Source organism: Puma concolor, chromosome B3, assembly GCF_028749965.1.
Source record: "Puma concolor isolate L17-30 chromosome B3, mPumCon1.1.hap2, whole genome shotgun sequence".
In the NCBI taxonomy this organism is placed as follows: Eukaryota; Metazoa; Chordata; class Mammalia; order Carnivora; family Felidae; genus Puma; species Puma concolor.
The window spans coordinates 10,174,390-10,314,997 of NC_141672.1; the positions used below are offsets into that span (position 1 = coordinate 10,174,390).

The 140,608-nt window shown below is 54.5% G+C and overlaps 1 protein-coding gene and 1 long non-coding RNA gene across 7 annotated transcripts in view; both read left to right on the forward strand.

The window, feature by feature from the left end:
• Positions 1-1,272, forward strand: part of LOC147579730 (uncharacterized) — a 4,738-nt gene extending 3,466 nt beyond the window's left edge. The window contains exon 4 of the long non-coding RNA XR_015252049.1: positions 1-1,272. This exon is cut by the window's left edge and continues 772 nt beyond it. This is a non-coding gene — a long non-coding RNA (uncharacterized LOC147579730).
• Positions 1,273-12,789: 11,517 nt separating this feature from the next.
• On the forward strand, positions 12,790-113,564 carry SYNE3 (spectrin repeat containing nuclear envelope family member 3). Of its 6 annotated transcripts, XM_086708874.1 has the most exons (19): positions 13,184-13,759; positions 47,459-47,616; positions 55,684-55,856; positions 56,889-57,198; positions 65,923-66,084; positions 67,771-68,118; positions 72,010-72,146; positions 73,295-73,469; positions 81,162-81,344; positions 82,277-82,420; positions 83,296-83,430; positions 86,483-86,644; positions 86,768-86,940; positions 87,372-87,501; positions 88,726-88,884; positions 92,103-92,252; positions 93,263-93,301; positions 103,564-103,781; positions 113,028-113,564. In XM_086708874.1, exons 1-18 carry the CDS (start codon positions 13,447-13,449, stop codon positions 103,762-103,764), a joined length of 3,252 nt encoding a protein of 1,083 aa, XP_086565000.1. In that variant the 5' UTR covers positions 13,184-13,446; the 3' UTR covers positions 103,765-103,781; positions 113,028-113,564. The 6 variants fall into 6 exon arrangements, with proteins under 6 accessions (XP_086565003.1, XP_086565000.1, XP_086564999.1 ...); XM_086708877.1 differs by lacking the exons at positions 13,184-13,759; positions 113,028-113,564 and adding an exon at positions 12,790-12,905 and having other exon boundaries at positions 103,564-103,927; XM_086708873.1 differs by lacking the exon at positions 113,028-113,564 and having other exon boundaries at positions 13,185-13,759; positions 103,564-103,927.
• Positions 113,565-140,608: the final 27,044 nt, after the last annotated feature.

The window sequence follows — 140,608 nt, forward strand, 5'->3', positions numbered from 1 at the left end:
ACTGTGTTTCGCACAATCTCTGCTTTCTACCCAGCCCTCCAAAAGCAAATTCAACATTGAACCTATGGTTACAAACCTTAACAAAGTTGAGCTAGTTTCTTCCCATATATCAGCCCTAAATGAAGAGTCCAGATTGTTGAACCTAAGACAGTACGTTTTCTGAACGCTCAGCAGATCAGCGTTTCCAACTTCAGATCTTAAAGTCCCTGCTTTATTCTTGCAAAGAGGGTGTGTTTCTATGCATAGGACAGGTGATACAGACATGTTGGTCCAAGCCGGCCAGAGCATTCTGTAAGTGTCATTTTAAGAGAAAAGTGGCTGTTTGAGCCCCCAGACATGCCTCAGCTAAAGTAAAATAGCATCTGAGACCCCGAGTTCCACAGTCATGAGCTGGAACCTGAACCCTTTCGCTGTGGGGCACGGAGCGAGTATCCAGTAAGTTTAGAGCATCAGTGTGACCATGGAATTAACTGGTTTCCCCAGCCACCCTAAAAATAATGGAAAGTACGAGAAACCAAGACAATGCCCAGCCCTCTGAGAGAATTTTTGCTAATCCCTAATGCCAGACAGAAACGCCTTTGGGGGTTCCTAACCTCTATTTGACAAGACAGCTGGTTTTATAAATACTTCTCTGGCCATGGGAGTGGCCTCAGTTTTTCTAATCTCTGTTTCCCACATCTCGTGGGCTCAGCCTCGAGTCAGGAAGGAAGGCCTCGTTAGGACCCACCTCTATGGGTCCTGCTCTCCTCTGGGTGAAATGAAGAGAAACGGTGCGCTGTAAATTGGGTTAAGTTTAGTCCGGAACGGACGGGGAGACGCCTTCCCTGAAGAAGCATGCGTGGAAAGCTTGGATGCCACAGCAGAACCTGCTTCCCTCCTGGGATTTGGAATGTAGCGGTGTGACGTCACCGAGACGGGTTCCTTCTCGGCACTTTCCACCCCTTCCCACCTTCCCCTTCCCGGGTTTGTGAAAATTACGTTTGCGGTGTCTGCGAAGGTTTACGCCGATTTCAAGATGTCTCTGTATGAGGGCTGCAGAGTTTTAAGGCCTCGATCTGTACTCCGTTCCTCTGCTTCAGAACATTCGCCGCCCCCACCCCCTGCCCCCAAATAATACCGTCTTGCATGTGTCACGTACCGTTTTGTTCTTTCTGTGTACGTGAACTCATTTGATCTGTTCGTTAACCCTAGGATAATGGTGCTCGGACGTTGTGGTCCCCAAATTACGTTCTCCAGTATTTGTTGATCACATCTTTTTGGCAAACTCCAGCACTTTGGGTTCCTCTATGTGTTTGTTGCCTTGAAAGCACTTTTTTTTTTATTTTACTGCTGAATCATAGCCTCACAAGCAAGTCCCACAGAAAATCAAATATTCCTGAATTATCTTTGCTGCATGTGTATATATTGGATACAGATGTGATTTTTTAGACGCCCTGAAACTAAAATGGCAACAGTTTCACTCCAAAAATCCAATGAAAGAAAATATCAACGTGGCTGTTCAGTTCAGAAGCTCTGTGCTCCTTTGTCCTCATGCTGCTGTTACACAGTGAGGACCGAACTTGGGAGTAGCCCTTTAAAATGACACATATTTAAAAAAAAAAAAAGGGACACATATGCTGGACTTTGTTGAGAACCTCATTTTATTCAGAGGCAAAGAACCCAAATCATAACCTTCTATAAGGTAATAATAAGAATGAACTGATGGGGCGCCTGGGTGGCTCAGTCAGTTAAGCATCTGACTTTTGATTTTGGCTCAGGTCATGATCTCATGGTTTGTGGGCTCGAGCCCCATGCCGATAGCGCGGAGCCTGCTTGGGATTCCCTCTCCCTGCCCCTCCCCTGCTCTCTCGCTCTCTCTCAAAATAAACATTAAAGAAAAAAAAGAAGTAATCCGGAACCGTGTTAAGACGAGATTAAAAGTGATAAAACAGGGGCACTTGGGTGGCTCCGCTGAGCGTCCAACTCATGATTTCATCTCAGATCATGATCCCAGGGTCATGGGATCAAGGCCCTCGTCAGGCTGCGTGCTGAGCGTGGGGCCTGTTTAAGATTCCCTCTCTCTCTCCCCCCTCCACCCCATCCCCTGGTCACTCTTTCTCTAAAATATATTTTTGAAAAGTGATAAAAAAAATCTTGATTAATCTTGAGATAAAAGAATCTCAACCGTTTAATGAAATTTTTCATCTTTTGCATTATGTGTTTTTTTTTTTTTTGTTTGTTTGTTTTTTTTTTTGCCAGCAGATATTTTCCATAAGCTCAAACTGCTAACTATATTCCAACAGCTTCTGAGAAGCTGCCTGGACCCCAGACTGTGGAGAGCAAGGAGCCAGTGCTGTTGTGTGTCAGACCTGTTAACGAGGGTTTATCTGTTAGCAGAAGGTTATGTCTCCCTCTGATGATCCCTGAGGTTGAGGCCAGATGAACATAGAGAAAATTTTCATTGTTTTCTCTTGAATGACTGCTAAGACGTTTTGCCAAGACCACAAATACTCTTTCCGATGAGTCAGAATTGCACTTTGTACTTCAGCCTTTGAGTCTGAACCCATGCCCTCGAAATTAAATCTTGCCATCACAGCGATCCAGTTCCGGCCTTCTGCAACCATCCAGCCAGCCAAGGAAGGGAAATTCACCCAGGGTTTGACAGAGGAAGGGGGTGGGGTGGGAATGGGAGGAGACATTCATTAACTGTTCCATTTCTTTTACAGGGAAAAAGTGGAGGATTTTAAGTAATCCCCCCCCTTTTTTTTTTTGCTTTTATGGCCGGAAGGATCCCTTTTGTTAATTCTAAACTATACATTCTGAAAGCGTAGCCTACCGAGATATAATTAATTGACATCAAATTTCTTTGCGTGGGAGCTTCAGAGTTTCAGGAAAAGACTGTATGAGAAACCAGTTATACTCTGTAAGAGAAAAAAAGGAGAAGGGCTTTGCAAAAATTGAGTGACCAAGAGTTGTGTATGAAAAGCCTTGGGCAGAAGGTGACATATTTCAGGCCCGCTACCCTCTGCAGCTACACACGCAGCTGACCTGGCATTCTCACTTCTGCGGGGGGGGGGGGGGGGGGGGGGCCTGTGTCTGCGCAGCCCTGTCTGTGTGAGCCGGGTGGGGGTTGGGGGCGAGAGACCCCCACTGGTTCATCTCCTTTCCTCCCATGCAGCTGCAGCCCGGTGACAGTTCACACATCCCGCTGGCTGGCTGGCTGGGGACGGGGCCAATATGATACCCTTTTACTTGAAGGGATTTTTGCTCGTGTTCAAAAGTAACACGCGTCTTTCAAAATCATTCTTTCTGTCTTTTGAGAAACTTGGAGCTCTTCCCTAGTGCCTGCCTTTCCCGGCAAGGCAGGTAGGGGGCACTAGTCCTTCTAGGAAGCCAGGGCAGTAAGAGCCAATACCTGCCGTCCCTGTCCCTGCACAGAGTGGGAAGTCTTCTGCCGGCCAGATTTTTGGAAGAGCCCCTCCGTCCTCCCAAGGCCTACTCTTGTTTGAGGGAAGGCCTAGCTTGCTTACTTTTCTCCCATTACAGCCACAACGCATGAGAAGCAGTAAACTTGCAAGGCTAATGCTAAATGCAGGACGAAGCAAGGACTACAAGGCCAACAGGAGATTGCAAAAATTAAGAAGCCAAAGCCGACCGTCTTTGGGATTTGTTTTAAAGCAGCATTCAGGGAGCATTTGATGTGAGTGGGGCCAACAGCCCTCACATGGCACTATGCCTTGAGCGTTAGAGCCTGGTATAAAAATACCAAGTCACCAAGAAAAGACTTACGATCCATGTGCTTTGGTGAAGAAGTCAAGGAAACATAGCATATATTAGGCTGCCAGCACAAATTATACACACTGGCTTTATTAAAGGGGCGATGGTAAAAAACAAACCAGAAGAATACTTCCTTCCTTCATTATGCCAGATAAACAGAATATTATCCTCCTCCTGTTATGTACCTCCTTTTAGTCCATGGTAAGCCCCTTAGAAATACTCCGTTGAATTAGATGGTGAGGGATTGAATGCTATGGGCGTACAGTTGGGTCTTTCTAAACCACGAACCAACTGTTGGGCTTAAGAGAGCTCAGCTAACAGCAGGCCTGCAGACGGCCGTCCATACAACGGTTTAAAGCGTGCAATCCAGGAGGCAAACTTGGAGGCGTCAAAGAACATAACCACTGCGTGTCCTATGGCCCAGCCCCGTTTTCTCACTGTTGGGGGCCAAACCCTTCAGGGGTTTTGTACGGATTATGGTGGTGGTGGTGGTTGTTGCTGTTTTCCTGCTCCGCTCCCCTCCCCCGCCAGCCGACCATCAGCTTCTGGTCTGACAAAATTCATTATTTTGCCCCCCAGTCCTTAGCACTCAGTACACGCTCCATGCATAATTCTGAAGCGAAGAACCCGCACCACGGTGAGCGATACAGGACAGTATCTCAGAAATCCCAAATTGCATGAAACTCACACTGCTGACCACCGATGCCATAGGATGTGAAGACACATCCCCCCAGGGATGCTAAGCAGGATTCAGTGGTCAGCAAGACACTCCCGCTCCCCAGGGCCTCACAGCCAGATGGCGGGGACAGATGCAAGAATATCCCGGTGCTGGTGCCGGTGGACCCCCCCCCTCCCCCCGCCAGGGCAGTGAGTCAGCACCTCTGGGACCAGAGAAAGCTTGGTAGAGGGGTCGGCACTTGAGCTGAGTGTTGAAAGAAGGGTGAAGAGCCGCTGTTTGAAAAAGGAAGGACGGTCCAGGAGAGGAAGCATCCCCGGCAAAGGCACGGAGGTCTGGGCTCGCTCTGGGGAGAGGAGGACCCGTGGACCTAGCTGAGGGGCTCGGATCTCCTCCCCAGAGTGAGAGAAGGTCGCGGAAAGAGTGTAAGCTGCGGAGTTCTGGAGAGTTCCCCCTGGCGGGCACGTTGAACATGAAAAGGAGGTGGCAGGGTGGCAGAGGGGGGCCAGGAAGGCACCGGGGTGAGCAGAGGGCACCAGTGTGAGGGTTTCCCTGAGGATTTGGTGACTGGCTGGGAAGAAAAGCCAGGGCCTTGGGCTTATCCCCGGGTTTCTGGCACAGCAGCTGCTGTCTCCTTACTGAGGCTTGGGATACAGGGGAGAAGGGGGGGATCGGAGGGCGAGTTGTGAATTGCTTTCAGACATTCAGAGGGGACTCGAAATCATTAAGTTGTACCTAAAATATGGGGGCACAGAGGGCGCCTGGGCAGCCCGGCCGGTTAAGCGTCCGACTCTTGGTTTCGGCTCAGGTCACCATCTCCTGTCTCGTGAGACCGAGCCCCGCATCGGGTTCTGCATTGACAGTGCTGAGCCTCCTTGGGGGTTCTCTCTCTTCTCTCTTTCTCTCTGTCCGTCCCGTGCTCGCTTGCTCTCTGTCTCAAATAAGTAAAAACTTAAAGATTAAGTTAAAATGAAATAAAAGACAACGTGGGAGCACAACACTCAGACTATTGCCTCTACAGGTCTGGGCCTGATGGCTGGAGATTTGGGCGGGGAGAACAAGAAAAGGAGCTGCAGAAGAAATTGGGGAAGGTGTGCAGTCAGGAAAGAGCAGGCCATGGGACTGAAAAGGAGGCAGGTGGCAGAGAGGGCACAAAGGACCCAAGTGTCGCCTGGATCTGGTGACCGAGGTGAGCATGGTTGGGGGCTGGAGCGGCTGGGGTGTTCCCTGGACCTCTCAGGGTCTCTGGAACACGGAGCCAGGCCAGGGGGTGTGGAAAGTGACTTCTGGCTGTCATCCCCGCGCGGACGTGCGAACTCAAGAGTCTGTAAACCGAGCAGACAGGCCCCGGCGCTTTTGCCCAGAGTCGGCAGTGGCACGGGCAAACATTTGAGTGTGGATGGTGAACGGCCTTGACTCCCGAGGCGCCGTGCCAGCAAGGGCCTTTCTGGAACACCCGAGGACACCAAAAACGCCGTGTGCGCGGGGCCGCCTCTGCCGAGTGTGGCCTTTTCATCAGCCGGGAGGGCGCACGGAGTGGCACTCGCCGTTCCTCTCTGCATGCCAGCTCCACAACATCAAAGAAGAAACTGAGGAGGAGAGTTCTTTCAAATCTTAGGCCAGGTGCACCTCCTGCAGCAGCGGGAACTTGCGAGCAGACCGTCTAGAAAGCGCTCCTTCTGCGGGTCTGCGGTCAGCCGTTTGCTGCAGGATCCTTTTTTGTTTTTGTTTTTGTTTCCTTTGCGGCAAGAGCCTAATGCTTTGTGCATGAGGCCCTGCTGGGGAACATCTTGGGCCATCGAGAACTGTCCCCAAGAGCAGCAGGGTTTCCCACAGAGCCCGGACCTGCCGCTCAGGCACAGGGCCCCCCAGGGTGGGCCGCTCCCCTGCTGATGGAGGGGGTGACGCGGAAGCCCCGCCCGGGAGCCTGGGTTCCGCTGCCCCGACACCAGTGCCAAGGCCACGCCCCCGCGTGCCTGCCAGGCGGGGCCCAGAGGCCTCCCGGCTTCCTGGGCATGCTGCCTATTGCACAGGACCTCTATGTTATCGCCTGCCCAGCACAGCCGAGCCCACTGAAAAGCAAGCCGAGAACACTTCGGCAGGTCACAAAAACGTGTCTCCAGGGAGCAAAAGAATGAAAGATTTCTCTTGCCCCCGTAGCGGAGAAGTCTTCCTGACTCACAGCCTCTTCCTGAGCTGGCTTCTGTCCTCAAGTTTTGTTTGCAAACATCGTAATTGCAGGATCTAATTTCCCACAATAGCACACATTTGCACCGAAAACGAGTCTTTGGCACATTCTTGTCATCCTGACGCTCATGGACAGCTCCTGCAGGGAAGACAGGGCGAAACTGGCCCCGCTTTCTAGATGTGGAGACAGTGGGGGGGGGGGGCGGTACATGGCCCAGCAGGGTTAGCCAGCGGGGGTGGGGAGGGGACGCAGAGCCCAGAGGGACCCCACGTCGTCGGGAGATTCTCACCCAGCGAGCCCTTCATGCTGCCCGCCCACCCCAGGGCTGGCAGCAAGGGTGCCCTCAAGGCTGCATTTCGTTTTCAAAACGAAAGCAGACAAATAAGCCAGGTTGCCCGCATCCTGTCGCTTAAACCAAAATGATGAAGTCGTAAGGGCGAGTGGTCGTGGACGCTGTGACGGAAGACAAATCATACCCCTCGTACATTTAGCAGCCACGGAGAGAGCCAAGTGTGGACGTGGCTTTTGTGGTATACAGCGATTCAGAAAATACGAAAGCACGTTATCTGAAATGCACTCAGCCAGCCTGGGTGTTTTATGGTATAAAGCTGGGAGTTTGATGCGTTTCTTGCTGCACACACAGGTAATCAACATAACCAGAGCATTCAGTCCTGCTGTTTATGTGCGCACACACGGAGCAGACTTCTAGGCTGGTCCTTGCCTCTCACAGGAGACACACACACACACACACACACACACACACACACACACACACACACACACACAGAAGAGGCTTCCAGGCTGGTGCTTGCCTGTCACAGCACACACATGACATGCAGGGTTCTCACCTGTTACTAAAGCTGGTGCCGTTCTTTCCAAAGCACTTTAAGTTTTCATCTATAACCTTGACCCCTAAGGAATTCATCACACCAGGGAAGCCAGAGTTTAACATTTCAGGTTCAACGTAACTCTGTGTAAAAATATAACCTAACAAATGGGTGGGAATTGAATCACGACCAGGAAATGGTCCTCCGCCGTTCCTACCAGACAGACAGAATCCACAGCGATTAAGCGTGGCCCGAGGCCAGAACGCCTGGCTCTGTACCCTAGATGGGTCATATGATAGCTGTGTGATGACGGGCAAGTTATTACCCTCTCTATTCCATCATTTGTAAAATCGGTTAATAGTAGCCACCCTAGAGGGTCGTGATTGGGGCACCTGGGTGGCTCAGTCGGTTGAACATCTGACTTTGGCTCAAGTCATGATCTCACGATTCATGAGTTCGAGCCTTGGGCTCTATGCTGACAGCTCTAGGGTCATGATGAGGAGCAAGTGAGTTAATATGAGTAAAGGCTTAGTACCGTGCTTGGCACGTAGTAAGCCCTTAATCAGTGTTAGGTATCATCATTACCCAGAACGCCTTCCCCCAGACACTTGGGCCTTCACTCCTCCCATTTCTGGATTCCTCTAAGGTTCAATTCTGTACTGCGCAGCCTAGCATTTGATAACGTGCGGTGCTGTCTTGTTATTTCAGTGTCATTTCAATGTCTGAATCTCACTGTCGCTCCCTCGATAGATGGCAAGTTCCCGATGGTAGGAACCACGTAGTTTGCTTCTGCTGGATTTCCACAACTCACAGCCCAGTCCTGGGCAACCGCCGCACACATAAACATCCCGGGAGCGTGCGCATCACTGTAAGCAAGTGGGAACCCACCTGGTGGTGCGGCATTACAGACGGGTACTACAACCAACAGCTGAAACACCCAGTGGGAAGACTTCTATTGACCCCCCAAACCCGTACTGAATGTTGACAGCTGCTCTACTCACAATAGCCCCAAACCGGAGACGACCCAGTTGCCCTTCAGCAAGTGAGTGGCTAGACAAACAGTGGTCCGTCCGTGCCATGCAATGGAGGGGTGCGAACTCTTGGCACAGAAACACTCCGGAAGAATCGCCAGTGAATTCTGCTGAGTGAAAGTAGCCAATCGCCAAAGGTTACACACCGTATGATTCCATTAACGTGCTATTCTTGAAATGGCAAAATTATAGAAATGCGAATGGATTAATGGTTGCCAGGGGTGAGAGAGGGGATAAGAGTGGGGGAAACACCTGCATTCTGATGGTGTCAGCCTCAACATCCTGGTTGTGATTCTGTGCTACGTAGGTAATGTCTTTTTTGCAAGACATTACCATTGGGGGAAACTGGGGAAAAGGTACAGGGATCATTCAGCCTAGTTTATTACAACTGCGTAATCTACAATTATCTCCAAATCAAAGGTTTAATAAAAAAAAAAAAAACCACTTATGGGGTGCCTGGGTGGCTCAGTCGGTTGAGCGCCCGACTTCAGCTCAGGTCATGACCTCGCGGTTCGTGAGTTCAAGCCCCGCGTCAGGCTCTGTGCTAACAGCTCAGAGCCTGGAGCCTCCTTCGGATTCTGTGTCTCCCTCTCTCTGCCCCTTTCCCACTCATGCTCTGTCTCTCTCTGTCTCTCAGAAAATGAATAAATGTTAAAAAAATTTTTTTTTTAAAAACCCGCTTATGGTGTTCCCAGAAGAAGCAGAAAGACTAGATAGGGTTGCCCATGGATGGGAAAAATATATAGCAAGCCTCTTCTAGAAAGATTTTATTTTTTAGGAGTGAAGTTTGTCGATTGTACTTGACATTTTGTCTCTGTTAGTACTTAATCCTTGGAATATATTAACAGTCATAATACGATTAAAATTCACACAGTTTTTTATTATTTTTTTAAATTTATCTAGGGGCGCCTGGGTGGCGCAGTCGGTTAAGCGTCCGACTTCAGCCAGGTCACGATCTCGCGGTCTGTGAGTTCGAGCCCCGCGTCGGGCTCTGGGCTGATGGCTCAGAGCCTGGAGCCTGTTTCCGATTCTGTGTCTCCCTCTCTCTCTGCCCCTCGCCCGTTCATGCTCTGTCTCTCTCTGTCCCAAAAATAAATAAACGTTGGAAAAAAAGAAAAAAAATTTTAAAAAATAAATTTATCTATTTTGAGAGAGAGAGAGAATGTGTGAGCACGAGAGGGGCAGAGAGAGAGGGAGAGAGAGAGAGAATCCTAAGCAGGCTCTGCACCATCAGTAAGGAGCCTGACTCTGGGCTCGAACTCACGAACCACGAGATCATGACCTGAGCTGAAATGGAGTCCGATGCTTAAGCGACTGAGCCAACCAGGTGGCTCAGGTTTTAAACTGAGAGGAGTAACTGGGAGGTGATCCTGCTCCAACTCCCTCGTTTCCACATTCAGAAACTCAGAAGTGGCCCAACGTTACACAACTAACTAGCAGCATTAACCAGGACTGGGACCCAGTCATCCCAGGATCCAGTCCTGTGTTTCCAACACACTCTGTGTCTTTATTTTATAAAAGCAGCACAGTTCGTGTGTGTAGACTGGTGTCCTGAATTACTCCAGTTCCCATGCTTGGTGCCTGATAGGACTCGTGGCCCTCCAGCAGGGGTGTCCCTGCCCCCAGTTACAGGGTGGCTGCTGCTGGTGGGGTCACCAACGTACTCTGAGAACGATCCAGGCTGGTGCCCCCCCCCACCCCGCTACAAGCACATGATAGGACCAGAGTGGGAAGGGACGGAAGAGCACTCAGAGAGCTGGCTAGAAAGAAAACAGAGGATGAAGCCGCTGAGAGCAGAGCCAGGATGAGAACAGCTCTCCTGCCCAGCTCGGGGCTTCTCTGAGGAGGCACCCCAGAAACGGCCACCCCCGGGCGAGCTTTTCATCGCCCTGCGGCCAATGGGACCGACTTAAGTCATCATGAGGGGAAAGCCAGGCTAGAGACAGAGAAGTGGCAACAGAGGTTTCCGGAGCACCAATTACCACGTGGGACCCTGGGCAGGGCCCCTCCTTCCTGCCCCCTTGCCTCAGTTTACTCACTCATACAACAAGAGGTTTGGATGAGCCCGGAGAGCCCCTCCAGCTTTTGTTCTAAGCTTCTCATGGAGACCGAACACACAGACAACTAAAAATCACGCCTGCAGAGCAAGACTTGTACGGATCGCGGTGGAGGCAAGCTAAGGAACCGCCAAGGCATAACAGACCTGGATCAGTTCCCCCGGCTCAGTGAGTCGGCCCCTGCTTCCCCACGGGTGGTGGTGGCGATGTTGGCTGCAGGGAAGAGAGGTGGGGGGAAGGAGCAGAAATTTCACTTTTTGGGAGACATTTTGTACGTTACACAAACAGCCCCCGCCCGCCAAGTGAGTCAGAATTTCCGAATGGCATAATTTTAGGGCCTTCTTGTGGTTCCCTCTCTGGGCCACTTCTGAAAGGGAGGCCTCAGGGCGGGGTTTCCTGTGCTCAATTCCAGAGATGACAGAGGGGCTCTCCCCCACCGTCCTTTGCCAGAATTTTCTTTCCAGATCAGTTTTCGTTTCCACGAATTTCTCTAGCAGCCGGTGATGCTGAACACGGCGGGTGAAGGCTTCATAGCCCTCCGAGTTGCCCACTCCCCCTTTCTCCTGCACCGATTCCTCAAGGCTTTCCCCTTCGGCATGGACTACTTTGGAGTGGCCGAGGACTGCCGCAGAATTCGCGAAAAACAAGGCCCTGTTTTTCATGGCAGGCTTAAGAAAAGCAACGGGAGAGCGTTCTCACAAATCCCCAAGCCCGGTAAAGCTGAAGATAATAACTGATGACAATAAACGTACTAATACGGGCCCAGCATTTTGCAGCTTCTATATATTTTTTTTTTATCACATCTATTTTCACCTATGGAATATTATTGCTATCTCCACTTAAGAGATGAGAAAACTAAGGCTCTACGAGGTTGCATGGCTTGCTAGGGTTCATTCAGGAAAGTAGCGGAGCCGGGTCCCGAATGCGGGTCCGGAAGGTTTGAAGCCGGTGCTCTGCGCTCTCTCAGCACCTCACGGCCCCGTTCAGGAGACAGCCCCCTGGACACGGAATCCTTGCACGGGGACTTCCTCCTCCCGGGGGGGGGGGTCCTACTCCGTGCCTCCCTCTCCATATCCCCAGGGACTAGCACATAGTAGGTGCTCAGGAAATGTTTGATGGGAGACTGAATCGCTGTTTACCAGAACCTGTGGCGATCACGCCATACCCGGAACAGCTCACGTGAGCCGTGTGCTCACGCCGTCAGGGGCAGAACCATTCAAGATGGATTCCTGTTATTAGGCCCATTTCACAGAAAAGGAAACCAAGAATGAGTAAGGAGCAGAAAGCTGCCAACTCGGGCAGTTTGGTGCCAGGGCTTGAACTCCCTACCCCAACTGTGCCCCGCCATGGCTCACCGCAGGAAGCCGACCGCTGGCGGCCAGCTGCTCTGTCTTTCCAACAGCGCCAGTGGGGCCATCTTCGCGCTCGGGCAAAGCCCCTGACCTCTGTGCGTCTCAGTCTCCACCCTCAGACAGAACCAATTAAGCTTTTCCTAATTACCCAGAAGACCTGTGCAGAGGTGTAATGGGGAGACACACGTGAAAGCTGTGGGGGAAAAGCAAAGAGCGCTATCCGGGCACAGGCATCACGATCGTAATTGCCCTCTGGGCCTTTCACGTGGCTGTCGTGACCCCCAAGGCCGGTGTCAGCGTTTCCGATGGAGTCAAGATGATAATGAGGAACATAATAAGATACCTAGAACAGGTCAAGGGGAAGCAGGGGAGAGGCCCTTTGCTGGCAAGTCCTATGACCCTGTGAATAATCACAGCTTAATGAAGGGAGTCCTGAGCCCTGCCGTAGAAGGTGTGGCTGACACTGGCATTCTAACTCCAGCTTGGTCTACCCCAGTGTTAATTCTGGCCTTTGGCATTCTTCACACACACACACACGCACACACACACACACACACACACACACACACACACACACACACCATGACTATCTGGTCCTGTTTTACAATTTAATCTTTCTCTTAGGACACGGATTTTATACTGATTTATTCAACAAATACGGATAGAGGAAAACACCCTCCGGGAAGCACTAGATTTGGGGCAGCTCCCTAACTCCTCAAGCCCAGCCTCCATTTCCTCATCTGCAAAATGGGCATAGCCACACTTAAGTTGCAAAGCCTGGAGTCCCCGTGGTACATAGTTCCACCAGTTGTGTCCTTAGCGGCTCTCATCCCCACCCAAAGGAGACAGAACCAATCAGGCAGAGATGTAATTAGTCTGACAAGGATCAGGGCTGGGGTGGAGAACAGTTCAAAGAGCCCTAATGCGCTGGGAGCCAAAGGCACAGAGGCAGATAAGATTCAGACAGTCTGCCGTGAGGTTTAAGAGTTTGGTGGAGTTGCGGATCAAACGCGGGACGGTAAGCCTGTTGGGCGGCGGTGGGGACAGAAGGGAGACACTTACCAGGGCCTTGCGGTTTGTGAGATATCCAGATATGCTTTTAATTCACATTCCTTGGGGCTCACCCCCCTCCCCCCTCCCCCGCAGTCGCTTCCTCTGGACATCCTCGGGGCTCCCATCTGAGCCCGGGGCCCAGAGAGATTCCCCCCCGCGGTGGCTCCGGGCACTGTGGGGTAGGAGTGGCCGGATGGGGCGCCCCCACTGTCAGGCCAGCTGATAGGTGTCACTTCCTCCTTGGATTTCGCGCCTCCGGGAGGAGTGCCCCTGCCTTTGGCCGCACCTCGGCTCTGAGGGGGGCCAGACCTGCCAGCCCCCCTCGCCTTCTCCCCAAATCTGGACGCCAGAGGATCTCCCTCCCCAGATCCAACTTTCCCCCGGGGGACAGGCAGCTCCGTGCCCTCCCGAGGATGAGACCCAGGCGGAGGCAGGCGGGGGTCCGGGGATCCGGACGGCTCCTGGGCCGGAGGGGGTAGCCCGGGGCGCGGAGCCCGGGGGTGACGATGGGGAGCCCCCGCGGCGGCGCTCCTTCCCGCGGAGGGGGGCGGTCTGCGATTGGGCGCCGCGGGGCTGGGGCCGTGCGCCGGGGGCCTCCGCCTGGAGCGCGGGGCCGGGCGCGTCCTGCTCGGCCCCGCCGGGTGGCACGGCCCCGGGGCGGCTCCCGCGGCGGGTCCCGGAGGGGACTGGGCGGGGCCGGGGGCGAGTGTCCGGCCCCGCCCCGGCCCCGCCCCGCTCCGGAGCCGCCCGGGACGCAGGGAGGAGGGCGGCTGGGCCGGAGCTGCCCGCGGCGCCGCGCTCCTGCACGCTCCGGACCCGGTAAGTGGCGCGGGGCGCGGAGGCCGAGCCGGGGCCGGGAGGGTCGGGGCCGCGGCCCCCGGCCCAGCCCCGACGGGCCTCCCAGGGATCGGGGTCGCCGAAAGTCGAGGGGACCTGGGGAGGCGCGCCCGGCGCGGGGGCGGGGGCCCTGGCGTGACAGCTGCGGGCGGGCGGGTATTTTTAGTTTAAACCTAACCGATCCCTGCCGCCTGCAAAGTCCCCGAGCCTTTCCGCTCCCCAAGCCTGGAGGCGCGGCCCCCAAGAAAAAGCCCCTGAGCCCTGGGCAGCGTGTCCCCGGCGGGCCGGGCGCCGCCTCCAGTCTTCACTCAGCCGCCGCTTGGGGCCAGCGGACCTGTCACCGCGGGCCCGCGCCGCCGGCTGTCCCGGGCCTGGGCAGCAATCGCGGGCATCAATACCCCCTCCTGGCGACCACGCGCTCGCTTCCTAGTGCCTGGGACAGCCCGGAGCGGGCGCGCTGGAGGAGGGGGGGCGGCGGCGAGTAGCCCCGGACAGCTTCGGGTTCTTTCAGACACCTCCCGGCTGTGCCGCTTTGGGCAAGCCGCTCGGCCTCTCTGAGCCTCATCCCACATCTCTCAAGGAGGGCATAGTGAAGCCAAAGATCTCTTGCAGGGCTGAGCGAGCCCCCAATGGATGCTGACCACCTTTAGGGTTTTCAGATCTTGACTCTAGACAGGGGGCCCGGTGGATGTAACCAGGCAGGCAGCCGGTGAGGGGGGAGCCTGACATGCAAGGGAAGCATGCCCCATCCCAGGCGAGTGAGGGCAGGAGGAGACAGTGAGGGACAAGAGACTGCCCTCCCAGAAAAGGGAGTATGTCACAAAATCACTGCCATTCTGAGCTTGGCGGGACGGCCTCCTTCCTCCACCAAGAAGAGAGGAAACAGCCCCAGGGGTGGACAGCGATTTCCCGGGGGCTGCACGACCGAGAACAGAATCAGGCTCTCTGGAAGGGTCAGGCCCTGCCTCCTGCACAGCCAGCAGCCCCCAGGGGTCAGGGGCTGGGAGGCTGGAGGCACGAGCCGGTGCCGCCGGGCTGTTTTGCTCTGTTTCCCGGAACCGGTCCCCAGCGGGGCTCTCTGACACGTGTGGGTCTGCACATTCCTCAAGCAGGACTTCTCTCTGCCGCAGCTGTGTCCCGCCTGCTGGCCCCAGGCCGCCGTTTTCAGCCAGAGAGGCCCCTCTGAGGGCAGCTGGAGGGGGGAGTGGGCTGGGAACTCCTCCTGTCTTGCTGGGGGTCCTGAGGGGAGGGGTGATGATCCTGGCTCTGGTTTCTGCCTCAGGGTGCAGGCTGGCCCCCTGCAGACACCCTTCAGGGTGAGTTTGTCTCCATGGGAACAGTCCTGTAGCATAGCTGCTTTGCATGTTCTGTTGCGGCCGCAGACCTGTCTGTGCCTGGGTGGCCCCCCTCCATCTCCTGATGCAAAAACCTGGGGCAGGGACAGCTGTGACTGCCGTTCTAGGGAGGTAAGACCGGACAGGTCCAGCACAACCCCCTAAAAGCCTTGGGGCCCCCGAGAGCCAAGAGGGCTGAGGGCCTTCCCGTGTTGCCTAGCTGTTGAGAATGGGGGTGGCCATGTTAGATTACCTGGGTCCAGTCCTGCCTTGGCCTTGGCCGTGAAAACGTCCCTTCCCCTCTCAGAGTTTTGGTTTTCTTCCCCACAAGAGGGGAATAACCGTAGCACCCACATCGTGGGTGCCGTGAGCATTCGATGAGACGGTCCACAAATAGTGTTTTGTAAGGTGCCAGGCACCGCACAGCATTGTCACTGTGTAGGGTGACGGGACCTGGTTGGGACACCTGAGTCCCTCCCCCCTGCCCACCTCAGCTCTGCCCTTGCCTCTCTGCCTTGATTTCCCGTGTCTGTCAAATGGTGGGTGGCCCTGGATGATCTCCCTCAGAGCCTTTCCGTCAGGAAAGTTGGTCTTTGAGCCAGGCAGAGACATTTGAGGGGGTCTGCCAGGGGATCCCCTGTGTCTGTGGGCTCCTAGGAAGCATGTTCTGTCTCACCTCCTAAGACCCCGACGAAGGCCAAGGCTGGTGCCATTGCTGGCCCATTTACGGATGAGGAGACAGGTTTCAGAGGGCAGGGGTGGCTGAGTCAGGATTCGAACTCGGGGCCGTTGACTTGCTGCTCTTCATTATACCACACAGTGCGTCTCAGGCAATAGAAAGAAATGACGCTAATCACCAGGCCAACAGTATGGGCGAGGCAGGATCCCGCTCATCATTAAGACATTGGCATTTGCCGGGAAGAATGGATTCTGAACTTTCTTCCCCCGTTAACGTCTGAAAGTAGCCCAGTAGGGCCACCACGAGAGGAACCTGGGAGGGGGAGATGGAAGTTCTGGAATTGTCTACTGACCCTCTCCACCCCCAGGGAATCACGACTTCAGGATTTGGGGATGATGTTCCTGGGGCCGAGCTGCCAGGAAGCACATGGGGGACAGTCCCCGCAGCCAAAGCCTCAATTTTGTCTTCTCTAAAGTAGAGATAAGAGGCCCCCTGTGGGGTTGCTGTGGGGATAAATGAGACAATTGGGGACAAGCCTCAGCAGAATGCCCCGGGGGGTGGGGACACATCATAGGAGGAGTTATCGTGGTTTTATTATTCCTAATCCACCTAATGCGATCGTGACAATGTACTGTGGCCTGCACCTCTTGCCTGGATTTCTAGGCTGCAGACTCTGTGCAGGGAATCCCAGCATCTCCGAAATGCTTTGAAAGGCAAGGCACAAAGCTTGCTAATTAGGAAAGCTCAAAACACAAACACGAACGAGGAGTCGTTTCGCGATGTATACATGAGAAGTCAAGCAATCGTGGGGCAGAGATGATCATGGGGTGGGGGTGGGGGTGTGTGGGCAAGAGGGGATTGGTAGGGTCATGGGGTCCGTGATAGAAGAATTTACCTTGGAACTGCTGGGGACGCCATGTATGTTTTATGTGCGCCTCTCTATATGGAGTCTTTTCTTAAATTTAAGCAGATTTTATGAAAAGCAGGGGAATGGTAACCCCCAAATCAGGGTGGGGAAGAGGGCACAGGGTCAAAGAGGAGCCAGGTCCAGTCTCGGTGGGATCCATTATGTTTTTCTGTCGAGTGGTGCAGTCGTGGGTGCTATTAAAGTATTTTTATGCTTCATCATTTACAAATATACATTTGTTTATACACATACCTGCCTATATATTCCATTGCGTATATCAAATCTTACATGCAGATACAATTAAAAGGTAATGTGAGGGGCGCCTGGGTGACTCAGATGGTTAAGCATCTGACTTCGGCTCAGGTCACGATCTCACCGTTCGTGAGTTCGTGCCCCACATCAGGCTCTGTGCTGACAGCTCAGGGCCTGGAGCCTGCTTTGGATTCCGGGTCTCTCTCTGCCCCTCCCTCTCTCTCTCTCTCAAAAATAAATAAACATTAACAAAAAATTTTTTTAAAGGTAATATGAAACATTTCACAAAGGTCTCATGGGAAATCAGACTCTTCCCACAGATTCCAGTGGTAGTCTGGCTGGCTTTGATAAAACACGACAAACACAAACCCTACCGTGTGACAGACCCATGGCATCTTATGCGGACAAATCATCTCCCTCTTTGAAGACATACGACTGGGAGATGGTGTAAACGCTCTGCAATCTCAGATTATCTATGAGAGTTTTTAAGGTCTTGGCGTGATGATTTATGCTTGTGAATCAGAAAATCCTGAAATATTTGAGCTGGGAGGAACCTCGGGTCCCCTGGACACAACCTGTTGGCTTTTGTGGCTGGTGGAAATGCCCCGGCCCAGGTCAACATCAGGCCCAAAGGTAGGGAAGACAGCTTGCTCTGCGCTGCCGCACCTGAATGCCTCTCACCGCGACACCACTGTGGCAGGGGCCCCCTGGAGACAGGGCAACGGGTGGCCCTGAGATTAAACTAAGATTTCCGTTTATTTATTTTTTTACTCGTTTATTTATTATGTTATTTAAGTTTACATTTATCTGAGATTAAAGTGATCATTCTAATTGTTGAAAGTGAGAAGAGAGTTGCCGCGTGCAATGACCACACAACTTCCGGAACTTACACAAACGCAAACGTCACCAAAGGACCTGCATAAGCAGTGCCCACGCTCTCTCTTCCCGTGAAACCGGCCTTGGGGAGCCACTCCTATTTTTCCTGTTCTTTGTGGGGCATGCTGGATATATTTAGAAGTTATCGGGACAACTTAACCGCTACGGGTATGGTTATCGCCATTTTGCATCTGGGGAAACAGGGTCAGAGAGGTTGAAGGCCTTGCCCCAAATCCATGGCAGGTGAGTAAGTGACAGGGCAGGAGCTTCACCCAGAGGATGCGCTGAAAAGACGGGAAGCTTTTTTCGCGCGTGCTGTGCTGTGAACGCAGCCTTCCCTCCTCCGGAGCTGCAGTCCCTGTCGTCCCGGCCCAGCTGGCAGGTGGGGGGGACATGCCCTTTTCCAGGGTCGTTGGGTGGTTTCTGCCCAGCTGTCAGATCACAGGAGGCTCTCGGGCCGGACGGCTCTAACCGCCACACCTTCTTCCTTATGATGGAGTGGGGCAGCGGTGCGCTGAGATTTGGGGAACCCATCCCACTTGGGGCCCTGGTGCTTTGAATGCTCGCTTCGATTCCTGGCCACCTGCCTTCTGCCCAAATCCAAGGTGTTCTTTGGGTCTTCCCTCTACAGAGATAGCTGTCCTGGCCAAAGGGTCTCAGAGCGCCTGATGCCCCAGGACTGATGCATTTGGTGGTGGTTCTGATGCGCGTCGGGCACGGAGACAGCGGTTGTGTCCAGCTTGTGTGCCCCCCTGGGGAGTGGAGACCTGGGGCCGGGTCCCCCTGCTCTGTGTCCTGTGACCCCATTTTTTTCCTAAACGGTATTTTTTTTTAATGCTTATTTTTTGAGAGAGGGAGAGAGAGCGCGAGGGCGGAGGAGGGGCAGAAAGAGAGGAGACACAGAATCCGAAGCAGGCTCCAGGCTCCGAGCTGTCAGCCCAGAGCCCGACGCGGGGCTCGAACTCACCAACCGCGAGATCGTGACCTGAGCCGAAGTCGGACGCTAACCGACAGCCACCCAGGCGCCCCTTTGTGACCCCATTTTTCACGTGCCTGATGGGGCTGGTGCTACCTCCCCGTAGGGCAGGGCTTAGGACCCGCGGAGACGGAACTGCACAAGTCGGGCATCTTTCAGATGCTGGGAAACAAGCCCTCAGTGTATGTGCCTGCGGAGAATGTGTGTGCAGTGTTCTCGAACTGACAGCTGCAGCGGAGAATAAGAGAATGCCAGAGCCAGCCGGAGCCTTGGATTCCTCTCATCTGAGCCTCTATATTTACCCCCTGGGGAAACTGAGTCTCCGCAATTAGAAGTGACTGGCCCAGGGGCACCTGGGTGGCTCAGTCGGTGAAGCGTCCGACTTCGGCTCAGGTCACGATCTCACGGTCCTTGAGTTGGAGCCCCGCGTCGGGCTCTGTGTTGATATCTCAGAGCCCGGAGCCTGCTTCAGATTCTGTGTCTCCCTCTCTCTCTGCCCCTCCCCCATTCATGCTCTGTCTCTCTCTCTCTCTCAAAAATCAGTAAAAACATTTAAAAAAAATTTTAAAAAAGAAAGAAAGAAATGACCGGCCCAGGTATCTCTGTGGTGCCTCGGGGCCAATCTCGATCTGAGATGGTGTCTTCTGGTCCTTGGCCAGCATTCTTCCCTCGCAGCCACCTTCCCTAAAAGTCTGTTTGGTCTGTATTCATGCCTGACACAATGCGGGCTGGTCACGTGATGAAAATGGGGAGGCTTGTCTTTGGGGTCGGGCCCTCCCACTCATCACCAACGCCTGGATAGAGTAGGTGGGTCCCTGTGGCCACTGGCGGGGCTCTAATTAAGCCAAGAGTTTTATTTGAGGTCTGAAAAGGGCTGAGCCCCTCCCGAGTGACATTCGCTGAAATAATACAGCAGGCTGACTCACTGGGGTAGCCTCTTTCCTTGTTGTTTCAAAGAGCTGGCTCTTCTGTGATGATGGGAGGTGCTGGTAGTTCCCCAGGCACCTCGACCTTCAACCTGGGCCAGTCTCAGGCTTCCTGCCCTTCAGAAGGGGAGGCCGGAATGAGGTGAGCTCTAAGGTGCCTTGAAGTCCGGGTGTTCCCTCAGCCAAGAACCACAAAGTAGGTGTTTGGGGCCTCAGTCTCTCCCGATGGCCATGTGCCACCCTTGGGAGAGGCCAGCTCACTTAAGGGGGTGAGTCCCTGCCTGTCCCCTCCAGTGGGTCCCGCCTGCCCTGAGGAGGAAGTCCCAGGCCCCAGCCTCCCCGGCTGGCATTTCATGCTTTCTACCACCTGGTCCCACGAGGCCGCAAACTCATCCTGGTCTTTCCCACCTCCAGACCTGCGCTCCCGCTGTCACCTCTGCCAGACGGTGCACCTGCCCCCCGGCTCCTCCCCGCCAACCCCTGCTACATATCTCCAACTAGAAGCCTTCCTCCGGCAACCCAGTGGGGTCGCTGGTTTGTTTTCCAGTATACTTTCCACTCATTTCCGTTTTCGTGTCTGATTCCCCACTAGGTTGTGACCTCCTGGAGGGCAGGAATACAGGATTTTTCCTTCTGTCATGATTACTGTCTCACGAACAGGCTTTACACTTTAAAATCGGATCTCGCGAACGGCAGGGGGGCTGTGTCGCCCCAGCGAGCACCCCTGAATGAAGTGGACGGGACAGATCCTGGTGATCACAGGACACGGAGGGGAAAAGTGGGCTCCAGAGTCATGAACCAAGGCTGGGGAGAGAAGGGGGGGATGCTTGTCACCTCCCTTTGGGGTCCTCTTTGGAGGTTGCCCTTCTGGAGAGCTGTCCCTTTTCCGGGGCTCCCCGGGGCCGGTGCTGGAAGTTGAGGACCTCCCTTCGCCTGTCTGGGACTCAGGTCTGACGTCCATTTCTTCTCCGAGGACTCTGGGCGCCTCCCCCCTCAGGCCTGCCTTCTTGCCCTTCCTCTGCCTACGGACTGCACCCCCGCCCCCCTCAGGGCTTTCTGACGCTGCAAATGCTCATCACTGAGATCCCGGGTGCCCGTCACAGGCCACTGGAGCACCTGTCCTGGCGCCCTGCCCTATCGCCCTGTTTCACTGTCTGACACTTGCCACCAACTGAAATGATCTTACGTGTCTGCCGTCTGCTCTTGGGTTTATCATCCGTCCCCTCCGCTGGCACGGACACTCCCTGAGCGCGGGGATTTTTTCCATCCCCAGAGCCTGGCCGTAGTAGCTGCTGAGTCCATATCTATGGAATGAAAGAAGGGATGAATGAAAGTGTAAACTGATGAGGAGGACTGGCTGCCACCTGGGACGCCTCGCGTGCTTTAGCCTGATGGCTGGCGCCCCTCGGTACTCGGTACTTAGTACTTGGTACTCGGTACTCGGTACTCGGTACTCGGTACTCGGTAGGGAACGCTAGTGTTGCTTGAATGCCCTCTGAATTTTCCCCCTCAATCCTCAAGACAGCTCAGGAGGCAGGCTCTGCTAGTCCCATTTTACAGAAAGGTTCCACAACCCGCCCTCAGCAGGGGATTGGAATTTAGCTCCGATGATCTGATCCCACAGCTCATGCAAGGAAACCACCAGTGTCCCCTGGCCTCTCCATGTTCCGTGCTGGGAGCGCACTGGGCAGGACGTGGTGAGTCAGACCCAGACCTCGGGCCTCCTCCCCCAGCATCTAGTTCTTTCTCTGCAACCCCCAGTGGCTCTCGCACGGACAGGCCGTTCCTCACAGGAAATCCTTTCTGTGTGGCCAATATCACACGGGGCACAGCTTTCCCAGAGCGGGGGCCCACCCCGGAGCGCCCTACCCTCACCGCCCTGACCACACCCTTTTCTCGAATGGTTCCAGGGAAGTCTGCGGGCTCTGTCACTCGCTGCGGAGAGCGTGGTGACCACAAGCCGCGGTTGTAAGCTGGATGAGAGCCAGTCGGGGCGGCCAGGTTAAATTCCTTCATTCAGGATTGGGCAGCAGTGGAGCCTGGCTTATGTAATTTGCCTGTTTATCTGTTTGCTGATTTCAAATTCAACTTTGCTCAGGGATAATCTTAGAACATGAGTTTTTACAAAAATTCCATCTCGTGGTGTTGTCTTGTCCCCACTTCCTTCTGGGTAGAAGCACCTGGATGCCTGGGGGTGGGGGCATATGCTCCCAGCAGTCTTTACTTATGGATATGCTCCTTTGGGGAGGGGGGTGGTGGCCCCATAAGTCCCTGCCCTTGTCCCCTGTAGGTAGTAGCGGGGGGTTGGTCACACAGCTCCTAGCTGGAGCCACTTTAGTTTGGGAGCCAGAGAGGCACGCGTTTGTGGCTGGGAGGTAGCCCTTCCGCTCTGGAAGCCGCCTGGCTTGGGCAACCACATTCCTTTAACATGCTGACATTGACTGAGCTGGACAGGGGAGGAGGGCTCCAGGGCCACGTCCGTGCCCTGTGGATAGGAGGAGTGTGGTGGGTGAGGTGGGTGCTTGAAACAGGATGTCCCATCCTGGGGGGGGGGGGGGGGGCAATGGCTCAGAGAGAGGGGAGCCCAGGGGCACCAGGAAGGACCCTTTTATTTTGTTGGAGGGCACGGTCTTTGGGGACCTCAACTCCCTTCTCTGTGAGGTTGGGAAACATGTGCTATGCTCTTGACCATGCTGGCTGTGTCTGAGCATGTGTTGCAAACCGAAAACCCCCACCTGGAGCTAAGAGGCCATTAACATGGCCAGTTTAGCCCACGGACCAAGGCGTCACTGTCTTCCTGTGCAGAAGACAGAGCTTTGGCAGAGTTCCTCCCCGCTCCTGGGCCTGAGGGGTGGGGCTGGCAGCCTTGACTGGTGGAATCAGACAGACCTGGGCTGGGACCCGGGTTCTGCCACCTGCAGTGTAATCTCGGCAAGTCACATCACCTGCATGGCCAGCTCACCTGTTCGGTGGGACTGGTCACACCTTCCCCGCAGAGTTGCCGCGAGGGACGGATACGATCACAGGCGGACGAGGAATTCTTAGCTCCGAGTGGGTGCTGGGTCCCAGCATCTCCGGCTTTTCTATTTCCAGCTTCTCTGAGCACTCCCTATTTCCCCGAGGTGCTCCCTGGCTGGGGAGGTGACTTTGGCGGCAGTGCGGGTCACATCGAAGGGAGCGGGGGCACTTCCGCCTGCCTCTGCCCCGGCCCACACAGTAGTTGGATCCGCACAGCCTCTGGTGAGTCAGCCCCCTGGCACAGGTGTTCTTGGCTGAGGCGGTGCTCTGGCCGGGCCCGGGGTGCGATGGGCTGAAGTCAACTCAGCCAAGCCTGTCCCACTTTGGAAGACCCTTATTGAGGCGGACAGCAGGCAGACCAAATGCCTTGATCACCCGTTTCCCTCCCGGCCCCCCTTAATGGCCAGTGGGACCTTTTACTTTTATAGAATTGACTATGGGAAAAAGTCAGCGTCACCCCACTAGGCTCTCCTGTCTTATCCCAGCCCTGAGCCTCGGGGTCCTCAATACAGTGCAGGGGTGCAGACTAGGTCTGAGTTTGGACTGGGGGCTGCTGGTCACCAGCAGCTGCTGGTCACCTGTCATCAGGGACAGGATGAATGTGGTGGCATGTGCTTGGAGCACGGAATGCCAGTAATTCCCTACTCCATCCTCCGTGCCGTCGTCCCTTTGACTTTTCCTTTTATCCTTCTGACTATGCAATGTTTTCCTAATCATCGGGGCTCCACTTTAGGCCAATGTAGGAGTTTCTGGACCCAGGGCTGCTTATCTGAGCTTCTTAAAAGCTCCCTGGGTGATCCTGCTGCACGGGGCTCGTTGGGAACCACTGGATTTTGTCAGGAGAACGTCTCCGTGTGGGGCCGGACTGGCTGTAATGCTTGCACATCCCTAACCGGGAGCGGGCCCCAGGCACAAGCTGGCATCGGCCTCAGATGAGAGAAGCACTGTATTGATCCCTTATGTTGTCCTATACATGGCAGTCGATTCTCATCCTGGTGGTCTATTTGAAGTAAAGATAAAAAATTCTCCTTCTGAAAGAAATTTAAGTTTAAATGGGTGGAATTAAAAAAAAAAGAACAAACTAAGGAGGAAAAGTAAGCCAGGCATCCCCAGATGTGCCCAGAATCACGGATGTGATGCGCAGACGGTCGGCCCATTCTGGATATCAGGGATTGCAGACTTGTAGCTGAAAGGAATAGAATGGAATCTTCTAGATTTCCAGACCTCTCAGGAATGCTGTGCTGATAGGCTGGGGGGGGGGGGGGGCGGGGTGAGGTATTTGTCTTGAGCTGATAAATGGAAGTGGCAAACCGTTTCTGTAAAGGGACAGATAGTAAATATCTTTGTCTCATGGGCCGCACAGGCTCTCATAATTCCTCAGTTCTTCTGTTGTATCTAAAACAGCCACGGACTCTCGTAACGAGTGGGCGTGGCTGTGCCCCAATAAAACTGCATACGGGACACTGGAATTTGAATTTCGTGTCACTTTTGCCTATCACAGAATATTACTCTCTCAATTTGTTTTTCAACCCACTTGAAAATGTAAATATCGTTCTTAGCAGGAGAGCGGTGCTGAAACAGGTCATAGTTTACAGGGCCCTGTTCTAGAAGCCTTTAGAAGCCTCTAGAAGCCGGGGAGGGAGGGGGGGCGGCTTGCAGATTTGAGGAAGTCTCTCTAACCATTTCAGTTCTGAAAGCTCTAGTTCTGAAACAGGTCCCGATCTTTTACACCTGCTGCTTAAAATAAAATGGTTCATTACTTACGACCTGCGTTCAGCAAACCTCAAGTCTAGTGGCAAAGAGGGGAGGAACCCGGAGGGAGAAAATTTGTCCCGTGCTGGCTGTGGAGCCCTGGGCTGGTGGCTGACCTTCTCCGAGCCTCACTTCTTCCATCTGGGGAGGCAGTAATAGTGGGACCTACCACATCAGCGAAGTGATCAATGCGAGGGTTAACGCATACCTAGCGCCTAGCACCCTCTCCACGGAGGTCAGCTATATTCTCTCACTCCGCGAGGGTTCCGGGGTACAGGTGGATGCGAGTGCTTTTCCCTTCAACCAGCAGACCCTGCACAGTAGACCTTACTTAGCACTTTATGGAGAAAGAGGCCCGGAGACCTTACGGAGCTTGTCCAAGGTCACGCTGGCAATAAATAGCAGAGCTAGAAGACTGTGTAACTTGTAGGACCTAGCCTTTCTATGCAATGCCCTTGCAGGGGACCAGAGGAGGCATTGAATCTAATTCAGCTCCATACTTGTGGAGGGGTTAATGCAATCAGCATCTTTACCTTTGCAGCCAGGCTCTTAAAGCTCCTCTGTGCTGTGCCTCAAATTCTCTGGGGGATGAGCATCATTTGAGGGACCCCACAGACTTCCAGCAGCCCGTGGGGGACTCCAGGCTGAGGGTTTTCTGTCAGTATCCTAGGGGGAACTTTGTTGCTCTGCAGGGAGCTCTGGTTTAGAAATCCCAGCCTGGAAATGGGCATCTGGGGAAGTCTTTAAGTTTTTCAGACTCCCCTTGGGTGAGAGCGTCTTGTGGGGTCTGAGTCTCGGCAGGGCTAGTGGGGAAGGCTCTAGAAAGTTCTAGAAGACTGGATTCAGGGTAGCCGCATTTGAGGAAAGGAATCATCAGGCTCTTAGGAAATAACTACTGGCTGTGAGTTCCTAAAAAGTGTTATGCCTTGGTTTTCGCTTCTGTAAAATGGACGTGGAAATGTCATAATTAGTTGCCTGTTGCTTGAGCACGTGCTTGTTGGACACCCGCCACGGGCCTTGCTCTGAATGCACAAAGGACGCCTGGGGGCGGGGGGAAGCCTGACCTTGGATCCCGGAGGCCAAGCTTATCTGAAGATAAAGCTCTCATCGCTTCTCGGCCTTTTGGCTAAGATCAAGTGAAGATAAAGCTCAGACAAGGGGAACAGTGAAGGGATCGGGGACTCTGTGATTCTGGCAGAGCTGCGGCCAGGCTCCGAGCTGGGGAAGGTGTGCTGAGCCAGGGTTTTCTGCGCCCCTTGCACTTGTCTGAAGACTTAATCAGAGAAGGGAGGACACATGGACGTTGGAAACTAGCCGGCCGGCTGCCCCATCTGTAACCTGGAGCACCTTCCGGTCCCTCTCAGTTACCTGAGGACAGGCTGCCTCAGGGCAGGCTGCTGGAAACCCAGCCCCCACCTGTGAGCGGCTGAGAGGTGGGGGTGGGGACAGGGGTGTCAGGAGTTGGGGGGAGGGGTCTTGGGCGAGAAAGGAAGATGGGGGCAGGTGTGACCAGCTGTCCCCGGTTTGCCCTGGATTGAGGGGTTTCCTGGGACACAGGACTTTCAGGGCGAAGACGGGGAAAGTCCTGGGCAAACCAGGACGATCGGTCACCCTTGGTCAGCGAGTCATGGCACCTTGACTGTGGCATTGGGCAGTCTGGGTCATGGCTGGGCAGTTTAAGAGGGATCCGCTCTGCCCCAAGCCTCAGTGTCTGCTCAGAGCCCCTGTGCGTGAAGAACCACACTGACTGCTGTCCCTCAGGTCTGTGGGTGCATGATGGTAGAAACCAACCCACCCCCGAGGGGACCCACCCCTGCGGGTCCCAGAGCACAGAGCACTTAGTAAATGCTGTAGGGAGAATGGATGGGGGCTGAAGGTCTCCATCACGCTGGGGCAAAGGACTCAGATGCTAATTCATGCTTTGCCACTTTGCACATGCTGTGCCCTGTCCCTTGTCCACCTCCTCTGTGTCCCATCCCTTGATCCTTCACCATAAACAGTGTCTCCCACCTCCTCTGTGTCTCTCTGAGCTGCACCTTTCTCAACTCCCTAACTGGGCGTCTTTCTTTATGCATCTTTCATCCATACACTGTGGCTCCTTGGGGAAGGTCCCTAGTGTAGTATTTCCTCTGTCGCCTTTGGGGCCTGGAGGTTTCTTGAAGGAACGACTGGCACTGAACCCATGGAGCAGAGCGTCATTCGTGCCTTGCTGAGGGCCTACCGTGAACCGGGCACTGTCCCAGGAAGTGGGATGGGAGCCGTGGACATGACTGGCAGAGTCTTTGCTCTGATGGGACTTACATTCTAGAAGAATCTGGAATCATCCAGATTCAACAAGCAAGCAGTAACTAGGCAGCCCGTATCAGAAGGTTGCATATGCTCTGAAGAAAAGGAAAAGAACGAGGCAAGTCTCTGAGCCCCCGCCAACTGTCAACAGGCGGGGGGTGGAGGCTGCAGCTTGGTGGCGGGGGTGGGGGGAGGTGGGGGATGGTTCCGGCCTAGCGCATCGTGGCACCTTCCTATGGAGGCAGAAAGAACGTACCTTCTCCTGGGTGGTCGCAGCCTTACTGATCACTGTGGTCAACTCAGGGTTGGTGGCGTGTGGGCCATCGGTCCCTTCAAGAAAATCTGTCAAAGCCAGCATTGTGTGAGTGAGGGAGAAAACACATTTTGGAAAGTCAGATGATGTTTTGTGCCTGGTGTGGGGGCTGAGTGTGCGTCTGCCTGTCTCCTCAGCGTGGGAGTGCAAAGTTCCAGGCTCACATGCTGGGTGGTGACCTTGCCGGGACAGCAACAAGAGGGGACATGAGCTCTGCCAAGGGACCGGTGGCAAGCACCCGGGAGCCCAGGCTTTTCCAGTGGGAAGGGGATCAAACTCGCTCCAGCCCAAAGCAGGGAACGGGTCAAGGGGGTTAAGCTTGATCCCTTTCCATGAGTTGCACTTGACGATGGAGTACTATCCCCTGGGACTGATGGGGAGCTCAACCCCAGACACCGGCCCTTCCAGGAGGGAGGAAGCCGCCTCCTCTGCAGGGCCAAAGCACCCCGAGATTGGGGAACACACTGCTCCCTAGGGCCCCAGGGGATGGCTTTTGTCTGCAGCTCCTAGTGCCAAGGTCTGGGAAGTTCAGGTGGCCCCTGAGTCTACAAGGATGTCACACGTGTTGGTAACATCCTCATGCTGAGACCCTGGAGGACAGAGCAACGGAAGTCAGTCTATAAGCCAGGTGCCCTTGGCTTCCCACAGACCCATCCTAAACGTGGCGTCTTGAAGCCCTGGCAGGAACAGGCATGTGCTAATTATAATCTGTGCGGACTGTTAACACTCGACCTTGGGCACCGGGGAGGTGAAGGTTCCTGGGGGGGAATGTCCCCGGGGTGCTCCGAGGCTCACAGTTACAAGGCAGGGGTTGGCAATCCAGGGCGTGCAGTCTTCTGGATGGCCCAGTGGATATCACCTTGCAGCTCCAGAGGAATGGGGACAGTTTTAAGCGTCTTGGGCTCCGCTAAGAGGAGAGGAGAAGGCAGCAGGTTACTTGCTGTGCGACCTTGGGCAGGTTATATAGCCGCTCTGACTCTTGATTTCTTTAGAAAAAGGCAAGCACTCCTACTTAACAGTGGGTGGGAGACCCCAATGAGCTGATGTGTATAAACACCTAACGGTGCCTGGCACCTGGTAGGTATTTAGCCATGTGAGTTCCCAGACTTCTGCTCGCTGAGAAATCCCGGAGTGCTTCCTGGAGGCAGTGATGGGTCAATGTAGCCAGGCAAAGAAGAGCATGAAGGGGAGAAGCCCCAGGAGAAGGAGAGGCTCCAGCTGCAGGGAGAGGAGGTGGGAAGGAAGGGTAGGAGGCGAGGCTGCGGAGATGAACAGAAAGGGACTTCAGCTGGCCTGTTAAGCATCTCGGATTTTCTCGGTTGGGGGCCGTGGAACACTGGACGGTTTAAGTCAGAAAGGCCTTGACCCTGAGCCCTTAAATAGCCTCTTCTGTCAGGAAGAGAGGACTCTGGTCCCTCTGCCTCTTGCAGGCTTCTGGGGAAAGGGACGAAGTATCCTGAAGCCTGAGGCTTAGGAACAGGGCAGGGATTTGGCTCCGCGGGGCCATGGCTCTCGCCAGGGTTCAGTGAGCACAGCCCCCAGGGCGCCCCGCCTCCAAGAACCACCCCCCACCCAATCTGGAACGAACCCTGTTTTCCTTGGGCTGTTGGTCCCACAGCTGGAGTGCCTTTTCTTAATTGAAAAGCGATGTTCAAGTTGTTCTGTGTCGTTTTCTAAGCCAAACCTGAAAACCATGGGAGGGCGTTTTTCTTCCCCGGAAAGTAAAGTGTGCTGGGCTTCCTAGGCTGCCTTGTTCTTGGTGATGAGCGGGGCCCCTGTGGGTCCCTGTGGGTCTGAGAGGCGAGCCCTACTGGGCCCCAGGCTCAGCGCCAAGCCTTTGCATGCCCCTCGGTGCCATTGTTAGTTAGTCTGGCTTTACAGACAAGGAAAGCTAGGAACAGAGAGGGTAACAAACTTGCCCAGGGTCACACAGCTAGTACATGGAGCAGCCAGATTCAGTCCCAGACTGACCGTACTTCAAAGTCTCTACCTTTTCTGTGCAGCGTAATGTGACTGCTGGGCTTAATACTTATTTGAACTTATTTTGAAAGTCGAATAGGACAGAGAAACCTCTTAATTTGTTATTAGACTGTATGTCACTTTAAAGCCCTTTAATTAAAAAAGCAGTTTGTGGGGCACCTGAGTGGCTCAGTCGTTTGAGCGTCCGACTTCAGCTCAGGTCATGATCTTGCAGGTCGTGAGTTCGAGCCCCGCGTCAGGCTCTGTGCTGACAGCTCGGAGCCTGCTTTGGATTCTGTGTCTCCCTCTCTCTCTGCCCCTCCCCCGATTGCACTCTGTCTCTCAAAAATGAATCAACGTTAAAGAAAAAAAAAATAAAAAAAGAAAAACAAAGGATACATATATTCATTCAGGGAATCTTAATTAAAATATGGCTTTTGAAGGGGCGCCTGGGTGGCTCAGTCGGTTGAGCGTCCGACTTCGGCTCAAGTCGTGATCTCGAAGCTTGTGAGTTCGAGCCCCACGTCGGGCTCTGTGCTGACAGCTCGGAGCCTGGAGCCTGCTTCGGAGTCTGTGTCTCCCTCTCTCTGCCCCTTCCCCGCTCACGTTCTGTCTCTCTCTCTCTCTCTCTCTCTCTCTCTCAAAAATGAGTAAATGTTAAAAAAAATAAATGAAAAAAAATTGTAACTATCCCCTTAAGGAAATTGCAGTTTTAAGTGTCCCTCTGATCCCCCCGCTCTAAGAGATCTCCTTGTCTTTTTCCATATTCCTTTCAATCTTTGTCTGTTTTTGACACAGCTTTTGCTGACGTTGCCAGCAGGGCTTGGCACATTGCAGCCTACTGGCCGCATGCCACTTGTTTTTATAAACAAAGCTGTTGGAATACAGCCACGCTCATGGCTCGCTTACTATTACCCACGACTGTTTGCACACCACAGCCGTGGATCTGAGTGGCAGCGACAGAGACCACATGGCTTGTGAAACCCGAAATCCTCCCTGATCCTTTCCAGAGAAACGTTGCCGGCCCCTGGTCCAGAATGCACGGGGTGTCGCGGCATGCTCGGTTTTCTTGTCAGCTGCAGCATTATGCCACGGTGTGACCTGTCCCAGTGTTCCTTGTAAATGGCCCAGAGTCCGTGAGATGGGTATCACAGAATTTTCCCGATCCTTTCCTTTTTGCCGGCCTGTTATATGTCACATCTTTTGTTTGATTTCGTCTTGTTTTCCCTCGTGTCCGCATTTGCTAATTTATCATTTCTTTGAAACATGGATAGAACACCCACTGCTTACCGGTACCGTTCTGAGCTCTTTACCAGTACAACTCACTTTATTGTCAGATCGGCGATAGGAGGTCTTCTTCTTACCCCCATTTTACAGATGAGAAAGTGAAGGCAGGGGAGTTAAATGCACTTGGCTTAGATCTGAATCTGCTAAGGAGGCTAGCTCCGGAGGCTTACCAGCTGTTAGGAAGCTTCCAGAAGAAGCAGGCCTTTGTGACTGTGATGAGGTACGGCGGCGGGGGGGAGGGAGGGGAGGAGGGGGTCCAGTGACTCACCAGGATGAACCCTGCCTTGCCCAGCCCAGCCGCCCCCCCTCACCCAGCTTTGACTATTCTCTGATCATCCTTGTCACAAGCCCGGCAACCAGGGCCACGTGAGCACAAATTCCGTTTCTTTGTGGAAAATGGCTCAGAAAAGAGGGCTGGCCGCCGATGCTGAAGATGCAGTGAGGGGCCAAGAAAACGATGTCTCCTGGTCAGAAAAATACCGCGTGGGTGTAACAGATCAAGGGCTCTGCTTTGTGGCCACAGGGATCCAGGGTCTTGCTCAATTGTTAAATAAGCGAGAAATGTGCAACTTCTCTAATCAAACTGCAGAGAACAACAACAAAAATGCAACGTTCCGGTCCGGCAAAATGGCAACGGTTCAGGATGGTTTGTGACATCCACCCTGTGGAATATTCTGGGTCGCTTACAATGAGAAACGTTCATGGTTAACACCATGAGTGGCGTGGGGAGGGCTTGGCTTTAGCCTTCCCCGAGCCAGGGGGGTCCCGAGAGATCCGCGGACCTCGTCGGGACCACAAGCGGGCCCCAAACGAGACCTAAGGTTCCGGGTCCGTGGGGCCCTCGTGGCCCCTCCAGAGCTCCTCGAACATTGTCCTGGGGGGTGGATTAAAATCCTTGGTTCACAGAGACATGCCGAAAAGGTGCTTCCCGTAGGACACGTGAGCTGGTGGGTGGCAGAAGGGCTCAGGCAGAGAAACGCCTTGACCTAGAGATCCGGGTGGGAGAACACTGGACACCGTGCCCATCTCCCAGAAGAGTAAAGGGACGCTGAGCTGCCAGGCCACCCAAGGGTGCAGGACCTGGTGGTTCCCTTCCTCTCTGATCTTCACGCCGACCGACGACCGCAGCGTCTGGCACAGAGCAGGCGTTGAGACGAGCTTTGCCAGTAAAGGCACCGAGCCTCTCCCGGGCTGTGGAGCAGAGGAAGTCAGGCCTGCTGTGGTTCTCGCTTAGGAGACAGATGGGCCCGATCCGAGTCTCTGCCTGCTCACTCGGGGTCCTTGGAGGGCGTGCCCTGAGCCAGACACCCAAGAGACCCACTGGGGAGGCGTCACCAGGCCCATCAGCGCCAACTTCAAGCCACGCGTGCCTCTTGGGCTTGCCCCGCGTCCCAGCCGCGCTCACCGTGGAGGGCTGGCCCCGCCTGGGCGCCTTGTCAGCCTGAGCCTCTGGGGTTCACCCCCGAGCTTGTCTGCCTCTGCGGCCGGTCGGGTGTGTGATGGGAAATCCTGTTCTGACTCAGAGAGGAACCCTCCCCCCCCACTTCTTTTGCCTACCTGACTCACTTCCTCATTTTGCAGACCATTTTGTACCATGGCATGGGTGATGGAACCAGACAGGCCTGGGCTTGTTCCCAGCTCTGTGCCTCAGCAGCTGTCCGACCTGGGCGGCGCAGGTGGCCCCTCTGGGCCTCAGTTTCCCCATCTGTAAAGGGGCGCAGTCACCCCTGCCTTGGTGTTGGTGGGTGATGGATGGAGAGCATCTGGCCAGTGCCTGGGAGACAGCAGGTGGCCTCCCACATGGGCACTTTCGCTGACATGTGCCCCAACCCAGAGCAACCTCCTTTGGCACCGAAAGGTCAAGATCCGTGGTGAACCTGACACCCGTGCCCCCCACCCCGCTCCCAGGGCCACTGTAGGTCACAGCTGAGCTTGGGGTGGGGACAGGGTAGAGCAGGCAGGACACCTGTTACATACCACGGTGCGTGGCTGCGTGCTTTGCTGGCCGAGGGCCCACGAGGGCAGGCTTCAAGCACAAACACTGGGAGGCGGGAGGCTGTTCTCCGACGCTCATCAGATGTCTGCACGTTCAACCAGTTGTCGAGGAAAGATCTTTCGACTTGAACTCTCGCCCTTGTGTTTGAAGAGCAGGCTTCGGAGGAGAAGGATGCCCTGGGTTAAGTGACACATTACGAGGCGCTTCCCCGCATGTGGATTGACTTGCCGGGTGGCAAGGAGCCCGCTCAGTCCAACATTGTTTTCAGGTGGTCGGTCAGATGCTGTCTGGCTGCTTGCGGGTCCGTCCCTGACCAGAGGATGCCACTCCCTCGCTCGCGGACCCTCGCTGGCTCCCTATTGCCTGCAGACGAAAGTCAGTGCACCCCTTGAATCCCGTGCCGTTCGGGCCCCGTGCAGCCTGCTCTCTGACAGCTGCATCTTTCTGCCCCTCTCTAACAGTTCCCAAGCCCGCGCTGCAGCCTGAACTTGGTCTTGCACTTTCCCACCTCCCGGCTTCGGTGCACACCGGGCGCATCTATTTGTCATGCTCTCTGCCACTTTGCGTCTTATCCAGACCCTGCTTATCCTCCACATCTCAGCCAGGGTGTCCCCTGTGAACCCCTTCCTGGATCTCCTGATCGATGTCATTGCTCTGTTCTCTAGGCTCCACGAGCTTCTGGGGTGCCTCTCCACCTGTGCACCCATAACAGCCTCATTTAGAGTTCATGGTCATGCAGACCGTGAACTTAATAACCTGCAGGGTATGTGGGGCTCCGTGCATGTCAGAGGGTCTTAGATTTGACTCCTTGTCTCCCAACTGTTAGCTCTGGGACCCTGGGCAGGCCACGTGGCTTCTCCAACTCGGTGTCCCGATCTAGAAGATGGAACTGAAGATTGAGACCGAGTCTTAAGTATAAAAAACATTTTTATGGTTAACTCAGCAGAAGCCATCGAATCGAGTAGCTTCTCACAGGGAGGGTTTGTCCCTCTCGGGAATTCCCGATACCAGATGGCATGTCCTTGACTTGCAGACCCTGTCGGGATGCTTCCGAGGGCCTCACTTCTCTTAGTTTCCTCTGAGATTGCTCAGCTTTGTAGCCCCAGGATAGGTTACCTGGAATAGGTAGTGAGCCACCCATCACCAGCGGTATACAAGAGTCTTGGAGGCCTCTGGATGGGTATATTTTTAAGGAAATTCGGGCAAAGATGGATGCTTAAGCTAGGTCTTTTTGAATAACCCTCTTAGTTTTCGGATTCTTACTGTTTCTTAAAAAACAAAAAACAGCTCTGTTGAGATATAATTCACCACATACAGTTCACCCATTTCAAGTATACAATTTGGGGCGCCTCGGTGGCTCAGTTGGTTGAGGCTCTGACTTCGGCCCAGGTCATGATCTCGCAGTTCACGAGCCTGAGGCCCGTGTCGAGCTCTGTGCTTGGCAGCTCGGAGCCCGGAGCCTGCTTCGGATTCTGTGTCTCCCTCTCTCTCTGCCCCTCCCCAGCTTGTGCTCTGTCTCTGTCTCCCTCTCTCAAAAATAAACTTTAAAAAATTTTTTAAAATTTAAAGTATACAATTTGATCCCTTTTAGTACATTCACAGCGTTGTGCAGACATTACCGTGACCATCTTTAGAACATTTTTATTACCCCAAGAAGAAGCCCTGCCCAGCCCTCGTCCTCCCCCGGCCCCAGCCCTCGGCAACACCAGTCTGCTTCCGTGTCTATAGCGTTGCCTGTTCTGCACATTTTAAGTACGTGGAATCATGCCGTATGTGGTCCTTTGTGATTGGCGTTTTTCATTTAGCGTCATGTTTTGGGGGGTCATTTATGTTATAGGATCATCAGGGCTCCCTCCCTTTTTCTTGCTGCAGAATATTCCATGGTATGGATATAACACATTTTATTTATCCACTCATAGGTTGATGGACATGTTGTTGTTTCCACGTTTTCCGCATCTTTTTCCATACTTTGTTATTGTCTGTCTTTTTGATTCTAAGCACCCTAATGAGGGTGTGGTGATAATCTTGTGGCTTTAACTCGCATTTCCCTGGTGGCTAATGATGTTGTGTGTCTCTTGATGTGCTTTTTGGCTATCTGTACGTACATCTTCTTTGAAGAAATGTCATTCAGTTCCTTTGCCGCTTTTATGATTGGGCTTTTGTCTTTCTAGATAGAAGTCCCTTGTCAGATAAATCATTTGCAGATTTTTCTTTCATTCTGTGGGTTTTCTCTTCGCTGTCTTGATGGCGACCTTCAAAACACAAAAGTTCATCATTTTGATAAAGTCCAGTTTATCTAATTTTCCTTTGCTGTTTGTGCTTTTGTTGTCACATCTAAGAAGTCAGTGCCTCATCCAAGGCCGGGAAGATTTATGATTTATGCTTATGTTTTCCTCTAAGAGTGTTATGGTCTAGGGGCGCCTGGGTGGCTCGGTCGGTTGAGCGTCTGACTTCAGCTCAGGTCATGATCTCGTGGTTTGTGAGTTCGAGCCCCGTGTAGGGCTCTGTGCTGACAGCTCAGAGCCTGGAGCTGCTTTGGATTCTGTGTCTTCCCCCTCTTTCTCTCCCTCTCCCCTGCTTGGGTGTGCTCTCTCTCTCTCTCTCAGAAATAATAAAATCAATAAACTTTAAAAAAATACACACAAAAAAAGATTTTTATAGTCTGGCTTTTACACTTTGGTCTTTGATCTATTTTGAGTTACTTTGTGTATATGGTGTGAGGTAGGGGTCCAAGTTCTATCTTTTGCCTGTGGCTATCAAGTTGTCCCAACACCATTTGTTGAAAAGACTTCTCATTGAATTGCCTTGGCACCCTTGTTGAAAATTAACTGTCTGTAAATATGGTAGCTAATTGTTTCTTTATCTGTGGGTCAATTTGAAGACATGCACATTACCTCGGATGTATTTATACCAAGTTAAATCCTGGCCATAGCTCTGCCACTGAGCAAGATCTTGGGTGGGTCTCTTTCTTTCTCTAAGCCTCAGTCTCCCCATCTATAACATGGCACAGCTAGATAAGATTCCTAAGAGGTGGTCCGATTATTACGTGCTGAGACTCAGGGAGGACTCTGCAGAATCTTTCATTGGCTCCTTGGGGCATCCCATCATCCTGTGAGCCCAGCCCTGCAGCCTGAGGTCGTTGAGTTGTCCAGGCATCCAGGTCCCTTCTGAACCCAGACTGTCTGGGAGCTGCAGGAGCACGGCATAGGGACCCCAGGGAACCCCCGTTTCAGAGCTCAAGAGAGCCCCTCGCACAGTGCATGCTTCTGACTGTTGGTTAGAGGTGCTGGCTTTTGTCCTCAGGGAACCGTCTGTTCAAGGAGTCGGATGGCAGGGCCCTTGGAATTGGATCGGGTTCCTCTTGGCTGCGTGTCCCCCTGTCACTCAGCTCCTCACTCCTCTGGCCGTCAGCCCACAGCCTGGGAGCTGAGCCACCCACAGCCTTAAAGGAGGAGGGGCTTGGGAAGTGCTCCTCGGAGCCTGGGAGCTTCGGACGGGAGTTCTAAGTACAGATGAAAGTCAATCAGGTGGTTGGCCTTTGGGGACTGCAGATTACAACCACTAGGAGCTATCACGGCCCGCCTAAAAGAAGAGTTAAGTTTGGAAAACTGGCCATGGGAGGGTGTGCGGGAGCCAGAAACACCCTCACACATCGCCGGTGGGAATGGACAGAGGTGCGGCCGCTTTGCACAACAGTCTGGCGGTTTCTGAAAAAAATGTCAACGCACACCTGCCATCGGAGCGAGCCACTCCGCTCCTAGGTATCTCTGCGAGAGACATGAAAGCCGAGGTCTACACACAAAGTGTTCAGAGCAACGTTATTCATAATCGTCGAACACCGCATCAGTGGGTGGACTGAGGGAACCACCTGTGGTCTGCACAGACCGTGGGATATTACTCAGCACAGAAAGGGACGAGCCATCCATATGGGCCACAGCATGGATGCATCTCAGAGTAGTTGTACCTGAAAAAAAAAAAAAAAAAAATGTTGCGCCCAGTGAAAGAAGCCAGGCCAGAAATAAAGAAAGAAAGCATTTAGGGTGTCATGCAATTTATGTGAAATCCTCCAGAAAACGAAAAGCAGTCTCCAGGGAGGGTGCGCACATCAGCGGCTGCCGGGGACGGGGTGTGGGCAGAAGGGAGGGATCAGAAGTGGGATCAGGAAACTTCAGGGGGTGATGGATGCGTTCTTTATCTTGACCAGGGTGATGGTTTTATGGGTTTATATGGCAAAACCTACAAATTGTACAGTTTAACCACGTGTTTATGTATCAATCATACTCCTAGTAAAGCTGTTAGAGATAAAGGCGGACCCATCTTCCAGTTGATTCATCAATAAGATGAACCCGACCCTGCCCTCCTTCAGAGAACTCCTGTCTGTGCCAACAAATATGAACAATAAAATACGAACAGCACTGCCGAGCTGCGGGGTCCCATCCTGGGTCCATGGCTTACTAGCCACGCCATGCCTTCCAAAGCCCCATTTTCTTTCTGTGCCATGGAACCGATAATTGCAACGACCTCCAAGGTCGGGAGGAGAACACGGGGAGATCCACACAAAGTGCTTAGTGAACAGGCAGCAAATGGCAGCGTGCACACGTCCCGTGGGCGCCCAAGAAGGGAGCGTCCTTGTGTGGAGAAAGAGGAAGCTGGGAAGGTCTCCACCTCTCAGTGGCTGTAAGTGGATCTTGGAAAGGGGAACAGGGAAGAGTCTGAGGGAGGAAGGTATGGAGGGGTGGGGTAGGGAAGGACTTAACCAGGCAGAGCTACGCTGGGGGTGGGGCAGCATTCCGACTCTAAGCTTCTGGAAACATCTGTGCGGTAAGATAAGACTGGGGTTGGGTGGGAGCTTCATCCTGGAGGGTCCCAAGGAGCACTGGCTTCATCCTCCAGTCACGGGGTTTCTCAAATTGGGGTCTGAGGAAGATCTTTCTGGAGAATGATGAGGTTTGGCGGTGTTGGTGGGGGGGGGGGGTTCAGAGTCAACAGCCAAGAAAGAATTCTTGAAGATGTCTTTTGTGCAAAAAGGTGATTTTAGGAAAGCAAGGGGGACAGGACCCGTGGGCAGAGAGAACGGCACTGGGGTTGTGCCGGGTAACTGGTTATATGCGGTGGAGTTGGGACCGATAAAGTCAAGAGAAAATTTCTTTCTTTCTTTTTTTTTTTTTAATTTTTTTTATAAATTTATTTTTGAGAGAGACAGAGACAGAGGGGCAGAGAGAGAGAGGGAGACACAGAAGCAGAAGCAGGCTCCAGGCTCTGAGCTATCAGTACAGAGCCCGACGCAGGGCTCGGAAGCGGGGCTCGAACTCATGAACCGGGGCTCGAACTCATGAACCGTGAGATCATGACCTGAGCCGAAGTCGGTCGCTCAACAGGACTGAGCCACCCAGGCGCTCCAAGAGAAAGTTTCTTAAAGGGATTTCCACACACTAAAGAAGATTTACGGATTACTGGAGGCCTAGCTAATGTCAAGCTAAGGTTGTTTTTCCCTCTAGCCAAGCGTTATCATTAAGACAGTAGGGGGTTCCCAGAGATTAGGCTATTGATGAGATATTTGTGCACTGACGGAGACTCTGATCAATTTAACCAGTTGTCTTCCATCCTTTCCTTTGTTCTTGGGCGGCTGGGAGTCCCCGAGGAATATCACACATGACCCACCCGGGGTGGGGGGGTCGTTTGCGCGGGGGGGGGGGGGGGGGGGGTGACCTTGCCTTACTCTCCCTCATCAGAGACCAAAAGCTCTCTGAGACGTTCTACAATTTTTGTCTAATAAAACCAAAGGCAAAGTTAAAAAAAGAAACAAAAACCTGCCTATGTTGGTGCGATGCTTTCGAATTGAAAGACATTTTCATCTAGGTGGAAAGCTCTCATTTCTAAAGTCAGCGTTGCTAAGGGTGGGTTCTGAGAGTACGTTCCGGTGCAGCCGTGGTTTTCTTTAAAGACGTTTGCTCACGCGTATTCCATTAGGGACCGTGTTCCATTAGGGTCACTGTAACCCAACCTGCTCCCGTGGGCTGGGGTGTCGATGGACCGGAAAGTCCAGGGAGGGCGCCCTGGTTCCGTGGGAGGTGAGGAAGGTGGGGCCAGAAGGCCAGGCCGGTCTGGTGAGTTCAGGAGGGACTTGGGAGTCACCCCTCTCTGGGGATGATTCCTGCCCCAGAGCAAATGTGAGCTGCTGGGGGCCTGGCATGAGGCTCTGCTTCGCAGGGCCGGTGAGAGGCCTGGAGAGGGAGGGACGCCTGTCGCTGCTGTCTGTGCTGTCTCGGGCGCTGCCGTGGATCGCTTGGGAAGGGCGGTCTGGGCAGGTGCAGGCACAGAGGGCTGACATCCCATCCTGGCTTCCACCCCATTGGGTCATTGTCTCAGGGAGGTGCGGTGGGGGCTGGGGCAGCACCTGGGGCTGGCCTTGTCCGGGGCCAGATGGAGCGCTGTCCTCCTGGCCCAGGGCCTTGGGAATGTCATCTACGAGACACGTGGGAGTGTGGGTGGTGCTTTTATTGCCTGGGCAGTGAGGTTGAGTCACGACCTGCAGTGTGAAAAACCAACACCGACCTAAGGCCCTCTTTTGAATCAGAGACCAGTAGGACTGAGTTGACTGGCCTGCACACCCTTTGGCCTGTGGTCTGAGGTCCTGTGTCCCAGCCAGTTTTGACCAGTGCTGACGCCCTGCCCCCAGCGCTCTCTGACCTGCATCTGACGGCCAGTCCCTGCCTCTCTGACCTCTGACCACCCTGCCCACACCGCCAGGCACACCTGTGCCCTTGGAACTATGTCCCCACACCTTGAAGCCACCTGCCTTGCCCCAGGGATGCCTTCTGCCCGCAACCCTTCCCCCGTTCTCTTAGGTGCCCTGTGCATTCTCTCCCCTCGTGGATATTTATATTTGACCTTTGGCCCTGCTTGCCAAGGTGAGCGTTCCCTGGGTAGAAATCCTGGCGTTCTCCACGCCGTGCCTTTTTGATGGAGAGCTTGGCTTCGGTCAATTTGGAGTGATTGGAAATGCCGTTTTACAGTCAGAGTGTCTGGGGGCAGGAGCAGGGCCAGAGATCAGCTGGTTTTCCCTGCCAGATACCATGATGGAGAGAGATATCCGTGATGGAGAGAGAGCTGTTTGAAAATCCCTCTCTGAGCCCTTGTTGTGAAGCCAGGGCTGGCCCGTCCCCTTGGTGGCTGGAACTGTGAAGCGGACCCTATAGCCCCGTTACTACGCGGGGTTTCCTGTGTAAGCGTTTACAAGGTAGTGGGCAGAGGGTGGGCTGGGGTGCCCTGCCGGCTGTGTGGCTTTGGTGCGGTCCCTTAGCCTCTCTGAGCCTGTGCTTACCCTCTGTGACCGGATAAAGCCCAGTGATCGATCCCAACTCTGGACTCAGCCACCTTCGAGGGTCGTTAAAAGATCAGCCAAGATGGCGTGAGGGTTCTTTCCCTGCTCTTTGCACGTTGCTGTCAGCATCATGTTCTGCAAACGCCACGCAGGACAGAATCCCCCAGGAGCCTCGGGACGCGCCAGGCGATGCTGTGAACAATGGCCTGGCCACATCGTTGCCTGCTGTACGTCAACAAAAGAGCGTGTTCCCAGAATCCACTTGGAATAAGCTTTGGGATTAAAACCAGCTGCCCGCTGGTTCCTGAAATTCCATCTGCGTGTGTGAGAGCAGTGGGAACGAGCGAGGGTGGAAAGGGCGGCAGGGCAGGAATGAGTCACGGGGAAGCTGAGGGGGTCACCAGAGGGGAACGCGCCCCGTTCCCTGGGCGCTGGGTCAGCGTGTGGTGGGGGCCCCTGGCCAGGCTGGCGGAGCAGGTGCACCGGGCTGTCCCTGCGTATAGGGCCCGCCGGGTGGGGGGGGGGGGGCGGGAGTTTACCTGGGTCCGCGTCCTGAAGCCTCTGGGTTCCGGAACAAATGCCGGTGGCCAGGCACTGTACGACTGAGGCTGTGGGGGGGCCTCAGGTTATTGTCTCTGACTCCAGATTCCTGAGCAGAGGCCCAGGTCTACCCCTGCAGTGGCCTTCCCGGAACCTGGATGTTCCTCAAAGATGATCCAAAGAGGGCAGGCTGTCTCAGGCTCCCCGCACAGCACGGGCCGCTCCCAGTGAGGTTTGGGGGCGCACGGGCAGGGGTGGGGAAGCCGGGTAGGGCCGTGGTGTTTAAGAGCAAAGGTACCTGAGCGGCTCGGTTGGTTAAGCATCCCACTCTTGCTATCGGCTCAGGTCATGACCTCGCGGTCGTGAGATCGAGCCCTGCGTCGGGCTCTGTGCTCAGCATGGATTGTGCTTGAGAGGCTCTGTCTCTCCCTCTCCCTCTCTTTGCAAAATAAATAAATGAACATTAAAAAAAAAAAACAAAGAGCACAGACTTTGGACTTGGGCCATCCTGAGTTCGAGTTCTGCCCCTGCTTCTTAGAATCCCTCTGACTTTGGGCTGTGTTCTTAGTATCATTGATTGGCAGTTTTCTCTGCAATAACGTAGGGGCAATAACAAGTCTCTGGGTGGGTCTTTGGAGAAGAAATGAGTTAACAGCTATAAGCCCTTTATCCTAGAGTCCGGTACACACCCGATGCCAGATATATGCTGGCTGTTACAATTTATATCGTTAATCCTTTTGACAGGCTGTTTTCCTTTCTGAATCTATTTCCGTCTTTTTTTTTTAAGCTTATTTATTTATTTTGAGAGAGAGAGAGAGAGAGAGCAAGAGCATGCACATGTGCAGGGAAGGGACAGAGAGAGAGAGAGCAAGAGCGTGCACACATGCAGGGAAGGGACACAGAGAGAAAGAGAGGGAGAGAGAGAATCCCAAGCAGGCTCCGGGCTATCAGCGCAGAGTCCGACGGCGGGGCTCGAACTCACAAACCAGGAGATCGTGACCTGAGCCGAAACCAAGAGTCGGATGCTTAACCACCTGAGCCACCCAGGCGCCCCGTTTCCACCTTTGTAAATTGATACTAGCCACATGACAGCCGCTCTGTGAACCTGACTTTGCCCCCTCTCTGCTCGGGAGGGGGCCGGTGTCATGTTCTGGGGTGTTCCCTAATGGGATGTGGTCGGGTCCTAAGCAGGATTCTTACAGCATCTGCATCACCACATGGCAAGCTGGATTATTGTGTTTGCACATTCCCAGAGTCTGTGTTGGAGGGACCGAGGCAGGGGACTGTCCCAGCCTGGTCCTTACGGTGTCTGCCCCTTACCGGGGGCACCGCAAAGCCAAAGAGGGGTCTCCACTGTGCAGCCTCAGCTTTGTAGGTCCCAGGAAAGGGAAGGGAAGGGGGGAGTGGGGTCTGTGCCGACGGACCCCCTTCAGGAGATGGGGCTTGGAGCCCCAGTAGGCAGTCACTGGCAGGCAATTTTGTCACTGCCAGGACTCAGCACCTGCTGCTCGGGGCTCCCAGCCCGGGTCTGATGACGTCACCTTCGTCCCTCCAGTTGAGTGGTGGGGGTGGCCGGCCTCTGGCTTCCCTTTTGTCTCCTGGGAGCTTCTTGGCCCCTCCCCCCCCACCTCCCCCCCCCCCCCCCCCCCCCCCTGCCGGCAGGTCCCTGGGGTTTGCGGCTGGACCGAGTGGATTCAGCTCGCCTACTTGGATCCTGTCCAACACAGACAGGGTCACTGGCTGCCCCAGGGCGTTGTGTCGGATGCCCCATCGCGCAGGGGATGGGACCCGGTTTTGGAGGCCGTGTGGTTGGTGAGACAAGCACGGGCTATGGAATCTGACAGAACGAGGTTCACACATCAGTGCTGAAGCCATGGGCCCATGTCCCGGGCTGCTTGCTCCATGGCAGTGCTGTCCTCTGTGAGTGGACGGGGTGGTGGCAGCCCGCCCTCCGAGCACCTGTCTGCCTGGGTAAGCGCCCGAGGGGTCTCCGCAGCATTCCAAGAAGAAGGGGCTGGTGGAGAGGAGGAGGCTGGGCTGAGATCCACCCCCCCCCAATCAGCCGCAGTGCACAGCACAGGCACGAGCGGAAGCTCCCCGCTCTATCTGCTGCCTTCCGTGTTCCCAACCCCTCAGGTCCAGGTGCCACGGGGACCGGAGCCCAAGTGCCCAGCACGGAGTGGGCCATTTATCATGGCAGCCGGGTTAATGCCCTTGCCTTTCCTGGATGGTCTTTTTTTTTTTTTTTTTTTTAAGGCTATATCACATCTCCAGCACCCTTTGCCCACTGCACGTTTATTTCTTTTTAACTTTTGTTTTGAACGTTTATTCATTTTTGAGAGACAGACAGAGCATGAGCAGGGGACGGACAGAGAGAGAGAGGGAGACCCAGAATCGAAAGCACGTTCAAGGCCCTGAGCTGTCAGCACAGAGCCTGACGCAGGGCTTGAACCCACGAACCGCGAGATCATGACCTGAGCCGAAGTCGGACGCTTAACCCACTGAGCCACCCAGGTGCCCCTTTAAACTTTTTTTTGAGTTTATTTATTTTGAGAGAGAGAGCGAGTGGGGGAGGGTCAGAGAGAGAGAGAGAGAGCGCGCGCACGAGAGGGAGAGGGAATCCCAAGCAGGCTGTCAGCTCAAAGCCCGACGTGGGGCTCGATCCCACAAACCCTGACATCATGACTTGAGCTGAAGTCGGAGGCTTAGCCGGCTGAGCCACCCACTGCCCCTCGCTGCGCCCTGATTGAGGACTTTTCCGCCCCCTCCCTTTGTCCTCAGCCTCCCAGCGAGGCTCTGGTTAAGCTCTCCGCTTTTGATCTTGGTCAAGCCTGCGAATCCTGCCGGGCTCCTGTCACCGTGTTCTTCTCACCGACCTGTGGCTGTGGACCCAGCTCCCTCTCAGCACCTGATCTGTCTTGATCCGGGCTCTTCCTCTGCCCTGGCCCCGCTTGTCTGTTGTCAAGGCAAAAATGTCACCTCTCTTCTGGCTGTCATTTGTGATAACCACACAGGATGCTGGAAACCAAGGCAGTTTATTTACTTTCTCTCTGTTTCTCTCTCTGCCGGCAGACCAGCACCAGCCTGAACTGCAAAGGCTATGTCCTTTTGCCTGGCTCTCTCGCTGATTCCTTAGGGACAGCCCAGAGACACACGGGGATGCCCAGTCTCTGGCCACCTGTAGCCACACCGCAGGGCTGCTTCTTGGACTTGGAAATGGGAACAGCATTTTTTTTTTTTTTAACCCTGAGCACATTTTCTTCCTTTCCTTCTCCCTCCCTCCCTCCTCTCTCCCTCCCTTCCTTCTCCCTTCCTTCCATCCTTCCCTCCTTCCTTCCTTCGTCTCTTTTTCTCTTTTCTTTCTTTCTTCCTTCTTTCCTCTCCCTTTTTCTCTTTATTTCCTTCCTTCCCTCCTTCCTTCCTTCGTCTCTTTTTCTCTTTTCTTTCTTTCTTTCTTCCTTCTTTCCTCTCCCTTTTTCTCTTTATTCCCTTCCTTCCTTCCTTCCTTCCTTCCTTCCTTCCTTCCTTCTTTCCCTCCTTCCTCTCTCTCTTTCTTTCTCCAAAATGTTTGGAAAATACGTAGTCCCATTTTTTTTTTTTTAATTTTTAAGTTTATTTTTTCGAGAGAAAGAGAGCAGGAGAGAGGCAGAGAGAGACGGGGAGAGAAAATCCCAAGCAGGCTCCACACTGTCAGCACAGAGCCTGACACAGGGCTCGAACTCACAAACTGTGAGACCATGACCTGAGCCGAAATCAAGAGTCAGACACATAACTGACGGAGCCACCCAGGCGCCCCTATGTAGTCCCATTTTTTAATACTATGTCCGTTCAACCCGTCCAAGGACAGACAAACAAACCTGCCAAGGCTGAGAACTCTCCTCCGGAGAGGCATGCCTGCGTGCCCCCTCCCTCGTCCTTCCCTCATGGTCCTTGGCCTCCCGCAGCTGTCCCTGTCTGCGCTGACCCCCAGCCTCCACCCCTGCCCCCCACTGTATTTCCCCTCCCTACCCTCCCTGGCCAGGGTCACCTGTCTGAAGCCTAGAATAGTTGTGTCACCACCACCCGAACATTTGCTGGCTCCCTGTTGTCCCCAGGGCCCTGGACCTGGCTCCGAAGGCTGTGATCTGGCCCTTGCACACCGCCCCGCCCCCACCAGCCGCCTCCAGTCACCTCCTCCCAGTTCCCACGTTCCAGCCTCACCATCCCCCAGGAGCCTCCCACAGCCCGCGGCAACAAACACCTCCACTCGGCCCTGCTGGCTCCAGGCCGGGTGACAAGCCCTCTTTTGTGGCCCTGTGGTCGGCGTCTCTCAAAGCTCATGTGGGTCTGTCCCCGTTCCCCCCACCGCACCTCCCCCCCCCCCCCCCCCAGAGTCACACCTCTGCCCCTGGCTTCCACAAGACAGGTTCCCAGGAAGCTTTCAGTGAGGGATGCCCTCCTGGTCCCTACATCAGTTGTGGGCGGGCTTTTCTTGAGCTGCCCATCTGATTCTTGAAACTCAACCTCGTGTAACAAAACAGGCTCCCCTTCCTATGTGAGAAGGCGTAGAGCAGGCTTCCTCCCCAAGGTCCGGCTCTCAGAGGCCATTTAGGGGCCAAGAACTCGGACGGGAAACCGTAGTCTCATCGCCTCGCACCCTCTACCTGACGGCGGTTCCCTCCATTAGGTACGAGGCAAAGCCAAAGCGAAGCCCTGTCTCGCCTTAGCGGTGCTGGTAACCCCGTCACACCTATTTTCACGCTGCAGTGAGGTCGTACGTATCTTGAGATGTCGTGTCTGCCCGTCGCTACTTTGAAATTCTGGTGGTCATTAGACCCAGCGTTAGCGCTGGTGATTTAACGTGTTAATAAAGAAGCCTGTGCCTGTGTGTGCACGTGTGTGTACTTCATCGATTCAGTTCAGTCTGTTTGAAAAAAAAATTTTAAACGTTTTATTTGTGTTAGAGAGAGAAGGGGAGAGAGAGAGGGAGCACGAGTGGGGGAGGGGCAGAGAGCGAGGGCGGGGAGAGAGAATCCCAAACAGGCTCCACGCTGTGAGTGCAAAGCCCGACTGGAGGCTCGAACTCACCAACCCTGAGATCCTGACCGGAGCGGAGAAGGGCTCTCCATGCCTTTTGGCGATTAGGGCGGCGTTTCCCCCGCCACCGTTGTGCCATGTGAGACTCTGGGAGACTCGTCCCTGCCCCTCCCGTTCCTCGCTCGGTCAAGTTACGTAAAAGCTGAGCTCTTGGAAGCCAATCAAGTCCCACACTAGACAAGTGATTAAAGTCACAATGAACCAATTTAAACGCCCGCACAGTCTCCTGTGCTTTACAAACGAAGCATTCAAAGACTGGGAGTGGCTTCAGGGAACATATTAAATGGTTAGCAAAACTCCAAACAGCTCTGAAAGGAGAACAGGCTGGGAGACTGAGCTCTGAGCCGCAGGCCCAGGTCTCGCTCGCTGCCGACAGCGTCCCCCGGCGGTGACAGCTGTCCCCTGCAATCTGGTGGCAAAGCCCACCCAGGGCGGTGGGGGCGGTGTTCAAATCCTCTGTCCGAGCTTGTTGAACCACCGACTGCCGATCCAGAAGAGAGGGCCAACGCAGTTCAGCCGAGGTCAAGAGACGGTGTAAGTTGAAAGTGATGCTCGCCCTTTCTAGAAAGTTCGCAAGACGCCTAAGGAAAAATAAGGACACAAAAACTCCCAACTGCGTGTTCCCACCATCCGCACGCAAATCGTCCGTAATCAAGTGGCCTCCGAGAACACTGTGCCCGGAAAAGAGAGGCCTGAGGTCACGTGGGATGTGACTCGGGCCACTTCAGCCCACACCCCCTGTCACGTGGACACATCGTGGCAAGACCGCCCAACCTTCCCCTGTGAGGGTAGTCTTTTGTGGTTTTGTTTGCTTTTACTGGTTGTGGAGAGTCGTGTCTGCTAAAGATACAATTTTGCCTAATTTGGGGGTGTCATATCGTAAGGATGCTCCCTTATTAAGTTCATTTTAGGCATACTTTTCAGTGGCTGCGTGATATCCTGAAACGCGCTTCGTGCTTTCCTTAACCAACCCCCCATTGTTGGGCATCTGGGCTGTTTCTAGCTTTGTCCTGTTTGCCATTTTTAACTAATGCTGTGATCATCAGCATTACACTTTATACCGATGCTGGGCCATTTCACCACGGTGCGAGGCGTTGCGGGAGCTGGAAGATAAGCCACGTACAATCCCTTCCCGTAAGATGCAGATATAAATAACTTTAATCCAAAGTAGGTGATAGTTGCTGTAAGCAGACAACTGGAACCGGAATGTAGGAAAAGTCTTGCCTGGGCTGCACGGGATTCTAGGAAAGTTACCCGCGAAAATCTGAGCCTCCGCGTCTGCAGCTACGAGGTCAGGAGAAGGGAGCTGTGTAGCCAAGGGCGGGTTCAGCTGCAGGATCCAGGCCAGCAGGCAGGCGTCGCTTAAGGGGGCAAAGCGGGTGGGGATCGTCTCACATGCAAAGTCAGTGGATCGTCAGTGACGTCTGCCGTGGACCCAAGTTGGTGGCAAAGTAGCGAGCAGGCACCTGGCTGTCATGGGCACCCCCAGCCCTGAGATCGTGATATTCAGGCGTGGTTTCGGGGCTGGCATCAGCCTGGCCCAAAACTGTGTTTCTTCAGTTGAGGCTTCTTCTTTATTTTTTTTTTAAACGTTTATTTATTTTTGAGACAGACAGAGAGACAGAGCATGAACGGGGGAGGGTCAGAGAGAGAGGGAGACACAGAATATGAAACAGGCTCCAGGCTCTGAGCGGTCAGCACAGAGCCCGACACGGGGCTCGAACCCACGAACCGCGAGATCATGACCTGAGCCAAAGTCGGACGCTTAACCGACTGAGCCACCCAGGCGCCCCCGGTTGAGGCTTCTTGATCCATGCACCTCAAGATTCGCTATCCGTAGTGCCCATCTCAGACCGTATATGTGTTTTGGGATCCCCTTGCGGAGGGGCTTCAACCCACAGAGACAGAGGAGAATTGCCCCTGAGTCTACAGCAGGGGAGCTGAGAGGCCAGCCCAGCGCCCTGCACCTGCTCTCCCTGCTCCCACAGGAGAGACCTGTCCTTCCTCCCAGGTCCTTTGGCCCCTTGACGACCACAGTCACCCCCAGCTGTGGGGCCAGGCGGACGTGCCTGCCGGGAGGGGCACTGGTGCTGTCCCCAGCGTTGGCTCCCCCCCACCCCCATCCGGCGTCACCCTGCTTTCTCGTCCGCTGGCCTGATCTCACGTGTTCCTGCCTTCAGCCTCTGCAGGTGCCATGACTCAACCGCCCCAGGAGGGCTTCGACAGGAGCGTGGAGGAGGCCCGGCAGTGGATGAAGGCTGTGCAGGAGCGGCTGCAGGTCAACGACAACACCCAGGGGCCCCGGGCGGCCCTGGAGGCCAGGCTGCGGGAGACCGAGGTACAGAGACCGCGGCTTCCGTAGCCCTGGGGCCTCGGCCGTGTCCCTCCCTCGGGCCTCGTGTCTCCTGACTCTTAAATGGCAGGGGCGGACCAGGCTAGTGTCTCTCTCAAACTCTGACGTGTTTGAATCTCCTGGGGATTTGGGTTTGAGGGCCGATTCTGACACAGGGGGTCAGGGTGGACCCCAACTCTGGCATGTCTAACACGATCCCTGGTCCTGGGACCACATTTTCATAGGGAGGGGCTAGAGGGGCTTTCTGGTTGTCCCGTCCTGGCAGAGGCACCTTGCGGCCGGGGTGGGGGGGGGGGTGTGGGGTTGGGGGGTCCCCAGCCCAGTCCTTCCTGCCGCTTCCTGGCTTCCCTGGGCCGGGTCTGGGTGGGCCCAGATTGGCCTTCAGGAGGGTGGAGAAGGGTTCTGCCCCGTGAGAAGTGACCCGTCAGCTTCTCCAGGGCCAGGGTCTGGCCTTGCTCCCCACCTGGCACGAGGCAGGGCTCAGGGCGTGTGGTGCTATGCCTACCGGAAGTGCTGGTGTCCCGTGCCTGGCCCGGCATTATGGTGCCCCCATCCGAGGGCATCTGCTTCAGGCCAGGGGGCCAGGGGGCAGAACCTGGGTTATAGGCTCCATGCTGATGTGAAAGTGCTGTGTGACCTCGGCCAAGTCCCTATCCCTCTCTGGGCCTCCGTTGCCCACATGTAGGCAAAGCCATGACTTACGCATCTCTGGGGTCACACCCATTGGGATAGACAGCTAACAATGGTCACTTTTAAGGGGGGGGGGGACCACCTTCTCGTACACAAACTGATCTCCTGACCAGGCTAGAAGCGGTGCTGGCCCCACACCCAGTGTCCTGCGTGCTTTCTTGGGTGTGCTGTCTCACTGATTTTGTGCATCTTATTGAAAACACCTAATCCTCTTTTTGGAAACAGTCAAAATGAAGAAAATTTGTATCATCTTTTCAGGGCCGATGGTTTAAGGCTCACAACCACGTTACGAAGGGAGAGCCATGGTCTGCATTTTATGCATGGGGAAACTGAGTCTCAGAGAGGTGACTTGTCTACGTTGAAAAGGTCTCCGGGTGGGACATTCCAGCCTGGAATTTGAGTCTTCTGATTCCTTGTCAGATGGGCTTTCTGCTTCCCTGCCAGGACACGTGCCTCTCAGATGATCGGAGACGGGCGTTCACAGTAAAACCGTGCCCGGCAGGGCAGAGAGTGGGGAACCACTTTTAAGTCATACGGCCAGAGGCTTCCCAATTGGACAGTGGAGTGAGCAGAGAACCCGGGACTCTCTGAGGCAGCCTGGGGCATCAGGCCTCTGGGGACAAGTGACTTTATTGCTGAAGCTGAAAGACAGACGAGGTAGCCAGGCTGGGGGCCGCAGGGGTGAGGGTGGAGAGGAGGGGGCTCTAGGCGGAGGGAGCAGCAGAGGAGAGAGACCCAGCAGGTGGGCATGGCCCGAGGCACGTGCTCAGAGCCCCAGCAAGCCTGGGTTGGGGTAGCACCAGCCATCAGGCAGGAGCCGGGGACAGGGCCAGAGGGGAGGTCAGGGGTCAGAGGGTGACGGCCTGGAACACTGAGCCTGGGAGCTTGGATGTCGTTGCTGCGACAGGGGAATGGTAGGTTGGAAACTTGGAAGGAAGGTCGGGGATCCAAGGAGAGGAGTTGGCCGCCCGGAGCCCCTTCTCTTGTCGGACTTGGCCTCGGTCATCATCCGCATTGTTACTGTCACCAGGAGGCATTTATCAAATGATTGGTCCTCAGAGGTCAGACGGAGGGGACCCGACATTCTTTCGGCACCTGTTTGTCACGTGCCCAGGGCCGCACCATCAGCTTTCGTGTTGAATTTCACAAAAGCCCTGTGAATGTGGTTTTATGGTCCCTAGTTTTCAATAATAGAATGTGACTCCTAGACGCGGTGATGGGCCCAAACTCTAGGAACCGATCTTGTCAGGACCTGAGCCCAGGGCCGAGCCCAGAGCATCACTGGCCATCCCCGTGGGGGGTCCTGGGGCAGTGGAGACGGCGAGGTTCACTTTACTCTGGGGCTCACACCATAAAGGGGAATGGGGGATTATACACATAATCCAGGCCGCACAGGATCGCGTGATGTTCTTGATGTTTATTCTCCTCCTCTAGAACCTTCCGTGGCTCCCCATTGCCCACAAAACTAAAACCAAGCTTCACCTGGCACCAAAGTCTGCCACTGTCTACACCACCCCATCTTCCAGCCTCAGCTGTCCCGGCCATCCCATCTACCAAGCACAGATCCTGTCCTGGTGGGAGACAGCCTAGATTTCCTGTCTGTAGGCCTCTGTCCTGTGCTGTTGCCTCTCCTTGGGATGCCCTTTCGTTTGCTTGTGTGTCTGTGCTTGTGAAATGCAACCCTCCCTCTGCCCCCAAGGTCTGGCCCCAGCTCCTGATAGTCTGTGTCCCGGAACACCACGGCCCTGCGTGTGTGCTTGCTGTTTCAAGGCCAAGGGTTGCTAATCCCTTTGAACCTTGCACCCTTCTACCGGCAGGCCATTCCCCTCCGGTGGTGGGTCGGGCTGCAGCCAAGGCAAGAGCGGTCCTTGGGAACAGCCCTCGGCCAGGCCAGGGTGGAAACCGGAGGGGAGCACGCCCACCGGCCGAGCCCCCAGGGACTTGACTCAGAGCCTAGGCGGAGGGGGTCACGTCCAGGGGCTCCGCCTCTGGCTCTCCCATGGGGCTCAGGCATGCTATTTTCTGGGCCTTGACATTTCAAAACCAATTTTGCAATAAGAAAGAAAACATTTCGCTCCTGCCATCTGGTGAAGGGAGCGTCTGGTGACTTTTCCACCTCCGCAGTCCGCGGGGCCTCACTCTGGGGTCAGGGTCTCCTGCCCACCCCCCCCAGCTCAGTGATGTGCGTCCAGGGTGACCCTTCTCCAGAGTGGCCGGGATGTGAGTTCCCATCCAGCTCTGACGCCGCATAGCTGCGTGGCCAGAAGCGAGTCCCGTGCCCTCCTGCGACCTCACTTCCTAGAGTGTGAGCAGAGCCCTCTCCCCCTTGCGTACAGAGGGGCTCTTGGCGGCTCCGGGACCCTCGTGGTGGTGAAAGACTTCTGTGAAGGGAGACCGGGAAGAGGGTTGCTCCCGGGGTTCGAGTCCCCGCCGTGGCTGTGGCGCGCCTTGGGAGCGTTTCTGGAGCACCTTGGGTTTCAGCTCATTGGGGGTGGGGTGGGGTGGGGGTGGGGGCGATGGTCGCCGCCTTGCAGGAGGGACGGAACATGGGGGCGAATGACTTACTGGTGTGCTTGGCAGAGCGCGGGCGCCCTGGCAGAGCCGGCCCGATGGGTGGGGTTATTTTTTGCGGTTTTGATGCAGGGACACGCGCACGCCGACCCTCCCTGCCTGCGCCCGGGCCTCCCGGAGCTGGCCCCCAGGTCCCAGCATCTTGCCCTCTGGTTTCCAGACTTGCGGCCCTGCACTCGGGGCCCGGCCTCAGCCAGGCTGCTTCCTGACCGGCCTCCAGGCCCCTCTGTGGCCAGAGACGGGCTGCCTTTCCTAGGACCTGGCCTCCGGACACAGCCGTCGCTCAAGCCCCATCTCGAAGGCTTGCGCGTCATTAAGGCTCGGTGCCGACGCCACCTACTGCCCACCAAGCCTTGGATTTCCCCACGTCCCTCACTGGAGCTCCAGTAGCTACTCCGTGGTGTCGGTGGCTCTGTTAGTCATTTGTGCTCTTCTCTGCAGACCCCAGCACGGCCTGCAAGCGCTAGGTTCCTCCTGGACCTCAGTGCCCGACACAGTACCCAGCATAGTACCCAGCATAGTACCCAGAATAGTATCTAGCATAGTACCCAGCTCAGCTCAGTACCCCATCCAGTACCAAGCATAGTACCCAGCACAGTGCCCAACCCGGTACCCAGCACAGTACTGCACATAGTACCCAGTGCAGTGCTCAGCTCAGTACCCTACCCAGTACCAAGCACAGTACCCAGCACAGTGCCCAACTCAGTACCCAGCACAGCACCGCACACAGTACCCAGTGCAGTGCTCAGCTCAGTACCCCGCCCACTACCAAGCATAGTACCCAGCACAGTGTCCAACTCAGTACCCAGCACTGTACTGCACATAGTACCCAGCATAGTACCCAGAATAGTATCTAGCATAGTACCCAGCTCAGCTCAGTACCCCATCCAGTACCAAGCATAGTACCCAGCACAGTGCCCAACCCGGTACCCAGCACAGTACTGCACATAGTACCCAGTGCAGTGCTCAGCTCAGTACCCCACACACTACCAAGCATAGTACCCAGCAATGCCCAACTTAGTACCCAGCACAGTACTGCACATAGTACCCAGTGCAGTGCTCAGCTCAGTACCCCACCCAGTACCAAGCATAGTACCCATCACAGTGCCCAACTAGGTACCCAGCACAGTACTGCACATAGTACCCAGCATAGTACCCAGAATAGTATCTAGCATAGTACCCAGCTCAGCTCAGTACCCCATCCAGTACTAAGCATACTACCCACCACAGTGCCCAACCTGGTACCCAGCACAGTACTGCACATAGTACCCAGTGCAGTGCTCAGCTCAGTACCCCACCCAGTACCAAGCATAGTACCCAGCAGTGCCCAACTAGGTACCCAGCACAGTACCCAGCATAGTACCCAGAATAGTATCTAGCATAGTACCCAGCTCAGCTCAGTACCCCACCCACTACCAAGCATAGTACCCAGCAGTGCCCAACTCAGTACCCAGCACAGCACTGCAATAGTACCCAGCATAGTGCCCAACTCAGTACCCAGCACAGTACTGCACACAGTACCCAGTGCAGTGCTCAGCTCAGTACCCCACCCAGTACCAAGCACAGTACCCAGCGCAGTGCCTACCTGGTCTTGGCTGCACTGATGGAAAGCCCTGACTAACCCCCTCCGTCCGGCTTTCCTGATCTATCTTTTCTCCTCTCCCCAAAGTTTTCCCTCCATCCACCCCCCACCTGACTGTTGCCCTCATTGGCGCCTTCCAATCAGAATAGTTTTGTACCCCGTCCCAGCTGGCTCGTCTCTCCTGCCAAGCACTCCTGGATCCTGCTGGTGATCAGCTCTAAAGGAACCTCACGCCAGCCGGAGAGCGTAGTCATGACTGCGGCGAAGAAAGGTGGAAACTACTTCTGGAAAGCTGGATTTGCCAGCGTAGCCACGGCCTCTGGCCTCCTGGCCCCCCGGCCTCCAGCAAACATCCCATTGGTTGATAATTCGGTTTGGGGGCAGATGTTTCTGCTTTGGGCCAGGTAGGGCTTGGTGTTCTGCCTGCCTTTGGGGCTGGCTGGCTTTTCTGTCTCTGGCAGGAAAGCAGCGGACTCACTGCCCTGCGAAGGGCAGGGAGTTGGGCGTCTGCCGTGTCTCCCCAGTCCGGCCTGCCCGTCTCCGAGCAGGAGTCAGGAGAGCAAGAGTCCAGAGGCCTAGAGGAGGTCACACAATCAGGAAACGAGGCTTTGGGAAAGGGGCCGTTGTCCTCATGGGGACTTTCCAGGCCCAGCTGGCTCCCTCTGGGTGTGGCGGAGAGAACGAATTCAGCTTCTTCCCCAAAGCCGTTGGCTCCCTAGATTCTGGATTCTGGCTGAGCCTCCTCTGGACAGCAGGCGGAAAGGAGGCCTCTCTGGCTGCTGCAGAGAACAGCCCTGCAAAGCTCAAGGTTTCTGTGGGTTCCCAGCGCCCTTGTCCGTTAACTGCGGTTTCCGCGGCGTGCGTCTTCCTAGCTTGGAGGGTGGGTCTGCAGTCTGTTCCTCAGCGCTGGGTGTCAGAAATATCAGGTCCTTAAACTGAATGTCGCGGGATGGCAAGAAATTCCTCCCCAGCCGCCCTGTGGGGCTCCCGCTCCTGAGTGGTGTGAAATGTTCCATGCGGCGGGTGGGTAATCTCGCTCAGCCCAGAACACCCCGCAGTGGCCCTCGGCCCTTTGGTCCACACTAATTGCCATAGTACCTTTGTCTTCTGCATCGCTGCCTGCTGCTGAGCGGCACGTGGGGTCTCGGTCGGATTGTCGTCGCAGCCGTGACCCTGCGGGGTCCTGCTACATCCCTCCGCTCGGCCGGGCTCAAACAACAAACAAAACGGCTTTCCCCTTCTTGGGGTATCTCCCCGCTCTCCACTCTCATCTGCCCCCCACCCCCAGACACACACTCATAGACCGCAGAGAGCCTGTGTGGAAGGAGCTTGTTTAATGTCACTCTGATAACACAGGTAGGAGGGGACGTCCCTCTCTACCATCATCGTCGCCGTCGCTAACCAGTCTCACGTGAAGCAACAGAAAGGATTGACCCCCTTGCTCACTCGCACATCTACATCTTTTACACCCCACCCTTTACGGAGTATACTGACACATCGATGTTTTAACTAGCTGTATTTTCAAAACTTAATGTTAGAACCCTATGGGGTAGACAAAGCAGGCATTGTCATCACAATCTCAGGGTAAGAGAGGGAGGCCCAGAGTGACCAAGCAACCTGCCTGGGGTCACACAGCTATCATTGAAGCAGCATTTCGCTCCCCCCTCCCCCACCCCTGCGCCATCCACAGAGAGGGGTCAGAGACGGCCGGCCCACTGGGACTTCATTCAGGGAAGGCTGGCTGCCAGCCTCCCAGGGAGACAGGCTGGGGAATAGAGCTTGAACTTCAGGCAAATGTGCTGTCAGTAAAGAGGGCTCAAAGGTATGAAAAGACGGTACTGAGAGCGAACACTATTAGTGTTGGGCCAGGCGGTGTGCTCAGGGCTCTCTCGTTTTCGCGGAACGTTCCTGGAACCCTGGGTGGTGTAACTGCCCTCTTCCCCCATTTCATAGGCCTCGTGAATCAAAGTACTGTGACAAAGGTCAGGGAATGGCTCTGGAATTGGAACCCAATTGTACTTCTCCTACAGAGACCACGCTTGAGTTGCCAAAGAACTAAATAACGGCAGGTAATAAGGACAAGAGCCGATGTTAATCAGAAATATGCTACTTGCTAGACGTTGTAAATTCGTGTTGGTCCTCCCAGAGCCCGAAGCCAAGATGAGACTAAACGCACGAGATGTTTGATAGGGAAACTTCCACGAGAGAACAGGTTGGGAGCCCAGAAAGGCTGGGAGGGGTGAGGTCAGCCCGACGCAGGTCTGACCCCCAATCCAGGAGATCAGGGAGTGTCTGGGACCGCGGTGTGGCTCTGTGGGAGTCTGGCAAGGCCGTGGGGCCTCCTGGACCAGTCACCCATCAGAGGAGCCCGATGCCACAGGGGAACAGGCCTGCCTTCCTCTTCCCGCTTGGTCACTGGTGGGAGCAGCTGAGGGAGCAAGGCCTCGGTGCGAACCGCAAATTCAGAGAGCATTCCGGAGCCTTGGCTGGGGCCCTGGGTCGAGCCCACTCCCTGCAGGAGACCTGAGAGGCAGATTCTCACAGCCCCACACACCGCGACGTGCACCTTGCGTTTTCTCATTTATTTTTTAAAAAATGTTTACATTTATTTACTTATTATTGAGAGAGGAAGAGAGAGCACAAGCAGGGGAGGGGCAGAGAGAGAGAGAGAGGGAGAGACAGAATCTGAAGCAGGCTCCAGGCTCTGAGCTGTCAGCACAGAGCCCGACACGGGGCTTGAACTCACAAACCCAGCGAGATCACGACCTGAGCCAAAGTCGGCCGCTTCACCGACTGAGCCACCCAGGCGCCCCTACGTTGCATTTTCTCACTTAATACTGAAAAAAAATCTGGGAGCTCGGTACTATGAATAACCCCATTTTACAAACGAGAAAACCGAGGCCAGGGAGATGGCGAGACGTGTGTGAGTTCACACAGCCGGAAGCGGCCCAGTGGGAAAGGGAAGGGACTGTCGCCGGCAGACGGCTCCACGGTTCTGTGCTCCCCTCGTCAGTGCCTTGCTTCCGACCTCAGGGCCTTTAGCTGGCCACCCACGGTCACAGGAGAAAGCTGCAAGGGCCACCGTTCGAACCCCAGCCCCTCTGGCCTCAAAGTCCCGGCTCTTTCCATCATGCCACCGTTAACGCCAAGGCTCTGCCTGCTCGTGGCTTTGTCTAACCCCTGGAAACCGGCCTTTGTGTCCACGACAGAAAATATGCCAGCTGGAGCCGGAGGGGCGCGTGAAGGTGGACGTCGTGCTGCGGGCGGCGGAGGGCCTCCTGGCGTGTTGCCGTGACGGCCAGAAGCCCGAGATCCTGGCCCAGCTGAAGGACATCAAAGCCCAGTGGGAGGAGACGGTCACCTACATGACCCACTGTCACAGGTAAGGCAGCTCCCCGCCGGGCCTTCGCAGCCTCTGTTGACCCTCCTCGTTCAGCACCGCGCTGTCCTGGGGCCTCTACCCCGGGGACATTTCTCCGGTCCTGGAATTGCTGGGAACAGGATGTTCTCTTGGGATGTGCGCCAGCCCTGCCTGCCTCTTTCTAATTATAATCGAGCTTAATGATGATAATGGCAGTGGGAGTCCATCAGGTTTTGCCAACACTAAATTCTAGTAGACTCGCCATGTGTTCAACCCCCAGCAGAATGGCGGAGTGGCCCTGTTGCCTGGCTGGCGACGTAGCCTAGACCCTGTGCTGCCCCTGAGAGCCAGGGAGGGATGGGGGGTTAGGCAGACCTGAGATTGGTGCCTGCTTGCTGTGTGGCCTTGGGAAAGTTACTTGAGCTCTCTGAGCCCCAGGCTCCTCATCTGGACAACGGGTATAATCAAGTGTTCGATGAAGGCTGTCAGGAAGACAGAAGAGGAGAAGCAAATGTCAAGAGCGAGGCACAGTAGGGCCCTCAGGGACCAGGAGCTGCCAGGGCCCCCTCCATCGCTCTGAAGCCAGAAGGTTGAGTGGCTGGGGCGACTTGGCACTGTGCTTTCCGCTTTTCAAACCCTCTCACTTGGAATTGCAAAGTCGTTTGATGTGGGCTGGAGAGATGGGGCCGTCTCCGTGTTACGGGCGGGGAAACCGAGGCAGGCGAGGAGGCAGGGTTATGCAGCAGGCTCATGGCGCCTCTGGAACCCACATGTAGGCCCCCCAGCCTTCTGCCCCACCGAACAGCCACAAGCCCCCCAGACACTATTGCACTGTGTCGATTATTAGACACACTCCCACCACACTGAGGTAGGGCCCCGAACCTGGAGTGTCGTCAAGCTGCCCAGGTGACCCTGAGGCCCAGAGAGAGTGTCATTTCATTGCGCTCCTGCCCACAGCCCCCCCCCCCCCCCCCAGTACTGGGGAGGGGGCGGCTGCCCGGCCCTGGGGCCAGGTGGGCGGGTCGTTCACGCCCCCCTGCTCTCCGTCCACAGCCGCATCGAGTGGGTGTGGCTGCACTGGAGCGAGTACCTGCTGGCTCGAGATGAGTTCTACCGCTGGTTCCAGAAGATGATGGTGGTCCTGGAGCTGCCCGTGGAGCTGCAGCTGGGCCTGAAGGAGAAGCAGTGGCAGCTGAGCCACGCCCAGGTCCTGCTGCACAACGTGGGCAACCAGGCCGTGCTCCTCGACCGGCTGCTGGAGGAGGCGGCCTCCCTGTTCAACAGGATCGGGGACCCCAGTGTGGACGAAGATGCCCAGAAGAGGATGAAGGCCGAGTACGCCGCGGTGAAGGCCAAAGCCCAGGTGCGTGAGGCGTGGGGGGCTCTGTCTTCACCTGCGCGTCCGTTGTCTGCCTCTGTCTCCCCGTGCAGCCAGTATCCACCACTGTCTACCCATGTAGCCATCTTCCCCTCTGTCTCCCTGTGCATCCATTAGCCACCTCTGTCTCCCCGTGCAGCCGTTAGCCACCACTGTCTACCCATGTAGCCATATTCCCCTCTGTCTCCCTGTGCATCCATTAGCCACCTCTGTCTCCCCGTGCAGCCGTTAGCCACCACTGTCTACCCATGTAGCCATATTCCCCTCTGTCTCCCTGTGCATCCATTAGCCACCTCTGTCTCCCCGTGCAGCCATTAGCCACCACTGTCTACCCATGTAGCCATATTCCCCTCTGTCTCCCTGTGCATCCATTAGCCACCTCTGTCTCCCCATGCAGCCATTAGCCACCACTGTCTACCCATGTAGCCATATTCCCCTCTGTCTCCCTGTGCATCCATTAGCCACCTCTGTCTCCCCGTGCAGCCGTTAGCCACCACTGTCTACCCATGTAGCCATATTCCCCTCTGTCTCCCTGTGCATCCATTAGGCACCTCTGTCTCCCCGTGCAGCCATTAGCCACCACTGTCTACCCATGTAGCCATATTCCCCTCTGTCTCCCTGTGCATCCATTAGCCACCTCTGTCTCCCCGTGCAGCCATTAGCCACCGCTGTCTACCTGTACAGGCACCCATTTGCTCCCCATACATCTATCCCTCCATCCACTCACCACCTGCTGAGCAACCGCCCAACACCCACTCACCCTCCCAGCCACCACCTCCGTCTACCCACCGTCCTGCCCCCCCCACCATCTACCCCCACTGAACTACCCTATCTGCCATTCACCATCCAGCCACACCCATCCACTTACCTGCCCAACCGTCTCTCTGTGCCCACGCTCCCATCTGCCTCCTCGCGCCTCCGGCTCCCTCCCACCAGCCTCACCAACCTCTCGTTCATCTGCACGGCCACGTAACCACCCACCCGGCCATCTACACGTTCATCCACCTACTCGTCAACCCGTTCACCCATGTGTCTGTCTGCTGTCCACTGCCCATCCCCTGTCTCCCCGTCACCTGCTCGCTATCCACCCGTCACCCACCCCCGAACTATCACACACCTTTCATCCACTCCACCACCGACCCCTCCTTCTTCACCCACCTGTCAGCCTGTTATCTGTCGTCCGCACACCCGCAGCCGCTCAGCGCTTAGTACACGTGTCGGTGCTTAACACGCGTGCACTGACCGCCTGACTGACGGACGGTGATGCTCACCTTTGCCCGGCTTCTCTTCTCCTGTCCCCGCCCTTCCTCCGCGGATCTCTTTTGCCCTTCCCCCTGTCCTTCTGCCCGTTCTTTGTCCCCATCCCCACACCCCATTACATCCTTGATTTGTAACCGGTCCTCTGAGTTATCAAGTTCAATTATTAGTATCTCGCAAAGGAATTCTAATCGGTTTTTTATGACACTCACCGTTCTGTTTCGCATCGTGTAAAATTTGCCCACCTTCCGGGTGTGGGTTATATCTGTAATCATTCCGAGTGTACGTATTTCACAGTCTCCATCAGATTGTTCGAGTAGCTGAAGTTTCGGAGCCTGACGCTGCAATTTATCGGGTCTCCTGTCGTGGTGGAGCCTTAGGGCCTTTGCGGTTCTGGGCTGTGAGCCCGTGCTAAGCAGGACTTTATCTGCAGACCCCCGTGGCTGGGGCCTGACGCTCCGAGTGGCTGGCGTTTCCCTCAGCCAGGCTCCCCCGGGAATTCACCTTCATGGTTCCTATGCTTACATCAGTGTGTTCTTGACTGGGGGATTCCTGCGTCTGAACTTGAACCCCAAGCCAAAATTATGCGAGAGGCCCCTGGCTCCACACTCTGAAAGGCGATTAGTCTTTCCTTTGTTTTGTTTAGGGTTTTGCCCCAGGGCCCGCGCTGAAGCCCGAACTTCTTTCCTGGATTGTGCGTAGGGGGAGATTTTTCTGGTTCATCCTTTGACGGTGGGGGACGCAGCCCCTTGAGGGTTCTGCCTTTTTGCTTCTGGGCCCAAAGCCTTACTTCCTCCTCCAACCGGAGCCTTAAACCCAGGAAAACCTCAAGCACACAAGGGAGTTTAGCAACCTGTAACATCTTTGCGTGTCGTCCACGTGACGTCACTTACCTCGGTGTGTGCATGTAAACAACGCTTGTCAAATTTTATGCAGCCGTTTTGGCCGTCTATCGTGGAAGGGTGCCCAGGCTTTCTAGTCTGCCGTGTTGCTGGCTCCTTCGTGATTACAGTTTAAGGGCAACAGACCTGTAATGGACAGAGATCTGAGAATGCACTAGCAAGAACAGGACTCTGGTCCTTGAATGCTTGGGAAGGGGCCTGGGTTCAAGCCAGGCTCTGCCAGCTTTCCAGCTGTGTGGCCTCAGGGCAGCTCGCCCTACCTGCTGGCAGTTCACAAGGGAGTTCTTTGAAAACTGGCACCTGGTTTCCCCACATAAAGGACACCTCGGCCCCCAATAGCAGTGAGAACCAATAGCAACAACAATGGAGCTTTGAGCAGGTGCTCAAAGCTGTTTATTGAATGAATGAGAGCCCCGCCCTTCAGCTTGGAGGCTCACAAGTCCCGAGCCCCCCCTCCCACCCAGGGAAGCGGCGGAAGGTTCTGCGGCAGCTGTGCAGGGGCCAGAATGGACAGGCAAGGCGGGTGTGGACTTTGGCTCTCACATACGCAGCCAGCTGGCCCTCACCAAGTCCCGAGTGGCAAGGGCAGGCTTAACAGCGATTCTTTCTCCAGGTCGGCCCCTGGGGCCGGGCAGAGAAGGTGTCTGCCCCCGTGGCCTCATTGTGACTTCACAGGAAACAGGTGCACCTGTCAATCAGCAGAGAGCCTTCCGCGAAATGTGCGGAGGCCGGGAAATGGAAAGTAGTTTGGCGTGTGTGTGTGTGTGTGTGTGTGTGTGTGTGTGTATACATGTGTACACGTGTGTGTGGAGGGGGCGTGCCAGGGGCACCGGGTGAGCACCAGTCCTGGCCCACGTGTGCAAACGATCACCTCAGAGATTCTCACAGTCGCTGCTAGGGGACCCTCCCCTCGCTGCGTCCAAAAAATCATAGACATCACAATTCTTGTTGACGACTGCTGTCTTTTCCAAGTCTCTTCATGTCTTTGACCTCATTGGGTCCCCCCAGCCTTCTCGTGTGGTGGAGAGCGAAGGTTTCGAACTGGGCCCGTTTTGCGGACCTACAAAAAAAACCCATGTAAGTGGCAGACGCCATTGTCCCGCGAGAGAGACCCAGAAGTTCTAGGCGACTCGCAAGGTGGGGTCTTCCCTCAGTGGTGCCTCAGGTCCTGTCCCCTGTGCCCATCAGGGAGGAGCCCGGACCGCCCGAGCTGCTGTGGGTCTGGCTGAGAAAGTGGAAGGCAGCAGTGAGTGGGCAGTGTGGAGACCCTGGAGGCGGGAGCACATTGCTTCCAGAGGTTTCTAGGAGGCAGCGACCAGCTCGCAGGGCAGGAGAGCGGGGGATCCAGAGTGTAAGGACGGCGTGGGGCAAGAAGCTGTTTCTCTGGTGGAAACCCTCGGAATTCCTGTTCAATTCAGAAATCAGCACTGGCGTGTATGGGGTGACCCGATCCTACATGGAGAGACGTCAATTTAGTTTGTTTTTTTCCAGCTGTTGGCTGAAGCTCACAGACACTTGATTGTCTCTTCCTGGCCACCAGAGTTTGGGGAATTCTGTTCCTACTCACAGGGGGAGGGGCCCTGTCAGCTTGGGGACAGGCTGCTGCTTGTCTCCCCCATGGAAGGCTGTGGCAGACCAGAAGTGCCAGCTGGGGAGGCCAGGGCAGGCCCCTGTGGGCCCTCTGAAGTTGTTGTGTGAGTGCATTTTGCTGGGGAGAAGAGCCACAGCTTCCTTCAGATTCTAGAAGGGACCTTGACCTTCAGAAGACTGAGGAGCTACTGAGAAAATCTAACTTTGGCGTTGCCCTTAACGAGATTTAACTGCCAACCCCACAGTCCTCATTAGTAAAATGGGGTAGAGCCCCAGACCCCAAGCCCCGGGTCACAGCCCCTCCTGCCAGCCCTAGACAACAAGAGAATGCTCGAACTCCATCCTAAGCAGGGTAGGGAACTCTGCATGTCCGCTGGGGCCCCCGAAGATTCTCCGTGGCCCAGATGCCTCCTAGTCACCTGCCTCGGACATTTGATGAAGGCCTCACCTTGCGCGAAAGGCTCTCTCAAGGCAGATAAGATGGCCATCCCGAAGCAGGCAGCTGAAATCCCCCAGCCCAGGGACAGGACTGGGGCCATGTAAGAATCCCCAGGCATCCAGGCCTGTCTCAGGGTGGCTCTCTGTGGTGTTGCCTTAGTCCGCTCAGGCTGCCGTAACCAAACACCGTAGACTGGGGGGCTTAAACAACAGAAATTTATTTCTCACAGTTTTGTAGGCTGGGAAGTCTACAAGGTAGTGGCAGAGTCGATTCCTGGTGAGGGGCCTTTTCTTCCTTTGTAGATGGCTGCCGCCTTCTTCTTCTTCTTCTTCTTCTTCTTCTTCTTCTTCTTCTTCTTTGATGTTTATTTTTAAGAGAGAGAGAGAGCACAAATGAGGGAGGGGCAGAGAGAGGCAGACGCAGAATCCGAAGCAGGCTCCAGGCTCTGAGCTGTCAGCACAGAGCCTGACGCGGGGCTCGAACTCACGGACTGTGAGACCACGACCTGAGCTGAAGTCGGACCCCTAACCGACTGAGCCCCCCAGGCACCCCTAGATGGCTGCCTTCTTGCTCTCATGGCGGAAAGATGGGGACAGGGGACAGTAGGCTCTCTTCTGTCTCTTCCTATAAGGGCACTGACCCCATCGTGGGGACCCCACCCTCATGACCTCTCGTGATCCCGGTCACCTCTCAAAGGCCCCACCTCCAAATACCATCACATTAGGGGTTAGGACTTGACCCTATGGATTTAGGGGACACAGCTCAGTCTGTTGCAGACCTTGTGTGTATTAATACCTTGACTTTCACCAACGAGAGAGCCCGTTTCAACATTTCTCAAGCTAGTCAACGGGCCATTGTGCTCACCTCTGAGAATCCACTTTTGACTTCCGATATGTTAACTAGCAAAGCCTCTGGTGTGGAGGGGCACGGGAGCCCAGGAGCACCATGGGGGCCACCTCCGGACCCGTGGCCCCTGTGACCACCCGCGGCAGGGAGATCCGAGGACTAGATCAGCGGGCCAAGCCCGGGAGTGGGGGGGACAATAGGGCTGTGTCAGCCCCAGACACTGAGAGTCAAGAATAGAGCAGGCTGGCCGCCAGTGGGGTCCTGTTGGTGTACTATGAGTGTTTTTAATCCACCAGGTACGTTTTCTGAAGGGCCAGGCACACAGCAGCCGCCTCCTCTCCCTCCCTGCCTCCCCTGGGCGCCTCTCAAAGGAGGTGGGAGCGTCTGGCATCTGGGCCATGAATCAAACCGGCCGGCGCAGGCTTGCGGAGACATCAGTCCTCGCCGCCCTTGTTAATTGGTGGGGTTTGGACGTTCCCGACAACCCTGCCCGCCGCAGATGGTTTCGTTGTTTGGTCTGATGAGGGCAGGTGGAGGACCCCCCTCCCCGCCCCCAGCCATCCGTCACCCCTGTCATTCTGCGACGTGGCCGGCCGGCAGCAGCTGAATTGTGCGCTGTGATCGCTACGCCTGGCACGGGGCTCGTCTGGACGCCTGCCCTGCCGGGCCACGCTGCTCTCCGAGGGCCTGCTCACGATCACGGAGGCTTTTATTTACTCTGGGCTTCCCGAGTGCTGGCACCTCATCGCTCACACACGGGGCCGCCGGCCAGCGCGTTCCGGGGGAGCCTTTGCTGCGCGACGACATCTATCACCGGCAGCGTCGACCAGGGGCCCGGCGCTTATTCTCTGCTTGTTATTCCTGACCCACTTCGTTTCATAAATGAGGCTTTGCCGGGGACGGCGGAGGCTCTGGGAGGGTTTGGACGGACGCAGACAGCCCCGCAGGAAGGGGGGGGCCGGCGCGGGAGTCGCGAAGGAGGTGGCGGTGGCCTCTGTCTCTTGGTTCGCTCTTGGAATTCGGACCCCGCGGGGCACTGCTGTCGCTGCTCTCCGGGCCACGCTCCCCTGAGTGGGAGGTTCCCAGCTCTGCGCTGAAGGACTCGGTCCCGTGCCTCGGTTTCCCCATCTCCAAAGCGGGGATGTCGTCTCCTCCCTGCCATGGCTGTTGCAAATTTAAATGAATTAATCCGTGTTTTCAGGTTTGGTGAGGACTTTCTCAAAGGGCAGGGGAGGCATGTACGAAGAGCGGGGAAGTTTTCTGAACCCGCGTGTCTGTCCGCGCTTCCCTTTGGAGCACTTTTGACCAGGTTTTGTAGTAGAGGGCCAGCGAACTCCTGGACACAGCCTGCTCCCCGGCTGAGAGCGGAGGCCAGCTACTGATGGCCCGTGGGCCAAATCGAGCCCATCTCCTGATTTTGCCTGGCCTGGGAGCCAGAAATAGTTTCTGCCCGCTTAAATGGCAGGAAATAAAACGCAGAATCTTCCAGGACATGGAAAAATGCTATGAAATTCACATTTCAGTGCCCATATTTCAGTTTCACTGGAACACAGGCCTGTTCTACGTGGTTGTCTGTGGCAGCCTGTGGCACAACGGAAGGAACGCATCACCGGCTGCAACAGAAGCCACATGGTGGCTAAAGTCGAAAACGTCTACTCTCCACCGCCAGCCAACCCCTGGATTAGAGCAGTGGTTTCGGAGTTGGGCACCTGCCATTTAACTCTTGTCCAGAAGGCCCTTCAAGAACTACGGGACCTCCCAGCCTCGGCTTGGACATCCGTGTAGTGGGAGGGCTTGGCATCGTGGTGACGATTAAGTGTAAGATAGCTTGTCACACTCCCGGCACGTTGGCAGGTGCTTGGTAAATGGAGGTCCTCCCTTTCCCTCTTCTTGACCCTCCTTGAAAACTTCCCTCCAGCGACCACACTCAGTGTTGAATCTTCCTGCCATTTGGGAAGCACTCATTCACAGAGCCTGGGGGGGAAGTCAGCAAGGGGCCGCCTGGTGCGTAGGGAGCTCTTGACTCTCCCAACGGATGGGGAGGCATGGACAATGCCAGAAGGGAACCACAGGACAAAGGGAAGGCTGCTAAGTCAGCCTGGGGCAGCGGGCCAAGTCAGAGAGGCTGTGGGGCCCGGAGGTCAGCGTGGCCGGGCAGAACTGCTCCCTTGCCCACTCGAGCTGCCCAGTGCGGTTCCGGGGTCACGTGAGTTCTGACTCATTTGACTCTACTGCGCCATGGTGAGGTGGGGTTGTTATTAACCACACGTACAGAGAGATGCGGGCACGTAGCAGGCCAGGGTTCAAGTCACGGGCAAACCCTCCAAACCCAGGGTGTTGACTGCAAGGCCACAGCCACATCGCGGGGTCCTGCCCTTGACCAGAATGCTGCAGCACTTGGATCCGGGCCTGCGGGCAGCGGGGAGCCATGGAGGGCTTGAGAGAAATGGTGTTGCGACCAGGGGTGTGTTTGAGAAACGGTTCCTGGGCACACAGGTCTGATAGAATGGGCATTTATTTCTCAGATGACAGCCCCGCTCGGGACGCCATCTTGCCCCTGTGTGGCGAGCACTGGAGTAGGGTTGTCTGAAAACCAAGGTGACTCCAGCCCATGCCGCCAGCAACGCCGCACCCGTGAGGAAGGGGGGACGGCCTCCTGTGTATTTGCATGCTCTGCACACACCGCCGGTGTGGGGCACGGATGCCGTTGGCCCGGTCTGGCCTCTGGGTTTGAATTTGGTCCTTCCCTACCCAGGTGAGCTTGGGCAAGTGCTTTCTGAGGCGCCGTTCTGTGCCTCCGTTTCCCCATGTGTCAAACGGGGATAATAATGGTGCCACCTGATTGGGTGGTCAGGAGAGCGCAGTGAGATGACAATGTACGGAAAGTTCCTTGGGTGCTCCCGGCACCTTGGTGAGTGCTCCAATGATAGCATTGTGTAGCAGGAGTTGTTAAATGTTCCTGTCATGTTTATTTATCATTGAGAGGGATGGAATGTGAGCGGGGGAGGGGCAGAGAGAGAGACAGACAGACAGACAGAATCTGAAGCAGGCTCTAGGCTCTGAGCTGTCAGCACGGAGCCCGATGTAGGGCTCGAACTCACGAACCATGATATATGACCTGAGCCAAAGTTGGATGCTTAACCGACCGAGCCCCCAGGTGCCCCTGTTCCTGTCATTTTTTTAATGTTTATTTATTTATTTTGAGAAAGAGAGAGTATGCAAGCAAGGGGTGGGGCAGAGAGAGAGAGAGAGAGAATCCTATGCTCTCAGTGCAGAGCCTGATGCGGGGCTCGATCTCACAAACCGTGAGGTCATGACATGAACCAATATCAAGAGTTGGATGCTTAACCAACTGAGCCACCCAGATGCCCCTAAATACCCCTGTCTTGAGTCCCATTCCCCGGACACGGCAGGAAAGAAAGCCAGCTGTAGAGTTGGCGGGCCCAGTGTGGACATGCTCTGACCAAGAGTCTCTTGGGTTACCGCTAATAAGGTGGAGAAGAGCCACTGGGATGTCTTTATCTTTGGCTAAAGGGCAGACGGTCGGCTGTATCTCACACCCCCTAAACACACACATACACACACACACGCGCACACACACACGTAGGCCTTGAAGGCCAAGGGCAGCCTGGGCTGGGGACCTGCATAGGTGGTGACCGTCTTCCCCTCCCACAGGACAGAGTGGGCCTGCTGGAGCAGGTGACCCGGGAGCACGAGCATTTCCAGGCAGGCGTGGACGAGTTCCAGCTGTGGCTGAAGGCGGTGGTGGAGAAGGTGAGCAGCTGCCTGGGACGGAACTGCAAACTGACCACCGAGGGCCGTCTCTGCGCGCTGCAGGTAAACTTGACCGCGTCTCTACCAGAGGGGAAATGCTCAGCTACTGGGCTTCTGTGTTGTTTATTTACTGGGATGTGCTGGGGGCCCCAGGGGATACAAGAGCCACGGCACGCAGAGCGCACACGAGGAGACGTGTGGAATCTAGCGCAGTAGGTGTGGGGCCTCGGCTGCTTTACAGAAATCTCCGAGCCAGCGGGGCACTTGGAAACCCAAGGTCACAGCAGCGTGGTCTAGACCAGTGGGTCTCAAATGGGGGACGCTTGGCAACGTCTGGAGACATTTTTTGGTCGTTACCACGGAGGGTGGAAATGCTATTGGCATGTAGTGAGTAGAGGCCAGATCGGATGCTATTATGCACCTTGTGACGGGCAGGGCAGCCCCCCCAACAGACCTGTCCGACCGCAGGTGTCGGTCGTGCCGCGGGTAAGGAGCCCTGGTGTAGGCATCAGGCCTGCAGTGGAGACAGGCTTGGTCCACTCCGGCCTTCCTGAACGGCTGTGACCTTGAATGAGCTTCTGACTTCCTCCATAAAGGGACTGTTAGAGTATGTGCAGTAATTCAGGGACTACTTTATAAATTTTGCCACAGATCTACAGCACCTGTACCATTTATTTAATATTTGTATGTAAGTTGACTCTTGTTTAAAAACCAGTGAATAACGACATCCCACCCCCCAAAATCTTAGGTGAGTAGTGTGAGAATGTTCGTCGGAACTTTATTTGTAATAGTCCCAAACTGAAAACACCTCAGATTTTAATCAGCAGAGTGTTGGATTCACATATTGTGGCACGGGAGAGAGATATCGATGACATAGATATAGATTAGCTATAAATCACATGTCCATGTCTGTATCTATATATAAAGGAATACTACTCACAACAAAGAAGAACGAAGTGCTAAGACCTATGACAGCATGGAAGAATCCAAAACACATGACGTGGAAAGAAGCCAGTTTCAAAAGATAATATATCCAATGCTTTCAGATACATGGAGTTCTAGAATCTTTTGGGATGTTAGAAATGCTCTATATTTTGGTGACAATGTGCACTACGTGGGTGTGCATATTTCTCAAAACTCTTTGAATAGTAGTGCTTAAGGTCTATGTATCTTACTCCATGCAATTGCGCTGCGACAAAAAAGGAAAATATTTGGAAGGCACTTGCAAATAAAATAGACTTGCAGGTGCCTATATAAATTTTTTAAATGGAAGACTAATGAATATTTGTATGAAAGGAAAAGTTCTGTCATTGTCGTGAATGGAAAATCGCTGCTCACTCGGCATTCGTAGATAACCCTACAAATAAATATAACGAAACCCAACCGGGTCGTTAGGTTCTATTTGGCTCCATACTTCCTCCAGCTGAAGGCTCCCAGCCCGAGGCTGCCTCTGTCTTTGTTAAAAGGGAAGATCACCAAACGCCACAGAGGGTTAAAGGCAGAAACACCCAACCCAGATTTTCTCCTCGACTTAGTGGCCGTAGAAGTCGCGGGAAGGGAATTACATCCTCCTGTGGCAAGTCAGTGCGATTAAGGTGGACAGTCCACCCCTTGGAAAGGCGCGTCTGGCTCTCATCTAGGAGTTCGTGTTTAGCATGACATTCCAGGGGCTCTGGAAAATGCAGCACGTGATGTCTTTTTCCCCTTGTATGTTTCCCCATCCGTCCACCTCCCACCCACCCCCTTCAGGACATCGCTGGCGACTTTCCCCGGGGTAAGGAATCTTTGAGGAGGCTGGAGGAGCAGGCTGTGGGCGTCATCCAGAACACCTCTCCTCTGGGCGCGGAGAAGATCACCGAGGAGCTGGAGGAGATGCAGAAAGTTCTGGACAAGCTGCGAGCCCTCTGGGAGGAGGAGGAGGAGCGGCTGCAGGGCCTGCTCAAGTCCATGGGAGCCTGTGAGCAGCAGAGGCGGCAGCTAGAGGCCGAGCTGGGAGAGTTCAGGAAGGACCTTCAGAGGCTGGCCGAGGAGGGTCTGGAGCCCGTGGCGAAGGCGGGGACCGAGGACGAGCTGGTGGCCCGCTGGAGACTCTACTCGGTACGTGGGGTTTGGCTAAGACAGGGACTGTCCAGGTGACATGTGTACCTTGGAGCTCCTCTTCACGGGGAGAGAGTCATGCTAAGCTTTAACCACGTTTACTCTGGGCCTTCTAGATCTTTGGTGATCTAAGTTCCCTGGGTGTAGTACACAAGTTGGGTGTTTGTACCCATCTTCCAGATGAGGAAACCGAGGTCTGGAGAGGTTTCCCTCTCAACATCCCCAGGACCACGCGAGGAGTCTGTGGGTAAATAAGACCAGAGGTGCCTTGCCTTTTGGTCTGCCATTCCCTTGCCCCGTGGTGGGATGCGGGGTGGCCTGCTTGAGCCTAGAGCAGGGAGAGTTAGGTCAGAGGGAAGGTTCTTTGCGTAGAGACGATGGGGTTCTAGGGAGACCAAGCCAACGGTGCCCGTCCTGGGAGGGCGGGGCGGGTTCCAACCCAGACACAACGTCTGACCAGAGCATGGTCGACTTCCTCCCACGCATGTGCACACCCGGGAGGTCTGACTTACGGACAGAGAGGTTTTTTTTCCAACAAGCGTCAACATCCTCCCTCAAGCCTATCTTCACTTACTAGCTCAGCGGGTTAGCCCCACGTCAGTGCCATCAGGGAAAATGTTTTCAAAGAAAAGCTACCCGGATCCCATCTCCGCTCTGCATTGTTGTTCTGTTTTTCTCTCTTCCTTCCGATGCTTGCCCAAATGCAAACATATTTTTTGTGTGGGTAGAAAGAAAGCAGTTACCCTTTAGGGCTCATTGAGCCTCGTAGTAGACGAGGTTCCACTGCGGTGATCAACTTAGCGCAAAGAGAACTACTTCCTGTTTCGGACTGTCCGCCTCGGCTCAGGAGGAGCTGGCGTGTGCAGCGGCCAAGGGCAGGGGGACGTTGGGGTCAGACTGCCTGGGTCCAGATCCTGCTCTCTCTTCTTGCTAACTGGGCGGCCTTGGGAGAAGTACTTTAACCTCAGTTACACACGGACAGGGACGAACCGGTGAAAACTCAAAAAGTGCTTAGCACAGCACCTGCCAAAGTCGATGCTTGGAAAGTACCGGCTTTTACCACAAGATAAGGGATAAGGGTCACAAGGTGCAAACTCGGGAGCCAAGGCCCGGAAGGCCCTGCCACTGTTCCACCGCGACAGCTACTTGTCTGTGCCCAGCTGGGTTTCAGGAAGCCTTTCCTGAGGCAGAGCCGACCCCATCCCTGCGGGCCCCGATGCCAGTGGCCCCTCAATTATGATCAAGCCATGACTCACCAAAATCGGTGAAAGAGAAGCTTGGGATTTATCACTGAAGCCTTTGGTTCTTAAATGAGCATTCGCACAGTGGCTGTTTGCACTTATGATGTGGTTTATAGCAAGGAGCAGACACCTCGCCTGCTCCAGCCCAGCCCTCGGAGTGGCTGGGTGCCCTGGGATGAGGCCAGGTCTGTGGCCACCGGGCAGCCCGACCTGCTTTGGCTGGGAGCCCCCGTGGCCCAGCAGAGCAGGGGAAAGGTAGAGCATAGCCTTTCTCTCTTGCACCAAAAAGGAAATTTGGACTCTTCCCTCTTCTGAGAAACAGGCAAAGTTCGAAGAAGCGGGTGATGTCAGGACCGCGGTTGAAAGCACGACTTGTAAAGAAAGCATCTGTGAGATGGGGCGCCTGGGTGGCGCAGTCGGTTAGGCGTCCGACTTCAGCTCAGGTCACCATCTCGTGGTCCGTGGGTTCGAGCCCCGCGTCGGGCTCTGGGCTGATGGCTCAGAGCCTGGAGCCTGTTTCCGGTTCTGTGTCTCCCTCTCTCTCTGCCCCTCCCCCGTTCATGCTCTGTCTCTCTCTGTCCCAAAAATAAATAAACGTTAAAAAAAAAATTAAAAAAAAAAGAAAGCATCTGTGAGAGATGCGTCCGTCTTTAAAACCGACATAGTGGGGTTGTACTTACCCAGCCTGCGATGTGCCGAGTGCTGTATAACCCTATGCGGGGGGAGGGGGGGGCGGGCACTGCCACGATCCCCTTTAATATATGGGGAAACTGAGGCAACTAAGGACTTTAAGACTTGCCTGTGGTGATGCACCCTACAGGTGGAGGCAGGGGTCTGAACTTAGCCCCAGACAGTCTGACTCAACATGACATGCCTCTAACTGCCAGCTCAGACTCCCGGTTTTAGGAAATTAGCATAAAGAGAGTCAAGGACCGGGAATGAGGACATCGGGGCTCAGTCTGGCCGTGACCACCTCCTGATCTCTCGGCCGACAGTCCCAAGACCCTTCCACACGGAGAACTGGGGGCCGGGGGTGATTTGTGACATCCTGACGCGGACCAGGCCGGGACCGTTCGTGCCTTCAGGGAGGCTTTCGGCAGCTGAGGTTGAGGTCAGAGCGGTTCTGTGGCTAAAGCAGAGTCCATCAGAGTGGCCTCACAGAGCGCCCCCCTCGGGCATCCCAGCGATCCAGAAACTAAAGACGCTCCATCATAGGTGCAGAAATGGCACGGCTGGACTGGAAGGGGCCCCTCTGATTCCATAAGGAGGCAGCTGTGTCCAGAGAGGGTCAGTCCTTAGCCAGGCCAGCACAGTGGGCCAGCAGCCTTCCCGCTGTGGTCCCCAGATGGTCCCTCCCTGGTCCCTGGATATTCCCGTGACCCGCACAGCCCACATTGACGTGTGACCTCTCTGTGGTCCGCACGGGCCTTTCTCTTGAGGCAGCCTGTGATCCTGGTCCTCACCACAGACCCCTGCCCTGCCTGGGCCGAGGGCCTGCCTGTCTGTAGGCTGGCCAGCCTTCCCGGGCGCTCTGGTGTGGAGTTTCTTTGTGAATGGTTTGGAAGGAGCCAGTTCACACGCACCGATCGTGTCCTCATCTTCTATGAAACCCTGTACAGATTTCATCACATTTCCCTAATAATTGAATGTGGACAAGGATATTTTTGAGACTGAATAAGACCGTCTGGGCAGATTCCACATTCTGTTGCGTCTAGAGTGTGCCAGCCTGCCGCTGACCGCTGCTTACGATCCCTCTATCGGAGCTTGCTCTCCAGCTCCAAACTGGTGGCAGTTCACCTGTGGTCCCTCCATCACCGAGCGTGGCTGGAGCTGCCTCTGGTCCCTGTGAATGGGGGGTCTGGACCAAGGCACGAGGTTGCACGTGGGGCAGCTGGGGAGGGGCTCGGCGAGGGGGGGGGGTTGGCCCCATCTTACCAATGAGGGAGCAGCCCGAGGTCGCATGGCTCAGAAGGGGTCGAGGGGGGTTTCCGGCTCGGCCCGTGTCATGCCAAAGCCAGAGCACTTTCTGCTGCCCCATCTCGCCTCCTAGTGAGCGTGGCACCTGGCAAGAGTCCAGGCCAGGGTCAAACTCTGCACTTCCCAGGGCAGCAGGAAGGGGCCGTGTCTGGTGTCAGCCCCGTGGTTTGGGAGTGCTCAGCACAAAGCATCTTTAGATCACTGTTCCCTCTGGTGCTGAAGAGTCACGTGAAGAGCCAGGGCTCCCTGTCGGGTCCGCCGTTTACTTGCTCTGTAACCATCGGAGAACTCCCAGGTGGCATTTCCTTGTGTAGAAAATGGGGACGTGGCGGATGCCTTCCTAGGCTCTTCGCCCTGCTTCGATGATTGGGACGGCCAGAGCACTCAGCACGGAGTTGATGTTCCCGAGACATGAGTTACTTGTATTATTAGGTGGAGGCACTCACGGCACCACTGGGAAGTCAGTGATCGTAGAGAAGAGCCGGCTCAGTGAGAGCAAATGCTGAGTTCGAAGCAGGAAGCCGGAAGCAGGAGAGCGGGCGCCGAGCTCCCAGGGACCCCAGTCCCTGCCCTTGGTGACAGTTTTTTCCCAGGCTAGCCCACTCCCACCGGCCATGCCCACGCCCCGTCACCGAACCTCCCATGCCCCTCTGGTTTCCTCCCTGTGCTGCAGGCGACGCGGGCGGCTCTGGCCGCGGAGGAGCCCCGGGCGACCCGGCTGCAGGCCCAGCTGAAGGAGCTCATCGTCTACCCCCATGACCTGCAGCCGCTCTCCGACAGCGTGGTCGCTGCTCTCCAGGAGTACCAGAGGTACCCGGGCAGGCTGGGGGCGGCGGGACTCGGGCATGCCTCGAACCTGACGCTCACGGGGCCTTCCAGCCTCATCTAAAGCCATTTCTGGGAGGTGCGCTTGCTTCCTCTTGTGACCTGCTAACTCTCGCGCCCCTCCACGACTGGCATTTGGTTCCCAGAAGGAGGGCTGGACTTGGCTGGGTTCCATGCTGAGTGGCTCATTCACTGGTTTCCGTTAAGTCTCTGGGCAGCTTAGCCCTGGGGAGGGGTCCACATGTAACGGCCCAAAGGGAGGACTTTGCAACGGTCACCCCCACCCCCCCACCCCCCCCCCACCCGGCCTGCACGTGGTGCTGTGACAGCATCTTCAGACCGGCCTCTACCTCCCCCTTGGCCTCTGGGCTCAGGCAGAGCAGGGGGCTCCAGTTTCCTGGCCGAGCCCAGAACAGTGGGTCAGGTCTCCACCCCACGTGTAGAGTTGCAGTCTGTAGCTACCGTGGCTGCGTGGTTGTCCCACTGCCAGGGGGCCCGCTGTCCCCGCCTCCGGAGCACCTCTTGTCCCTCTGCCTGACCCAGGGGTTCCTTCAGACCGAACTCGGGGGCCTCCTCCCTTGCGATGTGTCTGTACATCAGAGCAGGGGCCCGGATCCCCTGGGGGGCACTCAGGTGGTGGCAGGGACCCAAATATCCCGTGCACAGGGTGGCCAAGGGTGTTCCCTTCCCTCCAGCTCCTCTTGGTGAGGTTTTCCGTGCTGGCCATCTATGACCGGGTGCTGGACATCGTATCTGAAAGATTATTTCTAACAAATGATTTGGGCCTAGGACGATGGGTCTGTTACTCAGGAAGGGAGTTTGCTTTAGCTTCTGCACGGGTGCCTGGGGGTGGGCGGTTCCGGGCTAGGAGCTCCGTGATTCCTCTTCAAGGCCTGGGGTTCTCCGGCCACGAAGCCGGGCTGCAAGTCTGTCTGGGCACTGGCTGGCGCCCGGTGGGCTTTGATCCAGAGGGAGAGACCTCCGAGGCCCCAGAGCCACTCCCGGCAGCCCGTGGGTGGGGGAGAGCCCACCGTGGGGACGGTGTGTGCTGGGCTCCCTGGGGGTCTCGGGAGAGGCCTCAGTTCTGGGCTGACCCCACTCTCTCCTCTCTCGGCCTCTCCGTGGCTCCTCAGCATGAAGGGGCAGAGCGCCAGGCTGCGCAATGCCACGGGGGCAGAGCTGTGGCAGCGTTTCCAGAGGCCTCTACAGGACCTGCAGCTGTGGACGGCCCTGGCCCAGAGCCTCCTGGACATCACCGCCAGCCTGCCGGACCTGCCCTCCATTCACACCTTCCTGCCCCAGGTCGAGGTAACTGTGAGCCTGCCAGGAGGGCTGACCGGTGCAGGGGGGCGGGGAGGAGGCCAGCAGCCAGGTATGACGCCAGAGCCGTTCTTCCAGGGAAAGGCGTGTCCCTGGATCCTCCAGGTATCTGGGTAAAGGTCATTGCACCCTGCCTGGCAAGTCTTAAGTTTGCACAGGAAATGTTACCGTCGTCTTCAGTTCCTGGGTAGAAGGCAAAGGCTGGTCCCTGGTGTCCCCCTAGGACTTGCTACTGACCCTCCCACAGCCCGTCCTTCAGGACCCTCCTGCCGACGGTCCCCGGGTGGAAGCAAGAGCCATTCTGAGAGAGAGCATGTTAGGTCGTTCCCTTTGCTGCGTGCGTATCAATTGGGACGCATGTGGCAGAAATTCTGACCAACGGTAGCTTCAAACCCAGAGACTCCCAGGTGGTCCCAGAGCTGGCTTGATGGCTCAACAAGCGTCTTCCAGGACCCAGGCTCTTTCTAGCTCTCAGCCACATGTCCCCTCATGGCCCCAAGATGGCTGTCACCACAGCAAGCCTGCATCTTCACACGGACAGCATCTTGTCGAACGGCAAAGGGCGCAAAAAGGCTTTCTCCGTTCACCATTTCCAACAGGGAGGCAAACCCTCTCCCAGAAGCCCCAGCAGACTCTCCTTACATCTCATTGGCCAGGCCAGGTCACATGACCACCCCTGACCCAATCACTGGCTGAAGGTGGTGGGGTTGCCGGGATTGGTTTATACCAATCGTAGACATAACCCTGTGTTAAAGTGATCAAAGAAGACAATTTAGATGATACAAACAAACTTTATTTAACACTTCATGAGGTGGACAGCCTCCTTTTGGAGAGCTGCAAAATGGGGCAGAAGGCGGGAAGGTTTAATAGGATAAAGAATAAAGAAGGAAAAGACAAATACAAAATATCTGATTGGCTGATGGTCAGCCTTGTTTGGGGTGAGAAGGCCCAGGGTTGGCTTGGTGTTTGGGCATCGTGGACTGGATATCCTGCGTTTCTGGCCAAGTGGAGCATTTACAGGGACTGGAAACTTAATCTAAGTTTCGCTTTGTTGCCTTGGCATCTAGGGGAGGAGCAGCCCCATCCCGAGCCTAGAAATTTATTTCAGCACCTGTAACTGGGCGCTTTGTCACCCAAACAGAAGTGCTGGCCGTTCGGTGATCAAGAAGGAGGAATGAGTGTTGGGTGAGTGGAGGGCGGTGTCTGTGGCAAACGCCAGTCAATATGGCAGCTCTGACTGGCCCGTGGATGCTGCCTTAGGGTTTCCTGGAGCTCTGAAGTCCATCAACTTTGGGGTCTAGGGATTCTAAGACACACAGAGTGGGAGGAGACACAAAAGCGTATCACATGTAAGCCTTAGTTTACATTAACTTTCATTCTGGTTATAAAAGCCATGCCTCCGTGGAGAACGTAAAGGTTTGTGAAGAAGGCAACAAAAAGTGCCCACGGTCCCCCAAGCCGTAGGAGCCCTGTTAACATGCTGAGGTACACGACATCACCCTTTCTATCTGACCTGGTATTTCCGGGGAGGCCCTTTAACCAGGACTGGCCTCTCCTCACCCTTGAACACGCTGCTCAGCCACACAAGGGTGCCTGAAGTTTGGAGTGTCTGCTCTTGGGATTTTCCACGTGGGGCTCACGCTGGAACAAGGGTTTGTTTTCTCTGTCCATATTTCTTCATTTGCAGGGCTTAGCCTTTCCTTCTGGGGTTCCTATGGGCCTCCTTCTCCCATGCTCTGAAAGATGACTGTCCATCTTTTTGAGGAACTTCTCAGGGCTCCCCAAAGTGAATCTTACATGTGTCGCAGAAATCTACTTTAGGTCCGACAATCCCAAATATACCCTTCATACCTACCTGATGAAAACCCATCTAGCCGTTTCCATGCAATATTGTCACCAATAGACAAAATATTTCAGTAATTCTTTGCCATTTTTTGCGTATTTGGAATCATGTTATATAGCTGTGTATTCTGATATTTTCAGTTGGCTCTTACAAGCTTCATTTAAAATGGTCCCCGGGGCAGGGGGGTTGCCTGGGTGACGCAATTGGTTAAGCGTCGGACTCTTGATCTCTGCTCAGGTCCTGATCTCACAGTTTGTGAGCTCGAGCCCCGCATCGGGTTCTGTGCTGACAACATGGAGCCTGCTTGGGATTCTTCCTCTCCTTCTCTCTGCCCCTCCCCTGCTTGTGCTCGCTCTCTCTCTCTCTCTCTCTCTCTCAAAATAAATAAATAAACTTAATAAAAATAAAAAAAAAAATGGTTCAGGAGGACAGTCCAAGATGGCAGCGTAGAAAGATCCTGAACTTTATGTCCTCCCATGGATACACTGAATCTGTCGCTACGTATGGAATAATGCCCTCTGAAAAAGACCTGAACTGTAGCAGAACAGCTGCTTCCAACCAACGGTAAAAGGGCTTCACTGAGATGCGTCGGAGAGGCAGAGATGCTGTCTGGCCAAAAAATCTCACCCCCGACGCAGCGACCCGCCGTGAGGAAGTTGCTCACAAATTTGGAGCTTCTCCTCGAGGAGTGAGGGGTTTGTGCCCCACATCAGGCACCTGACCCCTGGGACTTCAAAATAAAACCTCAAGGGGAAAAAAAAAAAAAAAAACCCTAATGAAATGGAAATAAGTAATTTACCCAATAAAGAGTTGAAAGTAATGGTCCTAACGATGCTCACTGAGATCTTGGGAGAAGAAGGGATGAACACAGTAAGAACTTCCCAAAAAACCCCACGTAAACAATAAGAAAGTACCAAACAGAAGTCACAGAACTGAAGAATGCAGTGACTGCACTGAAAAATACACTGGCGGGTTCAGCAGCAGACTCGAATCCAAAGAAGGGGTCGGTGATCTGGAAGACAGGGCAGTGGAACTCACTCAGAGCAGCAAGAAGAAAAAAGAATTTGAAAAAATACAAATAGCTTAAGGGACCTATGAGGCCACATCAAACCGAATAACATTTGCATTGTAGATGTCCCAGAAGGAGAAGAGAGGGGAAAGGGGGCAGAAAACTTATCTGAAGAAATAAAGGCTGAAAGCTTTCCTAAACTGGGGCAAGAGACAGACATCCAGGTCCAGAAAGCACAGAGATGCGTGTTCAACCAAGACGAACAAAAAGTGACCCATACCAAGATTCATTATAATTGAAATGTCAAAAGTTAAAAATAAAGATAGAATCTTAAAAGTAGTGTGAGAAAAACAATGTGTTCCATACAGGGGGACGCTCCTAAGACTACAGGCAGGTTTTTCAGCAGAAACTCGGGACAGTTTTCCAAAGAAAACATACAGGTGGCCAACAGGCACATGAAAAGATGTTAACGTCACTCATCAGCAGGGAGGTGCAAACCAAAACCACGATGAGCTATCCCCCCACACCTGTTAGAACGGCTAAAAGCAAATGGCAAGAAACAACGAGCGTTGGTGAGGATGTGGAGAAAAGGGAACCCTGGTGTACTGTTGGTGGGGATGTAAACTGGGGCAGCCACTGTGGAAAAACAGTATGGAGGTTCCTCGAAAAATTAAAAAGAGAACTGCCATGTGATTCAGCGATTCTACTTCTGGGTGTTTGTCCAAAGAAAACAAAAACACCAATTTGAAAAGCTATATGTAAAGAGAGCCCCATGTTCGTTGCATCGTTAGTTACAAAGCCAAGGTATGGAAACAACCTAAGCGTCCACTGAGGGGTGAACGGATGAAAGAATGTGTGATTATGTCTATGTCTATATCTGTATCTATATCTATAGCTGTATCTATATCTATATCTATATCTATATCTATATCTATATCTATATCTATATATCTGTACCTGTATCCATATCTACATTTATATCTGTATCTATATAGATGTACATAAAGAAATGCCACTCAGCCATAAAAGAGAACGAAATCTTGCCATTTACAATAACATGGTTGGACCTTGAGGGCATCATGGTAAGTGAAATTAGTTGAGCAGAGAAAGACAAATACCACATGATCCCACCTCTATGTGGAATCTAAAAACCGAAAACCAAACCCGTAGATATAGAGAACAGAATGGAGGCCGCCAGTGGGGAGGGGTGTCGGGGGTAGAGAATCCCCGGGGGTTCTCGGGGGGGAGGGGTGTCGGAGGTTAAAGGGGCTCAAAAGATACAAACTTGCAGTTATAGGATAAATAAGTCACGGGGTCGTGATGTACAGCATGGCGACTACAGTCGATATGGTAGCCCCCCATAAAAGTCGCCAGAGGAGTGAATCTTAAAAGTTCTCATTGTCAGAAGGAAAAAAGAAATTATAATTTTGTGTGGTGACGGTCGGCCCTAGATGTATCATGGTGATCATTTCGCAGTGTGTACAAATATCGAATCGCGTCGCGCATCTGAAACTGATGTAACGTTACGTGTCTGTTATGCTTCAGCTAAAAAAGTCTTAAGAAAAAAGATAAAATGTTGCCGAAAAGTCATCGCTTTTAATGGCTGCACGGTATTTCGCAGTATTTTTTGTTCCGTTCGTGTGATATTTAGGTTGTTTCCAGTATTCCTGGTCATAACTTGTGCATGGTGGATATCTATGTACACAGATTTTGGTCTGCGTTTCTATTATTTTCCTCCTCATTTTGCTGACGAGGGACCAGAGCCGGAGAGAAGTTAGGGTGTTTGTTCAAGGTCGGGCCACTCCAGAGGCGGGGCTGAGGCCAGAATGGCAGGCTCTAGAATCTCATCTTATGTTTCTTATTCCTGCCGTCACCCTGGGTCCTGGGAACAGGGTTGGCATGTACAATGTGGCAGTTTTATTATCATTTGACTGTTGAGGAAACGATGTCCCAGAGAGGGAAAGGCACTGGTTCAAGGTCACACAGCGACCAAGTGGCAGAGCTGGCTTGGACCCAGGTCTGGTTGACTCCACGGCGAGCGCTTTTCCCGCTAGATCAGATTGCATTACCATCCCGTCCTTCCCACGGGGGGCAGAAAGCTAACCAGGACCTGTGCCAGGCGGGCGGGAGAGGTTCCGTCTTTCTAGAGTGTGACTCAGGACTCCCCGGGGCAGGAGTTTCGCGGATCAGTGGGTTGGAACAGGTGGGCAGGACTATGGCTTGTCCGTGCTCTGTGCTGGCTGGGATCACGTCTTGCGTTGCGCTCACGAGCCCTTCCCAGGCCGGATGGACTTCACGGGCCAGGCTCGAGCCGCCAGCCCTGTTTTTCTTGGCTCAGCTCCTGCGCCTAGCTAGCCTCAGCGTGGCCTATCAGACCTGCAAAGTTCCTCTAGGACTAAGGCATCAGGCCCCAAAGCTGGGCATGGCTGAGATGCTCATTTCCAAGGACGACTGTGACAAAGTTCCAAAACCAGATGGCTTAGCGCGATGGCGACTCACTCTCACACAGTTCTGGAGATGACAAGCGCCGAGTGAGGAGGGCCGCGCCGTCTCTGAAGGCTCTGGGGACCATCCTTCCCTGCCTCTTCTAGCTCCTGGTGTCGACTGACAGGTGTTGTTGTTCGCTGGCCTGTAGACCTGGCCCGGCGATCTCGGCCTTTGCCGTCACCTGGACAGCTTCTCCCCACGTGTCCTCACGTCGTCTTGCCTTGGTGCCTGTGGGTCGGGGTGCAGATTTCCCTTTTGAAGAAGCGCACCGGTCCTAACTGGATTGGGGCCCACCCTCATGACCTCATTCCAACTTGACCGTCTCCGTAAGGACCCTGTCTCCACATACAGTCACATTCTGGGGCAGTCGGGGTGGGGATGCTGTGACTTCACATCTTTTGGGGGGACGCAACTCAGCCCGCAGCGGCTGGTTAGACGGTACCAGAGAGACAAGCCGTCTGTTACTGTGTGTTCCCTGCGGGCTGTGCGCCAGGCTACACGCTGCATGGGCACCGCCCCCTTTCAGCCCTCACGCTGACCCTGGGAGTTGGGCGTGGCTCTGCCTGTTCTGCAGATGAGGAAACTGAGGCTCAGAACTACCCAAGGCCTCCGGATCGCAACTCCTCAGCCTGAACTCTTAACTGCTACACTATTGTGTCCAGACTTTCTGGAAAGGGAGTGAAGGGCACCCTCCCTAGCAAGGGGCTTGTCCTCTCACACCACCTGCCCCCATCGCGGGGGACGCCAGTTCGGCTGTGCCGGCCGTGTCTAGGCTGCCCTTCCTCCAGGGGCCCCCTCTGCTCTTCCCGGGCTCTGGCAACACGGCCTGCTCTGGGGAGGCTTCTCGGATTTCCCCAACTAGGGGCATTCAGCTCCGCCTCCAACACCCAGAGGGCTCTGTCGTGGACACTTGAAGGGAGCTGATCACTTTCGGCCTTGGATCGCAGGTACCTACCTGGGTTGGGGTCTTTGTCCCTTCCCAGCCCTGTGCCCAGCTCAGTGTCTCAGTAACATCACCAGGGATAAAGCGGAAGGACTCTGGCCAGCCGAACACAATTCCCTTGGCCTCCGGGACCCTGGGCCCTCAGATCAGCAAGGCGTGCTGACCCCAAACAGCTCGTTAGTCAGCAGAAGCCGGAGATTGGCACAGGGCTTTGGGGCAGGAAGAGTGAGTGTAGCCTGGGGGTGTGGTCGGGGCCGGCTTCCTGGAGGAGGCGGGCCGGGGCCATGCAAAGGCCCAGGGAGCCAGCTGCTCATCATGTGAGTCTCCCTTAGGTCCCTCCTTCACCTGGCACCTCCATCACCTGCACATCACAATTCCACTCAGATGTCACCTCCTCTAGGGAGCTTTCCTGAATTCCCACGTGCTCCCATAGACCCCTATGTCCCAAACAGCACCCAAGGGGTAGCCCTACTGCTGTCGGTGATGGGGGATTATCGAGTAAAGGATCCAACTGGTTTGGTTCAGGTGCAGCCGCAGTGTGGGCGGTCGATTCTGGGGGGACGGCTGGGGGGGGCAGGGGCGGCCGCAGTGTGGGCGGTCGATTCTGGGGGGACGGCTGTGGGAGGGCAGGGGCGGCCGCAGTGTGGGCGGTGGATTCTGGGGGGACGGCTGTGGGGGGGCAGGGGCGGCCGCAGTGTGGGCGGTGGATTCTGGGGGGACGGCTGTGGGGGGGCAGGGGCGGCCGCAGTGTGGGCGGTGGATTCTGGGGGGACGGCTGGGGGGGCAGGTGCGGCCGCAGTGTGGGCGGTGGATTCTGGGGGGACGGCTGGGGGGGGCAGGGGCGGCCGCAGTGTGGGCGGTCGATTCTGGGGGGACGGCTGGGGGGGGCAGGGGCGGCCGCAGTGTGGGCGGTCGATTCTGGGGGGACGGCTGTGGGGGGGCAGGGGCGGCCGCAGTGTGGGCGGTGGATTCTGGGGGGACGGCGGGGGGGGGGCAGGTGCGGCCGCAGTGTGGGTGGTGGATTCTGGGGGGACGACTGCGGGGTGGGGGGCAGGCAGTCAGGGGCTGCTGTGATCCAGGTGAGCGAGGCTGGGTCCGCTGTGGACACCGGCAGGGGGGATGGCTGGACAGGAGGTACAGTCTTGCCTGGGCTTTGGTGATAGGATAGAAGTGGGGGGTGAGAGAGGAATCAAGTTGACCCTGAAGGTCAGGGCCTCCCTAACGCGTCCCCGCCAGCCCGTTCCTCCCGGCGTCCGCCGCTTTCTCAGTTCCAGGCACGAAGGCGCGGCGTCCCGGGGAAGTTGAGGCAGGACCGATGTGCTCTTGGTACCGCTTCCCAGCCCGGTCCCGCCCTGCCCTGCCATGCCCTGGGGGTCACGGAGGCCTTGTCCCCTGTAGGCGGCCCTGGCAGAAAGCTCGCGCTTGAAGGAGCAGCTGATGATGCTACAGCTGAAGAAAGACCTGCTGAGGAGCGTCTTCGGCCAGGACAAAGCCACGGCCCTCCTGGAGCAGGTGGCGAGCTCCGTGCGGGACAGAGACTTGCTGCACAACGGCCTCCTGCAGAGGAAAAGCAAGCTGCAGGTGGGTGTCGCGGCCGCCGTCCTGGGGGCAGCCTTCTGGGGAGGGAGGCAGGAGGCCCAGACTCCTCCCTCGGCCCCACCACTTGTCACCGGGTGGCCTTCCCTCGCCCTTTGTCCCCCGGGGTCTCAGCTCCTCTCAGCCGGTGCGGTTAACGTGCGATCCTTCTAACTGGCGTCCTGGGCGCCTGCTGTGCCCACCCCTGCCCCTGAATCTCCCTCGACACTTCCTGAGTCTTCCTGAGGAAGCCGGGGGGGGGGGGGGGCGGGGGGGCTGTCTAATGAGAAAATGCAGAGAGAAAATTGCCTGTGAACTTTCGACCACCTAGAGCCGGAAGCTAATGTTATTAGGAGCACATTTCTGAATGACTGCACTAAATCGAAGGGGTAACGTGGCATGTCGAGGACGGTGTGTTCTTTTACGTAACACATGTTTGCCGAGCATCTGATGATGACGACGACATAACTCTCGGGCACTGGGAGGCACCGGGCCCTCGCCGAGAGCTCCATTCACATCCGGGATCTCATCTCCCCCAAGTAGCGAACGTTTAGCAAATCCCCTAGGGTTTGTGTGCCAGACAGTCTCGGCTGTGGCTCCTCGGGTCTACCGAGGCATGAGAGCGGCTACAAGTGAATGGGCGTGGCCGTATCCCAATAAAACTTTATTGGCAAAAACAGGCCTCCGGCGGGATCTGGTGTGTACGTATTATGAGATGCAGTTCTGTGCTAGGGAGCAGAGCAACTGTCACGGTGAGGACGCCACGGTGATTCCAAGGAAGGGCGTCCAACCCCAGCAAGGGCTCCAGGAAGGCTTCCTGGAGGGGGTGATGCCGGAGTGGATATGAGCCGGCCGGGAGAAGGCCGGAGTTCGGTCGTGAGTGGCCGGTCGTACAGGGTGCCTGTAATCTGTGTGCTGTCCGTTGTGTGTCTCTGCAGAGCCTGCTGGCTCAGCACCAAGATTTTGGGGCTGCTTTCGAGCCCCTACAGAAGAAGCTGTCGGACCTCCAAGGCAGGGTCCGAGCTGAGAACGGGCTTCAGCAGGACCTTCCTAGGAAACAGACCCAGCTCTCCAGGTTGCAGGTAAGGGCCTTGTGGGGCCCGGGTGGCCCCGTTCAGGTGCTCAGCTGTGTCTGTAGGCAGCTCCCCTCTTGCGGCCGTAACTGGGAAGACAGCGGCCGCCGAGCCCCTCGCCTGAGGTCTGACCTTTTGTCCAGATCTCTGCTAGATTGATGTGGTGGCTTCTGGCCTCTGCGGGACCTTTAGTACCTGCAGACTGTGAATTCTTGAACCTCAGGAAAAGATCAGCTACACTTCTGTTTACTCTGTCGCTGCAAAATGTCATGTTGGTATTCGGTTTTAAAATTGCTCTGCTCTAAAAGTGTTCCTGATGAGTACAGAGGCCTTCAGTTAAATGATCTGATTTGGGGAGCGAGAATAAATGTGTTAAAACGCAGGCAGACTGTCCATAGGCAGATTGGTCAATAATGATGGGCTGGATAAGGAGGTTGCAGGATTTTAAATGCGTGTGATACAATTACCCTGTTAAAAGTCAAGCACTTTTGACTTCATATGTACATTGAGAGGGTTCTTGGGAAGACGTTAAAAATGGTGTGTCTGGGGGCTTTAAAACTGAAGTTGGGGTGTGATTCTTCACGAGGAGAGGGGGTCATCAGGTAAGAATCCAGGTGGGAGTTTGACCCCCCCCCCCCAGAGATGCCCTCTAGGCCATAACCGTTTGTTTTCAGGGTGTCCCAGAATATTTCTGTCTCCTTTTAAAAAGTCTCACCAGCTCTGAGAGTAGGCCCATCAGATGGCCATATGGTGCCGCCACTGGGGTGGGGGAGCCCCATCTTGCGGGACCTTCCCAAGCTCCCCCACTCAGAGCCCCCCTCCCCCCATCAGCTCCCATGACAGGAGATAAACAGGACGGCCACACTTGCTCCTTTTTGCTGCAGGGGCTGCAGGAAGAGGGGCTGGACCTTGGGGCACAGATGGAGGCCGTGAGGCCTCTCGTCCAGGGGAACCCCACCCACCAGCACAAAATGGAGCAGCTTTCTGCCGACTACCAGGCCCTGCAGAGGTCTCTGGAGGTAAAACCAGGCGCCTGGGATCCTATGCTCTCTGCCTTTTCTTCCTGCATTCCTTCAAACCTTTCTGTTTTCTTTTTCCCTTCCTTTCTTCCCTCACTCACTCATGCAGCAGACGAGTAGTGAGCATGTCCCCTATGGCGGGGGTGGGGGGTGGGGGGTTCTGGGCCCTGAGGATGAAGTCTGGCACCAGGCCGACAGCCAAAGCCCCGCTCTCCAGGGTTATATTCCAGTGGGGAGATGGACAGTGAGTCTGCAAAACAACAAGCTCATATACAATTCCGGGTGTGCCCGGAGGCCAAGGAACAGAACAGGCTAACAGCCCCGGGTGCAGTGGGCGTGGGGGTAGGTAAGCCCCGTTAAGAGCGGGTTGAAAGTTGCACCCCGGCGGCTGGGAGCCTCCTCTGCGGCGCCCTCTAGTGGTCACCCGGGCCCTTTGAGACCTGGGAATGGAATGGGGCAGGGGTGGGGGAGGCTGGCGCAGGCTTCTTCAAAACTGGCCTGAGGACAAATTTAAGTGATTCAGATGGGGTCCTGGGCTCTGCATTTGTAACAAGTGCCCTGGGGATTGTGGAGCCGCCTCTCGGGCAGCCACACCTCAAGAAAACCTAGGCTGGGGGCACCTGGGTGGCTCCGTTGGTTGAGCGTCCGACCCTTGGTTTCTGCTCAGGTCATGATCTCACGGTTCGTGAGTTCGAGCCCCGAACTGGGCTACACATTGATAGCATGGAGTCTGCTCGGCATTCTCTGTCTCCCTCTCTCTGCCCCTCCCCTGCTGGTGCTCTCTCTCTCTCCCCCTCTCTCAAAATGAATACACTTTAAAAAATAAAAAAGAAATTAAAAGCCTTGAGGGGCACAGTAATAAAAGGGGGACAATGCTTCCTTGAAGAAGTGTTTAGGCAATAATTAAAGAACGCGATTGAACTGGAATGTTAGCGTTCTGCAACCGCTAATCATACTCAGTTAATGCTCCTTATTAACTATTATCATGATCAATCTGGCTTATCATTGGATAGAGGCATTAAAGCTGGTGTTTGCTGTTTCTCTGGGCTCTGTGGGCCCCCAAAGGGCAGGGATGGTGATTTCCTAGTTCTCTACTCCCCCACCTCCATCTTGAGACCACTAGCTGCTAATTTATTAGGTGGAGTTAAATCAGTTCATCTAGACCTCACGCATCGCTTAGACCAACGGGCCTCCCTCGGTGGATCCACGTTTCCTGGAAGCTCATAGGGGGTTTTGGTTGCTGTGACCATGATAGAGCAGGGGTGACCCCTGCAGATACAGGGAGAGGGACAGGTGACCTCATCCGGCTCCCACAACGCAGAACTGCCCCACTGCCCACAAGATTTCCTGAGCCACCCAGGTGCCCCACTCAGGGCTTTTTAAACCTAGTAAGTTCTAATAAGTCCTTTCCCCACAGCCCAGGCCATTTTCCCGTCTCCCCCCGGGGGAGACAGACCCCACTAAGCAATCGGAGGCCATTGAAAGCATTGGGTTTGACATTGGTGGATGGGGACAGGGGCTATGGTAGCGACAGTGCGGAGAAGTGGACTTTTAGGTAACTGTTCAGGCTCTCGTTACTGGTTTGTGGCAGAGAGTTGGGACACACCCTCTCTGTCTCCCCAGTTCTAGGGGGCCTGGTGTCCAGGGGCGGGCATTAGCCGGTGTCTGGAATGAAGGAGGGCAGGGCCTGTGGTGGCCCAAGCCAGGGGTCACAGCCAGACCCTGGGGTCTCACTGGCCTGCAGTGGGTGGGGAGAGAGGGGCTCAGAGGGCCCCAGGTTGGGTGACCAGGAGCACAGGCCCCTTCCTTTCCTGAGGACGGAGAAGAACAAGGCCCCAGCCTGAGAGCTGGGAAGGGCTGACCCAGAGGAGAGGGGAAAAAAGCAGGACCATTTTCAAAAACTCTCTATCGAAGCATCATCGTATGTAGAAAAGAGAACATCTCCCCTGTGCGGTTCGATGCATTTTTAAAAACTGGACACATCCACGTTATCAGCACCCAGATTATGACACAGAAGGATACTGGCTCCCCCAACCCCCAAGCCCCTCGGGCCCCCCCCCCCCACCCACAGCCACTCCTGGTGCCTGAAGGCAACCCTGATGTTTGACTTGGAACACCCTGGGTTGGGTTTGCCTGACTTTATACGTTATTTTAATTGAATCGCACAGAATGGTTTTCTGTGTGTGTCTGGCTCCTAGCTGTCCACACGTCGGCTGTAAATTCACCCGCAATGCTGTATTATAATGACTGTTGCATAGATCGCTCATTCCTGCTGTAAAATATCCCAGCGTGTGAATATACCTCAACATATTCATCCATACTTCTGCTGACGGGCACTCGGGTGCTTTCCTGTCTCTTCCTGTTACAAGCGACACCGCGTGCGGGCCTTTTGGTGACGATACGTTTGTATCTGTTAGGTGTCTGCCAGGGGCGACAGGGTTAGGTCGTAGGGATGCCTGTGTGCAGTCTTAGTAGATACTGACCTCTGGTTTCCCCAAGTGGCATATGATTTACACCCACGCCAGTGGTGGACAGGAGGTCTGATCGTCCACACCCTCGTCCAGACATGGTAACATCCACATAAAAGTTAAGAAGGCTTAGAGGCACTTTAGGGGCACCTGGGTGGCTCAGTCGGTGAAGCGTCCAGCTTCAGCTCAGGTCACGATCTTGTGGTTCGTGAGTTCGAGCCCCGCGTCGGGCTCTGTGCTGACAGCTCAGAGCCTGGAGCCTGCTTCGGATTCTGTGTCTCCCTCTCTCTCTCTGCCCCACCCCCGTTCATGCTCTGTCTCTCTCTGCCTCAAAAATAAATAAACATTAAAAAATTTTTTTTAAATAGGAGGCTTATAGACACTTTAAACCAGAGTTGGTCTTGCCAGAGTAAATCCCTGTCCTGTGTACAAGGGAGGACCAGCGTCTCACGTTCCCGCTGGGTGCGAAGCCCTGGGGGCCGTCTTGCCCCAGGGAAGGTCTGGGGGCCCTGCAGGATGGGGTGGCCCGGGGTCCCACCTTGCCTGCACTCAGAGCGCCCTGGGCCCCCTGGGCTGTGCTGCAGGACCTCATGGACAGGTGTCAGCAGAGCGTGCGGGAACATTGCACCTTTAGCCACCAGCTGCTGGAGCTGAGACAGTGGATCGCCGTGGTCACCCAGAAGCTGGAGTCACACCAGGAGGAGACGGGCCCGTGGGACGCCCAGTCCCGGGAGGTCGAAGTCGAGGTGGGATGGCTTTCCCCACGAGAGCCCACACTGGGGGAACAGAGACCCCTGTCCCAAGAGCTCACTGAGTGTGTGTGTGTGTGTGTGTGTGTGTGTGTGTGTGTGTGTGTGTGTGTCCTTCAGAGGCTGCTGGCTGAATTCCCGGAGAAGGAGGCCCAGCTGCCCCTGGTCGAAGCCTATGGCCGGCTGGTGATGAAGAAGTCTTCTCCGGAAGGGGCTGCTCTGGTCCAGGAGGAGCTGGAGGAATTGGTGGAGTCGTGGCAGGCTCTGAAGCTGCTGGAGGAAAGCCTGCTGAGGTGAGGGTCCCCCGCTCCGAGCTGGTCTCAGGCGACACCCCCGTTTCGCCACGGGGAGAGCTCAGCGGGCCCGTAGAAGCATGGCGTCAGGTGCCCCCGTGTATCTCCAGTCTGGCCCAGGGGCGATTCTAGCGGGAGCAGTGGGAGCAGGGAGGTGTCCCGGCTTGGGGGGGGGGGGAGGTCAGCCTGCAGCCCCTCCTGGCTTGGGCCTCCCCCGCGCCGATGGGCGTGTGCACTTTAACGGCAGGGTGACGTGGGTCTCAAGTAGGGAACTGGAGCCTTGGGAACGTTCTGACGAACCCGAAGGATGGTCACTGACTTGCGAGGCCCAGAAGTCGGCTCCTACCCCGTGGTGCCCCCAGTCTGTTGCTTCTGTGACCCGGGGAGTCCCCATCACAGCGCCACGCTGACTGGGCTGGGTGTCTTCTCAGCCTCATCAGAAACCAGCAGCTGCAGAGGACGGAAGTGGACTCGGGGAAGAAAACGATTTTCACCAACAACATCCCGAAGACTGGGTTTCTCATCGATCCCGCGGAGCCTCTTTCCGGGCGTCACCGCCGGGTGAGTCTGCCCAGGGGGGACCTTCCAGGGAGACGGCAGACCCGGAGGGAGGGACGGTGGGTGGCCTTCCCCCAAGCCCCGTCCCTGCCTGCGGCCGCGTGCTCAACTCGGGACTTGGCCATGTCCTCTCCTGGGTGTGCCGCTGGACAGAGGGACTCAGAGGCCCCAGACCCGGGCCAGGGGGAAGGTCAGAAGTGTCGCTTGGGCAGACAGGTCCCCACCCCTCGGAAACCTCGCCCCTCGCAGGGCTGACGGCTTCCTGCTGGCCCCACACTGCAAACTGAAATCGCGCGAGAGGGGTACCTTTTTTGTGTGCCATAAGCCGCATTTTGTTCAAAAGAACTAACCCGACCATCTCGTATCGCTCACCCCTTCTCCTGACGGCTTTTAAAAAAAGGAACCGCGTTGAAAAGACCCATCCTTCCCTGTCCTTCGAAAACGACACCTCCACTCCGATTCTCCCATGTATCCTTGTGTCGCCCCTTCCCAAATCACTGAGCGTTACTGTGCCCTGAGGCCCGCACTTGGGGCCGGGGTGCAGCCGGGAGTGAAACAGAATCGCTTCCAACCCGCGGGAACTTCCGACCCAGCGCAGAGCTTTGCACGCGGTAACGTGCACCCCGATCGTGGGAGAACGCACCTTCCGATCAACAGGTCTGGGACGGGGCCCAGGATTCTGCATTTCTGGAAGCTCCCGGATGACGCCCATGCCGCTGGGCTTCCGGGAACATTTTGAGGAGCGAGGAAATGGGAACCGTAGGCAATTAAGTCAGGGTTTACAGAAAGCGCAGTACGCACTGGCAAGGGCCTCGCTGAATGGGCTTGCATTTTAGACAGGCCGCTCTGGCCACAGAGCCCGGAGGGGGACAGGTGTGGAGGAAGGGGAACCACTGCGATGGCCTTCCTGGTGAGGAACGGTGGTGGCTGCCGCTAGGAGACCAGCAGGTGACCACGGTGATCCGTTGTCGCGGCTCGGGGCGGTGGTCCAGGAGAGCGCTGAGCACTGGCTGAGGCAGCGCAGGACCCTGGACCTGAATTAGAATTAAATTTCTAACGTGGCCTCGTTGGCTAGAGAGACCTTCCTCCCTCTCCAGGCTCCAGGCCCCTCTCGTCACCTTTGGGCATCCTCAGCCCTACCTTCTGCCTCAGAGGGAAGCCACAGGATGCGTGGCCAGTAGGCTGATTTCCCCTCTGATGGGTCGGTCGTGCTGTGTATTCCTGCAGGCAAATCTGCTCCGGGAAGAAGGCAGCCGGGAAGGTTACTCCCAGCTCCTGAGGGACTTTGAGCAGTGGTTGGAGGTGGAAAACGCCAAGCTGGTTAGCATCATCGCGATGAGAATGGCCGCAGCCAGGGATCTGAGGGCCAGGGAAACGAAGCTACAGGTTTGTTGCCACAAAACGGCCCTCCTTTTGCACCCACGGATGTGTTCGCCACCAGGGGCTTCTTCAAAAAGAAGCACACACGCGGCTTGTGAGCCATTTTCATCCGTGTATAAGTAATAGTCTCTGCACTTTTTTGGTTCACGTATTTCCGAAGGACTTTCGGAGAACCATTCATTCCTTCAGCCTCCTTCTGTGTTCCCCAGCTTGGACAATATCACGCCTCGTCACGACTCCTATCCATCGGCGAGCCGTGGCTGTGTAACAAACCCTTCCATCGGTTTGAGCTTTCAAACAGCAACCGGTTATTTGACTCATGGTTCCGAAGGTTGGCAATTTAGGCCGAGCTCATCTGGGCAGAGCTTCTGGTCTTGGCTGGGCTCCCTTATTTGCTGTCAGTTATAGGTCAGCGGGGTGGCTCTACTCTGGGGGGCTGGCAGGCTGTGGGAGATGAGCATGAGACGGACCGCACAGCCCTCATCCTCTTGTGGGACAGCCCAGGCTTCTTGTGGTAGAGGCGTCGTGTCAGAGGGCAAGTGGGAGCACTCGAGGCTTCTGAGGCCTCGAGTAGGAACTGGCGTATTACTTGCCCTGGATTCCGTTGGACAAAAAGGGTCACAGGGCCAACCCATGTTCACGGGGAGGGAAAACAGACTCCACCTCTTGGTAGAAAGGACTCAAAGTCATATTGCAAAGGTCATGAATATGGCGGGAATATGGTCATGAATATGGCGGGAATATGGTCATGAATATGGCGGGGCGTCATGGCCATTTTTGCAGTCCTTCTACCACAGATCTTTCTCCTTCACGCCCATATCTAAATAGTCACCAAGCCCTCCTGGATTCCACCTCCTGGGACTTTTTTGTTTCTGTCCCCTCTTACTATCACTATGTTAATCTAGATACTTTTGACTTGATGATGGCAATAGCCTCCCAGCTGGCCTTCTTTCTTCCTGATGGGCCCCATCCAGGTCCTGGCTCATTCCGCGGCTAGAGTGACCTTTAGCCTCATGAATGTGACTTTATCCTTCCCCTGATGTAAACCTTTCGGTATAGAGGCCAGCCTCCCAAACGTATCACACAAAGCCTTTCTCATCCGGGCCCCAGCTTACCTCTCTTTTTCCTTATTTCTCTGCAGTTTTATTAGGATATGTTAGGGTTTGGATGGCTTTTTAGTTTTCTTACTTGGGATTCATCTGGATACTGGAATCTGTAGTCTAGAGTCTTTCCGGAAAATTCTAGAGCATTCTCTGATACTAACATACTGCCTTTGCCTTATCCCCTTTCTCCTCTCCTGCTGTGATGCTGCTTAGACACATGTTATTCCTTCTCTCTGTGGGCTCTATGTCTCCTACCTTCTCTTGCGTTTTGTTCATCCTCTCTCTTCCTGTTGCATTCTGGAGAGTTTTTCTACACTACCTTCCGGTTTACTAATTCTCTCTTTCACTGTGTCTCATTCACTATTACACACGTCTGTTAAGCCTTTCGCTTTTGATATTGTATTTGCCAGTTCTAGAATTTCTACCTGGTTCTTTTGAAATGCTACTCTGTCACTTTTTGTAGCTTCCAGATCCCTGCTGAGTCTGGTTGTTAATTCTTCAAGCACGGTAGCTGTTTTATATAGTGCATCTAATAATTCTCAAGTCATTTTAGGAACATTTCTTTTGCATGTTGTTTCTGCTTGTTCTTGTTATCAGTGTCTTGTATATATGAGGCTGCTTTGATTGTGTGCTGGGCATTGCATTTGACGAAATAGATGTAGGGGTAATTTGAGATTCAGGATCACCTCTTCTCCAGAGAGAATTTTGTTTGTGACTGCCAGGCAAGGAGGACATTATTGTTCTGAAACCAGTGAGTCCAAGTTCAAAGTTTGAGGCTCCCTGGACCACTGGTGACCTGGGCCGGACTTTAGTCCACTAAAGGTGTGAATTTACTTCTTTTCTTTTTTCTTTTTTTTTTTATTATGTTTCTTTATTTTTGAGAGGCAGAGAGAGAGAGAGAGAGAGAGAGCACAAGTGGGGGAGGGACAGAGAGAGAGGGGGACACAGAATCTGAAGCAGGCTCCAGGCTCTGAGCTGCCAGCACAGAGCCCGACGCGGGGCTCGAACCCACGGACCGTGAGATCATGACCTGAGCTGACGTCGGACGCTCAACCGACTGAGCCACCCGGGTGCCCCAAGTGTGAGTTTACTTCTGATTCACCTTTAGGAATCTCAGCCAAAGGGGAAGCAGATTATCAAAGTCTCTATCCCTGCAGAGCCCAGACCTTGACCTTTGTCTCCATAGCCCCATGAGGTTTCCCAAAGCGTGATCCGTTTCACAACTGTTTCTTCCAGATCGACAACTGTCCTGCAGACAAAAGCCGGTCTGAACACCGGCCTTACTTCTTTGGGTCTCACCCTTTCCCAGGGTTTAGCCTGATGCGTCTTGCTCTCTCGTTAACTCTTTGATGACTCTTAAGTGTTTCTAATACTTTGCCCTCCGTGAGAAGTTTGGTCCAACTACCTACGACGAGGAAGTCCTTGCGTCCCTCTTGTCTCTCATTTGGCTGTGATGCTCATTTTGTGCCACCACCATCCAACCCCAGCCGTAGCAGAGATTACTTGCGGCTGCCCCCGTGTAGGCCTCCTTGCTCTTAAAGAGTTCACGTTCTAGTCGGTTCTGAGAAGCTGCGCAACCTGCCCATATCACACCACCAGCAGGATGGGGTGGAGGCAGGATCCTTGGCCAGAATTTAAACCCACACGCTCAGATTTGCAGCCCTGCTCCTACCCCTACATCGCTACCTCTCAGGAGTCCTGAGGATAACAAGTGCCACCCTGGGGTGACACAGTACTATATTGTGATAGAAAAATCTGCCGGCTCCCAGTAGCACTCTGCCAGGCTTAAGAATGCCAACAGAAAAGCACGTTCAACCGTGGTGGCTCTTATCCTGATGGTGACTCTTCTGTCAAACCCTCCAAGGACTTGGTTCTAGAATGTCAGAGGCGGAAGTGACCACGGAGGTCAGCAGCGCACCTGCCCCCCTCAGGCAGGAGTTCCTTCTGTAGCATTCCAGAGAGCGACTGCCTGGCCTTGGCTTGAATTTGCACGATGGGCTTCTCACTTTACAGGTTCCTTCGGCTGCCTCTCGAGACAAATTCGATTGGCTCCTCCTTACCAGGCAGGTGGGGCCGTCTGGGCCATTTGGAAGGTGCACGTGACACTGCCTGTCCCCACAGGAGCTGCAGGCTCGGGTGCCAGAAGGTCAGTGTCTCTTCGAGAACCTCCTTCATGTCGGGCCAGCGAGGGGGTCCTCGGACGAGCTCGAGGACCTGCGTTACCGGTGGATGCTGTACAAGTCCAAGCTCAAGGACTCCGGCCACCTGCTGGTAGGTGCCAGGGCGTGCAGCTCCCAGGCCCCAGGGGCGGGGCTATGGCTGAGCCCGAGCTCGTCTGGGGAGACGTAGCTGGGCGACATCCTCTCTGCCCCACACGCTAAACTCGGGCGTGAGTGATGGAGGCTCGCGGGTCGTAGGTGCTTCACTTCCAACATGTCCCCTGGCCATCCTGCCGCCCCGTGAGGCTGGCGCTCCGGTAATGACAGCAGTGACCATCACGGTTCACGTTCGAGGAGCGGCTCAGCTGAAGTCTTTATGACCCCATTCAGGTCCTTACACCAGTCTCCAAAGGGAGAGCGGAGACTGAGAGCCGGAACTCCCACGGCCGTGGCGCTAGTAAGCCAGCATTCAAACACGCCCTGCCGTGGGAGGCACCATGGAGGGGCACGCTGGACTGGGGCCCGGGGCCCTGGGATCCAGCCCTACTTCTCCACCCATTTGCTCTGTGATTGTGGACCATCACCTTCCCCCTTTGCGTCCCCGTGCATCCTCACACAACACGATGATAAAGCTAACTAGTAATAACAGCCTTTATTAAATGCCGTGCCCCCATAGCAACCCTACAGAGGGGGCACCGTTGTCATTCCCCGAGAAGAGAAGCGATGGGGAAACTGAGGCACCAGGGTTAGCCCGAGGAGGGGGGCAGTCGAGACGGCCTCTGAGGGGGCCCTCAGGTCCCAGACGCCAAGCTTCAGCGCTCTAGCTTTGCCGTCCCCGCCACGGCCGCCGTGGCCACTAGGTGTCAGCGCAGTCCCAGCCAGGTGGCCGCCGCCGGCCCAGGCTTCCCAGACGGAATCCCACCTGGGCCTGAAGTGCGTTAAAAAGCTCATTAAATCGAATCACCTGCTGGTTCAGCCTGTCCAGATGACCAGAAGTTTTAAAGAAACACTCCCCTGACAAAATGAATATTCCATTACAGGCTCTGCTGGGATTTGAGTATCACTCACTTAACTTCTTCCCCCCCCCCACCCCCCTTTTCCTCTCCTTCCCGAAAATAACAGACACAGAGTTCTCCAGGGGAGCCGACTGGATTCCAAAAGGTACGGTGTTTGCCATCTGCTCCACACGCTAGAGGGCAGGGCGTCTGGAGGTGGGTAGGCCTGTGACGCTGCAGCCAGACCCCCGGGCTTTCTGGAAGGTTCCGCGAGGTCTGAGGAACATTTATGGGGAATGAGCTGCGGGCCGTGTTGTGCTGTGCCGGGCCCCGGGGTCCTCGGGAGGCCTCAGGAGTGTGTGCAGAACGTATTCAGCTGTGACAAACGCATGACAGAGGAGGGACCCTGGAATTTTTCATCGCACGCCAGGATGCGGTGGGGAGTGAACAAGGACGCGATTAACAATTATGTTGTGACAACAGGTGTCAACCAGGACTGTCCCGGGAGACCTGGACCACTCCAGGCCAACTGGATCGTGTGGCCGCCTGAGTGGTGGTTGGGCACACGGGGGCCAGTGGGGGAGTAACGGGGGAAAGGGGGGTTGTGCCTCGCGTGCTCTACGAGGAAGGTGTTTCCACTTCTGGCCGCTGAGAAGCGCTCAGAGCCACTCCTGTGGCGTTTGCAGGCCGAAGTGCTAACCGTGGGAGCGGCACTAGTCGTGAGTACTAATCATTATTACTTTAGACGCTCTGTGTCGTCCATCCACCGTGTGCCGGAAAATCCTGCTGAATCATGGTGAGGGCACCTCATTTAACGGTACCATCAACACCCAAGAGGCATCACCGCCTTCACGGAAGCGTGGGGAAACTGAGCAATGCAAGGTCGGAATGAGTCCTTCAGCACAGGCACGTGGCTTCTGGGTGGTCTCTGGGCTGTGGCCCCAAGGCCGTCACCTGGACTTTCCACACCGTGCCTTGGAGAAGGCATCCCTGGGGCCTGGCGGGTGTCCCTGCTTCAGGGAAAACCCGATGTGAATGGATGTCTCCTTTTGCAAGGGAGCTCTCGTTTCAAGCCCTGGCCCAGAACAGAGTGAGCCTTCAGCAGGCTCTGCTCCAAAGAGCCCTGGGTTCCTCGAGGTCCCTAATGCCATGGGATCGGTTTCCAGGCGCTTTGCACACTGGGATTTCTTCTTGGTCTCCAGCGGGTTTTTGTGTCTCACGTCCGTAGGAGAGCTGGTGTCCTGTGGACTGGGTCGGGCGGTCACGAGACCAACGCTGTGCTTGGGGCCCAGCGTCAACTAGCTTGGTGGCTTTGGGCAAGTGGCTTTGCCTCTTGGGGCTTGACTTTCCCCATCTGTAAAATGGAATTATCAGTGCCGACTTTCGTCGTGAATGAATTCTGAAGATCATGTGAACTGTCATTTGTAGAAGTCCTTCAGGGAGACTGTAGCCCTGGATCCCCCCCTCATTTAGAATGACAGCCTCCTCGAGAAATGTGCAAGACCATCAGGAAGCCCGGTGGCTTCCGGGGGCTTCCATACTTTTAAGCCCTGCACTGGGGAGCCCCCATCTGGAGCTCCCAGGGGGAACCTGGAGGAGTCATGTCTGGGTCCCCTGATCCCTTGCACACAGCGAGTGCTCACTAAATGTTTCTGAGCCGGGGGACACTTGGCTGGGGGAGGCCGGGCCTCCCAAGCAGGCTGTTTCCTGGCAGCCTGCGATTGGCTTAGCGTGGAATGTCCACAGCCCTGTCGTTCGGGGCTCAGCCACAGCTCATTTGCTGTCCGTCATTCGTTCCACAAGTATTTACTGAGTGCTGACCGGGCCAAGGACTGATGTGGGCACTCGGGATCCGTCAGTGATCACAAGAGCAAAGTCCTGCCCTGGTGGACTGCAAATGCGTCCTGGCTGGGAGGAACGGCACGTCTCTGAGGCCGGGGCTCTAAGGGGCAAAGGTGGACTGGGGTCCTCATAGCTACAGGTTGTGTCTTATCTGCGGCTGGCAGATACTGGGCACGGCTTTGTGGGGTATGCGAAATGGGCAGGCTCTAAATGGCTAAAAAACACACTTATCCGGGCTCTGTGTAAAATAATCGGATGCGTAGGGGTGCCTGGGTGGCTCCGTCGGTTAAGCGTCCAACTCTTGATTTTGGCTCAGGTCATGATCTTGCAGTTCTGCTTGGGATTCTCTCTCTCTCTGCCCTCTCTCTCTCTGCCCTTACCCCGTTCATGCATCTCTTTCTCAAAATAGGTAAACTTTAAAAAGTTAAAAAAAAAATAATAGTAACATAAAATAATCGGATGTGTAACAATCTGAGTTTGCGGCTGGCCACCTGGCTTTCGTGAAGCCTGCCCACGAGGAAAGAAGCAACCTGCGAGGCCATCTCGGGCTCATCTATGCGACAGCTTAGGCACAGATTTCTGGGTCCCACCCTGAGTTTTTGGTCCACTAGGGCGGAGACGGCCCAAGAATCTGCATCCCTAGCAAGTTCCCAAGTGACGCTGACGCTGCTGGCCTGGGACCCCACTTCAAGAACCACAGCTTGACGCACCGGATTTGAATCTCGGATCCACCATTAGTGTGCGTGACTGTCGACGAGCCACTTAGTGACGCTCTCCAAGGAACACAACGAGGGTCCGCCAAGCTGATGGTGGACAGAGTCCTTGTAACTCTGCGCATAGTAGGTTTTCGATGGCCAGGTAAATGAGGACCTTGAAGACTTTGCAGACACCGCCCGTGCTTATATCCCTCGGAGAACAAAGGGAACAATGACACCCCTGGCTGGGGTGGGGGGGAGACCCCTCCCTTGGGTGTGTTTCTTGTGTTGTTTCTGCGGCCCGTGTGTGTGCACACAGACGCATATACACACACACGCTGACAGGGTGACAGTGCTGTCTTCAGAGGCTGTAATCTGGCTACCTTAAAAAACATTTCATATGTTATTTTTAGTCCAAAAGAAAAAAAAAAAAACTGCCCCAAAGCTAATTATTTATGAGCAGTTGGTTCTCTGCACTTTTTTTTTTTTTCTCTCTGCACAAAGTCACTGGAAGCTCCAACTACGTCAATGGCTTCAGCCTGTTTGTTTGTATAAACACGGTAATTAAGATTTATTAAATTTGCAGCCTGCCTACGCCCTCGCCAGCTCAGTGCCCCCGGATACGTTTGCCTGCAGCATTGAGCACATGAAATGTAACTGCTTTTTTTTTTTTCTTTCTTAATTTTTGTAAGTGTTTATTTATTTTTGAGAGAGAGAAACAGAGTGTGAGTGCGGGGAAGGGCAGAGAGAGAGAGGGAGACACAGAATCCGAAGCAGGCTCCGGGCTCTGAGCTGTTGGCATAGAGCCTGATGTGGGGCTCGAACTTGGGAACGGCGAGATCATGACCCGAGCCACAGTCAGATGCCCAACGAACTGAGCCACCAGGGCGCCCTGTAATTGCTTTTTTTTTTTTTTTTCAACGTTTATTTATTTTTGGGACAGAGAGAGACAGAGCATGAACGGGGGAGGGGCAGAGAGAGAGGGAGACACAGAATCGGAAACAGGCTCCAGGCTCCGAGCCATCAGCCCAGAGCCCGACGCGGGACTCGAACTCACAGACCGCGAGATCTTGACCTGAGCTGAAGTCGGACGCTTAACCGACTGCGCCACCCAGGCGCCCCTGTAATTGCTTTTTAAGTTGCACGTGGGCCGTGAGGGGACCATCTTCCCGCATCCGCCCAGGGCAGTGGCGGAGTCTACTTGAGACAAACTTTGTGTCCAAGCACAGATTTGCAAATGTGTCTCTTCGGCCTGGGTGAACCGGGCCACAGCCAGCGTGCCGTTTGGCAGGAGTGGAGAACAAACACCACCCTCCCATGCATGCTGTGGCCTCTCGGGATGGGGACCCAGATGGCCAGCATTTTATTTACTGGATCGCATTTCGTAGGTTCTAAGGCTCATCGTGACGTTTCACATTTTCACATTTCTGGAATCCGGGTGACTTATTACGATCGAGTTCTTCCCGTGAGGATTTGGGTTTGCTTCCCTCCACCGCCCAGGACACTATCCACCTGAGATTTCTCGAAATCGAAAATCTTTGCTGGCAGGGCGGTATTTTGTTGTGTTTTCCTTCGGCCCACGGCGACCGCGTGGATTCCGACACCCAGCCCCTGGGAGCTCCAGGGGCTCACATTCTCGGGGAAGAGTCTTACCCCCCTCCCTCCACCCAGTGCCAAGATAACGCGTCGTATTTCCTCGCTTCCCCTTTCCGTGAGGTGGGACTTGCTCTCGATCTCCCTGATGTTGAAGGCGCAGCCCCCCCCGGCTTCCCAGCTTTGTGGGGGGCTCCAGTCAGACGCTCCATCATGGTTGTTTCCTTTCTTAGCGGCGTGTGAAATCATGACCCGCCTCACAGTGAGCACCTTCGATCACGCGAAACACTCAGATACCACATCTAAGGAAGCCTTACTGAGTTTTCCAGGTTAGATGGGAACTCTCTCTCACGACGACTATGATTTTTTAAAAAATCTCTCCTGGGTGCCAGGCGCTGCTCTCGAACACTCGTGTGCCCGGTCTTTGCCCCTCATGACCACCTTCTCCTTTTTGGTGGGAGAAGCACGGCCTCTTGGCCCCTTCTCCATATGTGACAACGGGCCCTGTTGGGACTGGAACAGAGGAGATGTGACTTGACATTGTTCTTCTTGTGATTCACTGTGCAACTTTGGGGGCTAAATTTGGCCCTTCCTTCGTCAAAGGGCTGGGCCTTGCTGGGGCAGTGCGGTCTTTGAGCTTCCACAGGAGAGAGCCTCGACCCACGTGCTGTGTTGTCCCAGGGCCCTGTGTGTCTATCCGTCTGCCAAGCCTAGAAGCCACTGGCCATCGCTGATGTGTGAAAGAATCAGCATTAACTCTTCAGACATCAAGTGCTTGAAACTTGTCTTTGACTTCAGAAATCCAGACAACTGTCACCTGTATTTACTCTGTCTTTATCCTTCCGTCACCCAGCCCGCCTGCCTTCTGATCCCCCGCCCCCCACTCCTCTGAAGCTCACCCCCGTGAGGTAGCTGCCTGTTCAGTAAGCCCAGTGGCTGTGTTTCTGCCCTCCATGCAGCTGGCCTCTGGGCAGCCTGGATGGGTGACCGCACTCTCCGCCCACAGCCGCTCTGGCCGTCCTCACACTCCATCGTGGGGGCCTCTCTCCTTGTTTTATTTTTTCCGTGATCAGAATCAGTGTGGATAAGACTCGGTGCTGATGACATCCGATTACTTAACACAGAGTCCCTAGTCAAGGGATTTGCAAAGGTGCCTCAATGGCCTTCTAAAAAATTAATGGGCATTTTGGTTTTGGAACAGTTTTAGGTTTACAAGAAGAACTCAGCAGACCCTACAGAGGGTTCCCAGGTAGCCCCTCTCCTCCACCCCTCTTCCGTTTCCCTTACTATTCACATCTTGCATCAGTCTGATAGATTGGTTACAGTCGATGAATCTCCACTGGCTCATCACTGTTAACTAAAGCCCATAGTTTAGGGTTTTCTGGGGTTCACTTTTTGCATCATACATTCTATGGATTTGGACAAATGTGTAATAGCACGTATCCACCGTGGTGTGTCACACGGAACAGCTTCGCCGCCCGCAAAACTCCTCTGTGCTCCACCCACCCATCCCCTGGCAACCACCGATCTTTTTACTGTCATTATAGTTTAGTCTTTTCCAGAATGTCATACGGTTGGAATCAGTCCGTAGCCTTCTCAGATTGGCTTCTTTCACTCAATAACATGCATCTGAGATTCCTGCACAGGTTTCTTTGTTGCTCGAGAACTCCTTTGGTCATGGGGTAATACGCCATCGTCTTAGTATTCCATTTCGGGTCTTTCTTATAGGCTTCTCTTCCCAGTGAGGGATCCAATCCAGGATCAACCCGTTGCATTCAGTTGCTGCATGCCTTTTCTTTCCTCTGGGCTAGAGGTATCCCTCAGTTTTTCTTGACCTTGGGCACAGGTCAGAGATGTGATGGAATGTCCCTCAAAGTATGTTTCCCTGATACGTGCTTGTGATTGGAGTCAGGTTGTGCATTTCTGGCAGGAACGTCACGGGTGATGTTGGGCTCTTAGCGCATCTTCCTGGGAGACCCCCGGTGTCGGTAGGGCCCCAGCATCCCTGATGCTAACTCTGAGCACGTGATTAAGGGGGTGGCTGCTGGGCTTGTCCCCTGGACAGCACCGTCATTTCTTCTGTAATTAAGAAGTAATCTGTGGGGCGCTGCTTAGAAACACTGAAGTACAGTGCCTCTTTCTTCAGTGGTTGTATCATGGGGTTTTCTGCAGCCTCTTTCTCCCCATGACTCATCTGGATCGTTCCTTCTGCTACCGTGGCTTTGCTCCCTGACTCTGGGCCCCTCAGGTCCATCTCTCCAGGCCAGGTCTCCCTTCTGCCTTCAGCCCCAAAGTCCCAACCACCTGCTGGACATCTACCCAGGAGTCCTCTAGACCCTCGGATGCAGCATGTCCAAAGCTGACCTCACTGTATTCCCTGCACCCAAACAAACCCCAGTCCCCGTATCAGTGGACAGCATCATGACCACCCACTTTCCCAAGCCGGACGCCTCCGGGTCATCCTAGACCCTCACCGACCTTGGTTCTGGTCCTAAGCTCAGAGCCTGGTCATGATGGCTCTTAGATGAGAAATCGTGAGGGTAGGAAGGGAGGGAAAGGGAAGAGAAATGAGCCATATGGCCATACATCTGTTCCCAAATGAGGCTCTGTCCTTGCTTGAGTAATAACAAAATCTCCAGTCATTCCATCCAGAGGAACTTCCCACCAATTACCTAAACCACCTCCAAAAGGCCAGCTCAGACGGCCTCATCTCCCATCCCTCTCCAAAACCAACTCAAGGTTCTGGAAAAATACAGTTCTATGGCCTGACTGTCACGTGCAGAGCCACCCCAGGGAGGAGATACAACGAACCCAGCCCCACCCCAGCCACTGCCATCTTGTCCCCATGGGGCAACTATCCAGAGCCTCTGAATTCTCACGGGAGTGAATCTTGGGCTCCAGGACTGAGCCATTAGTGAAGAAATTATCACAGGCATTGTGAGCAGGCCCTGGCCCGGGAAACCCTGGTCTCCCTAAGACTCACTGGTGCAGCCAGGGAAATGCAGTGGGCCCCACACACAGCCCCCTCCTGAGGGGAACCCAGGGAGGAAGCCAGCCAGCACGGGGCACTGCAGTCCAAGAGGGTCCTAAGAGGGACCTTCAGGGACTACACAAATGGCTAGGGAGGGCTTCCTGGCGGCCTGGGGACTGGCCCATCTTGAATTGCCAGAGAAAAGCTGGCCTCTGCCCATCACTCTGGGTGCTGGCCCAGCACACGAGCCCCAGCCAGCTCCCAGGAAAGCCCCTGAAAGCCCTAGAGGTGACACAGCGTGACTTCTACACACGGGGCCCCAGGTCAGGGTGGGACCAGATCCGACAGGCCCAGGCTGACTGACAACTCGGGCCCAGGGTGACTGTCGTTGTCGGTGTTGTTGCTGAGTTGTTTCTTGTGAGAACACCATGCAGGATGGTGGGCGGAGTCCGGGCACCGGACGATGCTCGTGAAAGATCCTTGGTGGAATGGACGCAGGGAGCCCACATCCCGGAGCTGTGCCAGAGCACAGGGAGGCCGTGGGCAGGGAGGAGAACCAACATCTGGGCCTGGGCGTTGTGGTCAGGGCGTTTGGTGGAACAGCCAGACAGTGAGAACAGCCACAGACAGCGGTCAGCGAGCATCTGTGTGGTTATACCCTGGGCGCCAAGGCGGGGAGCAGACGGTCAGAGGCACAGGCAGGGAAGGACCCTTTCTTTCGCTCAGCACATACCTGTGGGACACCATTGGGAATACAGCAATGAGCAAAGTTAATGTGGACCACGCCTCCGAGGAGTCAAGGGGAACATAGACTTTAATCAGTAATCCGGAAGAAGGTACCGGGGCTGTGAAAATGTGTTAACGGGGCTGTTTTGGTCTATGGCAGGGAAGGTCCCCCCGAGGAAGCCACTCACAAGCTGAAATTAGAGTGTTTGGCAGGAGTTAACCAGGTGCACTGGAGAAAGGAGAGAAATTAGTATTTCAGACAGAGGGATGGCCTGTGCAAAGGTCCAGTGGCGGGAGGATGTGAGGGCCTTGGAGGGGCCAAGAGCTGGCATTGAAGGAGGGCAGTGCTTTTCTTTCCGAAGGGCCTGGGGAGATTGCTAGTGTCTGATCCCTGGCATCTGGTGGAGGGGGGAGCTTGTGGGGCTCAGTGACGTGCCTGTCTGCCCCTGTATCCATCGGCTAGAGGAGGAAGGGAGTGAGCATTTATTGAGCGTAGTGTGCATTGCCTCATTTATCCTTATGACCTCGGTAGGCAGGTTTCATTCCCTCTTTTCCCCAACAGATGAAGGAACCGAGGCTCAGAGAGGCTGAATGCCCTATCCTAGGTCACACAGCTAGGACGCCATAGAACCAAGGTAGAACCAGGACTCCAAACCTTTTCTTTTCCTCACGTCACCTTTCTTTCCATCAATGGCAGAAGATGCTAGAAAATCAGGTCCCATTTACCGTGATAAACTCATCTTGCCTGAACTCAAAACTCTAGAGCCTCAGATTCATGTGAGATCCCGAAGGACCCCCAAGCATTTAGTTACCCAATATTATGTGTCCTGTTTCCACCCCACTACATGTGCTGTCTACCCTCTGCCTCCATACCCTTAGGGATTAGGAGCTTATCGCTTCCCAAGGAAGCCCCTTCTTCTTTGGATAGTTTTAACTGGGTGGAACACACGTAGTCCTTTCTGTGGGCAAACTGAGGCACAGAGCAGCTCCCAGATCTGGGAAGAGCTGAGATTGTCAACTTCTTCGTGGGCTTCTTGAAAGGTAGTTCATGCCTCTGTGTGTGTGTGTGTGTGTGTGTGTGTGTGTGTGTGTGTGTGTGTTTTCTAAGCATTTGAGGGTCGTATTAAAACGTGTCTTTTATTTCAAAGAGCATTTTAGAATTCAGGTCCCTCCAAGTGAAGATGTGAGCTCTAAATGAACAGCCACTGGGCAGGCAGCAGGAGTCTTTTGAAACAGACCACCCCCTCGTCAACACTTGTAAATGCAAACACGCTTTGGACCTTCAGAGATGTTTTCCCCAGAGGATCGTGGCCAAGACACCGCTCCTGGCTTCAGTAAGCCAAGGGTTAGCTCTGAGAATGTAGGCACAAACACAAGGACCCTGTAAACAGATTCCCCGTTTGCGAGACCATTGATTACAGCTTTTCAATTTGGTGCCAAGCCAGGCTAGAGTGAACCTGTAGCTTCTTCTTGTCGCTCTTTCTTTCTCCCGGCCGGGTCAGAGCTTTGGAATCAGGCGGCGTCAGTGTGAAATGTCAAGGAGTCAAGTTAGAGTCCACACGGGCTGAGGCAGCCCCGCATGAACCAAGCAGGTGGGCAGGAGCATGCATCAGCCAGGTGTGGCCCGGCCCAGTGGCCGTGGGAACTTACGCTCACTCAGCTGTTCAGGTGACTTACGGCCCCCCGCTCCTGAGTCCCTGCTGAAATCCGTGCGCCCAGCAGAGTCCTCACCACAGATGGGAGCAGATGTTCTATCCCCATTTATCAGAGAAGGAGACAGGCTCAGAGAGGTTATCGACCCTCCCCAGGGCACATAGATGCTGTGTGACAGAGTCTCCACTGGGACCTAGTCAGCCTGGCTCCTCCCAGTCAGGCCCCTGCCCTGCACCACGTTGTGTTTTGGCCGGGGTTGGTGGGGGGGGGGGGGCTCTCCTTTCCGGATTTTCTCCTCTCCTGCACTCCTTGGCGGTGAGGACATCCCATGAAGCCACAACCTCACCGGTCCCTCTGGAATTTCGGAAATGGCCTTTGGCCACTTTCGTGGACTCTAGGCATTTGGACCTGGGAGTCTGGCCCTCGGGTGATACTGGTGGCGTGGATGGTGAAGAGGGTGGAGGAGAAAGAGGAGGAGGAGGGAGCGATGGTGAAGAGCACGGTGGTGATGACCCTGACTTAGGTAGGGATCGTGTGAGTGATCGTACTAATCGTGGCAGCAGCCTTGGGCGCCTGCTGTATCTCCCGTAATCCTCAGAAAGGCCCTGTCAGGTAGGTACCGTTTCCCCCGTTTAGAGATGAGAAGTTTGAGCTTTGGAGGACTTGAGTGACCTTCTCAAGATTTACAGCCGGGGCTCTCACATGCCAGGCAAGGATTTATGTAAGAACAGGCAAAGCCTGGAGCCCTGTGTTTTTCCCTACCCTTCCTGCCTTGAATGGTTTGAGCAAACTAGATACCTTGGTTTCTGGCGAAACCGACCTTAGCCCCACTTGACAGTCGGGAAGACTGAGACCGGTACGGCCGGGTTGCCCTCCCCTCCTGCTCAGAGCCCGCCCCCCCCCCCCCCCCCCCGCCAAGTGCACTCAAGTCCTGCTTTGGTTCCGCAGGCTCCGCGGTGGCGAGGACTCAGGCCCCTCTTCTGGAAGGTGTGCTGTGTGGCTCTCCCCCTGCAGCTGCTGTTCCTGCTGTTCCTGCTGCTGCTGTTCCTGCTTCCGGTCGGAGAAGAGAACCGCAGCTGCACGCTGGCCAACAACTTCGCCCGCTCCTTCAAGTTCATGCTGCGCTACGATGGCCCCCCGCCCACCTAACCCGCCGGGCCACGCAGGTGACTCTCTCCTCCAGCCCTCCATCCGCCCCAGGGCTCCTTCCGAGGGGGCCCAGGAAACTGGAAACAGAGGCAGGCTGCGACCGGCACAGCTGCCTCGGTGTAAATACTGCATTGATGCCCCCCAAACAAAACCACTTTTTATATGGTGTCGTCTTAGCCTATTTATCCTAAAGGTGCCCTATGTGCGACTAGGGAGTGATGCATAGAATGTTTATATCCTCTGTGTGTAGATATGCTCAGTCCGCATAGTTTCACGTATGGCGTCTATTTGTGGGTGGGAAGGTTCCTAGCAGCTTGCGGGTCCTGCGGGATTTTGTGGCATTTTTGCCTGGGTCTGCGCCGCCCCCCCCCGCCCCCCCCCCCCCCCCCCCCCCCCCCCGCCCTGGGGAGCAAGAACAGGAACGTGTCACTTTTCTGGCAACTGCTTAGCGGGAAGCCATGTCCCAACCCCAGATGCTAGTGGAGAGGCCCCTGAGCTGTCAACACAGAGGAGCAACACCAGCCCTCACTCAGCTCAGTCGCTCTCGCTCTAGACACAGTGAGAACAAAATGACAGCGGGTTGGTTAGCTGCCGTGGGTCAGAAGCGTAAGGGTGATGCTTGAAGACAGGGCTGGTGACAGCAGCGAAAAGTGACGAGTGATAGCGTGCTATCCCTGAAGGAAAAGAAAGATGACAAGCAGGACCCAGGACTATACCAGCTCACAGAATTTTGGGCACCCTGTGCAGGGGCGGGGCGGGGGGGGCGCTCCCCCGCCCCCCGCCCTGCCCCACCACCTCTTGGCCTCTGATGGCCCAGAGCAATGCAGAAGGCCGTGGCTGTGACCCTGATCTGCAGGTCTGGTTAGAGCATGCTCACTGTGTTCTGGGAAAGGAGAAGGGAAGGAGGGAAACTGCCTTGCCAAGGTCTTCATTCAGAATGGGGAGCACGCCGTGCCGGGGAAATGTGTCCTTCCGTCCCTCTTGGGCTGTTTTCCACTGTCTACGACTCGAGCTGAAGGCGGGGGGGGGGGGGGGGGAGCATGTGGCCCTCCAGGAACCAGGGATCGAGGGTCCAAGACAGAGATGAGAGATGGGCGTTGGAGCTCAGCCTGTCTAGGGGTCTCTGCCTCTTCCTCCCTGGAGAACGGACTTCGGAGGGAGGTGGGTCTTCTGGGCTGAGAGTGTCCCACACGTGTCCTCACGAGGGGACCCGAACGAGGCTGCCCCCAGGAGAGGGGCCCCCCCGCAGACCGGATGCGGGGCCCTGAGGCCAGAAACGTGTCCTTTCCTCCTGAGCGCATTATAACTGGATCGCAGTTTCCCTAAATCAACAAAAACACTAAGTTTCCTTTTGGAAAACGCCTAGTGGCCCCTCTTTACAAACTGATTTTGTCCGCTCACCTACAAGCAGTAGACCGAGAGGGGATCCTGAAGCGTCCAGCCTCAGAAAGGCCCTGCAAAGAGGGAAACGGAGGACCCAGGAGGGTCCTGACTGCCGGCACCAAGCCCCGCCCCCCAGCGCTCCGGCAAACACGGCCCCTCCCTCTGCAGAACCCAGGCCCCCCACCCCCCCGGACTGGGCCAAGCTGGACATTCCCGGGGCAGGAAAAACGCAGCTGCGGAGAAGTTCGCACTCAGAAAGCACACTTTTCTCCAGATACTAGGAGGCGGAGCCACTAGACGGGTCCCCGCAGGCGACCACTGTCCTGGAAAATCAGGGCTGGAGGACCCAGGCGTTGGGTCACGTGGCCGAGCCCAGGTGCTCCCCGGGGCCGTGCGGGTCCGGCCTGGAAGGTCAGACTGTGGCCGGGCCTTCGAGCATCTCCGACTCTCCCACTTCGCGGGCGAGGAGGCCGGGGCCCCGAGAGGGGACGAACTTGCCCAAGACCACACAGCGAGAGGCGGGCGCCCCGAAGCCCCGGCTCACCGTAGGGTGACCTGTCGCGTCGGTAGCCGTGCTGCGTGTAGCCCGCGTCCCCGGGCAGAAAAACTGTAATACGCAGGCTGGGGGGGGGGGGGGGGGGTGGGAACGTCTGTACGTATTTTTTAACTTTTGATAACGAGGCCCTAGAGCCTGCTTGTTTGCATCACTTTTTTAAAAAAGGGAATGGGTATTTTCATTACTTTCATATAAATACAGTTGTGAAATAGCCCACGGACTGGTGCTTTTCACGTGGAATCTCTCCTGCTTACAGTGGATGCAGACGGTTAGGATTTGTAGGACTTTCTAGCTTCCTGCACAACAACTACAAAGAGCTTCAAAGTGCCGTGTGAGAAAGGTGCCCAGTGGGACCCGCGTGTGTTTGTTTTTCCTCCGGCCCCAGAGTGAGAGTCGTGGAGACACGGGGGAAGATCACGGCCTGGCCCACCAGCTCGTGTGTGTGTGTGTGTGTGTGTGTGTGTGTGTGTGTGTGTGTGTGAAAGAGACAGAAGAAGAGAGGGAGAGAAGGAAGGAGGGGGGGTATGGGAGGGGAGAGCGGAGGGAGAAGGGAGGAGAGAAGGAAGAGGAGGAGGAAGAGAGAGGGGGAGGAGGGGGAGGGCAGAGGAGAAGAAGGAGGAAGAGGAGGGTGGAGGAGGGAGAGGGGGGAGCAGGAGGGGAGAGAGGAGAACACGGTATGATCGCGGTGCTGGTCGCCCTCCTCGGCTGCCTCCCGCCCCTGCCCTTCCTCTAAGTCTGACCTCCTTGCAGACCGGCCCATACAGGCCCCGAGGGTGTTTCTAAAGAAGCCAGACGAGGGGTGGGATGTGCAGGTGCCGATGACAGAGGAGGCCCAGAGACTCAGGGAGGAGCAGAAGGGACAATGGTATCGAAACCAAGAGTGCCTTCCATTTGGTGCTTGCGGGTGCCCGGCCCCTGCGTGGGCACCGGAGAAGCCATACTTGATTTAACCCCCACGACAGCTCTCAGGGTGAGGCATGAACTTTACCTCCATTCTCCAGATGGGCAGGCTGAGACCTAAAGACAGAGACGCTTGCCCGTGCAGAGGTGGGGTTCGAACTCAGGTCTGCCCTGTGCCAAGCCCACTCTGGCGGGAGAGGAGGGGGGTGGGGGTGGTTCAGGCTGGCTCTGCCAGGGCGCGGCCTTTGCAGATGGATCTCAAGTGCCCCCTGCTCGGCAGGACGGGCCAGCTCCCACATCGGCCTCGCTGCTGCTCTCTCCCTGGGTTCTGGGAACAGTCGCCCCAGGGGCACAGTCACAAGGGTCCCCTCCGGACACCTTCACAGCGGTTACTGCCCACTGCAGAGGGAAGCGGGGCTTCCTGCCCGTCGGGGGGCTGAGCCCTTCTCTGTCCACCTGCCAGGTCCAGGCATGGCGGCCGTGAGTGTGAACCCAGTGCCCAGCACAGGGTGGGGGCCTCGGCTGTGGTTGTCCCATTGCATGGAAAACCCCAGAGGCGAGCGTGTTTGGTGACCTCCCAACCCCCCTCGCAGATACAGAGGAGATGAATCCTGCTGGATGGGACTCACTTGTCTCTCACAACCTCTGATTTCTTTGCTTCAGGCCGCAGCAGGCACCAGGGGTCCGAGGATGTCTGTCCCTGCTGGGGGTGGGGGGGAGAGTGGGGAGGATCGGCTCAGGCTGCCCGAGGGTGAGGTTAGGAGGGGATCGAATCTTCTCCGGGAGCCTGAGCCGGGGAGGCTGAGCGGCCCTGCGGAAGCTTTGGGGATGTGCCCGTGAAGCTGCCCTGGTTAGAGAGGGCGGACGGAACAGGTGAAGGAGCAGAAGACAAGTGAGGGGCAAAGGCAGGAGGGGACAGAAGACCTGACGTCACCAAACTTTACACTTAAAAGTGGCTAAGATGGTAAATTTCACGTTCTGTGCCTTCCGCCACAATTACAGAGGGAGCGAGGGAGGGAGGGAGGGAGGGGCGTCAGGCTGTACCTTTATAGGTCTCGACTTTTATCCGAGGACAAGGACCCATGGCCAAGTTTTCACTCCCCAAAGACAGAATGAAAATAATGGTGCTAATAAGGGCAGATGCCTGGAGGTTTGCGCTTTGTAGGATTTTATTTCATCTAAGTGCCGGCTCTTTATTCTCGGAGTATATCCTTCCTCTTGTTGGGCGTCCCGTGGCCTCTAGGAACGAGGGAGGGGAGAGAACAGCTGTATCTTCCTTTAGGTATGTTTTCTGAGTCTTTAGAAGACAAAAATGGCCAACTCTCTGCTGTTTTCCCCAAATGCAGTGTTCTTTCTGGAAGGACAGGAGAGCCCTGCCAGAAAAGGCTGGGAGAAGGGAGGGGTGCAGCTTGAGAAGTGCCTTGGGCTGGACTCTCAGGGAGGGAGGAAAGAGAAGCAGGATGAGGACAGGGTGGGGGTTGGGTGCAGTTTCTTGCGACAGGGCCGAGGAGGGGCCGGGAGCCTGCCAGCTGTGGCCTTGGAGAGACGGACGGAGGGCCGCTAGCACGGCACTCCCGATGGCCGTTCAGGAGCCCGTGTCTGTCGCTTTCTGTCTGGCCAACTGGGCAGAAATGCCCTGTGCTGCTTCGCTCTTTAACTCAACGCAACAGGTGTTCTCGAGTCCCTCGTCGGTGCCAGGCTCGTGCTGGAGAATTCAGGTGAATAAAGCCCCAGGCCCGCCCTCCAGGAGCTCACAGCCCAGGGGAGGGAGGGGAAGATGCCAAACCAAGTGAAGTCCTTGCTCTTGACCTTGCCCATCTGCCCTCCCGGAGCAGGGGGCAGACCCACCGTCACCGAAGCTGGTAGGGCACGCAGTGGGATAGCCGAGGACGTGGTCCTCGTGTGCCTTGCCGTCCCTTGGAGGTCACCGTGCCGCTGTGAGCCAACCTGAGCGGAAGGGGGGGTCAGGATCAGGGTGGCAGGATGAGGAGAGGACGTAGGCACGACAGAAGGAGCCGGGAGGAGAAACGGATGGCCTGGGCTCAGGACGGAGGCGTGGTCCCTTGGGCGGTGCTTTATCTTGGAGAGGGCTTCTAGAAGTTTCCGGCGAGGCCCAGGGCTAAGGCCAGGGATGTGCAAGCCCTCAAACACTGCGTGTTTATTGTTACTTCTGTTACTGGCACAGTTACTCGTCTGCAGTCATGGGTCACGGTAAAAGTCTGTGGTTGGAGATACCAAACTGAGAAGCCCACTCTTCCCCACTGGAGGTTTTCCGGCTTGGTAACGTACATTCCAGGCATCAGTTTGGCCAAGAATTAGGATAATCATGCCCTCCCCCACCTCCCACCCACTGTTAGTCCCTGGAGCAGGGGAACTGAGCGGCCCCCTGAGGGAGGCTGCGCCTGGGGCAGAGGGGGCGGGGGAGGGGTCCTTCGCGTCCTGAGGTGCCCACAGCTTCCTTTGAAACCTGTTACTGGAGCGGCTCTCGCTGGCAGTGGCATGGAGACCTCCAGTGAGCCTCTCGTATGCCTGGCCCAGCCAGGACGGTGCCCTAATTCTTTCTCTCGTGGGACCTCAGCCACTCCAGCGGGCCTCCCCCGACTCCGCTCCTGTCACCCAGTCTGATGGTCGCCAGGCCCGGTCAGCACCACGGAGAGGTGGCGAGGCCGTGAGCTGTGAGCTCAGCACAGGCCCAGCACTACATACGTGGATTTCTCTTACTGCATCCATGGCAGACATTGAGAGTTGATCACCGAGCCGTTCCCCTCCCCCTGTCAATCCTGCACAGACCTCACAATCCTTCTGGAAACCACCCAGGCAGCTGCTGCCAATCAATCCTATTTGTCATGTGAAAAATACATGTTTGACCTCTTTGTCCCTGATACCAGCCCCCCTCAGCAAACTCTCAACTCTGGCCTCCACCCCCCCCTTTTTAAATTTTAAAATTAGGACGTTCTCAGGGCGCCTGGGTGGCTCAGCCCGTTAAACGTCGGACTCTTGGTCTTGGCTCAGGTCATGATTTCACAATTCGGGAGATCGAGCCCCGCATGGGGCTCTGTGCTGACAGCTCAGAGCCCCCTTGGGATTCGCTCCTCTCTCTCTCCGTCTCTCAAAAATGAATAAACGTGAAAAAATATTAAAAGCAAAATAAAATTAGGACGTTTCCAATCAAAAATCTCTCTCCTTAGTTTCGTACATGGGGGATACAAGGTAACCCCAGAGAGCAGATCATGGGGAGGAATTACCGCATAGAACTTTTAGGGGAAGCAAAATGAGGAGAAAATGTGAAATTGCCTGGTTTTTTTTTTTTTTTTTAAGGCTGTCAGAGGTGGGAGGGCTTTTATAGACTCTCTTATTCCAACCTGTGCCCATTTTACAGATGAGGAGGCTGAGGTCCCGACAGCTCCTGTTCACCCAGTGATGCAGGGGGTGAGTTAGTTCTACAGGTGGGGAGAGGGCTCCCCGCATCAGGTGACAGAGTGCTCAGGGCTGGACAGGGTGCAGAGGGAGTTCTGCTGTTAACAGCCGGGTGACCTTGGGCGACTTCCCTGCCACCGTCCTTGCAACCACAAAAGGGGAAGTTGGCCCTGGAATCCCCCGTGCTGCCTGAGATGTTCGATACTCTCAGAAGACGGTGAAGGGCTCCTGTGTGAAGGGAAATCTCGAGATTCAGCCCCACGTAGCAGAATCCCTCCTGCTTTGACGTAAACAACCAGGGACTTTGCTCTTCCCTGAGCCTGAGAAATCTAAAGCCAGGCAGCCTTGGCAGCTGCCAAGATTTCCGCAGCTCTCTCCCTTCCCTCCAGGTTACCTCATGGCCCTAGGTGCTTGCGCTACCTCCGACGTCGCGTCTGCGTTCCAGGCAGGAAGAGGGCGAACGGGCTCCCGAACCGGCCCTCCTGGCCCTCGTTTTCCTCCCCTTTCCCAGAAGCCCCACCCACAGACTGCCGCTGCCCCCTCATTGGCCAGACTGTGTCACGTGGTGCCTCTCCATCCGCGAGGAATCCGGGGACATGCCCCCCCCAACAAAACGGGCGTCTCTTAGCAAGAAAGAGGATGGAGTGGATTCAGGTGGCCCTTACGTGCCTGTGCCTCTGATATGTGGACCCTCTCTGTCTTGGTCTCCAGCTCCATCAGCAGAGCTTGGAGGACATCGGTCAGTAGAGTGAGAGCATGACGCGCCGCCACGCGCCCGCCACCGCCCGCCACCTGCGCCACCAGGTGGCAGGGCTCCCTGGGTCCATGAAGCCCTTCCCCTCCCCAAGGCGTTCCTTCCACACCGAGGGCGCTGCCAGGCCCACCTTTTTGTAAGACCTGGGACAGGCAAATAGTCAGGTGCCCCTGCCTGGCCACAGCGAGCAGAGACAGCCCCTCCCCTGTCCCGGCCCCGGGGCTATGCTTTTTAACACCTTTGTGTTTGGAATTAGCCTAGAAAATTCATATTTGCTTTAATTTCTTCCGGAACGTGAGTTTACTCCTGGGTGCAAATCCTGGAAAGAGGGGCCCTCTGGGCTTTTCCTGGGCGGCCCCCCACTTTCTGGAAGATCAGAAAAGTGCCGGGATGCAGCCACAGGTGGCTCCCATCTTGGGGCTGACAGAGCAAACGGGTGCCTCCAGCAGAGGGAAGATTCAAAGGACTCACACCAGCCGTCCTTGCTCCCTCGGTTTCAATTGCAAGATGAATGCCTTCTGTCTGTCTCCAAAGCGAGAAGGAGGAGGAATTTGTTTTTAAAAGGGAATTAAAAAATCAAACCTCGCCGTCTAAAAACAGATCTTCCAACAGAGCACCCAGAGCTTTAGAGAACAGTCAGCCAATTCAGCATCCCCCCCAACCTCCGTTGGTTGTCATGGTAACATACCAGCGCTCACTGGTTGGTACCCAACCACCTTGTCCAGACGGGACAGTGATCATACAGAGGGATCTGTTTCCCCAAAGGATCCGGGCTTCCTTTCCAGGATGCTTACTTCCAAGGTCAGCAATCAGGCTGTAGGCCTCCAGCCCCTCTTCCTGTTCTGATACAAGGGGAGGGAAGAAACCTCAATTCAGAGCCTACAAGATGTAGCTGGCTTCTTTTTTATTTAAAAAAAAAAATTCTTTTTCTAATGTTTATTTATTTTTGAGACAGAGACAGAGCATGAGCAGGGGGAGGGGCAGAGACAGAGGGAGACACAGAATCCGAAGCAGCTCCAGGCTCCGAGCTGTCGGCACAGAGCCCCACGACTCGAACTCGTCAACTGTGAGAACATGACCTGAGCCAAAGTCGGACGCTCAACAGACTGAGCCACACAGATGCCCCAGCCCTGACTCCTTCTAAATGCCTGTGTGAGGGTTATGATCCCGTTGAAAGCGGAGCCCGGCGGAGGGAGGGGGGGCAGTTAGCAGCTTGCCTAAAAGCAACCAGAGAGTGGCCCCTTTGGGACTTGAACTCAGGAGTGAGGGGTTCCAGGCCTCTCCATGGAACCTCAGCCTCAGCTACCTTTCTTCTCTCGGTGGCCCCGGGCTGCCGCTGCCGTGGCGGCCGGTTGGCTCGCCCCTCCATGGAATCCTGAACCTCCCACCGGCATCGGGAACTGGGAACAGCAGCATGGGTGCCAGAGGTTGGGGACAAAGAACGGCGAGAGGCCACCTCTCACAGGGCGGGTGGGGGACAGAGTGGGCGGGTGTCATTGCCTGTAAAGCTGCTCTGATTTCTTCTCCTGGAGAAAAAAAGAGGCATTTTCTCTCTAGGGGCAGAGGCCATGCATGTTCTAGAAGTTTCATTGGCAAGGAAGAAATGGACAGAGGAAGTTGTGTGTGTGTGTGTGTGTGTGTGTGTGTGTGTGTGTGTGTAGTTGCCACGTAAGTGGGTTTTGGCGTCGAAAGCAAACTTCAGTGTTTAAAATGTTCTGTTATGTAAACAGTATTCACAGGGACCATATCCACTCCCGTCATACTAGTTGGTAATTGTCAAACATGCGTTTGCAATAAATTAAGCTTTCTGGGAAGGCAAGCAGTAACAGAGCCAAATGAGTGTCCTGGAACATGTGTGTTTTATCTCGGTTCATATCAAGTCCACGACCAGCCAGCCCAGAGCCTTCCCCGCTCGGGAGGGAGGGAGGGAGGGAGGGATGCGTGGGTTCTTCTAGCTTCTCAGTGCTATGGTTTCAAAGTCACCTTGAAGTTTACAGCCCCTTTCTGTGGCTGGAGTTGCAAGTAGCCGTGTTCTCAAAGACGGCTGGATGTTTTCGTTGTTGCTTTTTTTGCATTTAAGAATGTATCGCTTTATGTCTGGAAATAAAAAAATCTCTATTTTGGTCTATGAAGCATCGTGTGGTTCGGAAAATCTTTTTTTTCTGGAGTCAAGGGGTTTTGTCTGAAGAGGGTTATGAGGAGAAAGAGGGTTATGTGGCTAAGGCTGACTGATTTTTAAATTCTGGCCTCCAGGCAGCAGCAAGGCCTGGTTTATGCAGAGGTTGAACTCAGGGCGATAGCGGTTCTCAGCTCCTCGGAAACGTCAGGATCACCTGGGAAGCATCTTCAAAGTCATTGCCGGCATCTCCCCAGACCTCGTGGGCTGCAATCTGGAGGGTAGACCGAGTGGAGTTTGAAAATTCCAAATGCGCTCTGAGTAGACAGACGGCCCCAAACAGAGGCAGGCACCAGGCAGATAACAGAAGGGCCTTGGATCAAAGCCCCACTTTGATGGTTTGTTTAACAAACCGTTCTTAGGTCTGAGAATCTGCTTTCCAAAGCCACAGGGTTTTGGAAGCTGTACCCAGAGAGGGCAGAGGTACAAGAGAAGGGGGGATACCATCCCATGTTCGAGGAGAGGTCTAAGAAACCAGCAGCGAACCCCAGACCCACCGCCTGTCAATCAAGTCTCCCGGCAATGGCCCTGGCTTGCCAGGAGAAATGTGTCCAGAATCTTCCGCTCCCAAAGCGTATGTACTTCAGTTTCGAACACTTGCCATGAGGTTTTAAAATAGAAAGGCTTGGACTCTTGCATTATTTATCCGCCCATTCCCGAATTTTACAAATCTGTTATTTTAATAATGCACGCAATCCTTTTCCTACTCTGTTCTCTGAAGACACCCTCGTCGCTTATTAAGAAGAGAGAGACAAGGACCTCTCAGGTGAGAAAAACGTGTCTTTAATCCCTCACCCTTAAGTGACTGGTAAAAGGGAGAGACCGGGCTTTAGACTCTGGGTAAAACTAAGTGGTGTCCAGAATTGTGAGTGTGAAGGACTTGGAACCTTCTGGATGCAGGAGCCGGTTCCCTGGCACGTGCCCTTGGAGTCCAGCACCATTCCCGTCGCTGAGCCTCGGATGGGAGAGTCTGTTCTGTTAGGAGGGGGTCCTCGGCTTCCACAGGTAAGCCTTAACGGCAGGTGAGACCGAGGAGTCCTCGGTGCCCCAGCTGGTCGCTTCTGGGTGTCAAAGGGCAGAACAACTCTCCGCCATCAGCCCGTAACAAGAGTAGTGCTTGATCGCTATAAGGAATTCACTTCCAGAAGTGAGTCCGGGGGCACCTGGGTGGCTCAGGTGGTTGAGCGTCCGACTTCAACTCAGGTCCTGCTCTCACGGTTCGTGAGTTCGAGCCCCGCATCGGACTCACCGCTGTCAGCGCACGGCCTGCTTGGGATTCTCTGTTTCCTTCTCTCTCTGCCCCTCCCCTGCTCATGCTGTCCCCCAAATAAATAAATATTACAAGAAAAAGAAGAAAGACGTGAGTCCATCAGGTATCTTGGGACCTAATGGCTAACGTCTTAAGAGTAGTACCCGAAGCCCTCGTGACTCTGGTGACCTGGGGTCAGGGGGCTCCTCGACTCCTGATTGGCCGTCTCCCAAAACAAAACAAAAGACAGAACCTCGTCCGCTGGGACACTCTACCCTTGAGGTGTATGGAGGTCGTGGGGTCGGCCCTACGTAGCTGATTTTAAAAAGCCTTAATCTGCATAACGTGAAGGTAGGCCGGGCATCACGTAGAGTGACTGTGTGCTGTTTCTAGCGACCCGGGGTCGGGAACTTCGGCGTTAAAACATCGCTTCAGTGGGAAACCTACAGGTTCCAAATCCTTACAGAGCTCTCATACTCCTGACTGGGTGATTAAGTCATTTTTATGACTATGTGATTTTCCACTCCCCCCTCCACCCCCCACCCCCCCACCAGCCCTAGTCATGGAAGTAATTATCTTACCTCTGTTTTCATCTGAGGCTTCCCAGCCCGGCCGTGACATGTTTAATTGGAGAGATTCATCATCTTTCGTGGAAACCCCTTGGTGAGACGCTATTCAGCTACTTGGCCTTGGCCTTTCCTGTCACCGTCTGGCCGGCTCTGGCTCCCAACCGCTCCTGCGGTGACCTTTCGCCACCCTGCTTCCCTCGATTACGCTTCAAGGGGAGCGCCCCCGGCCCGCTCCGGGTTTCCGACGTGGGGATCCTGGATTGTCGTCGTGCTTTGGCGTGCGTCCTGGTCGGTCCCTGCTTCCAGCTCCTCCTCCGTCTTCGCCGTGGCCTTCTGCTAATTTCTAACAGGAGGCCTCTGCTACCAACGGACAGCAAGGGAAATTGCTCCAAATTGTCCCGCGACAGTCTCTCTCCATCGCGAGTGTGGGTTTCCCGTCCTTGACCATGTGCAAATAATTGAGGCCCTTTTGCTTTGGAATAAGGTGATGGCATGACAAAAAGAAAAGTTAAAAAAAGAAAAGAAAAAAGCAAGCTACTTGCGATCGGGCGTCCTGGATCACATCCTGGAACGGTAAAGGGACGTTAGTGGAAAACTCAATGGAACACAAATGAAGTCTGTGGTTTCCTGAATAATGTCACGCCGGTGTTCGTGTCGTGGTTTTGATGAGAGTCCCACGGTTCCGTGAGCGGTTCGCGTCAGAGGAGACCCGGCGACAGGAACTTGGTGCTATCTTGGCACCTTCTCTAAAATTATCCCAAGGAAAAGTTTTATTTATTTATTTATTTATTTTAAGTAGAGACTTTTATGGCCCTGGGGAAAAGGGGAGAGTTCTCTCTCGCCTCTAAATTAATTACTCCCTTAAAAACGGGCTTGGATCTGTCCTGGGAACAGGCTTGGAGTCAGCCCCATCCACGTTTGCCTCCCAGTCACCGCATCTCCAAGGTAGCAACCTTGGGAAAGTTCTCCAGTCTTCTTGAATGATACTTACCACAAAGGGATATGGTCAGGAGCGAAAGCAGCCAGCATGCCCAGCGCTTGGCACGTAGCGAACACTGAGCCGGTGTTCTGGTCCCATCCCAGCCGTCTCCTCGGCCGCACTCAGCACGTTCGGAAGACACGTCTTGTTTCAGCCCTCTGAACGTGGGGCTTGTAGGCTACGTAGGTCGACCCCAAAGTACGGCCTTGCAACTGTGCCAGGGGTCTGCGGCGTCCCCTACGCGCTTCGCAAGTGTCCTGGGGATCCTCGTTGAGCAGGGGGCTTCTGGAATCAGCCAGGGGTCAGTTGCAGACAACGGAACCCACTCTAGCCCATTTAAGGAGAGAAAGATGAATTACAGGGTGTTGGGTGGCTCACAAAATTGCTGGCAGGGTTGAAGGAGTCGACCTCTAGTCTGAGATTCCAGAAATAAGCCCAGCCTGAGGACCACTCTGGCCTCTTCCCTGGCGGAGACAAGAGGCAGCCACCACTTTAAGAAGCTGCCAAGCCAGGAAGCCGCCGCGGTTGCCTGAAGACTCTTGTTGTCTCCCCCGGTCACCCACAGCAGCCACCCAGGTGCCCCGCGTCAGGCCGTCTCATGGGCCTCCCTTCCATACCGCGTATCGCGGCAGGAGAACCTGAGCGGGCAAAGCCTACGTCACATCCAGGGCCCGGCAGCAAAGGAGTCTAGAAATGTCGTTTTAGCTTTACCCTCTCTGCATCACAGGAGGGCGTCTTGCAAGGGGTTTACTGGGCGATGAACCGAGCACCCCACAGTCCACGCCTTTGGATGCTTAATATTCACGCGCACCCCTGTTTCCCCATCTAAACCTCCAAATGAAAACAGCAGCAGAAACACTCAGCTCCCACGCTGTGTGCAGTGCGCCTCCCGCTCGTACAAACAGGTGCACGCTTAGCGACACGTCTTACTAGTCAGTGTATCCATTTCCGTGCTCCGTGAGTTTCCCTTGGGTTCATTCGCAGTCTTAACTTGATAGCCTGAAGTCTGAATGAAAAGCATACGGTTAACGACCCAGTCCCCGCCACCACGCCCACGTTGTCCGTGAACAGGCACCGGAGTGGCTGGAAAGAGGCCGTGTGATTGCCCAGCTGACTCTCAGCAGCCTCCTTTGTATAGATGGGCTTTTGGTGAGCAGACAGCCCCACGTAGCCTGGCACCCGAGATCTACTCCAAGAGGACTACCCACAAACCTCTCCTTCAAACTTCCTTGTCATCCGTCCCTAACGTTGAACTTCTCAAGCCCTTGACCATCCTTAAGTCAAGAATGTTTAAGTAAAGAATATTTCTGAGCTCCTACTGTATGTCAGGCATGAACAAAATGGTGAAGGAGAGCAAACCCAGGCTCCTGCCTTCATGGAGCCTCCTTCCTGGAGCTGGTCGCTGCCCACCAGTCCACGTAGATCTGTACTCCCAGTCACTTCTGTTATCGGGCAAAATGGATTACCAATGGACAGCTCAAAGCTGGCCCCTGGGGGGACTTCCCTTCCCCTTGCCTTTCATCACCGGCCTTCAGGAGGACTTCGATCCCATAGCACTGAACTTCTGGCTGGTTCTGTCATATCATCCAAGGCCAGGTGGAAACTCAGGCTCAGAGTCTTTACCTCTCAGACAAGGGTCATGGAGCCTCAGGGCGAGGCCATGGGGCAGGCGGAGGGGTTGGGGACTGTGCAGCAGGTGTGGGTGACCTGGGGTGTGAATCACCGGGTGACCAAATGAGAGAACTGGCAAAGACTTCAGGCCTGGACACTCAGCCAGAACTGGACACGGCACTGGGATCAGGCTGTGTGGGGTTCCCGCCCATGGAAAGGCTGCACAGGCAGATGGTGAGGTCCTCTTGGCCGCCATGACTCCCGACCACTTGAGCACTGCCCTCGCCATGGACTTCTCTCCATCCACCCCTCCTGGTGCTGCTGGGAGACCCTTCTCTGACAACATCTGGGACTCTGACATGCCCCTGCCCCGCCAAAGCCAATTTGTGACCATTGGTTTGCTCCTTCTCCCCCTCCATCGCTCTTTCTTTGATATCTGCTCCGTTCTCTCATTCCCTGGCCTTGACTCTCTTGAGTCTCTCCAGTTTCTGGTTCCATCACTTGAGAGCTATCTGTTTTGATGTTTCCATCCTCTAGGACTGGGCTGGCCTGTAGGTCAAATCCAGCTGTGACCTGTTTTTGTGTAGCCCAAGATGACCAACAGGATTTAAAATTTTTTAAAATGGTTCCGTGTTTAAGTGGTCACGTATTAGGGGCGCCTGGGTGGCTCAGTCGGTTGAGCGTCCAACTTCGGCTCAGGTCATGATCTCACGGTCCGTGAGTTTGAGCCCCGCGTCGGGCTCTGTGCTGTGAGCTCAGAGCCTGGAGCCTGCTTCTTTGGATTCTGTGTCTCCCTCCCTCTCGGCCCCTCCCCTGCTCACGCTCTGTCTCTCTCAAAAATAAATACACTTAAAAAATTTTTTTTGAAAAAATGATCACATATTAGGTGGTCATATAAGTACGTACATTACCTCTTCAGTTTTGCCTCTTAGCTTATAAAGGCCTAAACCATTTCCTACCGGGCCCTTTCGAGAAGCATTTGTCAGACCCTGCTCAGGGCTGTCGCCTGCACAACTTCCAGCCCAGCCACCCCTTGTATCCAAGCTGTTCGCCCCTGGATCTCAGCCAGGTCCTTCTGGAAGACCAGCTCCCTGCAGGCGGGCCCTGACCCCCCTGAAGGGGGCCCAGGCAGAAAGAACATCGGACTGGGTGTCAGGAGAAATTGCTTCCAGTCCCAGCGGTGGCCACCAGCTCCCTCTGTGTCTCTAGGTAACTCAAGGGCCCCCTCTGCCTCTGAGCCCCTCGCTGCCAAGCGGGGGATGAGCCGTGAAGCGCGTTGCAGAACTCCCAGAGCCGTGCCAATCCTCCTGAGACTGTCATCCACGTGACCACCAGGGACACACCGAGAGAGGGACACACAGGCAGAGCTGAGGACTCAGGGTTGCCTGTGGTTAATCCTTCATGCTGGGGCCTCCCGTGATGAGCCCTGCAGGTGCACGTGCACACGCACACAGAGGTGCACCCCACCCCCCACAGATGCGTGCGCCTGCTTGCAACACACACTGCACACACGTGCACACGCGTGTGCCCACGTCTAACACGCATCACGTGCACAGACACACCTGCGCCCCACACGCACTCTGTGCAGACACACATCGCAGACGGACGCACACGGCCCTCCATCCAGACTTTGTGGCTGAGAGCCCCACCAGAGTTCAGGGGCGCATCCCTGGGGGTTCCCTCCTAGACTCTTGGCCTCATGAAGTCTCCTCGGGAACCAGAAAATTAAATTCGGGGTCATTTCTCTGTACCGGATATCGGGCATAATTTGAGGATTACTGTGGGCAAGGAAAAGAGAACGGACATTTCTCTCTCCCTCTCTCTCTCTCTCTCTCTTTCTTTCTTTTTTTTTTTTTTAACTGAGCTTGAAAAGAAAAAGGCTGTTGTGTGGGGTAATGAGCCTTTTGGTGGGTGAGGTCAGGAGGAGGTGGGGCCCGGAGCAAATCAGAGCCAGCATCTGAAGACACAGCAAGTCTTGCCTTTTGGGGTCAGGGAAGGGGGTCAGTCATGCGGGGGCTATAAAGAAAGAGATTGCATTTAATTGAAGAAACATCTTCTTACAATCATGTTTTGGCTGAAAGGCATGGCCGACCCTGACCAAAGGCCCAGGGGGCCGAACACAAAACGTGTATAGTCTGGGATGCCAGAACACCTCCCACAAGCAACATGTATCAAAACCCGAGTTTATGCAGGAGTTGGGGGGGAGCCAGGGAGGGAGCCATTTGTTTTATGAGTAATGCATTCGAGGCGTAATACCTTGATAACGCAATATTCACAGTTTGCTAGGCATTTCCACCGACATTATTTCCTTTGGTTCTCACAATAGATGTCAAAGGCATTATTGTATCTAACCCCCAAGACTATGTCTTGGGTACGGAAGAAAGAAAGGAGAAGAAAGGCCCTCAAGGTGCAGAATACAGCAGGGCTGGAGAATGTTGAACCAAATCACTCAGTCCAGAGGTACCGGATAGGTTCACCTGGATGACTGCCCCAAAGCACTGGGTTGAGGACCCTGAGGCTTGAATAAGCAAAGAGCTCCAAGATCCCTGGGTGACCACCATGGCCGTGGTGGTGGTGGTGGTGGTGGGGCGGGTGCATATTTGGATCTCTTCCCTTTACCTTATTTGTCTCGTAAAGGGAGAGGATTGCTCTCGAGCTGGGTTTACGAATTCCCATGCTCACAGAACCCAGGTAGGAAACACAAATGAGAGACTGGGTCACTTGCAAAAACATTGCGGAAAAAGGTTTGGGGGCCCTGTCAGTCGTTGCCAGGTGGGTGCGGGCGCTCTGGGTCATACGTCTGACAGTTCTTAGATCACACAAGATTTCAGATTTTCATGTTGAGAGAAAGTCTTTTACGTGGCAACTAATTTGAATAATTAAAAAATACCTGTGCCGTGTGTGTGTGTGTGTGTGTGTGTGTGTGTGTGTGTGTCTTTAGGCTGGATGTGACCCAAAGGATTGCTTTGCGTCCTTTAGTCTAAATAATCCCCCAAGTTCCTTTTGGTTCAAAATTTCTGAATTCTGGGGCACCTGGGTGGCTCAGTGAGTTAAGCATCCAACTCTTGATTTCGGCTCAGGTCGTGATCTCATGGTTTGTGAGATCGAGCCCCATGTCAGGCTCTGTGCTGACAGCGCAGAGCCTGCTCGGGATTCTCTCTCGCTCCCTTTCTCTCTATTCCTCCCCCGCTCTCTCTCAATAAATAAACTAAAAAAAAAAAATCTAAATTCTATGTGGGATGCAGACCCAGACACCATGCTCACATGATATGTTTCTCAGTAGAGCCATCGTTCAAACCCTGGGCACTCACCCACCTGGTTTGAGTACCTACGATGTGCCATCACCAGACTTTTATACACATTGTCTCACTCAAGCTTCACAGGGACTTCCAGCTGGCTCTCCTCGTTTTTCACGCTGCTGAAGACACAGGCTCAGAGAGGTTACAGACTTGCCCAAGGTTGCACAGCACAAAACCCAATCAAAATGTACTCCTTGGTGATTTTGCAAGCTTTCGGGTTTTGTGGGTGGAAATTCCATGACATAATCAGCACTAGAGGAAAAAGATTCTCTGAACGCTGATAACTGCATAAAGCCGATGAGGACTTACACCCGATGTAGCATCTAGATCCCCTGTGGCATGCCCAGTGTTCAAAAGATTGTAACTCGATCCTCTTTGATGGATAACCCAGTAGGCGTTATCAGGGTTGGGCCAGTTCTGAGGCCCCTGGGCAAGCAGTCCCTTGGCTGACTTCCAGCCCATAAATTGTCCTAAAGGGCCGCCAGGTTTTGGCTGTTGGTGGAAGACCGGAGAGATGGAGAGGCCCTGAAAGGCAGTATCTTTCCCATCTGTTCCGCATTACGATGCTGTTAAATATTTCATGCTCTCCATTGTACCAACAAATAAAAGCAGAACTAATCTCGTTGTTTTAAGTTTCCTTGACTGGCATGGCTGGTGAGTAAGCAACATACGTATTTTCTCACAACTGGAGGGGACTGGTTCTGCGGGAGGTTTGGAAAGAGAAAGGCTCTCACTCACGAAGCTGAGTGGGAAGTGTCCTGATGCTGATGGAGAGACAAAAATGACAGCTCCGGGGACGGGGGTGAGGAAGATGTTTTTCAGTTGTCTCAGCCATGGAGATGAGAGCCTGGGAGACAAGACTTTCTGGGGTGCACCCAGCTATCACCCATCCATCCATCCATCCATCTGTCCTTCTGCCTGTCCGTCTATCTGCCCATCTGTCCACCCATCCATGCATCCACTCACGCATGCGTCCCTCCACCCGTGTGTCCACGTATCCATCTGTCCATCCGTCCCTCCACCCATCCGGCCATCCATTCTTTCAGCCCCATTGTTGGAAGGCACCCAGGAGCCAAGGGGTGCACCTGGCATCTAGAAGCTGGAAAAGGCGTGGAATGGATCCTCTCCTAGAGCCTCCGGAAGAAAGACAGCCCTGCTGACACCTCAATTTTAGCCCCATTTTAAGCCTTCTTATTAATCTTATTAAGATCATAGATCTGGGCTATTTTGAGCCACCCGGTGTGTGGCAGTTTGTTACAGCCCCAACAGGAAGCCAACACACAACCTCACGGGGTCACGGCGGGCGTCGGATGAGCTAATATTTAAAAGCACTTAGCGCAGTGCCTGGCACAGAGGAAGTGCTGGGAAACCGTCACGGCTCTTGTTGTGTTACCACTACTGTCCTGATGTGCTGTGGGGGCAGGGAAATAACCAAGGAGTTTTTTATTAAAAATGCAGGGGCACCTGGGTGGCTCCGTCGGTTGAGCGTCCGACTTCAGCTCAGGTCACGATCTCACGGTCCGTGAGTTCGAGCCCCGCGTCGGGCTCTGGGCTGACGGCTCGGAGCCCGGAACCGGCTTCCGATTCTGTGTCTCCCTCTCTCTCTCTTCCCCTCCCCCGTTCATGCGCTGTCTCTCTCTGTCTCAAAAATAAATAAACGTTAAAAAACAATTTTTAAAAATGCAATGCGTGCTTATCGAAATGAACCTGGTAGACAAAGATGGTGCGATTCCGTTGTTTTCTAAAACAATACCTGTGAGAGATGGGTTGATGACATTCATTGCCCCACTCCTCTCTCTATCCCCTCCCTTTCTGGGTGGGTTCCTCTGGATGGTTCTGGGCTTAGCCGGGTGACGTTGTTTGGGTTGGCAGCAAATGTGATGGTGAGCAGGGGTCTGGAAGCAAAGTGGTTAGATTTGGGGATGATTTGTCTGTACCCTTATTGTTACAAGAGACAAGCGGTCTAGAATAAAAGTCACAGTCGCTAGCAGCAACATGGACTGGGGACTTATTACATGCTGGATTCAGGACTAAGCCCTTTGTAGACACCGGTGTTTCTTACGGAATCACTCACTCGGGTGAGAATCACCTAGAAGCTTGTCGCAATGGCCCAGCGTCTCAGCTTAGCTTCACTCAATCAGAAAAGCTGGAGGGGCCTGAGAACCTTCATCTTAGCCATCTCTCCCTTGACTCTTGGGCACCATGACCTCTGGGAACCACGAACACTCATCCTCACATGTCAGCTTCGCAGCCCGCCCGTAAGGCAGAGAGCCTCACGCCCATTTTACAGATGAGGAAAGTGAGGCTCAGAGAAATAAGTTCGCTGGTTGGAGGTGGGGCCACGACTCGCCCCCAAGCACGGGTGATAATCAAAGACAAGCTCTCGGTCGGTCACCAAACGCTGCCCGCGGTGGCCGGGGCTGGCCCCACGAGGCTCCGCCCTCTGCCCGACTCTCCGGGGGCCGCCGCTGGCGATGCCAGGGGCACGTCGTTCTGGGCCCCCCTGAAGCTGGGCCTGCTCCAGGCAGAGGTGAGAAGTGCCAGGGGAATGATGAAGTCGGGCCTCTTCCCTGAAATGGAAATTGTTGTTAAATAAGAACATAAATATTTAATTACCCGCCGTGACTATTCTTTGCAGAACAACTTTGAGTCCAGAGTCAATAAGAACCGGGCTTAAAATAAACACAAGGCCCGGGTGCGAGTCCCACGCCTCCCAGTGCCCTCAATCCGGGCCTGAAGAGAAGCCTTTTATTGTGTCCTCACCTGCACGGCGCTCCCAGGTGACAAGGGGGCCAGGTACCTGGCCGCAGCCTCTGGCACCGTTAGTGGCCCCGACGTGAAAAATCTCACCTCTTGGCCATGAAGGGCCCTCCCAGGACAGCCGCCCCCACTGTGAGGGGTGTGGGGTGACAGCGCCCCGGTTCCCCAGGCCGTTGGCGGCTCCTCACTGCCCCCCAGACGGGGCGGTGTTTCAGGGACTACGTGGAACGTTCTCTCCGTCACTCACACCCGTTCGCAGAAGCGAGGGAGCCCATCTCTTCATGGGGCACGAAGGCTGCGTCTCACCTCCCGCGGGGCCTTTTCTGGCCTGGGCTCCAGCCGCGTCCCCTGCTCTCAGGGGCGCTCTTGCCCACGAAGGGGTCACTGGCGACACAGCACGTCTTGGGAGAGCCCGCCAGCATGTAGCACTTCGTCACCTCCTCGGAGATCTGTCTCCCCGGGGCCCTTCTGCTTCAAGACTCATTCTCCACCTGAACTCTCTAAACACCACCGGACCTTGCAACCAATCCCGAGGACGTCTCTTCGCCTGATCTTCCAGCCTTTTGTTATTTTCCACACGTGCCCCCTACCTCTGTCGCGTCTTCCTCCATGTTCCCTTTTGGGGGTGTTAGGCAGGACTGACACGTGTCGTTTGCCACCAAAGGCCCTCGCTGGTGGGGGGCCAGCTGAGGGGCCGTTCCCGGTCCCAGTGATTGGGTCTTTGCGTCTGCCCCCCAGTCCCAAATCCATTCAGCCTCCGGTTCCCACTAAGCCTCAACCAGAGAGCGCTCAGCCCCGCTGCCCTGGAGACAGCGGCGGGGGGAGGCCTGCAGACATTTTTAGTTGTCACAACCGGGAAGGGAGTGCGTCCGGAATCCCGTGGGTGAAGGCCGGGACGCTGCTGACACCCTACAGAGCACAGGACCAAGAACAATCACCCCTGAAAGTCAACAGTGGCCAGAGCAAGGACCTCTGCTCTATTTATACAGGTCCTGCCTGACTCTATCCGGCCCCGAATGTGAGGGTCTGACTCCTGAGCGCCCCCGCTTTGATTCGACCCTTGAGAACTTCCGTCTGCCTCCACTTAAAGCCCGCAACCCACCTTTGGGCATCCCGTGGCTCTCTGTTGATGCTGACTACTCGCCCCAGTGCCCGCCTGCTCCCCGGCACCATCGCCACATAGTGGGACATCGTCCCACCGCACACAGAGGGTCCAGCCCACGCACCTGCCCTCCCGCAGCGCCGACCTCGCCCCTCGGGCCCGACGGCACCCAGGTCTTGGCGAAGACCAGCTATCCTCACCGTGTTCTGCCATGATGGACACCCTCCCCCCCGGGACAAGGTTTTCTGGCCCCAGGACAGTGTCCAGCTCAGGCTGGACACCCCCCACCCCGCTCCAGGCTGCACCCATTCATTTCGCAGGCGACCGGAGGCTCAGTTCCCCGGAGCTCCAGTGTGGGGGCGAGCCTGACGGTGGAATGAAAAAACTTGGTGACCCATGCCTAAAAATAAAAATATTATTCAATTGTCGTGTCTGACAGACAGAGCGCCTGACGCAGAAAGCAAAGCCATGGCAACTGGGGAAACACACTGGAAACCCTCTCACGTGGGTGCGTTGAAACAGATCTCAGCTGGGCCTTCTGGACCCGGACGATGGACGGGCGTCTTCGCTGCTCTCTGGTTTCTGGGCTTGGACGGGGTTGGCCGTGGGCGCGTGGGAAAGAGGAGAAAAGCAGTGGGCCCCCCTCGGCTGGTCCCGCGTATTCAGGCTTCCGCTGCCTTCTTGGGATGTCCCCTGTTCTTGGGTGGAAAGCGGCTTTGGACACGATTTCCGCTAGAATAGTGGGAACCTGGAAGATGAGAATGAATACCCCATTTTTGTCCCCAGTTAGAGAGATGCTCTTTCCTTTTGTACCCCCGGGAGAGTGTGGACTCTGGACCAGTACTTTCTTGCCTCTAGGCCTTGCTTCTGCTAAATGCCTCGCCCAAAACGCCCTTTCTTGCCACTTCTGCACACTTGAGTCTGACCCCGCCTTCTGGACTCTGCTAAAACGTCACTGCCTCCAGGAAGGATTTCCAGATTTTTTTCTGTCCGCCAGCCCTGTCCCCAACCATCCACAGGCAGCAGCGGTCTCTGTCTGCCGGGCTTCCCACGGCACTTCATCAATGCTTATATCATGCCCCTTAACTCAGCAAGGCGGGGCCAAGAGCAAAGTGGATGTGAAGTCAGGTAAACCAGCGCGAATCCCGACTCCGTTCCTAAGCAGCTGTGTGCCTTTGAGCACTTAACCTCTCCACGCCTTGATTTCCTCACCTATAAAATGGACCCAAAGCCTACCTTGTAGAGCTGTTGTGATTTTTTTTTAATTTTTAAAAATGCTTATTTATTTTTGAGACAGAGACAGACAGAGTGCTAGGGAGGGAGGGGCAGAGAGAGAGGGAGACACAGAATCCGAAGCAGGCTCCGGGCTCCGAGCCGTCAGCACAGCGCCCGACACGAGGCTGGAACCCGTGAACCGGGAGATCGTGACCTGAGCCGAAGTCGGACGCTTAACCGACTGAGCCACCCAGGCGCCCCTGGGGTTGCTGTCATTTTAAAGTGGCAAACTATGAGCAACTGCCTGCACAAAGCAGTCACCCAAAAATGCCAGCCGTCAGTATCAGCAACCTTCAGGCAGAAAGCGTGAGCTCTGGATTTGAGGCTGGCTTCACCACCCAATAGGTTTTAGGGATTGAATTGTGTCCCCTCCCAAAAGATACGGTTGAAGTCCTAATCCCCAGTATCTTAGAACGTGACCTTATTTGGAGTGAGGGTCGCTGCAGACGTAACTAGTTAAGATGAGGTCACAATAGGGGCGCCTGGGTGGCTCGGTCGATTGAGCGTCCGACTTCCGCTCAGGTCATGATCTCACAGTCTGTGAGTTTGAGCCCCGCATCGGGCTCTGTGCCGACAGCTCGGAGCCTGGAGCTGCTTCGGATTCTGTGTCTCCCTCTCTCTCTCTGCCCCGCCCCTGTTCATGCTCTGTCTCTCTCTGTCTCAAAAATAAATTAAAAAAACATTAAAAAAAAAAAAAAGATGAGGCCACAACGGAGTATGTTGGGCCCCAATCCAATACACCCCCAGACCAGGCGGTGAGGAGGTCATCCGCTGTTTTTATCTGCCCTACCTCCCTTCCCATTGCTTCTTAAAATAGGTCCTTCCTTCCTTGAACTGCTCTGCCTTCCGTCCATGTGATTCCAGGACACCTGCCAACCTGGTACCTTGGCCAAGAGGGCGGTCACGTGACCCAGGCCTGGCCCATCAGAGCTCCCGTCTCTCTGGCCACACCAAGGTGGTCGTACAGGCAATGCAGGTGACTATACAGGACCAATCTCACCCGGGGACTTCCAATACGGAGGGTGGGAGAGAGAAGGCCTACCTTCAAGGTGGCTGAGCTGGGGTGACAGACACCTGCACTCTCTGTGCCTGTGACACTTTCTCCCCTTACTGCACGGAGAAACTCACCTACAGCAAGAAAAACTAGCTCTACACACAGAGGACAGCAGACGGGCATGGTGTGTGTGTGTGTGTGTGTGTGTGTGTGTGGCAAAGGGAAACTGAGGCCCAACGGTATTAGCAGAGTCGGCAAGCCAGCCCCATTCATGAACTCTCAGTTGCGTCAATCAATAAATCCTCATTTTGGGGGCTCCTGGGTGGCTCAGTCAGTTAAGCATCCGACTTCGGCTCAGGTCACGATCTCACAGTCCGTGAGTTCAAGCCCCACGTCGGGCTCTGTGCTGATAGCTCGGAGCTTGGAGCTGCTTTGGATTCTGTGTCTCCCTCTCTCTCTGCCCCTCCCCTGCTCATGCTCTGTGTCTCTCTCTCTCTCTCTCTCTCTCTCTATCAAAAATAAATAAACATTAAAAAAAAGTTAAATAAATCCTCATTTTTACTTTAACTGTTTTGAGTTGGAATTCTGACATCCACAGTGAGAAAATCCTGCTCAAGCCAGGAGGGTTGGTTGACATGAAGGGACAGGGAAACCTCTCTGGAGAGAGCAGGCCCGGGCACCAAGAGGTCCCAAGAAAGAGTGACCGCTTGCCCCCCCCTCCCCGTGCCCGGTGGCTGCAGGGAGGGCCTTGTCTGGAGGGGTGTTTGGTGTAGATGTCAGGGTCAGGGGTTTTACAGGAATGCCTGTCTGGTCATCCAGTCGAGGCCTCACACCCACACTCTGGACTCCTTCCCGGAACCAGCACCTTCCCCTCCCACACCGAGCTTTACCTACACTGCCATCTTAGGTATCGGGGGGATAGAAATGCTGGATGATTTCCTTTCTGGAGACAGACCCAGAGCACAGGGGGAGGGACCAGCCCCAGACCAGAGGCCAGAAGCCTTTTCTTCTAAGACAGATGTGAGGGAGGAACAAGGGAGAGCTATTGGACATAAGCTGTTAGGTGTCCAAAGGCTGGGAGTGACAGCCACTTCTGTGTCAACTGACTGAGCCATGGGGCACCCAGACATCTGGCCCAATACCCTGGATGTGTCCGGGAGGGTGTTTCTGGATGAGATTAACATTTGAATCAGTAGACGGAGTAAAGCAGATGGTCCTCCATAATATGGTGGGCCTCCTCTAAGTAGTTGAAGACCTGAATAGAACAAAAAGACTGAGGAAGAAGAAATTCCACGTGCCTGCCTGCCTGAACCGGGACATCGGTCTTCTTCCCTCAGACTGGAAGCGACACAAGGCCCTCCTGGTTCCCAGGCCTTCAGACTCGGCCAAGAACTCCACCAGCAACTCCCCTGGGTCTCCTGCTTGCTGACTGCAGATCTCAGTGCTTCTCAACTGCCTCCATAGTTGTGTGAACACGTTCTTTACAGCAAATCTTCTCGTTACATATCTATGTCCCATTGGTTCTCTTTCTCTGGACAACCTTGACTAATACGCCAGGCATGAGGGACACACCCAGGAGCCCTTTGTTTCTGTCTGTGACTTGGTGGTTATGTCTTCTCCTGGGATGGAGAGGCTGGGAGGGGAGGGGGATTTCTAGATTGGGGGAAGCCGGGGAGAGCAGGTGGAAAGACAAGGAGTCGGGCATGACCCAGATTTGCCCAGATGATCACGAAGAGGATGGGGCCCAGGTGACGGAGACCATGGGTGTTCAAGTGAAATCAATCACGCTTCGACAGCACTCAGAGGCCAGGGGAGGGGCGAGGAAGACAGGGCGGGCTCCAAACTGCGGTCCAGATGTCTTGCAGTCAGCTGACCTTGCTTGGGCTGGTTTCTCCAGTGTTTGGAGTCTCAATGTTTTTATCTGCACCTCGGTCAGGGGAGGTGAACGGGGAAGGGCCCTCTGGGTGTCGATTCATTAGGACTCGAATGACACAAGGGTGTGAGTGTCGGGGATCCTGGGGGTGGGCGTCAGGGCGGGGTGAGCGGCTGCACCGAGGCCCCGGGACGACCCCTCAGTGGACCTGAGGAAGAGCGGGAAGGCCGCCACCTGCTCAGCCATGCTCACAGCCTCCCCTCACCCGGGTCTCTGCCCGACTGTGCCCTTGTCCCAGAGGCTTTGCTGGCCACCTTTCTCACATAGCACCCCCCGACCCCCATCTCACAACAGACCCCCAGCCTTTGCCTGGTTTGTAGAGTTTCTCGTGGTTTCTTTGACCTACAGGTTCGCCCGTCGTTACTCTTATCTTCCCCCCAGATCGTAAGCCCCGGGAAGACAGGGACATTGGTTGGCTCTCAGAGTGCCCAGAGCCTCGCCCAGGGCCTGGCACATCCCAGGCCTCCAAGATTAGTTCTTGGGGAGGCTGGCGGGAGGTGGCACGGGGCCTTGTAAGCTGCAGGAGCCCAGGGCTAGGGACAGAGGCAGGTGGAGGCAGAAGTAGGTTTTCGGGAGGCACACACAGTCCCACTATGGATGCTAGAACAGCAGGTCTCTGTCTGACTTTTGCCACAGGGATAACCATGCTTAGTACCAAAGAATTCTTAGTACTTAGTACTTGGGGACAAGAATTCTTTTCCTGTGCTGCCCTAACCTTCAACTTATTTATTTATCTTTTTTTTTTTTTTAACGTTTATTTATTTTTGAGACAGAGAGAGACAGAGCATGAACAGGGGAGGGGCAGAGAGAGAGGGAGACACAGAATCTGAAACAGGCTCCAGGCTTTGAGCTGTCAGCCCAGAGCCCGACGCGGGGCTCAAACTCACAGACAGCAAGATCATGACCTGAGCCAAAGTCGGACGCTTAACCGACCAAGCCACCCAGGCGCCCCTATTTATTTATCTTTTAAGTTTATTTATTCTAATAGAAAAAGAGAGAGAGAGAGAGAGAGAGCATGTGTACATGTGAATGAGAGAGGGGCAGAGAGAGAGAGGGAGAGAGAGAGAATCCCAAGCAGGCTCTGCGCTCAGCGTGGAGCCCGACGTGGGGCCCGATCTCGCGAACCATGAGACCATGACCTGAGTCAAAATCCAGAGCCAGAAGCTCAACAGACTGAGCTGTCCAGGCGCCCCTCAATTTATTTTGATCCTATGAAAACTGTTGGGTTGTTCAGATTCCTTAAAGCCAAAGACAAGTGATCTCCTATAAGAGTTTCACTTGTCCCCAACGCTTTTGTGGACAGCCAAGACTAGAGACGATGGGGTGGTCCCCATCTGGTGGTCCCCCTGCTCACGCCTTTCCTAGGTGGGGGCCATGCCGCAGATACCCTGACCCAAGACCTGTCTTCACCATATTTGACCTCAGACAACCCCCCGGAGCCCCCGGGGTTACTGTGAGAGCTAGCAGAAGTCCCGCCAGGCCCAGAGAAAGTGACCAGTACCTGTTGGTCTCCTCTGCCTCTCAGCCTGCCTTTAAAAGCCTGGACGGCCTTGGCGGATAACAATAGAGCGGAACGGTGCTCGGTGAATTGAATCGACTCGGGGAGACAAACACCCCGGAGAACACGATTTGATAAACTCACCCTGTTTGGGAGGCTCTGACTTCCCTAATTGTGGGGAAACCAAGATGTTGACATTTGATGAGCCTCTCCTCTTCCCCAAGGGCTGTAAATTCTGCCAACAAGTTCCCAGCTAATAAATGTTCGTCCTGTGGAACGTTAGCATTCTCTTGAACAATAAAAGTGACCCTTTGGCCTCGCTTATCACATTTCACGATTGAGTCAGGCCTCAATGATGGGCCGGTCTGGAGGTCACAGAAACATCTGCTCAAAAGCAGAAGATAATGCCCCCTCCAGACAAGGGCTTCAGACAGAATCCTGACTGCACTCTCCCCGCTGATACACTTCCTTAGAAACTCTAATCTGATTTGGGCCCCGAAGGAGAAAATTAAAACCAGAAATGCAGACGCACATGCGATATTTTGGTTTGTTTTGTTTGTTTGATTTGTACGTGCACTTTAAAAGAGAGACATCCAAAGGTCTTCCTGTTCGGATTCTACCTTCAACGAGGTTCAACTCACTGAGTCATTTTTCGGCAGTCGTTGTTCTCACTGAGTTGGCAGATATTGTCACTTTAGAGGCTTGGAAATATATATTTTTTTAACATTTATTTATTTTTGAGAGACAGAGAGAGGCAGAGCATGAGCCGGGGAGGGGGAGAGAGAGAGACACGCACACAGAATCCGAAGCAGGCTCCAGGCTGTGAGCTGTTTGTTAGCACAGAGCCCAACGCAGGGCTCGAACCCACAAACCGCGAGACCCCGACCTGAGCTGAAGTCGGACGCTCAATCGACTGAGCCACCCAGGCGCTCCGGAAATATTTTTATTGATGCACATAAAGTTTCAATTTGATGAGCAGGAGAGGGGACATGAATTCTCCCTGAGCACACACTGTCTGTCTTGTCTGTGGCTCGATCCCAGCCCCTGGCACAAGGCTGGTCCCTAACTGACGCTCACCCAAAATTTGCCCAAGAGATGAAATTAAGCCCTTACCACAACCCTCCTAATCCGTTTGGCAAAAATCACAATGCACTTTCGTCCCTGTGTCAACGAAAAGCCCCAAAGAGGGGCACCTGGACGGCTCAGACGGTTAAGCCTCCGACTCTTTGGCTTTGACTCAGGTCACAGTCTTGTGGTTTCATGGGTTTGAGCCCTGCATGGATCTCTGCACTGACAGTGTGGAGTCTGCTTGGGATTCTCTGTCTCCCTCTCTCTCTGCCCCTCTCCTACTCACGCTCTCTCTCTCTCTGTCAAATAAACATTAAAAACAAAATAAAGAAAGAAAGAAGGAAAGCCCCGAACAACTCAAGTGCAGTAGGTGTGGGCTTCAGAGCCGACCTTGGCCTCCAGCACGGTGCTCAGACCCTCCCATTTCCGTAGCTAGGTGGGGGCTGCCTCCCTACGGTGGGCTAGTTGTCGCCTCCCTTCTCATTTGAGGAATGTCACACACTCAGTGACACAGGTGCCTTCAGTCAATTCTTTGTCTGTTACATCTCCAGGCACTGTGTCTGCAGAAATGTCTACTAAATTCCTAGGAAGAGTTTCAAAGTCAAGGGAGCCATGCGCTTTCAGCTGAGTATTAGAAAGAGCACAGGACCGGGGCGCCCGGGTGGCTCCGTCGGTGACGCGTCCAACCTTGGCTCAAGTCACGACCTTATGGTTTGTGAGTTCAAGTCCCACGTCGGGCTGTCTGCCGTCAGCACAGAGCCCGCTTCGGATCCTCTGTCCCCCCACAAAAACATGCAAAGTATGTCTCAACCCCCCCCCCCCAAAGTGAGGAGACAGAACTCAAGAATTGGAAATAGAAGAAACAATCATTTTAGAAATGAAGACAGAACTAGAAGAAAAAGCAGCCCGGAAAACGCCCTACAAGAAACGGAAGATGAAAAGCAGATACATCTTGAAAAATAAAAAATGGAGGGACGCCTGGGTGGCTCAGTCGGTTAAGCCTCTGACTCTGGTTTTGGCTCAGGTCATGATCTCAAGGTTCGTGGGTTAGACCCCCGCAAGGGGGCTCCGCGCTGATGGAATGGAATCCTGCTTGGGATTCTCTCTCTCCCTCTCTCTGCCCCTCCCCTGCTTGCTCACTCTCTCTCGAGATAAATAAACTTACAATATGTTTTTAACTAAAAGTAAAAAATAGAGACAAAGAAGATGTGGAAGGCAGCGACAAATACTAAACATAAAATAAGAAAATTCAAGATGTGGAGGATGGGACACCTTCAAAAAGAAAACGAGACCAAGGAAATAGAAAAAGTATTTAAAAAGACATAATTCAAGACGACTTAATTGAAAGCAAAATACCTGAAGCTCCACACTGAAAGACACACGGGGGCCCAAGAACATGAACCAGAACAAGCAACACCGAGGCATAGTCTACTAAAACCACAGGCGCTAAGGGAAAAGGAAAAGTCCTTGGGAAGCTTAGGGACAAAGCGCATGTGACGTCTAAGGTAAAGAAAACGGGATTGCGGCAAAATTTTTTTAAACATCAACGATTTATACCCGAAAATGTAATAACTTAGGATACGCACGAGGAGACAACGTGAGCCAAAGATTTTACATTCGGGGAAACCGATTTTCCAACGCAGAGTGTATAAAGATAACAGAAACTGTCGTCAACGTGCACGAATCGGAAAACATTGCCCCTGTTACTCCTTCTGAAGAAACCTACCGGAGCATGAGTGGGGGATGATCAAAATAGGCGAGCGGCATCCACAGCTGGACGTGGTGAACATCGAACAGATGCGTATGTATCGACCTACCGGCCATTACGTTCTGACGACGGAGCTCTAGACCAACAACGACAGAACAGGGGAAAAGGAGGGGGAAGCGTATGTAGAAACGCTTTTAACTGTGGTCAGTAATCAGAGCTGGTGGTTGGCTGTGACTATTATTGCGGCTGGCGTGCGTATGAGATCACGTAAAGGAAGGATTATGGGATATTTGAACGCTAACATCCGTGTGATCTTGGGGAGATGCTTATTAGGGAAGAAAGAAAGGATGTGGTAGAGGAGAAGGTAACTCACTCAGACAAAAATAAACACTCTGTGGTTTTGCTTTGGCATAGCAGTATCAGTCTGCACTCAGGAGGCACTGTCCGCATATTGTCGATTTCCCAGCCCTGTTCACTGAGAAGACAGAGAAACAGTGCCCATCTGCAGTCATTAGCTCAAATAAATGCTAGACCTAAATGTAAGAGCTAACACTGTAGAAGTCCTTTAAAAAAAAAAAAAACAAAAAAGGGGCGCCTGGGTGGCTCAGTCGGTTAAGCGTCCGACTTCCGCTCAGGTCACGATCTCACGGTTCATGGGTTCGAGCCCCACGTCAGGCTCTGTGCTGACGGCTCAGAGCCTGGAGCCTGTTTTGGATTCTGTGTCTCCCTCTCTGCCCCTCTCCCGCTCGCGCTCTGTCTCCCTCTGTCTCAAAAATAAACAAACATTAAAAACAAAAACAAAAAAAAAACAAAAAACATAGAAGAAAATCTCTGACCTCGAGGGTAGGATAGAGTTCTTAGGATACAAAAAGTACTAACCATCAAAGAAAAAATTGATCAATTGGATTTCACCACGTTGAAAACTTCTGCTTTTTGAAAGATACCATTGAGATAGGAGATGGATGGGAAATTTCTACACCACCTGCTCACTTTTGCTAGGAACCTAAAACTGCTCCAAAATGTAAAGTATATTTTTAAAAGAATTTTCAGTCAAAGAAGAGACCAAAGCTTGGCATCATTTTATAGGAAAACTTTATTATTCCAACTTTGTATTAAAACAATAGTGAAATTTTAAGGGCCGACAGTGCAGGAAGAGTAGTTTGGGGCCATCGTTGATGGGACGTTTTGTGGCCTCTCTGCTGAGGGGCCCCCTCTCACGGAAGAGATGGTCACTTCCAAGCAAGGCCAGGTTTTATAATATTTTGGTTCCCAAGAAGGACATAAGGATATAATGTTTTTCCTAAGGTTGTCTAGCTCACACAGTCTCTCCTACCACTATTTTGTCAGCTATCGCCCTGTTTATTTAACTATTTGAAAGCCCGTGATAGCTTTCGTGCCTAAAGTGAACAACTTTGACCCACAGTTACTGCAGTACGTTTATGCAATAACAAAAGCACATTTTTACCTCAACTGATTGACAAAATTTCAGCATATAAAGCACAAAAGAGATTCCCACTCCAAGTTACATCAAGAAGGCTTGCTAATACTTCACGGTGGATGGTTAGCTGTTAAGAAATCTGAATGCCATGCCTTGTTCCTATCACTGCTCTTGTTATGATTAGATATGAGACAATCATATGATTGTTGATCACACAAGTTCAGGGATTCCAGAAATGACATTGAAGTTAGCATCAACTATTTGACCTTCCAAAAGTCAAGCCAAAGCTGAAGTCAAATATCAGATTTTGGCTCACTCCCAAAAGCTGATCTTGACCTTCAGCGTGTCGCCAACTTACTCTTACCTACAATGTTTGATTTTTATTTACAAGAAGCATGTATTTCTTTATGATTTTGAACAGATATTTCTATTAAAATCACATGTTAAAAATGCTAGCTGTCTCCCACTCCTCCAGAAAAAGCAAGTATTGGTAAGAACATTGCATTGGATCTCTAAGTAATTCCCAACCTTTTTGAATACTGAAAAGAAAAAAAAAACCCACACCATTATTACACTAAAAAGAAGTGAATTTATGGTATGTATACTATGATAAAGCTGTTGACAATTTTTAAAAAATGTTAGAAGGGAATAGAGCTTTTTTTTCCTAATTGTAAAAACAACAGCAACAAAGACACCATTCAGGTATTGAAAAGGCAACAGGGCGTCTGGGTGGCTCAGTCAGTTGATCATCTGACTCTTGGTTTTGGCTCAGATCATGATCTTGCGGTTTGTGGATTCAAGCCCCACATCGGGTTCTGTACCGGCAGTGCAGAACCCGCTTGGGATCCCCTCTCTCCCTCTCTCTCTGCCCCTCCTCCACTTGTGTTGTCTCTGTCTCTCTCAAAATGAATGAATACAAAAAAGAAATTGACAAGGCAAGGCACAAACTGGGAGATAATACTTGCGATGCATCTACCCAACAAAGGACTTGTATTCAGTATACACAGAGAACATCTACAATTCAACAACCTGATTTTTTTTTTAATTTTTTTTTCAACGTTTATTTATTTTTGGGACAGAGAGAGACAGAGCATGAACGGGCAAGGGGCAGAGAGAGAGGGAGACACAGAATTGGAAACAGGCTCCAGGCTCTGAGCCATCAGCCCAGAGCCCGACGCGGGGCTCGAACTCACAGACCGTGAGATCGTGACCTGGTTGAAGTCGGACGCTTAACCGACTGTGCCACCCAGGCGCCCCAACAACCTGATTTTTAAAATAGGCAAAAGACTTGAACAGATGCCTCACAAAAGAAGGTACGAATGTACAGTACGGATGAGACAACACTATGCATCTGCCAGAACAGCTAAAATAAAAAATTTGGAAATTACCAAGTGCTGGAAGTAATAGGGCGTACCCGAAATTCTAGTAGAACACCGGGAGTGCAATGGAGAGATGCTTTTGGAAGACAGTTTGGCAATTTCTTACACAGTTAAATATAAACCTACCGTAAGTCTCAGCAATCACACCCCTAGGTATGTACCCAAGAGAATGAAAACACAGGACTACACAAAGACTTCTGCAATGGAATACAACTCAGTAATAGAAAGGAAAGAACATTTGTGCAAGAAGTCTGTCTCAGAAGAGAACTTCTACATGCTTCCAAACACAGGAAGCCGCAAGGTAGGCAAACTATTCTATAGTGACTGAAATTGATTGGAAGCTGCCTGGCTGGGGTGGGTGTGGATGTTTGCCTGGAGAGAGGCATCAGGGAACTTTCTAGGGCGATGGAAATCATCTCTGTCTTGCCTGGAGTGGTGATCACTTGGACACATAATTTGTCAAAATTTGTCAAACTACGTACACGTTTTATTGTACACAAAGGATACGTCAGTAAAGTTGATTAAAAATAATAAAGCAAAGGGGCACCTGAGCGTCTCAGTTGGTTAAGCGTCCAACTTTGGTTTAGGTCATGATCTCCCATTTCATGAGTTTGAGCCCCACATCAGGCCCTGCACTGATGGTGTGGAGCCTGCTGAGGATTCTTTCTCTCTCTCTGTCTCTGCCCTTCCCCTGCTCTCTCTCTCTCTCTCTCTCAAAATAAATAAACTTAAAAAAAATAATAAATTAGGGCGCCTGGGTGGCTTAGTCAGTTAAGCATCCGACTTCGGCTCAGGTCATGATTTCGCAGTCTATGAGTTCGAGCCCCACGTCAGGCTCTGTGCTGACAACTCAGAGCCTGGAGCCTGCTTTGGATTCTGGGTCTCTCTCTCTCTCTGCCCCTCACCTGTCTCTCTCCATCTCTGTCTCTCCTTCTCTCAAAAATAAATAAATTAAAAAAAAATTTTTTTAATTAAAAAAAAAGTAAAAAGATAGTCATATATTCATTGGTGTAAATATCGGGGTTTGGTGAATGCCAAGTAATCGCACCTCTTTTCTGTTTCTTTGTGTTCAAAGACAATTAAGAAGCAGATCCAGGAACCAGACGGATGGTAGCTCTTTTTTAATTTTTAAAATTTAAAAAAAATTAATTTTTTTAAATGTTTATTTATTATTAAGAGACAGAGAGAGACAGAGAATGAGCAGGGGAGGGGCAGAGAGAGGAGGAGACACAGAATCCGAAACAGGCTCCAGGCTCTGAGCTGTCAGCACAGAGCCCGACGCGGGGCTTGAACCCATGAACCGCGAGATCATGACCTGAGCCGACATCAGACGCTTAACCGACTGAGCCACCCGGGCGCCCCTTCATTTATTTTTTTATTTCAACTATCTTTATGAGAAAAATAACATAAACACGCTTAAGTACTAGCCACACACTCGGAGAAGCTATTTAGCTTATATAACAAACAAAGGATGAATACCTAGATTTTCAAAGCACTTTTCAATGTTTTTTTTTTTTTTTTTATTTTTATTTTTGGGACAGAGAGAGACAGAGCATGAACGGGGGAGGGGCAGAAAGAGAGGGAGACACAGAATCGGAAACAGGCTCCAGGCTCTGAGCCATCAGCCCAGAGCCCGACGCGGGGCTCGAACTCCCGGACCGCGAGATCGTGACCTGGCTGAAGTCGGACGCTTAACCGACTGCGCCACCCAGGCGCCCCTCAAAGCACTTTTCAAAAACCATAATAAAAGTAGACAAATAGAAAAGTTGACAAAAGAGATTTTCGTTTGATTCAAAAGAGAAACAAAGCACCAATGGAAAATAATGATATTAAAATAGAGCTCTTTTTTTCTTTTTAAAGCTTTATTACTGAAATGGCCAGATTAAAGAAAATGGCTTAGCCATGTGACCACGGCAGGGGTCCCTAATACGTCCCCTCCTTTGCCAAAGCTGGCAAAGCGGATACGCTCCGGGACACGCCACACATCCGTCACACCCGGCACCGGTGTGATGTAGCTAAATAAGTCGCTTATTTGGGAGCCGATCCCAAGACGCAGGGGTGAGGGGGCAGGAGGTTGAGATGCAGGGGTGAGGGAGGGGCCAATACGAGGGGGTACAATGGAGGTTGCTGCAGTAGGCACGGGGGCCCCATCGCGTGGACCCTCTGAGAGGCACCCAAACGGCCTCACAGTACTAGTGACAGGGCAGATCTGGACTTTCAGAAGGCAGAGTGGTCTTGCCTGGGTTGGTCAGCATTTTCAGAGGAAGTGAGGCAGACCCGGCCCTTGCCACCAGACTGGGAGCTTCTCAGGGGCAGGGACCCCAAGTCACTCATTTCAGCATCCCCTGGCATGTTGCCAGGCACAAAGCAGGTGCTTGGTGTCTATGGCATAGTAATTCTCAACAAAGACAGGAGGGAGGGAGGGAAAGCGTTACCCCTAAGAGGCGGCAGGTCCCCAGACCACGTCACAGCCTCAAAAGAGACAGCGGGAGCCAAACGGGGCTGCAGGGGACTGGGGGAGAGAGGGTCCAGAAGGGAGAAGGCCCTCGGCCTGCCCGGGGACTCTGTCAGCAGATCCAAGGGTTAAGTGTGGAATCAAGAAGGTCAAAGGTGGGGCGCCCGGGTGGCTCAGTTGGTTGGGCGGCCGACTTCAGCTCGGGTCTTGATCTCACAGTCCGTGGGTTCAAGCCCTGCGTTGGGCTCTGTGCTGATGGCTTGGAGCCTGGAACCTGCTTCGGATTCTGTGTCTCCTGCTCTCTCTGCCCCTCCCCTGCTCATGCTCTGTCTCCCTGTTCATGCTCTGTCTCTCTCTGTCTCAAAAATAAATTAAAAAACATTAAAAAAAATTTTAAAAAAAGGAAGGTCAAAGGTTAAGGTGGGTGTGCAAGGCAGCAGAAGTGGGGTCATAGTAAGGAGCAAGGAGACTAGAGATTCTAGGACCTTGTTCTGACCTGCGGGAATGGAGCCCCGGGGCAGTGGGGTCAGTGAGAGATTGAGTGCAGGTAACAGATGAGCAGAGGCCATTGGTGCCCCATCCTCATTTCTCAGGCCACCCTGGGAAGACATTCCTGCCCCCTACCCCCCGAAGGCCATCTTCTGTGTCTCTGGCCTGGCCACCTTCTCCAGCAACTGGAGTGAACGCCCAGGGTAACCCTCAACAAACGAGGGAGGTGCGGCTGGAAAGACACCCCAGCTTCCTCCCCCTCGGAAGGACAGTTCTGAGCAGGACTGCTGTGTCCCAGGTCCTCTGCGGGACCGAGCACCCACTGCTCACAACGGTAACTCCCAGGGTGGTTCACCTTTGTTTGGCTTTACGCCCTTCCTCGCCGCACACATGCCTCCCAGAACCACATCCCAGTAAGCCACTTACACTCAGGTCGCGGGGGATCCACTTCTCCCGGGAGCCCAAACCATGAGCGAGTGAATGACAAAAGCACAGGGCAGCTGGGGTGAACAGGGAAAGTGCTGGGTTGTTTGTGGGGAAAAGGAACACCCCTGAGCAGGGGATGGTCAGTGTCTCCGCTGTCACCCTCAGTTCCGAGGCTGGCCCTCAAATCCACCAGGTACAAAAATAAAATGTGGGGGGCCTGGGTGGCTCAGTCGGTTGAGCGTATGACTTCAGCCCAGGTCACGATCTCATGGTCCATGAGTTCGAACCCCACATAGGGCTCTGTACTGACCAGCTCGGAGCCTGGAGCCTGCTTTGGATTCTGTGTCTCCCTCTCTCTGCCCCTCCCCCGTTCATGCTTTCTCTCTCTCTCTCTCTCTCAAAAATAAATAATAAACATTAAAAATTTTTAAATAAAATAAAATAAAGGTTCTACTGATCACTTCCTTCTTGTTGCTAACTGTATTTGTTTGCTGGGATGCTGTAACAAGGTACCCCAGACTGGAGGCTTAAACAACCAAAATCGATCTCCTCACAGGTCTGGAGGCTGGGAGTCCCAGGCGTTGGCCGGGCTGGTGTCTTCGGAGGCCCCTCTCCTTGGCTTGGAGATGACTGTCTCCTCCCTGTCTCCTCACACGGCCTCTTCTTTGTGTGTGTCTGTGTCCCAGTCTCCTCTTCTCATAAGGACCCCAGTCAGATCAGGATCACCCCGTGTGACCTCACTCTACCTTAATCACCTCTCTAAAGACCCCCTATCCAAACACAGTCCCATCCTATGGTGCTGGAGGGGCAGGACCTCAACACAGGGATTTGGGGGAACACGATCCAGTCCATAATAAATATTAACCTTGACTCTTCTACATAAACTAGGCCAGTTTGGGGGCCACCAAGGGGAGAAAGGGCCACGTGCTACCTGGGACGCTCTGGGACCGGCACCTTCTCCCACGGCGCTTCCTTCCCCGACTCAGACGCCGAGGATACACCTGTCGTCCGTTGCGCCTTTGGAGCTGAACGTGAACTGGAGGCCCCCTTGGCGTTTTTTAATTTAAATCTCCTTGCAGAATACTGATGCCGCCCGCTTCCTTTTCCTCCTCGGGATCCCAAAGCCCCTGGCGGGAACTGAGACCCAGCCACTCAACCTTCTCTCGCCAGCGAGCTTGGGTTCCCAAGGTGTAGACCGTGTGGAGTGGTTTTTATTTGAGTTTTAACGTCTTCTAAACCCCAGCGTGTTTCCCCAAAGCACTGGAAGGCCGTGAGCTCTGTGCCTTCCTTCCACCTGCTGCCCTCAGACACAAAGCTCTGTTTGTGTCCCTGCGGCTGTGGGGAAACGGCGACCCGGCACCCCCTCGGCCACAGACAGGCCACAAAAGCCCAGCACGAGGTGCGGAGCAAAACAGGCCAGGCCAGG

Bases quoted from the DNA above. Each gene is read 5' to 3' on its own strand.
- SYNE3 (XM_086708874.1), top strand. From the start codon at position 13,447: ATGGGGAGCCCCCGCGGCGGCGCTCCTTCCCGCGGAGGGGGGCGGTCT. The intron at 55,857-56,888 runs GTAAGGCAGCTC...CTCCGTCCACAG, and splicing joins TACATGACCCACTGTCACAG to CCGCATCGAGTGGGTGTGGC. The intron at 87,502-88,725 runs GTGAGTCTGCCC...GTATTCCTGCAG, and splicing joins TTTCCGGGCGTCACCGCCGG to GCAAATCTGCTCCGGGAAGA.